The sequence below is a fragment of the Myotis nattereri genome, assembly GCF_964212035.1.
Source record: "Myotis nattereri genome assembly, chromosome: 5".
In the NCBI taxonomy this organism is placed as follows: domain Eukaryota; kingdom Metazoa; phylum Chordata; class Mammalia; order Chiroptera; family Vespertilionidae; genus Myotis; species Myotis nattereri.
Window position 1 is genome coordinate 11992041 of NC_138080.1, and position 144179 is coordinate 12136219.

The 144179-nt window shown below is 40.8% G+C and overlaps 1 protein-coding gene across 3 annotated transcripts; it reads right to left on the reverse strand.

Annotated features, from left to right (window-relative positions):
• Positions 1–14618: 14618 nt before the first annotated feature.
• Positions 14619–117988, reverse strand: PPP2R2A (protein phosphatase 2 regulatory subunit Balpha; the record flags this gene model as incomplete). 3 transcript variants are annotated; one of them, XM_081090990.1, is made up of 11 exons in its annotated part: positions 14619–16195; positions 21247–21338; positions 23674–23843; positions 25652–25816; positions 27020–27197; positions 28349–28461; positions 36556–36721; positions 52008–52078; positions 52991–53088; positions 115789–115863; positions 117652–117787. In XM_081090990.1, the coding sequence occupies 5 exons, from the start codon at positions 27177–27179 to the stop codon at positions 15916–15918; spliced, it is 867 nt and encodes a 288-aa protein (XP_080947116.1). In that variant the 3' UTR covers positions 14619–15915. The 3 variants fall into 3 exon arrangements, with proteins under 3 accessions (XP_080947116.1, XP_080947115.1, XP_080947117.1); XM_081090989.1 differs by lacking the exon at positions 52008–52078 and having other exon boundaries at positions 117652–117988; XM_081090991.1 differs by lacking the exons at positions 52008–52078; positions 115789–115863; positions 117652–117787 and adding an exon at positions 75727–75859.
• Positions 117989–144179: the final 26191 nt, after the last annotated feature.

Sequence of the window (144179 nt, forward strand, 5' to 3'; positions counted from 1 at the left end):
TTTTATTGATTTTTTACAGAGAGGAAGAGAGAGAGAGATAGAGAGTTAGAAACATCGATGAGAGAGAAACATCGATCAGCTGCCTCCTGCACATCCCCCACTGGGGAAGTGCCCACAACCCAGGTACATGCCCTTGACCGGAATCGAACCCGGGACCTTTCAGTCCGCAGGCTGACGCTCTATCCACTGAGCCAAACCGGTTTCAGCGTCTCCGCATTTTTTTATCTTTTCTTGGTGCACCCCCTAGTGGTCTTTGTGCGCAGTCTTGTAATTAAGCCTTGATTGTTGTCGGCAATACCAGGGGTGATTTGACCTCCAGGCTAACTGGCTATGAGAGTCCGCTGTGTCTGCAGTGGGAGAGCTTCTGTGCTGGATCTCTAGGGCGGTGCTAATCTAGTGTTTGCCTGAGGCTATCCGGCAAATGGTTCTTCGCAGGGCTTGGGCGGGGCGGGTCCCCAGGGATCTACAGGGCGGGCAGAGCAAGCAGTTATGGCTGCGCTCAGTTCCGTCCCTAGGTTCTCTGCCTCTCAGAGTCCCAGCAACCGCTGCAAACCTCGGAGAGAAAGCTGCCTTCAAGTTCCGACCGAAGCCAGACAGTCCCGCCTCTCCCATTTGAGTTTGGGTCCCCAGAGACTCGCCAGGATCTGGAGCTCAGAGTCTGAAACTCCTTCCCGATTGAAAACAACAACCGTGCCCTCGCCGCCAGCCCGCTCTGCGCGCACTCCGCACCTGAGTATTTCACTTCAGCACTGCGCCTCCTCTGAGTCTGGGTATGATATTCTCTTTCCTCCTAGTTGTAGAATTTCCACTCAGCCAGCCTTCCTGTGGTTCTGGATGATGTCCGTTCTGTCCTTTGGTTATATCTCTGAAGTGGTTGTTCGAGGCAGCAATCTCCGGTGTTAACCTATGCCGCCATCTTGGTTTCTCCAAAAATATATATATTTTTTAAATGCCAACATCATAACAGCTACTGTTTAGTGCCAGGGACTCTGCTAGGTATTTTACATATGTTCCCCAATTGATCCCATTACAACCTTATGAGTTAAATATCATTATTAGTGCCATTTTACCTATAAGGAATTGTATCTTGGACAAGGTTCCAGAGAACTGATAAAAAATCCGGCATGGCCCTAACCGGTTTGGCTCAGCGGATAGAGAGTCAGCCTGCGGACTCAAGGGTCCCAGATTCGAGTCCAGTCAAGGGCATGTACCTGGGTTGTGGGCACATTCCCAGTAGGGGGCGTGCAAGAGGCAGCTGAATCGATGTTTCTCTCTCATCGATGTTTCTAACCCTCTACTCTCTCCCTCTCCCTTTCTCTCTGTAAAAAATCAATAAAATATATTTTTTAAAAAGCCAGCATGTGACAGCCAGTTGGCCTGGAGGTCAAATTCCCTCTAGTATTTACTACAACAATCAAGGCTTAACTACAACAAGACTGCGCACAAAGACCACTAGGGGGTGCACCAAGAAAGCATAAAAAATGCGGAGACAAAGAAACAGGACAAAACTGTCAATGGAGGATATTGAGTTCAGAACCACACTTTTAAGGTCTCTCAAGAACTGTCTAGAAGCCGCTGATAAAGTTATTGAGATCCTCAAGAAATCTAATGAGACCCTCGATGTTGTGATAAAGAACCAACTAGAAATTAAGCATACACGGACTGAAATAACGAATATTATACAGACTCCCAACAGCAGACCAGAGGAGCGCAAGAATCAAGGCAAAGATTTGAAATGCGAAGAAGCAAAAAACACCCAACCAGAAAAGCAAAATGAAAAAAGAATCCAGAAACAAAAGCAGGAGAACCAAGATGGCGGCATAGGTTAACGTCGGAGTTTGCTGCCTTGAACAACTACTTCAAAAGTGAAACTAAAAGATGGAACGGACATCACCCAGAACCACAGGAACGCTGCCTGAGTGGAAGTCCTACAACTAGGAGGAAAGAGAAACGCATACGGACACTCAGAGGAGGCGTAGTGCTGAAGTCAAATTCTGAGGTGCGGAGTGCGCGGAGTGGGCTGGCGGCGGAGGGCGCGGTTGGCGTTTTCAATCGGGAGGGAGTCGCAGACTCTGAGCTCCAGATACGGGCGAGTCTTTAGGGACCCAGACTCAAACGGGAGAAGCGGGACTGTCTGGCTTCGGTCAGAGCGAGTGCAGCTTTCTCTCTGAGCTTTGCAGCGGTCGCTGGGACTCAGAGAGGCAGAGCCCCTGGTGACAGGACTGAGAGTCGCCATAACTGCTCTCTCCGGCCCACCCTGTTGATCCTGTGTGACCCGCCCTGCCCAAGCCCTGCACAGAGGCCTTTGCCGGATAGCCTCAGGCAAAGGCTAGATTAGCACCTCCCTAGAGGACAGAAGTTCTCTCACTGCAGACACAGCTGATTCTCACAGCCACTTGGCCTGGAGGTCAAACCCTCCCTGGTATTAGCTACAACAATCAAGGCTTAACTACAAGACTGCACACAAAGACCACTAGGGGGTGCACCAAGGAAGCATAACAAAATGCGGAGACAAAGAAACAGGACAAAATTGTCAATGGAAGATATAGAGTTCAGAACCACACTTTTAAGGTCTCTCAAGAACTGTTTAGAAGCCGCCGATAAACTTAATGAGATCTACAAGAAAACTAATGAGACCCTCGATGTTATGTTGGGGAACCAACTATAAATTAAGCATACACGGACTGAAATAACGAATATTATACAGACTCCTGACAGCAGACCAGAGGAGCACAAGAATCAAGTTAATGATTTGAAATGCGAGGAAGCAAAAAACACCCAACCGGAGGGGCAGAATGAAAAAAGAATCCAAAAATGCGAGGATAGTGTAAGGAGCCTCTGGGACAGCTTCAAGCGTACCAACATTAGAATTATAGGGGTGCCAGAAGATGAGAGAGAGCAAGATATTGAAAACCTATTTGAAGAAATAATGACAGAAAACTTCCCCCACCTGGTGAAAGAAATGGACTTACAGGTCCAAGAAGCGCAGAGAACCCCAAACAAAAGGAATCCAAAGAGGACCACACCAAGACACATCATAATTAAAATGCCAAGAGCAAAAGACAAAGAGAGAATCTTAAAAACAGCAAGAGAAAGAAACTCAGTTACCTACAAGGGAATACCCATGCGACTGTCAGCTGATTTCTCAACAGAAACTTTGCAGGCCAGAAGGGAGTGGCAAGAAATATTCAAAGTGATGAATACCAAGAACCTACAACCAAGATTACTTTATCCAGCAAAGCTATCATTCAGAATTGAAGGTCAGATAAAGAGCTTCACAGATAAGGAAAAGCTAAAGGAGTTCATCACCACCAAACCAGGGTTACATGAAATGCTGAAAAGTATCCTTTAAGAAGAGGAAGAGGAAGAAAAAGGTAAAGATACAAATCATGAACAACAAATATGCATCTATCAACAACTGAATCTAAGAATCAAGTGAATAAATAATCTGATGAACAGAATGAACTGGTGATTATAATGGAATCAGGGACATAGAAAGGGAATGGACTGACTATTCTTGTGGGGGAAAAGGGTGTGGGAGATGGGGGAAGAGACTGGACAAAAATCGTGCACCTATGGATGAGGACAGTGGGTGGGGAGTGAGGGCGGAGGGTGGGGCAGGAACTGGGAGGAGGGGAGTTATGGGGGGGGGGGGAAGAGGAACAAATGTAATAATCTGAACAATAAAGATTTAATTTAAAAAAGAAAGAAAAAAGAATCCAAAAATACAAAGATAGTGTAAGGAGCCTCTGGGACAGCTTCAAGCGTACCAACATCAGAATTATAGGGGTGCCAGAAGATGAGAGAGACCAAGATATTGAAAACCTATTTGAAGAAATAATGACAGAAAACTTCCCCTAACCTGTGAAAGAAATAGACTTACAAGTCCAGGAAGCGCAGAGAACCCCAAACAAAAGGAATCCAAAGAGGACCACACCAAGAAACATCATAATTAAAATGCCAAGAGCAAAAGACAAAGAGAGAATCTTAAAAGCAGCAAGAGAAAGAAACTCAGTTACCTACAAGGGAATACCCATACGACTGTCAGCTGATTTCTCAACAGAAACTTTGCAGGCCAGAAGGGAGCGGCAAGAAATATTCAAAGTGATGAATACCAAGAACCTACAACCAAGATTACTTTATCCAGCAAAGCTATCATTCAGAAGTGAAGGTCAGATAAAGAGCTTCACAGATAAGGAAAAGCTAAAGGAGTTCATCACCACCAAACCAGTATTATATGAAATGCTGAAAGGTATCCTTTAAGAAGAGGAAGAAGAAGAAAAAGGTAAAGATACTAATTATGAACAACAAATATGCATCTATCAACAAGTGAATCTAAGAATCAAGTGAATAAATAATCTGATGAACAGAAGGAACTGGTCATTATAATAGAATCAGGGACATAGAAAGGGAATGGACTCACTATTCTTGGTGGGGAAAGGGGTGTGGGAGATGCGGGAAGAGACTGGACAAAAATTGTGCACCTAGGGATGAGGATCGTGGGGGCGGTAAGGGCAGAGGGTTGGGTGGGAACTGGTGGAGGGGAGCTATGGGGGAAAATAAAGAGGAACAAATGTAATAATCTGAACAATAAAGATTTACTAAAAAAAAAAAAAAAAAAAAAAAGCCAGCATGTATTTATTCAGTCAGTCAATAAAATATTCTTTGTGCATTTATTAAGTGCCAGGCATATTTTGGAATCCAGACCACTGCAGTTAAAGAAAGTTAAGTCAGACAAGCCCTAGCCGGTTTGGCTCAGTGGATAGAGCGTCGGCCTGCGGACTCAAGGGTCCCAGGTTCGATTCCGGTCAAGGGCACATACCTTGGTTGCAGGCACGTCCCCAGTGGGGAGTGTGCAGGAGGCAGCTGATTGATGTTTCTCTCATTGATGTTTCTGACTCTCTATCCCTCTCCCTTCCTCTCTGTAAAAAATCAATAAAATATATTTAAAAAAAATAAAAATTCAGACAAGGCCTCTTTCTTCCTGTTTCATTCGTTATACAGATAATTTTGAAATGAATGATTGACACAACGTCAGCTAGTAACAAGTGCCATGAAGAAAAGAAAAGGCCTGGGGTTGGTGATTGAGACTTAAGGGGAGTGAACTAGCTTTAGTCTGGGGAAAGCTCTCTGAGGAGCAGACATTTGACTAAGACTTAAAGGAGACAGCCTACGGTAATCAGAAATTTGGCATGCTCAGCATTCAGAGTGCACTTACACAAACCCATGTGATACAGCCCAGACTAGATGGGATAGCCTATTGCTTCTAGGCTACAAGCCTGTACAGCATGTTACTGTAGTGGATACTGTAGGCAGCTGTAACAGTGAGTAGTATTTGTGTATCTAAACATAGAAAAGGTAGTACAATTATGGTATAAAAGATTGAAAAATGCTACACCTGTGCAGGGCACTTATCATGAATGGAACTTACAGGACAGGAAGCTCTGGGTGAGTTGGTGAGTGAGGGGTGGGTGAATGTGACAGCCTAGAACATTACTGTACACTACTGTAGACTATATACCATCCACAAGTCCTTCCCCTGCTTCCTTCCAGCAGAGTCATAAGTAGAGCATCAAAGCTGTCAGTGCCACTCCATGAACAGGGACATGGGTTGAATTGGAAATATTGAGAAACGGGGGGGGGGGGGGGGTGTAGATCACCATAAGAGTGACTGTCAGGAAGGAGTGAAAGGTGGCCCGAGGATCGGTAGGAAGAAGAAATCAAGGTGGAGAGAAAAAGGAACGTAGGCAATGGTCATGGCAATGTTGTTTGAGATATTGGATATTGGAATAGTGGTCAGATTAAGAAACTTTGTGGTATTCACACAAAAACATGGGGAGGGTGGAGAACTGAGGCTTCAAAATTTTAACTTTGGGAATTTATTTTTGGTTCCAATGACACTGTCTGGCATAAAGTGCTCTCTCTGGCATTGAATTGATAGAAATCAAACCTATCTATGTTTACATCATTACAACCTGAAAATATTTCCAAAGTACAGGGACAGGCTGGCTCCACACGGCCACAGGAAGCTTTCAGTGACGCGGCAGCCGCACCTCATACTTAAGGTCGCGCCTGGGGACCTGTGTCTTGCACGGGGTCTGAGGCTGTCCAGAGACCTGACCGCAGTGTGCTCTGGAGACCTCAGGCTGGAACAGAAGGGCTGCAGTGCCCTCTGGATGTGTGTCGCTGGGGACAGGCTTCTGTGCTGACCCGGGGCAGTGGTGACTGCTGGGATGCAGTCTGCACTCAGAATTGAGGTACTGTGAGGGGAACTCTACTGCCAAGCCCCACAGGTACTGCTTCCATTAAAGAAAAGAAAGTCTCCTGAACTACATATCCGTGCACTTCTTACGGGAAATTCAGTTCCATTATCTATAGTAATAGAAGCGTAATATGCTAATTAGACTGGACAGCCGAACGACCTTATGGACGAAGCCGGGGCTGTGAGGGCCGAGCCCCTTGCATGAATTTCGTGCATCGGGCCTTAGTTCATATTAAAAGCATTACATGTAAAAAGTGAATATAAAATCCCTTTTTCTCATTTTAGGTTGGAGGATTTCCTAGCCATAAATGAAATTAACTCTTTGGCTTGACCACAAAACAAACAAACAAAAAGTCTATGGTATTTTGCTATAGCAGCCTGACCAGACTAAGACAAAAGTTTATAAAAGAATGTTCCTAAATCTGACAACTTAGATGAAATGGACAATTTACTTGAAAGACAAACTGGCAAACCTCATTTAGGAAGAAATAGATAATCTGCATATTCTATGTCTATTTAAAAATGGAATTCAGATAAAAATTTCCAATAAAGGCCAAATGGCACCACTGGTGAATTCTACCCACTATTTAAGGAGGAAATGATATAAATTCTACCCACATTCTTCCAAAATAGAGGAGGGAAACTCATTTTATAAAGTCAATATTACAATGACCAGACAATGACTTTAAGAGATAAAATAGAGCCATATCTGGTTTGGCTTGGTGGGTAGAGTGTCAGCCTGTGGACTGAAGGGTCCCGGGTTCCATTCCGGTCAAGGACATATGCCGGGATTGTGGGCTAGATCCCTAGTATGGGGCATACAGTAGGCAGCCTATCAATGATTCTCTCTCATCACTGATGTTTCTCTCTCCCTTCCCCTCTAACATCAATAAAAATATAGCCCTGCCCAGTTTGGCTCAGTGGATGGAATGTCAGCCTGCAGACCAAAGAGTCTGGGTTCGAGTCTGATCAAGGGCATGTACCTTGGTTGCAGGGTCCTCCCAGCCGGGTCCTGGCCAGGGCTCATGCAGGAGGAAACCAATCGATGTGTTTCTCTCACATAGATGTTTCTCTCTGTCTTTCCCTCTCTCTTCCACTCAGGTGAGAATTAACACAAAATAAAATTAAAATTAAAAAAAATGGAAACCATACATATGTTTATATATGGAAAATAGAACATTTCACATTAAAAAAAGATAAACTGGAGATCAGTATCATTCATGAACAATGATGCAAAATAATAAAATACTAGTGAAAGAATCCAGTAATATTCTGGGAATGCAAGCCTGATCCCACAATCGAAATTCAATGTAATTCACCATATTGACATTATGAAGGAAAACTACATGATCATTTCAATAGATACAGAAAAAAGAGCTGACAAAATCCAACATCTGTTCATGATCAATAACTCTAAAAAGATAGGATTAAAAGAATTTACTCAACCTGACAAAGGCCATCTACAAAAATCCTGCAACAAACACACTTAATGGTAAAATGCTGAATGTTGCCCCATAATATGGGTGACGAGGGAAGACTGTGTCTCATCTCACATCTCCTTGCACCATCATTAGAAGGTCTAACCAGTGCAGCCGGATAAGAAAAAAGAAATACATCAAAGGCACTGGAAAAGGAAATTGGAAAGACTAGAAAGAAAACATTTATTATTTCAACTAAAGTCCCGGTGCATGAAATTTGTGTACCTGTGGGGCCCCACCCCACAGGCCCCCAATATTCATGTATATATGTGTACATATGTATATTTTTTTGTTGTTAATCACCTGAGCACATTTTTCATTGATTTTTAGAGTTGAAGGGAAGGCGAGAGACAGAGAAACATGGATGTGAGAAAGACACATCAATGGGTTGCCTCCTGCACATGCCCCCAGGGGATGGGGCCGACTGCTGGCGGCCGCTGGGCCTGAGGCGTTGAGTGTACGGCGATTTTCTGTTTCTGCTTCCACTTCTGGTAGAGGTCCCGCTTGTAGGAGCTGCTGATGTAGGGACCACTTTCTGTCTTGATCTTCTTGTCCTCCTGTCCTGACTGTCCCACAAACCGCTTCTTCTTCCGGTCCCACTTGAGCTGCTGCCGGTCCCTGGTCAGGATCTGGGCCTCGTCCCCCATCAGGTCCAGGACAGCGCCAGGACAGCCCCACCTGCTGCTCACAGGTGCCCTGTCCTCACCAACGCTCAGGCCCCGTTCACCGTCCAAGTCCTTGGGCCGATCGGGGACATAGAAATCCTGGCCCAGCGGCCGGGCCTCCTCCTTCCGCCTCTTGGCTCCCCGCTCAGGTCCTGGCTGCTGCCGTTTCCAGCCCACGGCCTCTGTGAAGACGTCCTCCGTGCTCTCTCCCTCCTCCTCCTCCTCCTCCTCCTCCTCCTCCTCCTCCTCCTCCTCCTCCTCCTCCCCACTCCCCGCCCCCAGGCTGCTCCACCTGCTGCGCTGGGCAGCTCTGGGCAGGGCCAGCCAGGCCCTCCTGGCGCTCCTGCCCGCCCTGCTGGAAGCTGGCGATGGCCTTGCAGTCCTGCCGCGTGGCCCGCATCACCCGGCTGCTCAGGTCCCGGCTGGAGGCGTTGATCTCAAAGATGGTCGCCCTGAGCGGTATTGCTTGATGCTGTCCACCAGCCTCAGCCGCTGCAGCTCCTCCTCCTCGAAGCTCGAGCTGAAGAGGGGGTGCAGGCCCAGCCCCGGGAGGTCCAGCTCCTTGGCCCGCTTGATGGACTCTGGCGAGGGCGCCGGCCGCAAGCACACGGACTGCTGCTGGGCGTTGTCGGCCACGCGGCGCAGGCCCCGCAGCTCCAGGGACGCCTCCAGGCTGTTCCGCAGGCCTCGCCGTCCACCGCGCTCTGTGGCACCCGGCCCAGCAGCCGTCCACGCCGACAGCACCTGAGGGCTCCTCGTGGGGGCGGGAGAGGGTGAGGGCACGGCCCTGGGACAGGTGCAGGTCCAGCAGGTAGGGGAGCTCATCTGGGGCCACCAAGGAGTAGGCTGTGCCGCTTCCGCCAGCCCGGGCCACACCACCCACTGGTGTAGGAAGAGCTTGCCCTTGGCTGGGAAGCTGAAGTTGACGTTGTCCAGCAGAGGATGTCCAGGCTCTGGCTGCCAGGTGAGTCACCATGAGGGTGGAGCACTTGTCTCGGGTGAACTTGGCCAGGTTGATCTTGCAGGCCATCTTGTCCAGGGCGATATAGATATGGGCACAGCTCACCCACTGGAGCGGCCTCGCCTTGCGGAGACCAAGTGGCCTTGGGGGAGGCAGACGTTCAATGCCTGAGGGGCGGGGGGCAATTGGGGGCATGGCCAGCTGTGGGGAGGGGCTGCCTGTGGTTGGGGGGGGGGGCAGTCACGGTAGATTGGGCTGGTAGGCCACCGCAGTGTGCATCATAGGGACCAGTCGTTCTGCTGTTCAGTCTATTTGCATATTAGCCTTTTATTATATAGGATAATAATTTGATAACATGACTAAGCAGAAAACTTTTAAAAGATATACGTAAGTTAATTTGTCAAGGAGTCAGGATATAAGGTCAATAAACAAAAATCACCTGGCTGGTGTGGCTCAGCTGTTGAGCATTGACCTATGAACCAGGAGGTCATGGTTCAATTCCTGGTCAGGGCACATGCCTGGGTTGTGGGCTCAATCCCTAGGGGGGGCATGCAGGAGGCAGCTGATCGATGATTCTCATCATTGATGTTTCTATCTCTCCCTTTCTCTCTGAAATCGATAAAAAAATATTTTTAAAAATATATTATGCATGAATTGGAAATTGAAATTTTAAAATAACACAGTAATAGCAACACATAAACTTTGAGATACTAACAATTTTTGTGCAAGATCTGAAATTTTTGTGCTAAAAAAACAAAACACTGATAAAAGAAATCAAAGACCTGCATCAATGGAGCAATATGCTGTACTCATGGATTGCAGGACAAATATTAAGATGTCCACTCTCCCTGAACTGGTTTATGGATTCAATGCAATCATCATCAAAATCAAAGTTGGCATTTGTTTTCTTGTTAACAGACTGTTTCTAAAACGTCTATGAAAAGGCCAAGGAACTGAAATAGCAAGACAATTTTGAAGAAAAAAAAGGTTGGATTACTTGCTTATGTAAAGCTAAAGTAATCGAGGCAATCCAGGCTGGGTGAAAGCACCAACTAATGGAAGAGTTCAGCGACTTAAGTGTCAACTGATGTTTTGACAAAGGTGCATAGGAAAATGATGCATAATTTTATATGATATATTCAAATGGATCCCAGCCCTAAATGTAACAACTGAATACTATTAAACTTTTATTATCACTTTAAGTTAGGCAGATTTCTTAGATAAGCATAATGCATTAAAGAAAAGGCATTAAAGAAAAAGTTGGTAAAGTGGACTTTGTGAATTTAGAATTTCTGCTTTTCAAAAAGCTGTTAAGAGAATGAAGGACAAGCCTCAGACTGGGAGAAAATACTTATAAAGCACTTATCTGGTAAAGGTCTGTATTCAGATTATACATATTAATATCTGGTTAGAAATATGAAAAAACAAACTGGGGTATTTTCAACTTTCTCATATTGACAAAGGTAAAACATGTGATTTTGTCCATAAGTGAGTGTGAATATATGGGTAACACCATATATGTGTTGATAGGTTCTTGGGCCCACAGTGAAATGACATATAACAACACCAGTTTTACCATAGGCTAATTTCCCATGGCATCTCATCAACCTTACAATGAAAAGACATTCAAAACCCTGTTGCACTTGTGATGCAACTTCCATATTTGGAAGGGAAATCTGACTTTATTTCTAGGAATGTCATTTAAAAATCTTACACATCACAACTGGCATGCATGTTTACTACTCCAATGCTTAAACTTGCAAAAATGAAAACAAAAATCAGTCTTGACAACAGGGACTGGCTAAATAACAGATGATCCATAAATGTGAGGCTAGAAGAAAATCTTGCTTAAAGAAAATATTTGATATAGGAAACTGCTCAAAATACAGTTGTGGAGAAACAGGACATTAAACTGTATACACAATTCCATTAAAAATGTATACTCACAAGAGAATAAAAAATACGCAAATATGAATGGTGGTTCTGAATTAGACAACTGGTAGTGTTTGTTTTTTTTTTGTTTTTTGGTACTTTCTGAACATGTATTCAGACCACATAAGTTTTAAAAGGAATTGACAGTTCTAAGCTACATTAGCATAAATATGCAACATGAAATTCTTGTTCTTAAAGGAAAAAGCTAATAAGGATCTGATTTTGCAAAGGGGTAGGCAGCCTGAGTAATCTCTGATTGAAAGAAAGGGCAGCCCAAAACTTCCAATTCATTTTTGCTGCTTCTGCATTAAAATATGACATCATATTGACACTTGGGTTCTCACTCCAGGGTCGTGTTATTTGGGAATAAATGTTTTGGATTTCCTATTTAGTTCCCAATTTTGTTTTTAATTATTAAGTTCTTCCAGGAAACAACCTGTTTGTTCTCCATACCTGGTAAATGCTGAAGGCTTGACTATTGCCCCCTAGTGGGAAAGTCCTCAAATAACTTGTTGCTGTTCACATAATGGTAATTAACAGGTGTAAAACATTAAAAACTACAAATACTAGCTTTTCCCATTATGCCAGTTTAGGTCACCAAATTCCTTTTGGAGGAAACTAATCTTTGTAGTGCCTTGTTTGTTAGGGACTGTGTTAGGAGGGCCTTTTATATGTTACTAGTGGCCCGGTGCACGGATTCATGCACATTGAAAGGAAATCAGGAGCCCGCACCCACGTGCCCAGGGAGTTTCCACATCCCTGTGAGCCACCAGGAAGTCGCGTGGGGCATCTGTCCTTCTCCCTGCAGCTTCCTGAAAAAGTATTTCCAAATGTCCCTTTTGCGGCAGGGTCACGCCTTGCAGGCTGGGAGGTCCCCTTGGGCCGTGCTGAATACTTTGCACAGCTCGGAGCTGGATAAGAGATGCTCCAAGGTGAACAACACGAAGTTGGGAATCTTGGGGGGGGGGGGGGGGGGGAGAGGGGCGGGATGCTCTGTTGCCCATGCCCCCACCCTTCCTACCCATCTCTGATTTTTACCGATTGTCAGTTGCCATCTTGTGACCACTGTTATATTGCTGCCTTCCTCTGTAGCTCTGGGGCAATAGGTAACGGATGAAAATTGATTTTGATGCTCCAGGCAGAGTTCCAGGAGCCCAGTGGCCACACTTCAACGGTTTTCCAGACTGTAACTGCAGGCTTATGGGATAGAAGGGATGGGGCCAGGCGCCGCTCTGCTCCCGTTCACCCTGTCCCCACTGCACCTGCCGCCACTGCTGCCGCTCTCGCCTCCACAGCTGTGCATGCCAGCCATGAGCCTGGCTTCTGGCTGAGCGGCGCTCCTGCTGTGGGAGCACACTGACCACCAGGGGGCAGCTCCTGCATTGAGTGTCTGCCCCCTGGTGACCAGTGTGTGTCATAGTGACTGGTCATTCCAGTCGTTTGGTCATAAGGGTCACTTAGGCTTTTATATATATAGATTATTTAAGCTGATAAAGTGGGTGTTTCTTAATTCTTATAGGATACAAAGTCTAATACCACTATGCAATGAAATGTCAAGTAGAAAAAATTCAATTGATCATTACACTTAAAAAATATCTCCAGCATTTGAGAACACCCCATGATTTTGTAAATGCACCAAACATTCGAGTTATACTAAATTGATTTATAATGTCTTAACTTCATATGCATAATTACACAATGAAGTAGGGTCAGTTTCCAAGCTTGGGGGGCGGGGGTGGGGAGGGGCGGCGTGTAAAAAACATTTTTAACCATGGTAACACATACACAATTAAATTATCAACCATTTGAACAGATACTTAAGTTCCCGAATACTAAAGAAAAATGACTTGAATCTGGATTACCTAGCATACATCTTTTCTTTGGGGGTTGAGGGAGAACTTGATTTTGTTCTTTCTAAAGTGAACATTACTATCTCCACTTGAATTTACTGTAAATGGTAGAAAAAAGCACACTGAAGCAATGTTCCCTAAAAATATTTCACTAAAAATACTTTTATCAGTTTTAGCTTTCACATATAATTTTCTATGAAAAACATTTTCATTTCTAGTTTTCTTTAGAAATAACTGTAAACGGAAAAATCCTCACTTAATTTGAAAGGAAAAATGTATTTCTTTTATTCCAAGACTAACAGCTTCACAAAAAAAGATTAATATCCAGTAGTTATATAAAAACATATTGATATACAGACTTATAAAGTAACTAATGCCCAGCCACTAAAGAAAGATCAAAGGAGATTAACAGAATGAGTTTTCATATTATTTTTTAAAAAGGTTACGACAAAAGTAGAATATGTTTGTAGGTATCAAGAGAATAGAATACAAGCAAGTTGACAAGACTAAGTTTATTCTAAGTATAATTTTTATTAATAAAAAGATTAACCATGACCATGAGTGGCTGGGCTTATAGTTTGCTACACCAAAGAAATTAGAAATTGAGTTAAGAATATTGTTACAATAATTTATAATATAGCATTCCTTTATAGAGGCATTTTAATTTTAGCAATGTTTCCCTTAAATATAAAAAAACTAACCTTTAGTGTCATGAATGAGAATCATTATAGCTACTGCTAAATTTAAAAAATTCCAAGAGCTGTTTGACGTTTTATCCCAAGATCTACACCCAAACTTTAGGGAAACAATCTTCCAAAAAGATCTGGAAAATTGCCTGCTCAGGGACAGAGTATCAGCGTTTGATACCAGTGGCAGGAGAATAGCCCACTTCCAAGTGTGAAGAACCAGTAACACAAATTACGAATGCACCCAAGATCCCCAAATAAATTAGTAAAAGTGCCATTATTTTAAGAATGATTAGACATATAATCAATGTATTTAAATACAAATTCAAATTTGTTAAGTCCAAAAGATACAGTAATTTTATTACATAAAATTCCTCCTGTGTGCTAAAAATGTTAACTTACAAGACATAATATTTGTATAAGTGTAGAGGAAGTTATGGTCAAATTGCTTAATCATTTTTCATTAATGAGAATAGAACAATAGGTAGTGGGCATATATAGAAGCACTGAGTCCTCTAAGATTCAAGGTTATATTACTGCTCAAGCAAAGCATACTATTCTTTAATAATATAAATGCCTACTCAATTTATCTTTTAAAAATAAAGTCCATTTGTTCTCCATTAAAGCTTCTGCAAGACTGACAAAGGTACATTCTACCTATATAAAATAGGGGTACTCTTCATCTTTGGATAAGGTATCACCACTTAGGGAAATGTAGTCAATATACAGATTACTAAACTTTTGAGGCAGCTGTTGGAGTCCATTAAGCACTTTTCGAACACTGTATCTTTAAAGTTTGTCTTTAATATTAATAGCTTTGGAAAACCAAAAATAGAGAAAAAAACATCTGTGACAAAGTACATTTCATTCAGATTTGATATCAGTAAGATACAAAAAAAATATTTAGTGCAGTGTCAATTTTATCTATAATCACTTGAGGATAGTTTTGTGTTATGTTTTATGATTGAATGTCAAAAAGATTTTTACTTGTTAAGTATTTAGTAAGGCAAAAATGAAATTAAGTACTGTAAAAAGTCTTTTGAAATGAAACTACAAATTTGGTTCCTATTTACAATCTCATTAACAGATAAGTGTAGATACAACAGATCCAATACCCTTATAACCACAGTAAAAAAAAATCTCTAATAGCATTTATAGGTTGTGAAGTCCTTAGTAATACCAATATATATCCAAAACACGTTCATACAGAACCAATACCTCTCTGATTCCTTGTAAAAGAACACTTGTTAAAAATAATTAACAAAAATACCAAAACAACAATGAAAACTCCTTTCATTTCGCCCAAAAGTTATGACACAAAATACTGGCTTAAAGAGGTAGATTAAAAATAAAAAGAAAACCAGATTCACCATTCTTTGTCACTTTTATTCAGTAGTAGTATTTTTTTCCCCTTATTTTCAGTGCCAGACACGGCAAGGAGTGATTACAGCCAACTGTTAAAACATTTGTTTGCAATATATACCCCCCTTTACCACTGACCCCAAACTGACTCATTTTGTGTGCTTTCGTTCTTTCTTTTTTTAATATACCACCACCAAGACTGGGTGGAGGGGCAAGGGTAAGAGACATGAAGGGAAGAGTCCAGGAGGCCAGAAGAGGAGGAATGCTACAAGCCACAGTAAGAATGAGCTGTATTTAATTTAAAAAAGGGTGGCGGGGTGTACCCCACAAATGATACAGTAATGAGGATACACAATTAAATCCCATAAGCATGACTGAGGCTTTCACTGTGTTTGACATCATCACAATGGAAGGCATAAAAAGTGGAGTAAATCAATGTTGACACAGTCCAATCTAGTCCATTAGGCAAGATGGTGCAAGAAGTCATTTAAATAAAAGTGCCCTATCCTTACCTAAATGGCTAGCAGACATGGAGAACACCATAGTGATGAATCCACAGAGCTTTCTCCATGTAGCTATAAAAAAGTGTTGTCGAATGGCACATTGTCAAACACTGGAAGGGGGCGCCACAATGGACCTCTCTCTTTTTTAGGTACAAATGCTAGATTCAACTATCTCAACTAAGCAGGAAGTGGGCTCTTCTGCTAGGAATGCCAACCCTAATTCACTTTGTCTTGAAATATATACAGATTGTTTGTAGTCGCTACAGCAATGATATTTTCCTTGGGGTGCCAGGCTGTGTGAAGTATTTTCTTGTTGAAGTCTAGACTGTCAACACTTATTTCATCCTTCTTTCTCTTGCCACTTGCACAGACTTTGCGTGGCTTCAGAACCGTGCGAGGTTTATTGTTTTCTCGTGATGCTTCGAGGGTTATGTCTCGCTTTGTGTTCCTGTCAAACATTCTGAAGAAATTATTGTAAGATCCAGTCATGACAACACTGTAAAAGTAGACAGAACATTCAGTCAAATAAGTGCCTACAAAGTTTGTTTTCAGTAAAATGATTCAGTGATGAACCTAGCCTGGTGCTTTACCAGAAAACAGCAGCTACTTTAAGCAGATTTTAATTTTAGGGTGAAGGCCGCTGACACCAACCCAGAAATATAGTGCTAGTTAATCTTTTCTTTTAATTACTCCTTCTCATGAATACCAAAACTATCACCAAAGCTGAAAGCATCCTATGTAAAGCTTCTTAGCAGTATTATCTTTGTTGAGTATTTTTGCAACTATCAACTTATGTGATCAACCTGACCAGCCAACTTCTAGAAATACCAACTAGGGGACTCACAGGTTCTAAAACCAAAGAAGAAAAATGAATGGTATACAGCTGTTCATTAGAAATCAATGCTTTCCTTATGATTTAAGTTGTAAGCTATTTAATTTGTCCCCAAGACATTATCTAGTTTGGATAATCACATCTTATGATGCTTACAGAAAACCTGCTTCTGGGAATATTCAGAAAGTAGCATATACAATGTTTATTAACAAAAAAAAATTAACTTATAACACAATACATTTTAAGCAAATTTTTGGACAACAATCCTACTTGCCATCCATCACTGCTCCTCAACATTTACCAAGTATTCCAGTAAGCAAAACCTCACATGTTTGAAACCATTAATTTGCAAAGGGTCTGGTGCTATTATTAATACCACATCCTTCCCATATAACTTAAATTATAATTGTAAATAAGATTATAGGATACCAAGAAACTACTTAAAGTAATGCTTGGAAACAACTCTTATTACAAATACTAGAGGCCTGGTGCAGGAAAATGCGTGCACTCGGGGTGGAGGTGGGGGGGTCCCTCAGCCCGGCCTGCACGCTCTCGCAGTTCAGGACCCCTCGGGGATGTCCACCTGCCTGCTTAGGCCCGCTCCCCCCAGGGATCGTGCCTAAGCTGGCAGTCAGATATCCCTCTGGCAGCCTGGGAGCCCTCTGGAGATGTCTACCTGCCAGATTAGGCCTGCTCCCTGGGGGCATCAGGCATAAGCCCTTAGCCGGACATTCTTAGCACTACTGCAGAGGCGGGACAGGCTCCTGCCACTGCCACTGGCCAGCCATGAGCCAGCTTCTGGCTGAGCAATGGCAGCCCTGCTGTGGAAGCGCACTGACCACCAGGGAGCAGCTCCTGCATTGAGCATCTGACCCCTGGTGGTCAGTGTGTGTCATAGCGACCGGTCATTCTGCTGTTAGGGTCAATTTGGATATTACCCATTTATTATATAGGATTATACACCAAACAGGTCATATATTGAATGCAAAAGACTGCCATCTACTTAGTAAAGTCAATCCCTCCCAAAGAACAACTAATAACATTTTAATCACACTCATGTTGGTACATGTACCTAAAGGTAATAAAATGGTATTTCTTTCAAACGATGAATGTAATTAAACTGGCATCCCCATGTTTTGTGAATCTAATCACGAGGAAACACTAGACAACATTCAAATTAAGAAGCTTTCTGGCTCTGGCTGGTTTGGCTCAGTGAATAGAGCATCAGCCTGCAGACTGAATGAAGAGTCCTGGGTTTGATTCTGGTCAAGGGCACATGCTGGGGTTGTGGGCTCAATCCCCAGTAGGGGGCATAAAGGAGGCAGCCAATCAATTATTTCCCTCATCATTGGTGTTTCTATCTCTCTCTCCCTCTCCCTTCATCTCTGAAATCAATTAATAATATGATTTTTTTTAAAAGGAAACTTTCTGTAAAATAACTGGCCTGTGTTTTCAAAAATGCCAAGATTTTGAAAGATGAGAAAAGAATAAAGAACTATTCCAGATTAAAGGAGACTAACGAGATAGGACAACCAAATGTCACATATGCTTTTGGATTTGATAGTGACCCCCCCGCCCCCCCCTTTTTTTGCTAGAGAGGACATGATTGAGAACTAGAAAAATTTTAATGGAATCTGTGGATTAGATGAAAGTAGTGCATCAATGAGAATTTTTCTGTTGCCCTGTCATTATGAAGGAGAGTGCCTTTTATGAAATACTCAAAGTTAGGGGCAACGGGGCATCATGTTTGGAGTTTATGCCCAACTGGTGTACACATACGTACACACACACAAAATAAGTGTGTTTGTATAAATATACATGAAGACTGACACAGCAAGCAGCAACAGAGGGAACCTGAGTAGAGGCTAAATAAGAACTGTGTTATTCTTATAATTTTTTTCTAAGTTTGAGATCCTATCAAATTTTTTTTGATTAATTAAATCTTCATTGTTCAGATTATTACAGTTGTTCCTCTTTTTCCCCCCCATAACTCCCCTCCACCCAGTTCCCACCCCACCCTCCTCCCTCACTCCCCACCCACTGTCCTCATCCATAGGTGCACGATTTTTGTCCAGTCTCTTCCCGCATCCCCCTCACCCCTTTCCCCCCCACCAAGAATAGTCGGTCCACTCCCTTTCTATGCCCCTGATTCTATTATAATCACCAGTTCATTCTGTTCATCAGATTATTTTTTAAAAAATATTTTTTTTAATTGATTTCAGAGAGGAAGGGCAAGGGAGAGATGGAAACAACAATGACAAGAGAGAATCACTGATTGGCTGCCTCCTGCACTCCCTCTACTGGGGATCGAGCCCACAACCCTGGCATGTGCCCTTTATTGGAATCAAACCCGGGATGCTTTAGTTCACAGGCTGATGCTCTATCCACTGAGCCAAACCAGGTAGGGCTCAAATTTTTTTTTTACATGTTAAGGGAAATAACTTTTGACGGTGAAACCTGTTTAACATGTGTAAACAATGCGAGGAAGTACTAGCTGTGGCAGTGAACCAATTCTTTATAGCAATATCTTCTCTTGAAATTTGCTAATTTCTTATCTTCTTCCCTTTCCTTTTTCCAATTTGATACCTTAGGTTTAGTAGTGGCATTCCGTAAAGCTTGCTTATTCCTACTCTAGGTTTACGGTGGCCAGTCTAATTAGTGGGCCTCATGTTATAATCAGATAAAATAATTTAAAAAATCAGACAAAAGATAAATGACCCCAGTTCTATTCTCTTCTGTAACACATAACACTATGAAACCTGAATCATATCAAGCTTCTGTGATAAAACTATTGTTCGATAAAGAACTTCAAATTACCTTGAAGGCAAATTTAAATAATCTCAAAATGACATTTTCTTTTACTATTTTCTGTTCTACTGGAACATAATAAATGGTAAACAAATATTGACAAATAAAATGGAAAGATTAAGACTTGTTTATCTTTGGAAATAATGGTACATTTTGACAACATAGTGAAAAGAAATACTATGGCATATTTGTGGATTTATAAAAAGCCTAATTACTCATGGTAATATGGTTAAAATAATATGTATCAATTATCACTTCTATGAGATATTAATGTATTATCTGGAGACACTGGTGTGTAACATTCCACACGAAGTATCTACTGTTTAAATATTTCTACTGATTTTTTTTTAAGATAGCAAGAGGAAGGGGGAGGACGGAGAGAGGGAGGGAAAGAGTGAGAAAAAAACAGATTTGTCGTTCCACTTGTTTATACATTCATTGGTTGATTTTTTTTCACAGCTATTTTTTTTTAATTTTTTCCCCTTTATTAAATAAGATATTACAAATGTTTCTTATCCCACCAATGAGTTGATTCTTGTATATGCCTTGACTAGGATCAAACCTGCAACCTTGGTGTATTGGGACAATGCTCTAACCAACTGAGCTACCTGGCCAAGGCCCTAAGTATTTCTAAAAAGTTTAATATAGTAACAAACCAAACTGAAATGTCAACATTTTAACTGCTGGCATGTCAAACTTATGATTGATCTGGCTCATAAAAGGGAAAATTTTAAGATATTTAAACAATTTACAATATCTAGAATTTTGTATACTTTCGCATTTACTAGTGACACAATGTTTAATTTTTATCAGCCAGTACTGCTACAAAATTATTAAATTTATTTCAAGGAAACTCTGGGGGAAAGGGGAAATCAAGTTAGAATTTGTAATTCATGTCAATCTAAACAAGTTGGCCATATTTATAGTAAACATGACAACCATACTAGGAGGAGTGATGAAATTGCACATTTCTTTCCTCTAATGCAGCAATTTTCAACCTATGTGCCACAAGAATTTTTAAAATATGCAGTCCCTGACTATTTAGTCAGGGTCACTGACCTCTTTTCCCTTAGACCAGTGGTCGGCAAACTGCGGCTCGGCAGCCACTTGCGGCTCTTTGGCCCCTTGAGCGTGGCTCTTCCACAAAATACCAACTTCTGTGCATGGGCCACGAAGTTTCAATCACACTGTATGTGTGTGCCCGCATGTGGTATTTTGTGGAAGAGCCACACTCAAGGGGCCAAAGAGCCGCATGTGGCTCGCAAGCCAGTTTACCGACCACGGCCTTAGACTATCAAATAAAAAAAACAACAGCAGCCAACACAACAACAGCCAGCTGGTGTGAATGAATAAGTATTTTTTTTATCAGATTGGCAAAAAAAATATTTTTTGGTGTGCCATAGAATTCTGGTAATTAGTTTTTGTGTGCCAGGAGATGAAAAAGGCTGAAAACTGCTGCTCTTATAAAATTACATTTGGTCCAGTTGGCATGGCTCAGTGGTTGAGTGTTGACCTATGAACTAGAAGGACATGGTTCGACTCCCGGTCAGGGCACATGCCAGGGTTGCCGGCTCAGTCCTCAGTGAGGGGCATGCAGGAGGAAGCCGATTAATGATTCTCATCACTGATGTCTGTCTGTCTCTCTCTCTCTCTCTCTCTCTCTCTCTCTCTCTCTCTCTCTCTCTGAAATCAATCAAAATATATATTAAAAAAAGAAAAGGTGTTTGGAACATTTCCCAAAGTATTAAAAAAAATAGTTAAACAAAACTTTCACGCAAATAGCCAAAAGTTGAAAATGACCCAAATGTCCTTCAACTGGTGAATGAATAAACAAAACTATATTCATACAGTGGATTATTTTAAAAGATAAAATAACATTTGAATAAATTCAAATTAAAATCAATTACCTATCAGAACCATTCCAACAACATTCAAATTTGTCAAATATGCAGTCATTTTCATACAGAGAACAAAGTTTACTTCTGAGGTATTCATGCACCTGGGGAAAAACATAAATATATATATTCTTAGTTTACACCTCAAGATTTACTGATTAAATTTAGAAAACTGATTTAGTAAGTATTATTTTTTTAAAAAAGGCATATGTAGACACATACATATATCTGTCAATCTTATTAAAATTTGATCCCCTTAGTAACAATAAAAGCATTTATTTAATCCATTTACAAACATATGAGTCCCCTTCAATGAACACACATTTTCTTTTTAACAACAGAGAAACTACCCTTTGGGCATGGTACATGTACTCTATAAGCTCAACTAAAATATTTAGACCAGAAAACATTTGAAAATGACACCGATAAGAGACAAAAGACTATTACAGCAATATTTGAATATGCTAACACTTGTCTTTCAGTCTATTAATTGCTGATTTAAAAACACTCGATACTGTGCTTTACTTCCTTTTAAAATATAATTTTCTGGGCATAAATAAAGCCTACATTATAATTAAGTATGTATGTTATGCACAGCATGATCATCCCTCAGTTTGGTGATAAATTATATGGTTACTGTATGTATGCATCATTGAAAAATTTGGTTCCACTTGACATTACTTATATAATATCAAGAGCTAATGAAAATATACCTTTTAAAAAATATATAATTCTAAATAAATGAATCTAGTATTTAAAAAGTATCCTGATAAATGATACATTTAATTAACATTGTTAAATTACAAAGGAAAATTTCAAATAATTCTTGTGATCAGAAGGAAAAAAAGAACCTTAACCACTAGTGATGACAGAAAGGAGTAGGTACTTTCTAAATGTTAGAATTCTCTATTATTTATGAAATAACATAAAGTCATCTTAACTTTAAGTACAGTGAAATGATTCAGGCCACATGTATGTGACATTAAGTAAAAATTTGTTAACCTGGAGGAATTGCAATTCATGTAGGGTCAAGGTTAAAAGTGAAAAATGAAAAAAATCACAATTACCCTTCAATAACACACAGCTTAGCAAGATGCCAAATTTACCACCTACCAACAGCTTGATCTGCATATGCTACGTTTGAGTATGATGTGACACTATTCTCAATCACTAGTCTAACTCAGCATAGGGAGGAAAACTGACATTCAGGTAAAATTAGGTAAATCATAACAATTCAGCAAAGTTTTAAAATGCACATACAGGGTTTCTCAAAAACAATTTATGAGTATGAAGTTATGGTTCAAATCAGTTATTCTCAAAGGGAATGGGGTAGTAATGGTGAGGATCACTAGGAGACCAATCAGAATCTTGGCAGTTATACAGATGTAATTTGAAACTGTGGCAATATTGTATCCCTTTACTTTTGCTTCAATGTAACATGTATTTGGAAATTTCAAATACCATGAAGGAAACTATTTAGTGGTTTAGGTTTGTCAAACAGGATTAAAAAGTTTGAGAAAAATACCATTCTAATTTTACCGATAATATACAACGTAAGGCAAATTTATCAAGTCTGTATTCCTAAAGCAGCGTTAAGTGTTTTCTATACTCTAGTGACCTAGGACTTAACATAGGTGGAAATTTCAAATACCATGAAGGAAACTATTTAGTGGTTTAGGTTTGTCAAACAGGATTAAAAAGTTTGAGAAAAATACTATTCTAATTTTACCGATAATATACAACGTAAGGCAAATTTATCAAGTCTGTATTCCTAAAGCAGCGTTAAGTGTTTTCTATACTCTAGTGACCTAGGACTTAACATAGGTATCTGATGCCCTCCCTGTTGTTGGCTCTACACATCTTCATTCTCTTTTCTAGAAGAGCAGCAGGCTAGGGATCAATGGTAGTGGCTGGCTGACAAGAAGAGAATCCAGAACTAACATCCCACAAGAGACAGACAACTGCTAAAGCTGTCTGCTGGGCTTTCAAGGCCTTTTCCTTTAGTCTAAAGACAAAGGTAGAATGTCAGTCCCTTTTACCTGGCATGCCAAAGCTAAGCTCTCTAGTTCAGCTACTATTGCACATACTTCAACGGGGACAACTCTACTAAGACTGACCACTCTTCCCAATCCTCCCTCCCACCCCGAGACCTTAAAAGAGTGCTCTTCCCTCCTCACTTTAAATATAGACAGAAGCAGGGAAAACCATTATCAATAATGAACCAAACCAGTAACATAATCACACTTTAACTGCAAAACTACTATAACGCCTATAAAAATATATATAAATTTAACATAAGGAAAAGCATAATACTCATGGATCAAAGCCTCACTGTGAACACACACTGTGTTAGGATTAACACAAAATACAAAATCCTTCTCTATAAAAACTTCAAAGTAAATAGGGTGTATGATCATTGAAAGAAAAAATTGCAAATACCTGATATGTTTCCACAGGCCTGTTTTCCATATTTAAGTCCCAAATTTTGACTGACAAGTAGTCTCTAGTCATCATATATCGACCACTATGGCTGAATTTTACATCAGAAATAGAGGAGATGATTTCAGAAAAGAAAGACCTATTACTGGGATCTTCAGGTTCTTCAAACACTAAAAACAAGCAAAAACAAAAGAAAAAAGAGAAAAAGGGCAATTCGTATAATCTTCTGGCTTGCACAAAGCATTTGTTGAAACAATTCACAAATTTCCTAAGAGGCAGCTAAAAATGGCAGCCTAATAAAAACGGACAACTCTCTGGCTATAAGATAATCTCCCTAGAAGTTTCTTATGAGATAAATACTACAACTAAAGATGTGAGAGATTTATACTTCCAGAGCCCACAGCTAATTTGGCAGAACCAGACTTACCCAGGGCTTCTGACTTCAGTGCCCCACGTTTGTAGGTTCTGCATATACCTCACTGACTTTGCCTGTGTTGTCAGCACAAAAAAATACCCTCTTACCATTCAAATTCATACCAGCATTTTATTTTTTACTGGCCAGGTAAAATTACTGCAACCTGTTATTTAAAACCCAGTGCTTTTTAAACTTCTTTTTAAAGCAAAGGAAACCACTTCTTAAAAGAAATAGGAAGCTTGAAATAGGAAAGAAGAAAAGGAATTGCTCTACCTGAATATAGGGTTGGAGAACATCACCCCAAGTTCTCAAACAGTAACAGTCCATTAAAAATATATCCACTGGGCCCTGACTGGTTTGGCTCAGTGAATAGAGGTTCGGCTGGCGGACTAAAGGGTCCTGGGTTCGATCCCCAGTGGGGGGGCATGCAGGAGGCAGCTGTTGAATGATTCTTTCTCATCAATGATATTTCTCTCTCTCCCCCCTCTGAAATCAATTTTAAAAATGAATAAATATATATACACATTAGAGCAGCGTTTCTCAACCTGTGGGTCACCAACCTGTGGGTCACACGACCCTTTCACAGGGGTCGCCTAAGACCATTGGAAAACATATATAATTACATATTATTTTTGTGATTAATCACTATGCTTTAATTATGTTCAATTTGTAAAAATGAAAATATGTCCTGCATATAAGATTTTTTTAAAAAATATATTTTATTGATTTTTTACAGAGAGGAAGGGAGAGAGATAGAGAGTTAGAAACATCGATGAAAGAGAAACATCGATCAGCTGCCTCCTGCACACCTCCTACTGGGGATGTGCCCGCAACCCAGGTACATGCCCTTGACCGGAATCGAACCTGGGACCTTTCAGTCCACAGACCGACGCTCTATCCACTGAGCCAAACCGGTTTTGGCTGCATATAAGATATTTACATTACGATTCATAACAGTAGCAAAATTACAGTTATGAAGTAGCAATGAAAATAATTTTATGGTTGGGGGTCACCACAACATGAGGAACTGTATTAAAGGGTTGCGGCATTAGGAAGGTTGAGAACCACTGCATTAGAGGCTCAGTGCATGAATTTGTGCACCAGTCGGGTCCTTTGGCCTGGCCAGCGGCAGTGGGGAAGGACTGCAGGAGGTTGGCTGTCTGGTGGGGGGGGATGGGGGGCAGCAGGGGGCCACAAGAGGTTGGCTGTGGGATTGCACTGACCACCAGGGAGCAGCTGCTGAGTTGAGTGTCTGCCCCCTGTTGATCAGTGCACATCATAGTGACTGGTCCACCGGTCGTTGGGTCCTAACAGTTGCTTAGGCATATATCTCCACTAGGATATCAACAGACATGCCCTGATAAAGCCTTCCATGTTTTTCTAGTAGAATAACCTACGATGCCTCATGTAGAGTCAGCTTTCCAAAGGGTATAGGTAGCCCTGGGCATATAGGTTTAACTAAGACTTGTAAACCTATGTACATGTGATTACCATGTCTGAGGCTAAAGATTTTAGACAAACAAAAAATGTTAACATTTTTTTTAAAAGATGAAAATAACTTACGTTTAGAATGCCTATCACAGAGGGCAGATGCCCTCATGTCACATAACCGAATAGTGCCTTTACTGCTGCTGTATACAAACGTGTTACAGCTATTTGGATGGAACTCTGCTGCTGTAATCACCTCTGTTAACTCTTCCATGTTGGCAGGCTTGATATCCACAATATCTGGATAGCATTTTATTAAGGAATTTCCACTTAGAAAAAAGGGCAAATATGATTTTACATTTTTCAAAGCACAAATATTCTGAATTGCATTATAGACCTTATTTGATCCCTTTAATGCCTACAAAAAAAATTCTTAGAAGAAAACATGGGCAAATTTTAAATCATTTTAGAATGCAGAGGTCTGTTTTTCTGACCATGATACAAATCCCAGAAGCCATAAAGAATAGGACTGATATAAGTTTATCTTCCTAAATATAATTAAGAAATTTAGTGTACATTCCAAACACAAGATAACAGAACAAAACTCTTCAAGGGAAGCAAGAAAGGGAAAACTATTTGAACCACAAAGGATGGAGCTGATTTACTTAACATAAAAAAGTGCTTTAAAAACAACCCAGAGATGGTTCAGTGACCTATGAACCAGGAGGTTGAGGTTCAATTCCTGGTTTTGGGCTCGATCGCAGTGTGGGGTGTGCAGGAGGCAGCTGATCAATGATTCTCTCTCATCATTGATGTTTCTAGCTTTCTTTCCCTCTCCTTTCCTCTCTGAAATAAATAAAAATATATTAAAACCAAAACAAAACAAAGAAAAAAACAAAACATGCAAATCTAATGAAAAAAATTAGAAAATAAATATACAAATATGAAAATAATGTTCATTTACTCATGATAAAAGAAATGCTAATCAAAACAACAAAAGAGGATTTTTACTAGCTAGACTGGTAAAGGTATAGGAAAACTGGCTCTTTTATACTCTATTAACAGATTATGAATTATAGTAAAGTGTTACTTTTTTCAAATGATATGTACTTAGAAATTTATAAATAGTAGTAAAAGCTGCTAACATTTTACCTTAAAAAAAAAACAACAAAACACAAACGAAACAGCTTTACGGAAATCTAATTCACATACATACAATTCACCCATTTCAAATGTGTAATTCCATATAGCTAACATTTTACTTTTAAAACATATTTAAAAACGAGTATATTTGTATACATCTCTTTCTCTCACTCTCTCTCTCTCTATATATATATACAGACAGTATATATGAGTGCCAGGTATATATGTTTATATATCACATACTTGTTTGTACACAGAATTTTCAGAATATAAACAATGAAAGTAGGATTTGGAGAAACATTTATACTGACTTTATAACCCCCCCCCCAAAAAAAAACGAGAGAGAAACCAAATGGATACTAAAACTCCTATCTGTAATTTCCAGATGCCAAAGATTAATCCTCAAATCATCTGCAGATAAATATGTTTCATAATCACTATTAATGGAAATTGAGTTGATGTGATATGTATGAGCATTGGCAAATATTCTTCGTGGACTGGCCTCAACCATTAAATCCATGGGCCTAAAGACTGGCACCTGTCAACAAGACACATGAAAAAGTCATTATAAAATGTTCATTGTTTACAATAGCACCTAAGATTCAGAGCACCTCATTTCTACAGTTTTTGAGGAACTATAAAACAGTACATTACACAAATTTAGTTTAAAAAGTAACTGATATTGATCTTCTGAAGTACTGAAATGAGTAAAATGAACAATCTAATTTATCTTCTTTTACAGGTAGCAATACTACTAGAATTTGCCATTCTTCCTAGTTCCAATCTTTTGTTTAAAAGACTTGCAGCCCTAGCTGGTTTGGCCCAGTGAATAGAGCATCAGCCTGCAGATCAAAGGGTCCCGGGTTTGATTCCAGTCAAGGGCACATACCTTGGTTGCAGGCTCCCTGACCCAGGCCCTGGCTGGGGCTTGTGCAGGAGGCAACCAGTCGATGTGTGCTTCTATCACATCGATGTTTCTCTCTGTCTTTCCCTCTCTCTTCTATTCTCCCTAAAAAATCAGGGGAAAAATATCCTCAGGTGAGGATTAACAAAGACTTGCAAAGCTAATAGATGTTTATGATTTAAATTAAAGTGGTTAAAAAGGAAATTAGCCCAGTGTGTCTAATTCTTGGGGTTTTTTTTTTTGTTTGTTTGTTTTTGCTGCAAAAAGATTTGGTCCATTTCTAGTTTTTTCATCTCCAAAGAAAATTAATCTTGAAAATTAAGTTTGTAATAGTTGATATTCAAACTACAAGAGTGGTGGAGAACGTGGCACAGAACATAACAGTCTTGTGTAGAATCCTGGTTCTGCCCATGGCAACAGTGTGACTCTATGTAGGTCAGGGTCTGTTTGAAATGAGAGTTTTAAGTGTCTTATCTAGTTACAGAATTGTTGGGACAGGGCAAATTGTAATTATTCCTATTTAAGTTCTGCTCAGGATCTAGAATATGTAATATGAATACAAAATGCCGGTTTGGCTCAGTTGGTTGGGTGTTGTCTCGTGCACCAAAAGGGCACATGCCGGGGTTTCGGGCTTGATCCCCTCGATCAATGGTCCCCTCTCACTTTGATGTTTCTCTTCCTCTCTACCCCCTCTCAGTAAAAATCAATAAAAATATTTAAAACCCACGCATACATACAAAAGCACTATTCATGAGAATTAGAATAATTTTTTCTTATGTACTTACTCGTAGTGTAGTGACTGTAGTAGGATCTCTATACCTTCCATCTTCCTCTTTCAAGTTATACCCTTCTGGTCTTTTGTCCCTTTCACTGATTTTCCATAATTTTATAGTTTTATCTGGGGAGATAATGAATAAAGTCCTCAAAAAAGGAGTAATACATATAGGAGAAAAATACTTTTAAGGTATATATAAACATGCCATTTCATATTTCATCTAAAAAGATACCAAGAATGCCCTGGCCAGGTGGCTCAGTTGGTTGGAGCATTACCCTGTACACCAAAAGGCTGTGGGTTCAATCCCCAGTTGGCACATACAGGAGGCAACCAATCAACATCTGTCTCTGTCTGTCTCTCTCTCTCTCTCCCTTCCTTTCTCTCTAAAATCCATAAAGCATAACCTCAGGTAAGGATTTAAAAAAAAGGAACGAAAAGATCCCAAGAATAAAATCTCTTATCTGATACAACAAAAAACCCCACAAATTTATTACCTGGGAAAAACAGTATAGATATTGCACTTTTATGTTAATCAAATTCATAAAATTCCATTTGCTATTACAGTCAAGTCATAGCCAGGTCCTTACTGTTTAAAACCAAATAAAGCCAGAGGGGAAAAAGTTATATGGGTATATAAATACATATATGTCTATACACACATAAAAACATATATCTATATATGCTCAATACTTAATTTTCAAAAGAGAACCAACAAAAATGGTTAAGATAGCCTAACTACTACTAGCAGATCCCACAAATTCCTTTACAGGCCTGGCCACCTGTTTAAATCTGTATTTCCCCATTGTATTAGCAATTCGGAAGTAGGCAAATCTGACTGATTCAAGTCCTTCAAGACAAAATTCTTACGCATCAAGAATCTATAATATCTTTTTTAAAAATTTTATTTTGGAATTAAGTTGATTTCCAGAGAAGTTACAAAGACAGCACATGTTTCCATACACCATTCACCCAGTTTCTTCTAATGTCAACATCTTAAGCAACCTGGTACATTTGCTAAACTAAGAAATTAACGTTGTACTGGTACATTCCTACTAACCAAACTCCAGACTTCACTCAGATTCCACCAGGTTTTCTACTAACTTCCCTTTTCTATTTTAGGACCCCACCCAGGATCCAAACAACACTTTAGTTATCAAGTTTTAGTCTCTCCAACTTTAACAATTCCTCAGACTTTATTTTTCATACAGTGCTGAGCAGTGGTGAGATATTTTGTAGGATGTCCCTCAAAAGGATAGGTTGGCTGTTTTCTTTCTTTTTTTTTTTCCTCTTAAATATATTTTATTGAGTTTTTTTTTACAGAGAGGAAAGGAGAGAGATAGAGAGTTAGAAACATCGACCAGCCGCCTCCTGCACACCCCCTACTGGGGATGTGCCCGCAACCAAGGTACATGCCCTTGACTGGAATCGAACCTGGGACCTTTCAGTCCACAGGCCGACGCTCTATCCACTGAGCCAAACCGGTTTCGGCAGTTGGCTGTTTTCTTATGATCAGAATAGAATCATGGGTTTTTAGGAAGAGCACCAGAGTAAAGTGAAGGCAAACATAGTGTCAACAGGACTTTTCTGCTTTAATCACTTGGTTAAGGCAGTATGTACCAAGTTTTTCCACTGCAGTTACTATTTTTCCCCTTCCCATACTCTATTCTTTGGAAGTGAGTCACTAAGTTCAGTCTACACTTAAAGGGAGAATTAAGTTACACTTCTTGTAGGAATAAGTATCCATTCACATACTATTTGTAATCCTATCCTATATAATAAAAGGGTAATATGCAAATTGACCCTAACGGTGGAATGACCAGAACCTGGAACGACCAGAACGACTGCTCAACCAGTCACTATGAGGCACACTGACCACCTCTGGTCCCTTTCCCTGGTCGGCAGGCTCTGACTGCCTGATGGTGAATGGGGAGCCAGGGGTGGGGCTGGCTGTGGGCAGCCAGGGAAGATGGCCCTGATTGCAGGCCAAGCCTAGGGACCATACCTACGCACAAATTTCATGTGCCGGACCTCTAGTTCTCCTATAAGAAGCGTCCCTTCTCTCCCACTTATTTGTTCAAATTTCTTTATATCACTATGGATGCATGCATATTTGTTTAATACTTTGTTATTCATATAAGACTATCACATTCTTAATGGTCTTTCATAAGCAAATGAGCATAATATAATTTTAAAAATAGTATATAAAGGCATGCAGGGACTCCTCTAGCCTGGCCACCTCTCTCTTGTCTGGTGGCGAAAAGCATGCCAGCTGCTCCCGTGGATGCCCTCTGCAAAGATGAAGTCTAAATAGGAAAACAAAACAAAACAAAACAAAACAAAACAAAACAAAACAAAACAAAACAAAAAACCCAGCTAACTCTACTAATGTTTCATCTAAACCCTATGTAATCATGTTTCTAGTTATTTGCAATTCAGTTATGTGTGTTTTCTATGTGCTATTTAATTTATATAATTTAGATACATCATTATATACTTTAGAATACTTCATTTCCAAATATGTAATATAAATGAGTCAAGCCTAAATTCTATATTTTGGGAGAAATTATCATCTAAAGATGATGAGGATGGCCCAACTGGCATGGCTCAGTGGTTGAGCATCGACCTCTGAACCAGGAGGTCATGGTTCAATTCCTGGTCAAGACACATGCTTGGGTTGTGGGCTCAATCCCCAGTATGAGGTGTGCAGGAGGAAGCCAATCAATAATTCTCTCTCATCATGAATGTTTCTATCTCTACCCCTCTTCTTCATCTCTGAAATCAATATAAATATATTAAAAATAAATTTTAAAAAAGATGATGAGGATGCCCACCATGACTGTCTTATGGCCTGTTCAAATTCATCTACCTTAGAGATCCAGATAAAAAATTACAATATACTTATCAAACTTTCAAATGAGATGAAATTAGTTTGTGGTTCCCAATAGTGCTATCAGAAAAAAATACTAAAAGTTATGAAAAATCAGGTAAATATCTTTTGAAAAACAAATTAAACTTCAAAAATTTTAAAGTGATAAAATTTGTGACATAAGAGGGTAAAACATTTTTTCAAGTAGCATAAACATAGGACAGGATACAGAAGTACTACACAATTTCAGTGCAGTGCTTGGGGATAAGGCAGGCTGGATATAAAATAATGTTTTAACAAGTCTAATTTAAAATTAAAAATATTTTTTCACTTACATGTTCTTTGGAAGTGACTTTTTAATCTGGAGGTCTTGGCCTATAGATGGAGATACTGATCAACTCCATAAAAGTGCATGCAAGATTTTGTGCTTTTATATGCAACTTTTCTGTGAAGGGATTGTAAGATTCTCAAAGATATGTTACTTCCAAAAATTTAAGAGCTATTGCTCTATGGTGATTCCCTAAATTGTCAAACCTAAGAAAAGAAGTATTCAAGAAGTCCAAAGGTCCATGTGTATCTCTGGCCATAAGCAGAGGGTTAGGACAGGTAAAACCAGGCTACCAAGCTTCCCCTTGTGGGAATGCAGCTTTAAACAAGATAAAAAATCTTATTAACAAGCTGTTAAAAAGCAATTTATTTATGAGTGAACTATCATTCTTATATTCAAGACCCATCTATCCGTGGTCAACAGATTACAGTTAGACCATTTTGTAATGCGAAGGAATCGAGGAGAATTCCAAGGAAGGGGAAAGAAGGTAAAAGAGAATAAAATATTGAGGAAACATCAAGTGAATTAAAGTTATAAGAGATGACTATAAACTTAAACCTCCCATCCTTATTTTTACCCCACCATTCCCAGACACAGCAGTTTGTAAGATTCCCATTCTTATTCTATCCTTCCACATGGATATGCTAATTAGACCAGGCATCCTTCCTGACAACCTTCTGGATGAAGCTGGGGCTGCGAGGGAAGCACAGGTCCCGGCAGCCAGGGGAAGGAAGGCCTACTCTTGCATAAATTTCATGCATTAGGCCTCTAGTCTATAATAATAAAAGTGTAATATATTAATTAGACCAGACATCCTTTCGACGAAGCCGGGGCTGCGAGGAAAGCCCAGGTACTGGGTGCCAGACTGGAAGCCAGTGCCAGCAGCCGGGGAAGGAAGGCCTACTCTTGCATGAATTTCGTGCATCAGGCCTCTAGTCTTTTTATGAGTATAAAGACCCTTTTATTACACATTCTGTGGAAGGAGGTATTATTTTTATTTCACAGAAAAAACTAAACAAAATATTGTAAAGATATTACTCAGATTTAATAGATATTGACATTTCCCCTTAATTGCTTTCTCTTTTTAAAGAATAACACTTTTCAGATATAGCTCAAATCCTACTCCTCCCATCCTTATTTTTACCCCACCATTCCCAGACACAGCAGTTTGTAAAATTCCCATTCTTGTTCTAGCCTTCCACATGGGACTCTACTTTTAGAGCATACAAAAATAAAAAATAAAGGCAGCCCTAAAATACCTGTATTTTATTTAGTATTCATTAACACCACCATCAACAACAAATAGACAAAAACCTATGATTCACTGTGTGATCTATAAAGTGCCCTTTAACTTTGCTAGGTATACCGGTTAATAATAGCGAATTTTATAATCAAAGAAAACACAATAATTTCAAGAGAAACATCAAAAGTGCTTTATTCAAAGTAATGTCCATTGCTAGCTACACATTTCCCCATCTTTCAGGTAATTTGTGGATAAAAGTCCTAATAGAACTTTGTTTTGAGGCAAACCATTCAGAGACCCAATTTTCTACTCCTTCGTATGTTTTGAAATGCTGCTCAGAAAGTGCATGTGTCACTGATCGGAACAAGTGGTAATCTGAAGGAGCAAGGTCTGGTGAATACAGCAGGTGGGTTAATGCTTCCCAGGCAAGATCTTTTAACGTGTCTTTAACTGGTTTTGAAATGTGTGATGGTGCATCATCATGAAGCAAAATTACTTTGCCATGTCTTCTGGAACATTTTGGTCATTTCACAATCAAAGCATGGTTCAAATTGATTATTTGTTGTCGGTAGCGATCAGTATTAATGGTTTCACCTGGTTTTAGAAGCTCATAATACACCACACCTTCCTGATCACAACAAACATTGACCATTGTCTTCTTTCCGAAGCGATTTGGCCTTGCAGTCAATGTTGATGGTTGACCTGGAACAACTCATGATTTTGTGCATTTGGGATTCTCAAAATAAATCTACTTTTGATCGCCAGTCACAATTCAATGCAAAAAAGACTTTCTTTCATGCCATTGAAGCAACATTTTACTGATGACTTTTTGGTTTTCCATTCATCTTTCGTTCAGTTGATGTAGCACCCATTTTCCTTCCTTTAAAATCGTTCCCGTTGCTTGTAAATGATCGGAAATTGCTGAGCATCGTTTACTCTTTCTGTAAGTTGTTGTTTTTTTTAAAATATATTTTATTGATATTTTACAGAGAGGAAGGGAGAGAGATAGAGAGTTAGAAACATCGATGAAAGAGAAACATCGATCAGCTGCCTCCTGCACATCTCCTACTGGGGATGTGCCCGCAACCCAGGTACATGCCCTTGACCAGAATCGAACCTGGGACCTTTCAGTCCACAGGCCGACGCTCTATCCACTGAGCCAAACCGGTTTTGGCTGTAAGTTGTTTTTGAGTTTGACACGCATCTTCATCCAAGAATGCCTGTAACTGTTGGTCTTCAGACTTATTCTGTTGACCTGGACATTCTTTGTCTTTCACATTTGAATGGGCAGACAAATCATCAGGCAGAGACAAATCATTACTTTAAAGCGTTTAAACCAGCGTTCACAAGTATCTTGAGATGGAGCATGTTCACCATAAGCTTCCCCAAGTATTCAGCAACACTTTTCTTCAAAATAATGAATTATAATTTCCCGCAAATGCTCTTTTTTTGGCATAAAATTTGACATTTTTAAGCGTAAAATTATCTATGATGCTAACACCTTCAGCAAATTTGACATATGAAGTTTTGAAGCTTGTTGTCAAAAGAGCATACATATCAAATCGCATATATATCAACATATGTGTAACTCCATCTATTGAAAAAAAATCTGCATTATTAATCGGTACACCTAGTATTAATCAATGATTTTTCAAATTTACATAGTAAACCTATTTGGGAGACACTCTGATTTGTCTACAGAAAAGTACTACATAGATTCACATACCCCGACCTAACCACTGGAATTCCCAGTGTTTCTCCTTGTATTGAGCCTTTGTAGAGTTTAGTAACTAGAAAGGCTCATTTGGTTATACACTGCCTTGTTATTTCAAGCCACAGGAGTACAAGAAAGCCTGCAAGGAAGACACATGACCATAAGCTGGGAATTGAAAGCTATTTAAGATTCAATCCATAATTAAATCAAAATGGAATTTGCTTTCAAATAATACTGAGAGGGGAAGAAAGATCTGAGAAGCAAAATTAGCTATGAACTAAGAATTATTGAAGCTGGGTGGAGGGTATGTAAATCTTCATTACACTATTCTATCTCAGCCTATATGTTAAAAATTCCCCTTTATTAAAAAAACAAAACAAAAAAACACGATATCGCCACTAAGAAGTAAACTGGCAAATTATTAAGAATAAATATTCTAGCTCAGTCAGTGTTGTTTACTGCTGACCATCAACCTCTCTCTCCCTCTCTCTTCTCTGAAATCAATAAAAATATATTTAAAAACAAAACCTCCCTCTCTCTCTTTCTCTCTCTCCAGTAAATAAAATATATAACAATACACTTCCCTAGAACATTTACTTCCAAAAGTAGAAACTATATAATGGTAAAATTATATAGTTTATAGCATTATTTGATGTCAAAGAAAAAGCAGTATCTGAAATGCTATTTGAAATAATTTAGTTTACCACATAAATTAAAACTGAACCAATTAGAAACCAATATATGACATGAGTATACACCGTACCTCAATCTATGACGCTATAAGTTATGAGCTTTAAATCATTATTTCTATTTATTTTTCTTTTAATAATCAGAGAGAGGAATGCAGTTTGTGTAAAGAGAGGGGTAGAGGTTACAAGTGTTAAGGGCTGCTTAGGAAACACCTTGATGACTCAAAAAAAAAAAATTGGGCTACAGGAAGCACACATCTATAGTGTCAGAGAGTGGCAAATGCATTTCAAAGAACTAGATACAGAGGGTGATGAGACCTAAACTGGATGAAGGGAGAATTCAGTATTTTCCACTGTGTTACCCCAGAAATCACCTGAGTATACATTCTGTGAATGGCAAAGAATGGTAAGATCTAGGTGCTAAAAATCTGCTTTTATTCAACAGTGAAGATCTGAGAAAATATGAGGTTTTCCCAACCCTCGTGCCAGCCTCAAAAAAGTTTTAAAATTTTTACCGACTATGGCTACCCAGAATCTGGAAGGATCTCTCAGTCACTTTAATGTCTCTTCAAACCCCTGATTCCAAAAGCTAAACCAAGTCACAACTACTTATATGAAAAAAAAATTTAGAACTACAAAAAATGACCCAATTCTTAACTTGTCATAAAGGAATTTAAATTCTGCTAGAGTCACCACACAATTCTAACCCTCACTTAAAAACTTTTCCTGACAGTAAGAAAGCAACTTCTTCTAGCAATGAGGATGGTGGGGAAGAAGGCAGTGTGTCAATTCCAGTTTGTGTCCTTGCTGGACTAGATTGAGTACGAAGAGTGCCCTCCTAGAGAATATCCTTGAATGGAGACCAACTTTTGACAGAGCATTTTGAATTTACAGTTTGAAATACTCTTTGGAGAGTTTGGGCACACTTAAAAAGAAGGAAGGGAAGAAAGGAAATTAACATTTACTGAGCATGTATTATGCACATTAGGAGTTATCACATTTGCTACTCATAACAATATGATAATACAGATATTACTATCTCCACTTTGCAGGTGAGAAAAATTTGACTCAGCATTAGTAACCTGCCTAAGACTAAGCCATGAAATGGCATAAAGAGATCAGTCCATTCTTTTCACTACAAAATGTGTGTGCACGCAAAAAGAAACTTGACACCTGAAAATCTCTTTCATAGAATTTAAAAACTAAATGCAAATAAAAAAGGGAAGACATAAAAGAAGAGTTTATATTCTATGTGGGGAAGAAATATTTCCAAATGTCTATTTGTAAATATCTCTTAACTACTCCTCTTTGAAATGGGAAACGTATCCTACAGAGTATGTGTACATACAAAGCACATGAAACAAAATTTACACTTACCATTGGTAGACAACAAAAACTGAGCAGCATTTTTCTGGGGTAACCACCTAATTTTGTTGATCTTTTCTTCTATTTCTAAACTTTTCAAGTAGTCAAACTCTGGTTCATGGCTCTGAAAGGTGCTGTAAACATTATATTCTCCTCTGCTATGAGACTGGATTTTGTTCTAAAATGGAAACAAAAATATTCGGACCACTGTTGAGAAAGATATCAAAATAGTAAACTTATCAGTTCCAATAGATCTTGCAGGTTCTGGTTAATTCATTACCTGTATCTCATATACAATTATATTCTGTTTTAAAAAAATATTTAAAGGCTTTCAAGGAAAAGAAAAAAGAGGAAAAGCTAAATAAAGTATAATGATTAAGCCCAATTTATAAAGAAAAGTGACTCTGAATTACGGATCAATTGGATTATTAATTTACTATTATATTTTAAATAGCATTGACTTAAACTGATAAAAACACTGAGCATCCTTAATACGGGTGCCCATTTAAAAAGTAAAGATTAAATGAGAAAAGCTTGCCAGAAACAGCTGGCTGATAGCTCCTATCCTAAACAAAGATAGTCCAATCAGGTATGACAGTTGGCCTTCAAGAAGGTGAAGGCAAAAACAATTACTGTCTTTGGGCAAGGCCGAGTTCTTTACCATACCAGATCCTGCACCCAAATTCTGTAAACATTTACTGCATTAACATTTTATTGCCCTTTCTTTACACATGGCTTTCATCTTTCTCCTCCCTTCCTCCTTTCCCCCTTTTTCTCCTTAATTATCCCCCCTCTTAGTCTCTTGTAGTACCACAATCCAGTTATCAAATATTCAGGTTTTTCCAATAGTCCCCATGTCTTTTTACAACAGAAAAGCCAGCATCATACCTTACATTCAGTTGCCATATCTCTTTAGTTGGTAATAGTTTCTGGGTCTGTCTTAGGATTTTATGACACTGACATTTTTCAGAAGCACTGAGCAGTTTATTTTGCATAGTTCCTTTATTTGGATCTGTCTGATGTCCCCATTATTAAATACAAGTTCAGCACTTTGGGGCTGGAATATCACAAAAGGGATGTTGTATTTATCCCAGTGCATATAAGGAGGCAGGTGATGATGCTGATGTGACCTAGCACTGGTGATGTTAACTTTTCTTGTTTCAGGTAGTGTCTATGAGGTGTGTCCACTGGAAAGTTAGTATTTTTCTCTTTGTAATGAGTAATTATCTTGAGGGAGATACTTTGACACTATAGACTATTCTAAAACTTTCACTGACTAGTTCTACCATTCATCCATAATTCTTACTGAAACAATTATTGCTAGAGTAATTGTAAATGGTAATTTTAAAAAATGTTTCTTCTTGTTTCTACAATTATTAGCTGGCTTTTTATATTAAGGAAGAACTCCTTTCTCTCCTATTCAGTTTTAATTTTATTGTGATCTCATGGATACCTCTTCTATTTTGTCTTTTTATTTGGTATTTTTTATTATTTTGTTGTGTCTAATATTGGCTTATAAGGTTTACCACCTACATCTTTATCACAGCCTGACTAACCTACAGTACACTTTATTTATTTTAATTGATTTCGGAGAGAGGGAGCTAGAAACATCAATGATGATGCCCTGGTCGGTTTGGCTCAGTGGATAGTGTCGGCCTGCCGACTGAAGGGCCCCAAGTTCCATTCCGGTCAAGGGCACATGCCAGGGTTGTGGGCTCAGTCCCCAGTGGGGGGCATGCAGGAGGCAGCCAATCAATGATTCTCTCTCATCATTGGTGTTTCTCTCTCTCTCCCTTCCTCTCTGAAATCAACAAAAAATATATTTTAAAAAAAATGATGAGAGAGAACTGTTGATTGGCTGCCTCCTGCATGCCCCTTACTGGGGATCGAGCCCGAAACCTGGGCATGTGCCCTGGCCAAGAATCGAACCATGACCTCCTGGTTCATAGTGAATGCGCAACCAATGAGCCACACTGGCAGGGCAGTACACTTTAATTTGCTTCCTCCTAGCGTTTGTTCTATAATTTACATACAATTTGCTTCTACATGTAACCCTATAATACAGTGTTACTGTTTTGCTGTAATAGACCATTTGTCTTCTTTAAAAAAAAAAAAAAAGAAACAGCTGACTGAGGCACACCTCCTTTCTCTGCCCACTTTAGAGTCAAGTCTCAATCAGTTATTTAATACTAGAGGCCCGGTGCACGAATGGGGTCCCTTGGATAGCCAGTTTTGGCCCGATCCCGACAGGAGGCAGCCCGATCCTGTGAGTTGAACATCTGTCCCCTGGTGGCCAGTGCGCGTCATAGCGACTGGTCGACCAATCATTTGGTTGTTCAGTCACTTAGGCTTTTATATATATACTAGAGGCCCGATGAACGAAATTCATGCAAGGGGCTTGGTCCCTGCCTGCTGTGGCGGCCGCCTCTACCTCGGCCCTCACAGCCCTGGCTTTGTCCGGAAGATCATCTGGAAGGACGTCCAGTATAATTAGCATATTACGTTTTTATTATTATCTAGACTAGAGGCCCAGTGCACAAAATTTGTGCGGGGGGGGGGTGGGTGGGAGTGGGGGGGGAGAGATTTCCCTCAGCCCAGCCTGCACCCTCTTGCAATCCAGGACGCCTCAGGGGATGTCCCACTGCCGGTTTAGGCCCGATCCCGCAACATCCCTCTCACAGTCCAGGATTGCTGGCTCCTAACTGCTTGCCTGCCTGATGGCCCCTAACTGCCTCTGCCTGCCTGCCTGATTACCCCTAACCGCCTCTGCCTCAGCCCCGCACCCGGGCTTCTCTCCCTCTGGCTGGCTATAGGCACCCGGGACCCAGGGCAGCTTTGCCTGGGATATGGCTTTGTCAGGAAAGCCGTACTGTCTATCTGGTCTAATTAGCATATTACCCTTTTATTAGTATAGATGACATATTGTCCTCTTCCTTTCTCTTTCTCCTGCCTGTCTTTAGGTAATTTCACTGCACCATTTGACCCCACCTCCCATCCAAGACTAGAGTTATAGAGCTCTAATACTCATTAAATATACATTCAGAGTTATCCAGCAAACCTCACCCCACAGCCCCATTAACAACTGCTTCCCATCCTGAAATTAGCCTTCTTATATTATGAGCATAGCACACACTGGTAATTTATTTCATTTACTATTAGTGAGTGTGAAAATAGTTTTAAGTTATTAGATAAAGGGACTACTTGTGAACTTCTTTAGTTAACACTAATACCTTAGCAAAAGTGAGAATTCTAACTGTTCAGAATTTTTTAACCTATCATCATGATCCAAAATCTTTCCATAAAAAACATTGAAAGTCTAGTTCAAAAAAGAACCTATGGAAAAACCATTGAAAAGATATTATTAGTCAACGGTTTAAAAATAAAAGTAAATTTTCAGATAAAATGTTTAACACTACTTGTTATTAAGAATAGCCCATTAGTTACTAATCTACACTAATAAAAGAGAAAAATGGTAATTGGCGTACGGCGATACCGTTTTCATTGGCTAATCAGGGCTATATGCAAATTAACTGCCAAATAAGATTGGCAGTTAACTGCCAACAAGATGGCAGGGAGGCGAAAGGGAAAGCAGGAAGAAGCCCTCTGCCACTGACAGTGATCGGAAACCCAGGGAGGCGAAAGGGAAAGCAGGAAGAAGCCCTCTGCCACTGACAGTGATCGGAAACCCAGGGGGGAGCTAAGAGCTGGGGGGCAGGGCAAAGGCGGCCCTGGGGCCGCCTTTGCCCTGCCCCCCAGCCATGATCGGAGAATCAGGCGCCTTTGCCGCCCTGGCCAGTGATAGCAGGAAGTAGGGGTGGAGCCAGCGATGGGAGCTGGGCACGGTCGAAGCTGGCAGTCCCAGGAGCTAGGGGTCCCTTGCCTGGGCCTAAAGTGGAGCCCGCGATCGCGGCGCCCCCCGCTGCCACTGCAGGTCCCCGCTGCCCGGGCCGGAAGCCTAGGCCAGAGGCGTTAGGCCTGGGCAGGGGCGGGGCCTGCAACCGTGGGGAGCTGGGGGTCCCCTGCCCATGCCTGACACCTCTGCTGGAGGCCTCAGGCCTGGTCAAGGGGCCGATCCGGTGATTGGTGATAGGAGGGTGATGAGGGTCAACTCCTCTGGCTGAGGCATCAGGCCTGGGTGGGGGGCGGAGCCGGGGATTGGGGGGATATGATGGTCCCCTTGCCCAGGCCTGAAGCCTGGGTCAGAGGTGTCAGGCTTGGGCGGGGGGTGGAGCAAGCGATCAGAGGGAGATGGGGGTCCCCTGCCCAGGCATGATTCCTGGGCCAGAGGCCTCAGGCCTGGGCGGGGACCCGAGCCAGTGATCGGGGGGAGATGGGGGTCCCCTGTCCAAGCCTGACACCTCTGGCGGAGGCGTCAGGCCTGGGCAAGGGGCCGATTAGGCGATCGGAGGGTGATGGGGGTCAACGCCTGAGGGCTCCCAGTAGTGAGAGGGGGCAGGCTGGGCTGAGGGACACACTCCCCCCCTCCCCCACCCAGTGCACGAATTTCGTGCACCGGGCCCCTAGTCTCCATATAAAAAGAAAACTTATTTATCATCACACCCTGAAGGCATATGTTTTGGGTTGTTTTTTCCAGTAGCTTCATTATCTGTATTGATCATTCATGGTTACAATTCTATCTGGACCCTCTGATAGCAATACCAATTGTTACTGCGTGGATTTGTCAATATTAGGAATGCAGAGCAGCCTTGGCCAGATAGTTAGAATGTTGTTCTGATGCGCCAAGGTTATAGGTTTGACCCCCCAGTCAGGGCACATCCAATAAGCAACCAATACATGCAGACATGAGTGGAACAGCAAACTGATGTCTCTCTCTCTCCCTCTAAAATAAATAAGTTAAACAAATTTTTTAAAAAGAATGCAGTGTGTATGAAAGGTGTAAAAATTTTAAAAAGAACCTTAATCTCATTACCATAACCTCATACCAAATTAGATAACCCAATTCATTATATATGCATACACTAAAACCATTTTAAAAGAAATTCCAGAAATCTCCCACCTCTAATTGCTCACTCAGTCTCAAAAGGTTAGTCACGTTACTCTCCAAGAAACTACAATAGCAATTCAATTTTTTTAAAAATATATTTTAGTGATTTTTCACAGAGAGGAAGGGAAAGGGATAGAGAGTTAGAAACATCGATGAGAGAGAAACATCGATCAGCTGCCTTCTGCACACCCCCAACTGGGGATGTGACCGCAACCAAGGTACATGCCCTTGACCGGAATCGAACCTGGGACCTTTCAGTCCACAGGCCGACGCTCTATCCACTGAGCCAAACTGGTTAGGGCAGCAATTCAATTTTTAATATGAATACTGTGCTTTATATTTAGCAAGAAACTAGTCTACGTACATTAGGTCCTACCTAGAGCTACAGATTTAATGACACAGAATCTCTACCTTCAAGCAACTTATGTATGTGAAACTTTAGCCCAAAGCAGAAATTAAGGTCCATATAAATCAGGTAGGCAATATAAAGAGCCAAGGGCAAGCACATAACCATTCTATATTTAAAAACTGGGTCTACACAGGTCAAGCTTTATTTGATGAAAAGTAAAGAAAAGCACAAACTTATGAAAATATTTCCTAAAACCGAAAGAGAACATAATACTAAAGAATCGGGAATAACTACATGGATCTAAACAAAATCATAGAGGTGCTTGGCAATGTCAACGGAGTGCAAGAAGCAGTTTCTTTGTAGCAGGAAAAAAAACTAACACACAAGGAAAAAATTACATCTAATGGTTAAAACTTCTACGCTGGGCTCATGTATTAACATCCACTCTCTCCTGACAATCTGCTAAAATTACAGTAAAAAGGATTTTTAAAGACAAATTGACAAGATAAAAGACTAACAGCAGAGATGACAGCAGCCATCACAAATGGAAGAGACCATAAAACAGATGCACGAATGGTAACTGACTTAGTGGACTACAGAGAGCTGGACCTATGTCCAGCAGTAGGATCTCTCCTAAAATTTGGGGAGGGGTGTTCACATTATAATGACCATGACAGTGTTGTTCTCAGTATGAACTAAGTATAGTGAGCATAATCTCATGTCTTTAACACTGTGCCATTCGAACAAGAATGCATCAGAGTCAAAGAAGGCTTTTTTGTTTTTATTCTAAAAACTCTCCTACAACTAGAGACTTGTGATACATTCTAAAATGCCTCATATTTGGGTTTTCTTGCACAATTCTTTGCACCTCCCTTTTTTCTTAGCTTGGCATTGTAATCACTAAGAAGGGGTCTATTTTATTAACCACACAATCTATTTATGTGAAATTTTCTATAATAAATATAGAAGTGTTTTATCCCTAACACGTGATAGTGTCGGGCATATAACAGACATTCAACGAAGATTTTCTACATGCACAAAAATTATAACAAAAAGAATGAATAAATGGTGGTGCTGATATGGTAAAGAGAGGTTGGAGTTAATCTGGTAAATGGAGTACGGTGCAGAAATGAGAAGGAATGGGTTAGATGCACACATAGCAAGACAGGAGGATCTTAAAAACACAGTTCTTATTGAAAAAAAGTAGGGCTCAATGAACTGAGGCACAGGCTTCTTCACATACATTAAAAACACAGTACACAAAAACAAAATTACACATTTCAACACAGATGCAAAAATAATCTATAAATATATAAAGGGATACTATGTCACTTTAAAAGCAAAGTAATGAAGACAGAGTGGTATTCACACATGGATTGACAAATATAACAATGGAAGAGAAAACCCAGACACAAGCCTGAATTATGGTAAAGGTGGCACTGTTGAGCAAGGATGGTCTTATCATTGAATGATTTTCAGTGAACTGGCTATTCATATGTAACAAAATAAATCTTGACCCCTACTATCTCAACCTACTCATGTAAACTGATGCCAGGTAAATCAAATATAAATGTGAAATGTTCAATAATTGGGTTTTAGAACACTGTCAAAGACAGCTTTCTGCAATGATGAAAATAGCCTGTATCTGTGATGTCTAAAATGGTAGTCACTAGCTACATGTGGTTGCTTGAGCACCTAAAAGGTGGCTACTGTGACTAAGAAAGTAAACTTTAATTTATTGAAATTTAAATAGCCAGTGGAGCTAGTGACTACTAGAAAAGCACAGCTCTAAAAGATAATGGGAATATATATATCCCTGGACCTTGGGGTAGAGAATATTTCTTACACAGGACAGAAAAGGCAGTAAACCTAAGGAAAGCACTGATACATTGTATTGTATTAATATTAATAACCTCGATTTGTCAAATTACATACCATTCAGAAAAATGAAAAGGCCAAGTCATAAAATGGAAGACACTTCAAATAAATATAACTAACAAAGAGTTCATATTCAAAAACTGAAAAAAACTAAAAATTAAAACCACAATAAGATGCACTTATAACCTCCAAAATGTTTGAAATTTTAAAATAAGTGACAATACAAAACATTGGCAAAGATGTAAAACAGCTGGAAATTTCACATATTGTGCATGAAAATAAAATGGACAGAACCACTTTTTACTGCGCTGTCTCCTAAAAATGAATACCCTACCCCATGAGACAGTAATTTCATGCATACCTATGTACACCAAAAAACATATCATCAAAAATGTTCACAGCAGCTTGACAGTCATAAATGAAACAACCAAAGTGTTTGCATCTACAACACAATGGATAAATTGTGGTATAGTAATAACACAAAAGAACATTTCTAGGAATGAAAGTGAGCAACTTATGTCTACACAAACATAACACTGATCAAAAGGGCCAGAAACAAAATACTATATGATTCCAAATTTCTAAGAGGCTCTAAAACTTTAGGCCAAATTAAGTGTCAGAAGACAGGCTTATAAGGAGAGGAAGGAGAAATTATGGACTGAGAAGGGGAATGAGAAGGATTTTGTTACAGGGTAGTGACAAGCTAGGAAAATTTCAGGGCAGGAGGAATAGGAAACTGAGACAGAAAAATAAAGCCAAAAAGCTTTGCAGGGTGCTTTTAGTAGGGTCTTATCTTGAAATCAAAGGGCTTAAAACCCCTCTTTCTCACAAAAGAATGCAGGAGAGGAGTAGGAAAGGAATCCTAATACAACTTTCCACTAACTAGAGACTACTTAGTGCAAATCATCCTGAAGTTGTTAAAGCAGCAGGGATGAGAGGGAAAGAGTGGAGTCTATCTCATCCCACTGTTTAACCAGTAAAGCCAGCAGTCTTGGGTTTGTCAAGATGAAGTTATCAGGTGCTTCTCATAAATTCTGGGAAAGCCAGAATTCAAGTTCTTTCCTCATTGCTATAAAGAAATAAAACTGATTTTTTTTCTGTGCGATTTATATAATTTCGGGCTTATTACTTAGAGCAGTTAAGATTTTTTTTCATTGGTTAAACAATATCCAGTATTGTGGGTATTCATCCCAATTTATACAGTAGTATTAATTTTTACCCACTTGACTGGGTGTGTGATATTAGAAAAGTTATCCTTCTCTAAATCTCAATTCATTTATAAGTTTGTAGTAAACAGAGACATAAGATAGTAAGTGAAGACTTAGATTGCAATCATCATTTTCCTGTGAAGATTAAGTAAGATTTAGGGGCATTGGCAGATAAACTGTTGTTGCTATGCCCAGGTTAAGAATGGGAAAGCTATGGGGGCAGAAAATTAGGACATGTGGGTTGTAGAGTAAGGGATTACCTCTTTGTTAACTCTAAAGACTTTAGATGAGTTCATCTGTTGTCTGGTCCCCCCAGTTTCTTTATAGGTAAACTAGAGGCCTGGTGCACGAAACTCGTGCACAGGGTTGGAGGGTCCCTCAGCCCCGCCTGCACTCTCTGCAATTCAGGACCCCTACACCTTTTTCTTATCTAGCTAACCTTTTCACATTTAAAAAAATTAACTGAAATACAACCTACTCTAGGGAATCCTCTTTGAACAAATCTCTTTACAATCTGTATTAAGTATTTTCATAGTATATCATTCTTTTTCTTTAACAGCAACTTAGAGTGGATACATGTGCTACTCATTCTTGCATCTGAATTTTTCTTCTTGCTCTTGTAATAGAGAAGCTTATCCAATTTACATTTGCCCTTCAAGGGCTTATATTTGGTTCAGTTTCTAGTTGGCTCCCTGCTTTTTTTTTTAAGCAATAAATTCGGGGTGTGATAGTAAGCCTCACTTGTAATCAAACCTATATGTCTCCCTATCTGAATATTTCTATTAATACCTATCACTTTAGCATACCAGAGATTGTGTTCATTTATAGAAAATAACAATAAATGTCACTTGATCATTTGATCTTCTAGTAATATTTTATAGCAAGATGTATTATTCTAGTAATTTAACTATTACAAAACTGAGGCGTGCAGAAATAAATCACATTGAATAAAGAATGACTCAAATATCAAAGCATAGTACACTTAGGGCCTCCCTTGTCCCGTGCCTCAGATATCATAGCATATTACACAGTTCACATGGAACTCAGTTTCCTTTAAGATAGGAAAAGATCCTATACGCATGAAGCAGCTACTTCCACACATATTTTTTTTTAATTTAATTCACAGCACATACTCTTAGTACTAATTGTTGGAAAATCATCCTAGCAATTGCCTCTGTTCCTCTCTGTATTGTTGCCTTACATTCTGATGTCATTACTGCGCTTTTATCATCCACTCGCTCTAATAAGACTGTGAATTATTTAAGGGCAGAGATCATGACTTGAGCTTGTGTGTTCCCTGTCATGGTGCCTAGATAAATACTCAAATGCCATCCAGTCCAACTGACCGTTGCTGGAGACCTCTGATTTTTATTTAAGGGGCCTCACTTGTTCTGTGCCTTTACAGAGGGGTGAGTAGTGGCTGAGGGAATTTGAGGAAACCCAGACAGAATTCTCCTCCTAAAAGATTTTGCTAAGCTGGCACCTGGGACTTCCAGGCATTTGTCCAATTAAAACCCGGACACACAGCAATAACAAAGGCACTGGTCTCCTACTTCTAATGCCTAGGGATCAAACCCCAGTCTGCAGGAACTCACCCCCACAGTCAGGACCTGGCCGCTGGGTGGACCTGGGCTGGTGCTCCTAACTCTGGGGAGAGGGAGACTTCCCATGACTGCAGGCTAGAGGCCCCGGACTCCGCGCCACCCACCTGAACAGGTCCATAGCACAGACTGGTCAGCGGAGCGGCTTCTTCACCTGGGATCATGGGGAGGCCTGGCCTGGCCTGTTTGCCCCGTGATGGGCGCCGGGCTGGGGGGCGTGGACCCGGGCCGCTGCCTGGTGCCGGCGCACGCGGCCACAGGATGGGAACATCCGCTTGGCGCCTGTGCCCGTAGGCTGGAGTGGCCGGGGGCGTTCTGGGACCCTGACTGCTCAGGGCCTATAGGCTAGGAGCGGCCTGGGTCCCGAAGATGTTCCCGGGACCCAGGCTGCTTGGTGCCTGCAAATTATCCCTCCATCTTTGTCGGGTTAATTTGCATACTCTCCTGATTGGCTGGTGAGCGGAGGGAGGGTAAATTTACATGTTTCTCTTTTATTATATAGGAGGATAGTGATTGCATTATCAGGGGTTGTAGATTCGGGGCCCATAAACTATGCAAACTCTCAGGGATTTTGTGAACTTGGATGCAGTGGAAATTAACACATTTATTTTCACTAACCTCTAGCTGCAATTCAGCACTTCTTCCAATTATGGATGGAGGCAACAAACCACAGTATTAGCAAAACCTGTGACTTTGTCACTATAGAAATGACATGTTTTAAAAATCACATTCCAGCATAAAAAACACATTACTTATAATACATTGGAGAACATATTTCAATATGATTTCCTTCATAATCCTATGTATTTCATGCAATTAAAACATTCTGAGAAGTCCATAGAATTTATAAGGCCACTGAAGGGAATCAATGGCACAAAAAAGGTTAAGAACCCCATATAAATTCAAAACAGACCAAAAAATAAGAATAACTTTTATTATTATTCAGAATGCCACAGTATTATCTCCCCCCATTGCCCCTTTTTGGTTAATCCTCACCTGAGGATATTTTTCCATTGATTTTTAGGCAGAGTGGAAGAGAACGTTAAAGACAAAGAGAAACATTGATGTGACAGAAACACACAATGATTGGTTGCCTCCTGCTCAAGCCCTCACCAGAGACTGGGCTGGGGAGGAGCCTGCAACCAAGGTATGTGCCCATAACAGGAATTGAACCCAGGACCCTTCGGTCCACAGGTAGACTCTATCCACTGAGCCAAAACGGCTAGAGCAAGATCCCATTTCTTGATTCAAGGGAAAGTTACACAAGTGTTTGTTTTGTGAAAATTCATGTAACTGTATACCTATAATTCTGTGCATTTTTCTATATGCACGATCTATCTTGGCAAAAATACTTAAAATTATTTTTAGATGATATAAACTTAAAACTGCATTTTGGAGCTTTTATCATTATCCTGGTATTGGAATACAGACCACTTTAATTTTACATATTTTATAAAGTGAAATCCCTAAAGGACTTTTTAAAAAAGTAAAAGTGTTGGGAGTCTTGAGGCTCCTGAAATTCTGGTTTAGTGGTTTTGAGGTGCAGTTTAGGGGATCTACATTTTAAATACATGCCCCAGGTGATTCTGACATTTTATACTCTGAAAAGCACAGCAGATTAGAGTGTGAATGAAAAGAATAGAAAAGGCCTGGTAGCTAAGAAAAGAACCTTATTTTATAGATATTTTGATTTGAAAGAAACCATGGTGATATTTTTTTGAACGTGTGTATTCTTTCTTCCTGACAGGCATCCAACTCTTATGTATTTATTTCCATACACGAACTAATCTCTTCTTTACACACAAATCCCTAAATATTAAGACTCTTCATAGGCTCTTCTGGCTATACCTCGATCCCTTCAACCATTCCCCACTGACATGTCTCAATTTGCTACTCTGATTGCACACAGTAAGTACTATGTTATGTGAATGATGCTATATCACCTTAAATCAGGTCTTCTCTTTCACTTAAATAAATAGCAAACTAAATCAAACCCTTTTTATAAATGGTATTGAATTCTAGACCCTTACTGACCATGTGGTGGGGTGTGATGCCTCATGGAAATAATTTTACCCTTATGCTTTAACTTCCCTATATGCCCTGCTTCTATTACAGAGATTCTGTCCAACAAAAACTACTCAATCATATTAGTTATGAAAATACTATTAAATGACACAGTATCACCAGGCTGAAATATATTTAAACTGAATCAAAACCCTCCAATGATTACTGGGATTCTCTCATTGGGGGATACAGGCAGCAAGAAGATACCCCATGGGATTATACGAAGGGGACCTGCAATGTCTGAAGAGTAAAAGAAGTGAGACAGAACAGTGGGTTAAAGATGTGATGTGCCAGGTTCACTGATGCTACTGTATGACTTTCTCTTAAATAACTGAGGACAACAAAAAGAGTGAACAATAAATGGTCTCCAGTCATGTGAAGTTTTGCAAGGAACCCTGCCAAACTGGAAGCTGAAGGAGAGAGGATAAAGCCACAATAGTGCAAATGCCATTGTGTTTTGCAAATAGCAGCAGCATCATTATCATAGACTAAGATGTATTCACTGGACAGGTACTAGTGTGTATCCTGGAATGTACCATCACAGCTGTGGTTGTCAGAAGAAGCTGAACTGAAATTTAGAGAACCAAATTCTAATTCCAGAGCTTGTATTATAAACTTTTCCTGGGATTTATCTAGAAATTGGGCCAAATTTTTGACCATCTCTAAATTCTCCTCTTTTCAAAATGCAACACTATTTTACACACACACACACACACACACACACACAAATTCATAAAATATAATATAAATATGTTAGGTACTGAAATAAAGGTGCCTCCAGAAGTGTACGGCACCTACGTTTATACTCAATGATGTAGGTGTTGATTTTGCTGATGACAAGACTATTATCAGAAACTCCAGTATACGAGAAGGCTTAAAAATGTAGAAAATAAATTAGGTAAAATGCACCAAATTAATGCTAATAAGATCAAGTTCCGGGGTGGGAAATTCAATTATTATCATCATCATTATTTAATCTATCACGTAAAAAATACAATGATATTTATACTAAGTAATTCTCAAAAGACATACTAATTCAAAATTCTAGATAATGAATCTTATCTTGAATTCTTAAATGCAGTTAACGATGCTAGATACATGAAAAAGGAAGTCCCTTTTTCCTACCAGTGTCCCTTTAACACTAGAAAGACTGAAATTTAGTATATACCTATATTGCCCAAAAGCAGTCAAGATGACTGCATCGTGAAAGAATAATATCGGAGCACTCTTCACTTATGTTCCTTAGCTTTTCCAATAACTCACTTCTATTCGACATTTCTTTCATGAATTTAGGGCGCAAAAGAAATAAAATAAACAACTTATTAGAACAAGTATCACTGCATAAAGATTCGAATAACAAGTACTAGTTTAGCTTACTGAGCAACTGCAACTTATCAAGTATTGACAATTTATCACGTACTTGTATGCTATCATGTGACGGTAATCGAAAAAAAATGAAAACTGTTATTTCAATACAGAGCCGAACTGGTCATATAAGAAATTTACTCAATTCAATAATAAGAGTTAAAATTTCCCCAAGCAGTCAAAATGACTGCTTTTGGGCAATATAGGTATAACACATATATATATACCGGAAACGAAGGAGGGGGAGGTAACTACAATTATTAATAAACGCATTTATATGTTGTACAAAAAGTCACAAAATTCTAAGACATTGTGTCCTTATATACATAATTGTTTTTCTAATTGAAATTAAAAAGCAGTCAAAATGACTTCCTTGGGCAATCTAGTGTTAAAAATGTCAGTCACTTTGCTAATGCCTTCTTAAATATTTTAAATATGAGTGCTTTAGATTCTTCAATGAAACTTCAGTAAAGAATCACAGGATAGGAATATATCCCAGGAAACCAGAAACACCAATCAGAAAGGATATATGCACCCCTATGTTCATAGCAGCACAATTCACCATAGCTAAGATCTGGAAACAGCCTAAGTGCCCATCAGTAGATGAATGGATTAGAAAACTGTGGTACATCTACACGATGGAATACTATGCTGCTCTAAAAAGGAAGGAACTCTTACCATTTGCAACAGCATGGATGGAACTGGAGAGCATTATGCTATGTGAAATAAGCCAGTCAATGAAGGAAAAATACCACATGATCTCACTCATTCATGGATAATAGAGACCATTATAAACTTTTGAATAATAATAGATACAGAGGCAGAGCTGCCTCAAACAGACTGTCAAACTGCAGCGGGAAGGCCGGGGAGGGTTGGGGGGCAGGAGGTAGGGGGGAAAGAGATCAACCAAAGGACTTGTATGCATGCATATAAGCATAACCAATGGACATTAAGACACTGGGGGATAGGGGAGGCTAGGGGACTGTCTAGGGCGGGGGGGGGGGGGGGGGGGAGGAAAGGACACATATGTAATACCCGTTGTAATACTTTAAGCAATAAAATAAAAAAAATAAATAAATAAAAATAAGAATCACAGGAAATGTTGGCCATATTATCCGATATAAGTAAAATGTGTAGCAGATTCAGTAACTCCATGTTAGATCTTTAATTCCAATTCAATATATTACTGACAGCCTTTAGGAAAATATTAAGCATTGCTTTGACTACATTTATTGAATCCCTATTAAAATAAATCTCCTCCATTAAATGAGTCATTTTTTTTCACATTTAATTTTTACTTTAATAACAAACCACCTTCTATTGGTGAAAATGACCTCACTCAAGCAAAATATTTCTAAATTAGTTTTAAATTAACAACTTAGATTTTAAAGTAACGTAAGGCCCTCATTAAAAACGTAGACTCTCAGAAACCCTCAATGTAAGCAAGATGAAACTTTTAAGAAGCAAAGTTAATTTTAAATGTTTTTCTCAAAACACCTTTCTTTAAAAACAAAAAAGTATAGAAAAGTCACTGAATTTCAGTAAAAAATTAAAGGGCAGAGAATGCCTATGGGAAAGGCAGCTGTAAATTCTGAACAGCAAAATTAACATTCATATTTTTGTTCTCGAAGAGCATTGAAAAGATGACACATCAGAAATTTTGGGTTCTAGTTGTTAGTTCTGCCACTAAGTAATCAAGTGATCTCTTAATATCTTGCCTCTCATTTGTAAACACACTGAAATTGTAATAATCTGTAAGGTTGTGTTTCAACCAAGTATTTCAAGATTCTTATGGTCAAATTTTTAGCTGCTTGAAAATAGGAACAGAAAACTGATTTTGCATCCCCATTCCCACAAGGATATTCTTTGTCAAGAAAACCTTGAGTCTTATTTTCTTCCAACCAAAAATAATAAATAAAAGGAGACATACTTAGTGTATGTGCATCTTCTAATCAGACACTATTAATCATTTCTTTTAAAATTAAATTACCTACCTCACTGGGGTGTTGTGAGGATTAATTCATTAGTATTTGTAAAGCACTTTGAGATCCTCAGGTCAAAGGCGCTATAGAAGTGCAAAGTAGTAGTATTATTACTAGATTCTTTGCTTATTTAAGGAATTTCACAATCCTTTAAAACCTAACTCTGTGTTATAATTTAGACATCTATTTGTAAAACCTTGTACATAACCCACATTATTCTTAACTATTTTAAAATATATTATAGGTAGAGAAGGGCAGGATGTATAAAAAATAATTTTAAAGGTTTAATTTTGATCTACAAATGGAGAAAGAGAGTCAGGAAAATCTAGTGTGACAAATTTTGTTTCGATAAAATTTTAGTGAGAAATCTATCGATCAGATTTAGAAGTGTGCCTAACTTTTGTACACACAACAAAAAACCACTTTAATTGCCGATTCTGCAATGAGAAATTCCTTTCTTCAAAGAGAAAAGGAAAATAATTTTCAAATCAATTCCATTTTAAAAGGGGTACTGAGCTTATATACATGCAACTGTCATGTAAACCTTTATATTTAAATCAGAATAACAGTATCAGTATGGACTGACATAAAAATAATTGAGCGACTTTTTCTTTAAGCTGGCCTCCCACGCCCAACTACACAAAGTAAACTAAGCAGTGAGAGGAGGTCAAAGCAATTTTGCTTTATGGAGTTTTAAAAGAAAAATTAAGAGGGCCAAAGCTTCAAAACCAGTTAATATCTTGGATTACTCCACCACTCCCCACCCCTTTTCCCCAACAAATCTTTTCACAATTAAAGCATTGTTTAAAAATTAAAGCACACACACATGTACACACACAAAGCTAAGAGAAACAGTATACATTGGCTAATCATCTCAATAAACAGACATTTCTTTTAAAAACTGCCAATACCCTCTGATGAAAATTCTCCAGTGCAACAGAAGCTCCAGTCCCAAGAGCAAACTGAAATTTATGTTATAACTTTAAAACACTTACCTCCTGCTCCTGTTGAAAGATGACAACTCTACCACCTTTATCTCCTGTTGCTAGTAATTCTCCAGAATGATTAAATTCTACTGTAGAAATTATATCTGCTGTATAATTGAAACAAACAAAAATAGGCATTAGTTTTTCTCTCCCAACTCCCTAGAGTTTTAGAACTTTGCATGCTTTCCCTAACATATTCCAAGTCTATACATACAACCTGCCATCAGAAATAAAATAAATCTAAAGTTCTTTCATAAATATTTTGGTTCATCAAAAAAAAATTCTCCCCAGAATAAACCAATATGACACACTATTTTAATAAACAGGAACACAACAAGTAATAAAAGTGGTTTATTAATATTTCATAACATTCACAAATGTAATGAAATCAACAACTTGTGAAACATTCTATGATAGCACCATTAAACATTTATAATCATCTTGCTAATTTTCTTTCTTATATACTTTTGATAAGCTCTTTTATGCAAACCCAAAGATGCACTCTAAAATTAAGGCAGATATAATTAAAATGGGAAAAATATTTAAATGTAAAAATAATTTCAGATGAAATTTTAAGCCATAAATTCATAAACTCAAATTATGGCCTCTCAAACAAAAATGTACAAACAGAACACACTTATGCAGATATGCTTTGTGCTATATGCACCTTCAGTATGCACAGCTCTTCTTGTGGCTCCCATACACTGCAGGGGCACTAGAATCAGACACACTGCACCCAAAGTTGGTGCTAACTTCACAGTCAAGTTCAAATAAAATTATCAGGGTTTTTTCCTTGCTTTTTGACACCAGAGCTATTTTCCTAAAGAAAAAAAAATCTAAGTTACAGAATTGGGTATTAAGATAAAGCAATACACTGTACCACTCACCACTGTTACTAACAAGTTCTTCTTGTTAGCATTATGCCTCATTAGGGAAGACTCCATCATTTTAAATAAATAAGTCAACTTTTTCTACAAGAAAGGGGTTATTTTCTGGTTTACATTAGCCCACTCTAAGATTTTAACAGCCCTAGCCTGTTTGGCTCAGTGGACAGAGCACGAGCCCATGGACTGAAGGATCCCAGTTTCCATTCCAGTCAAAGGCATGCTGGATCCTGGCCCTGGATCAATGCTCATGGGGGTCGAGGCTCATGCGGGAGGCAACCAATCTATGTGTTTCTCTCCTCCCCACCTTTCACTCTCTCTAAAAATCAATGGGAAAATAACCTCAGGTGAGGATTAACAAAAAAGAAGAATTTAATAATGCAACTTTATAAAGAACACTATGTCCCTAAAAATATACTGACCAATATATCTTATCAATAATCTGTCCAGCATTGCATTTTACAATTTTCTTTTTTTTTAGTGATTTTTCCAAGCCCAGCTTGATTTTGGAAAGCTTTCTTTGCTTTTCCCATTGTCTAGGTCCAAGGCATTTTACCTTTCTGAAACTCTGAGAACCTAATGAAAGTTACACATGCTCTCCCAAGAAATTGTACAAATTTAAATGCACACAAAAATATGCATACAATTTCATAGGGTCTGGACAGCATCTCACTTCCAGGTTAAAAATGTTAGCCCAGACAGCCCACCAGAGTCAGTAGTATTAGGAATAAAGAATGTTTACTGTTTACACTGCATACATATGTGACACAACGGTGTAAAACAATGTACTGGACTACTCTATAAAGCCAAATATCAATTAGTACTTAAAAGTCGATCTAGTAGGTGCTCTGTACTGCACTGACTTATATAGTGAATACAATAAAGCATTACAAGCATACCTAGTTCCTTCACTTAAAGCACAATAGAGTACAGCTGGAGAGAGAAAATAAGTAGGCATTAACAACATTAGGAGGTTAGGTTCTAAAATCAGGGAATGAGGTAAAAATCATACATAGTAAAAAGTATCTTTAAATTCAAATTCCTCAGACACCAGCACTTAGGAGAATTCTTTCCCTTCTAAGTCCAACTAGGCTAATTTCCTTACAACATTGATGTTTCTTTGGCTAACTCATCAAATAAAGGAGCTAATTTGAACATAAAACTATGCTTTGAAAGTTTTTCTGAGTTGTAAAATGTCAAGATCTCAGAAGGCCTCACTTGGAATAAGACATATAAAAAGGATGAATAAAAGGGAGAACAAAATCAAATAGTATTTATAGTTCATAAAAAACATCCAGGAATGAATTACGGAGACCACTATGAAACGAGCTTTGAACTGTATGTGCTACTGCATACTGGTGTGCCAAATTTGCCTGGATTCTGCAGAGCACCCAAACCTGTGATCTCCAGCTATGAGCTACCTGTTTATCAGCGTGCCATGATGTGCAAAACGTAAGGAAGCATGACTCTCTTCCTAACGCCTCGACCCTTTAATACAGTTCCTCATGTTGTGGTGACCCCCAATTTCATTGTTACAAACTGAACATAATTAAAGCATAGTGATTAATCACAAAAACAATATGTAATTATATATGTGTTTTCCAATGGTCTTAGGTGACCCTGTGAAAGGGTCGTTCAACTCCCAAAGGGGTCGCGACCCACAGGTTGAGAACTGCTGGCCTATGTCTAAAACGTTTCAGGTGAACAATTACTTTTATTGAAAAGCCCAGAATGCTAAAACTAAGAGAGAATTTTGTACCTTTTAGCAATGCACTCTGGGTAACACACACATTCATTCTCATTCTCATTCTCTCTCCCTCTCTCTCTCTCTCTCTCTCTCTCTCTCTCTCTCTCTCTCTCTCTCTCTCTCTCTCTCTCTCTGGAGAAGCAAGCTGAAATATAAATGTATTTCATGAAAATTTTGAATCCTGTATACTAGAGTTTTAGAACAAACTACTAATTAAAATTACAAATACTGAAAAACATTTTACTCTTGAAATTAAAGTAACTATAACATACTTTTAAAAGGCAGAGAGAGACATCAACCTGGTAGAGCCATAATACCAAACTCCAGGCATGGTCCAGTATAGCACAACAATGGGTCATGTTCTCACACACATCTTAGAGGTTACATGTATATATATTTTTATTAGTTTCAGAGAGGAAGGGAGAGAGGGAGGGAGATTGAAACATCAATGATGAGAGAGAATCATTGATTGGCTACCTCCTGCACCCCTCAACACTGGGGATAGAGCCTCCAACCCGAGCATGTGCCCTTGACCGGAATCGAACCCAGGACCCTTCACTCTGCAGGCCAACACTCTATCCACTGAGCCAAACCAGCCAGGGCTTAGAGGTTACTTTTATATTTCCTAAATAATCAATGTTTAAAATGTATTCAACAACAAATAGCAACAAAGAACAAGACACTTCTTTTAAAGAAAACCAAGAATCTTTCTTATGATCAATAAAAATGTTATTTTACAATGAAAAAAATGCCTGTGTTAATCTTTGAAAAGAACATTTTAATATAATAAAAGGAAAGGGCTCCCTTTTGGAACAGTAGTCAACTGCGCTACTGTGAATTAAATCATCATAGCAATGTTTGATACACAATGACTTCTAAAGTGTGTAATGTAAAGGCAGTATTTAAAAGGAATGCTCAAATATTGGTAAGAAAAGACAACCAAGATGGTGACATAGGTAAACACCTGAACTTGCTGCAGTGCAAAACCACATTAAAACTACAACTAAAAGAAAAAACGAACATCATCCAGAACCACGGGAAGGCTGGCTAAGTGGAAATTCTACAACTAGAAGGAAAGAGAAAAGCGCACTGAGCGGGTAGGAGGTGCAGAAGTGCAGAGGTACAGAAGCGTGCAAAAGGGGCTGGCAGCTGGGCACCCTGTTGTCTTTTTTAATCGGGAGGGAGATACAAGCTCCTGACTGCTCTGAACTCTAGTTACGGGTGAGAATCTGGGGACCCAGACTCATACGGGCCGCAATATGAGGGCGGCTTTCTCACAGAGGTGCTCACAGCGTTCATTGTTCTTGCATTTGGCCGTGGGACACAGAGACCCAGGGACCTATAGGGGCAGGGCTGATGGGCAACCATTGCTATTTGCTCCGCCCTGGTGATTCCCTGAGACCCCGCCCCACCCAATTTACAACCCCACCGAAGCTGTGTGCAGAGGCTTTGCATAGTAATGTCTTGGCCTTTCTCTGCCTAAAAACCTGTCAGACAGCAGTTGGGTCAGAGAACCCCAGAGCTTCCAAAAGAAGGATTAAGGCTGTCAGCAGTCTGCACTACTTCACAGCTGAGCCTCATCTGGGCACCTCCAAACCCCAAAAAAAGAGGAGGTATCTGCAGATCTCTCTGTAGCTCCTGCTGGGTGACCTCAGGCAGTGGCTGACTTTGCAACTCCTTGGAGATCCAAGAGCCAGTCTACCCAGTGGTCAGAGTGAGACCATCCAGAATACAACTCTTCACATCCATAAGAGACACACTCAGGGGCAGACTCAGTGAGCGCCAAAGCCCCACTGAAGCAAGTCCTGCCTCATAAGGGTGTCTCCAATACAGAAGTTCTTCCATTGTAGACACAACTGGTCCTCACAGCCAATCAGCCTGGAGGTCAATTCCTCCCAGTGATACCAACAGCAATCAAGGCTTAACTACAACAAGACTGCACAAAGCCCACAAAGGGGTGCACCAAGAGTCTCCACCTCAGGTAATTAGGGAGGCTGAGCCACTGGGCACTATAGGACACCTAGCACACAAAGCCACTCTATCAACACAGGGAAGCAGCCAAAACGCAGAGACAAAGAAACAAATCACAAATGAAAGAAATGGAAGAAAGCAAACTACTGGATATAGAGTTCAAAACCACGGTTATAAGCTTACTCAAGAATCTTCTAGAAACCTCCAAGAAATATAGTGAGACCCTCAAGGATATGAAAAAGGACCAATTAGAAATTAAGCATACACTGACAGAAATAAAGAATAATATACAGAGAACCAACAGCAGACTAGAGGATCCCAAGAATCAAGTCAAAGATTTGAAATATGAAGAGGCAAAAAACACCCAACCGGAAAAGCAGAAGGAACAAAGAATCCAAAAATATGAAGATAGTGTAAGGAGCCTCTGGGACAACTTCAAGCGTACCCACATCCGAATTATGGGGGTGCCAGAAGAAGAGAGAGAGCAAGATACTGAAAACCTATTTGAAGAAATGACAGAAATCTTCCCCTACCTGGTGAAAGAAATAGACTTACAAGTCCAGGAAGCGCAGAGAACCCCAAAGAAAAGGAATCCGAAGAGAACCACACCAAGACACATCATAATTAAAATGCCAAGAGCAAAAGACAAAGAGAGAATCTTAATAGCAGCAAGAGAAAAACAGTCAGTTACCTACAAGGGACTACAAATCAGCTACGACTGTCAGCTGATTTCTCAACAGAAACCATGCAGGCCAGAAGGGAGTGGCAAGAAATATTCAACGTGATGAATGGCAAGAACCTACAACCAAGATTACTCTACCCAGCAAAGCTATCATTTAGAATTGAAGGTCAGATAAAGAGCTTCACACATAAGAAAAAGCTAAAGGAGTTCATCACTGTCAAACTATATGAAATGCTGAAGGGTATTCTTTAAGAAGAGGAGGAAGAAGAAAAAGGTAAAGACAAAAATTATGAACAACAAAGTGACAACAAATACATCAACAAGTGAATCTAAAAATCAAGTGAATAAAAAATCTGATGAACAGACTAAACTGGTGAATAGAATTGAATCAGGGGCATAGAAAGGGAGTGGACTGACAATTCTCAGGAGGAAGAAGGTGTTGGGGGTGCAGAAAGAGACTGGACAAAAATTGTACACCTATGGATGAGGACAGTGAGGGGGGGGGGGGTAAGGGTAGGAGGTAGGGTGGGAACCGGGTGGAGGGGAGCTGTGGGGGGAAAAAGAGGAACAACTGTAATAATCTGAACAAAGATTTATTAAAAAATACATATTGGTAAGAAAATTGAACACAGCCCTAGCTGGTCTGGCTCTGTGGATAGAGCATCAGCCTGTGGACTGAAGGGTCCCAGGTTTGATTCCAGTCAGGGGGGCACATGCCCAGGTTCCAGGCTTGATTCCCAGTAGGGGGCATACAGGAGGCAGCCGATCAATGATTCTCTCATCATTGATCTCTCTCTCTCTCTTTCTCAATGCTTTTGACCTTTGTTGTTAAATTCTATGTACTATTAATAAAAACCAAGGAATTTATCATGTGTTATATAAAATGGAATTCTTATTTCTTCCTACCCCTCTTTCTAAACTGTCAGCACCTGACTTTCATCCTAAGGTGAAATAAGTGCTTGCTTTTGGAGGTGGAATGGTAGTTGCTGGTGGGAATGATGACAGCACTACATCTTGCTGGTCTGTTTTCACTTCATAGGGCATATCACACCATTCCCTTTTGGTTACTTTCTCTATTTCTTATGTGCTATAACATTATAAACAGAATAGGACATAATTAGATAGCTAAAGGTTCAAAAATGTAACACACTCAGCATAAAAATCAGATGAGAGACAATTAAATAGTATATATAAATGGTAGTAATAAACAAGTCACCAAATTAGTATTAGTTATGACATTCACTAAATACTTCAATGCTTGCATTGTGAGGAAATTTATAGGGCTATTGATTGACTTTATAATTCCATTTTGGGACTATGACCCAAATAAATAATTTGAAAGAAACCAATTAAAATTAGAACAGAAATGGTTATGGCTGTATTATCCCTATAATAAAAAAAAGCTAAGCACATTTCAAACATTCAATAATTAAGAAATGTAAAAGTAACCTCTAAGATGGATGTGAGATTTATCAGGATGATCACTATATAATAATATGTCAACTGTAATTGAAAAATAAAAATGACTTAAAAATTTAAAAGTAACCTCTAGTATACAGATTGAAAAACTATGGACCCTCCAGTTGTTTTTATAAGTAATGTTTTATTGGAATCCAACTATGCCTGTTTACTTTGTTGAATAGTTGGGACAGATTGAAAGTTCTCACTATCTGGCCCTTCAAGAAAATGTTATCAACTCTTGCTTTACATATTAACATTAAAATAACAAATATGGTTTTTGTGGATACAGAGACATAACCAACTAATGTCAAAGTACACACTCTACACACAGATATGTACAACTATAATGTGTCAAGCACTGTGCTAAGTGAGCATTTACATATATTATCATTTAATCCTTAAAATAACACAGATATTTTAAATTTATACAAGAATATAGTGAAGCACTGAGAGTTTAAGTAACTTGGCTATCACACCTCTACCAAGTGTCAGAGACAGGATTCAAATTTAGCAGGTATGAACAATCATATGAATAAGGTGGCAGCACAGAATTCTCTAAGTCACTGAATGATGACTAGAGCAATAATGTGCAAGTGCTCAATTGATTGCCTCTTTTTCGTTGCCAAAATGCCTGTGTTCAATAGAAGGGTCAAACTACATCGATTTCACATATTTACGAATGACCACTAATGACTACTAATGTCCCTGTATTTTTTCAGCACTCACTACATGCAAGTAACTTGGTGATCTACATTCTGAAGTCTATCCCTAAGAGGCTTATAAGAAAGTGGAATATAATCACAACAGATGAATAGTTAACCAAGAAAGGATTTAGTAAATGTTTAAGAAAACCAAAGGAATATCATAAAGCAAATTAAACAATTACAAAATGAATTATAACACATACAGACTGAGTATATACATAAAGATGCTCACTCCTTTTTTAAATAAAAGAGGGAGAAATCAACTGGGAGGAATTCCCTATGCATTTTTAACCATTTGAATTATAGATACCTCAAAGTTCCACTTAAAATAGTTAATAAGCATCCACAGGATGCTAACAAATCTGATTCTTTTCTTTGTCTCAATATGACTAGGCTTTAAAGCTAAATAACATAGAAGAAAACTTTAAAGGCTGAAACTCATAAAATACTATAAACAGTACTGCAGCAAATAACTCTAAAAATTCGGACATTATCTGCCTTGTGTGAAACAAGACAGCATGAATCTTAATATAATTTTGAGGTTTACATAAATTCTATGATTAACCATTCTTACTTAAAACTCTGCATTCTGAATATTATCTCAAAAGGGACTGCTCTGGCCCTGGCCTGTGTTGTTGAGTAGTTAAAGCGCCAGCCCACGCACGGAAGGGTCACAGGCTCGATTCCTGGCCCCAGTCAGGGTGCATGCAGGAGACAATCAATCAATGTGTTTCTCAAAAAAATCAACAGGACATTGATTCCTGGCCGATTTGGCTCCGTGGATAGAGCGTTGGCCTGCAGACTAAAGGGTCCCAGGTTCGATTCTGGTCAAGGGCATGTACCTTGGTTGCAGGCACATCCCCAGTAGGGGGTGTGTGGGAGGCAGCTGATCGATGTTTCTCATCGATGTTTCTGGCTCTGTCTCTCTCCCTTCCTCTCTGTAAAAAAATCAATAAAATATATATATATTTAAAAAATCAACAGGACCCTAACCGGTTTGGCTCAGTGGATAGAGCGTCGGCCTGCAGACTCCCTGGCTCGATTCCGGACAAGGGCATGTACCTTGGTTTCGGGCACATCCAAGTAGGGAGTGTGCAGGAGGCAGCTGATTGATGTTTCTAACTCTCTATCCCTCTCCCTTCCTCTCTGTAAAAAACATAAAAACAAAAACAAAACACACACACACACACACACACACACACCCCACACTGGTAATTGCTCTTGTAGCAAGTCTTTGTAGACACTTGCTCTTTATCACCAGAGCAGGCTTTTTGTTGTTGTTAATCCATATTATATATATAAAATCAACAGGAAAAATATCCTCAGGTAAGGATTAACAACAACAAAAAGCCTGCTCTGGTGATAAAAGAGCAAGTGTCTACAAAGACCTGCCACAAGAGCAATTACCAGTGTGGTATACTGAACATTATCTTTTTACAATTAATATTTGATTTACACGAAACTCTACCAGATAATTAGTTTCCTCTCCTTTTAATTCCATTTCAGTAAAAACAAAGAACACTAAAACTAACTGTATAAACAAAGATATACATGAAAGAACCCAATAAAAATGTGCAGTAACTTAGCACTTCTTCTTTTAAAAGACTGAAGTGAAAGACACAAGTAAAAATTAAAAATCTATAATTGGCCTTCTGCTTCCTGCCATTAAGGAATAAGACAATCTGGATTCATTCTCTTACTGTGAATGACTAGGAAACAAACAAAACAATGGGCAACATGGAGTATAAGGGCTATGAACCCTTGGAGTAGAGAAAGAAAGTGAGCACTGTGTTTGCCCCAGTTTACTGCCTGGCCAATGTATGAGTAAGGAAGAATCCAAGCACCAAGTAGCAATCTCAATGACTTGTGGAGACAGAAACAGAGGGTTAGGAAAAGCCAAAGCGGCTAGAATGTGTAGAAGTAGAGAAAGTTCAAGGGATTTAAATAGGGTTCACTTAAGCATCTTTGGTTGATAGATCTGAGGATATATGGTTGACACTCCACCAAGCCTAGGAAAAGAACCAACAGAAAGCTTATGAGGGCTCAGAATAGTTAAGGGTCCCACCAGCCGGAATCGAGAAACCTCATTCAATGAGGCATCAGGTAGAGTCCTCCCAAGAGTATCATCTTAGTAGTAGGGCTATTCAGCACTGAAGACTCAATCTGTCCTAACAAAACTTAAAAGCAAACTTTAAAAGGATCAAATTAATCTCAAGTAACTTAACTATGTGCTAGAACAAAATCCAACACTCAACAATGTAAATTCACAATGTCTGAATCCAATCTAAAATCACCAGGAATGTAAAGAAGCAGAAAAATATGACCTATAACCAGAAGAAAACTAAATCAACAGAAACAGAGCCAGAAAACAGAAATAATAAAGGTCTGAGCAGACAAGGGACAATAGCTGTTGTAAATATGTTCCATATGCTCAAGAACATAGAATAAACCATGAACATGATGAGAAATGGAAGATAAAGAAGGAATATCTAAAAATGAAAACATACTATCTAAAATGAAAAGATACGCAGCCAGCCCTGGTTTGCAGCTTGGCCTCGCCTGGGAACCTCAAAGCCAACACAAGTAGCAGCCACCTGCAGATGGCTTGGTAGCTCATGCCCAGTGGCCCCAGGCAGAACACAGGCAGCAGCCTACCTTGGCCTACACTTCCTAGGAGGACCCAGAACCAGTGCACCCAGTGGATAGCTTCAGACCATTTTGAAGCACCTCCACAAGTGACACACTTAAGCGACGGACTCAGCAGGCACCAGAGCCCCACTGAAGTAAGTCCTGCTCTGGAGTTAGCCTCTGCACAGCCGATGCTTTGCAGTCATCAGTGCTTGGTGGTCAGTGGTCACAGCCAGTTGATCCTTGCAGCTGATCAAACTGGGGGTAAATTCCTCCCACTGACGTGCTGATTTCAATCAAGGCTCAACTACAAGAGGAGGAAGGTGTGTTCAACCCACACCTCAAGTGCCCAGCTTGGGTGAGCAGAAAGGCTGGGCCACTAGACACTACATAACACCTACTACATTAGGACACTCTACCAAGCCTGGGAGACATAGCAGCTCTACCTAATACATAGAAACAAACACAGGGAGGCTGCCAAAATGAGGAGACAAAGAAACATGTCCCAAATGAAAGAACAGAATAAAACTCCAGAAAAAGAACTAAACCAAAAGGATACAAGCAATCTACTAGATGCGGAGTTCAAAACATTGGTTATAAGGATGCTCAATTAATTTAATGAGAAAAATCAACAATATAGAAAAGGACCAGACAGAAATGAAGGATACACTAACTAAAATAAAGAATAATTTACAGGGAATCAATAGTAGATGAAACCGAGAATCAAATCAGCAATTTGTAATATATAAAGAAGTAAAACACACCCAATCACAACAGCAAAAAAATAAATAAATAAAAAATTTTAAATCCAAAGATAAACACAAAGAGGCCAACACCAAGACACATCATAATTAAAATGTCAAAGGTTAAAGACAGAGAGAATCTTAAAGTAGCAAGAGAAAAGCAGTTAGTTACATACAAGGGAGCTCCCATTAGACTGTCAACTGATTTCTCAACAGAAACTTTGCAGGCCAGAGGGATTGGCAAGAAATATTCAAAGTGATGAAAAGCAAGGACCTACAACCAAGACTAGTACTCTAGTACTAGCAAAGCTATTATTCAGCATCTAAGGACAGATAAAGAGCTTCCCATAGAAGGAAAAGTTAAAGGAGTTTGTGACCACCAAATCAGTATTATATGAAATGTTAGTCGTCTTCTTAATGAAAAGGAAAAAAAAAATATGAACAAGAAAATGGCAATCAATGCATATCTATTAACAATTGTATCTAAAAAACAAAGGAACAAGCAGAACATAAAGAGACTCACAGATATAGAGAACATTTTGATGGTTGCCAGAGGGGAGGGCAGTTGAAGGAATGGGTATAAGGAGTAAAGGGATTAAGTACAAATTGGTTGTTACAGAATAGTCATAGGGAAGTAAAGTACAACATAGGGAATATAGTCAATCTAATCTAATAAACGACAAACATGCAAATTGACCATACCTTCGCTATGCCTTAAGCCACACCCACCAGCCAATCAGAGAAACTGTATGCAAATTAACCCAACCAAGATGGCGGCCGGCAGCCATGGAGCTGAAGCGAGCAGAAGGCTTGCTTGTTCCAGTGATGGAGGAAGCCTGCCTGGCTCTCAGCTCCACTCAAAAGCAACAAAGTTGCAATTATACAAGGTAAATAAACCCCAGATACCTGCTTTCAGCCGGCCGTGGCCACGGAGCTGGAGCGAGCAGGAGCCAGCTCTCAGCTCCACTGAAGGCAACAAATTTTCAATTATAGAAGGTACATAAATCCCAGAATAAAAGAAAAAAAGGAGAGGCTGGGATCTTATGCTTGGCCAGCCTGAAAACGGCCATCAGCCCCTCACCCAGACTGGCCAGGCACCTCAGTGGAGACCCCCACCCTGAAGGGGGTGTGACCAGCTGCAAACAGCCATCAGCCCCTCACCCAGGCTGGCCAGGCACCCAAGCGGGACCCCCACCCTGATCTGGAACACCCTTCAGGGCAAACCAGTCACCAGGGCACCAGGTCTCTATCCTATATAGTAAAAGGGTAATATGCAAACTGACCCTAACAGCAGAATGACTGGGAATGACTGGTCACTATGACACACACTGACCACCAGGGGCAGATGCTCAATGCAGGAGCTGCCCCCTGGTGGTCAGTGCGCTCCCACAGGGGGAGCTCTGCTCAGCCACAAGCCAGGCTGATGGCTGCCAGTACAGCGGTGGTGGTGGGAGCCTCTCCTGCTTCCTCAGCAGCGCTAAGGATGTCCGACTGCAGCTTAGGTCTGCTGGGCTTCCAGAGGTATGTCTGATTGCCATGTTAGGCCCAATCCCCTGGGGAGCGGGCCTAAGCCAGCAGGTGGTCATCCCCCGAGGGGTCCCAGACTGCGAGAGGGCACAGGCCGGGCTGAGGGACTGCCCCCCCAGTGCACAAATTTTTGTGCACTGGGCCTCTAGTCTATAATAATAAAAGAATAATATGCAAATCAACTGAACGGCCAAATAGCAGAATGACTGTCCAGACGACCTTCCAGACGACCTTCTGGATGAAGCAGGGGCTGCGAGGGCCTACCCTTGCATGAATTTCATGCACCGGGCCTCTAGTCCTATATAATCCCATATAATAAAAGGGTAAAATGCAAATTGACCCCAACGGTGAAATGACTGGAACAACCTGTCGCTTTGCCATGCACTGACCACCAAGGGGCAGACGCTCAATGCAGGAGCTATCCCCTGCTGGTCAGTGTGCTCTCACAAGGGAAGCTCCACTCAGCCACAAGCCGGGCCCCTCTCCCGCCTCCTCGTTAGCACTAAGGATGTCCGACTGCGGCTTAGGCCCGCTCAAGCTGTCAGTTGGCCAACCCCCCAAGGGCTCCTGGGCTGCCAGAGAGATGTCTGCCAACTTAGGCCCAATCCCCCAGGTAGCTGGCCTAAGCCAGCAGGTGGACACCCCCCAAGGGGTCCCCAGACTATGAGAGCGCACAGGCAAGGCTGAGGGACCCCATGTGTACAAATTTTCATGCCCCAGGCCTCTAGTATTCTAATAACTATGTATGGTGTTAGATGGTTATAAGATTTAGTGGGATGATCACTTAGTAAGTTATGTAATTTCTAATTACTGGGCTGTGCACTTGAAACTATATTATAATGTATGTGAACTGTAATTGAAAAATAAAATAAAATTAAAAAAGATACAATGGATGGGATTAATAAAAGAGGCAGTGCAGTAGCCAAGATCAGTAACTGTGAAGGCCCAGTAATGGAGTAATTTTTAAAAAAGAAGCAAAGGGGTGTAAAAAGAAAAATAACTTGACTTGCAGGATAGTATCAAGTGTTCTAACATATGTGTCACTGCAGTACCATGAAAAAAGGTGGGCAATATTTGAAAAAATTAAGTATGTAAGTACTCAAGCATAATGGCACTGTAAGTAGAATAATCAAATCAAGTGGCAATTCAAAAACATCAATAAGCCTTGCACTGGTGATGTGACTGCAAAATAATGAAAAATTCTTTGTAAAATTTCAATATTTCACAGCACAATCTTCCCTTGATTTACACACAGTAAACTTAAGTTTGCACATTAAACTCATGCAAAACAAAACAAAACAAACCTAATAAAAAAAAAGTTTAGTTTTAGCCTTAGAAGATAAAATAAGTTTTTTTTCACTACTGTGATCATTTGGGAGAATATTCTGAGTCATGCAGATCAAGGGACAATTTTTTTCTTTCCTCACGATTGTCCTGCAAACTGCCAAATAGCTAGCATGCTTGGTCCATTACTAGTAAATGGCAAATCATTGGCAAAATTAAGTCAAAATGAATTTAATAGGACAAGAGTTTATTTTACATGTAATAATAAAAAGTAAGGTAAAGATACAAAATTCATAAATATGCTCAAAGATTTTTACTAGGAAGAGAGGAGTTGACAAAAATCTATAATAATAAAACCATAATATGCTAATTAGACTGGACATCCTTCTAGATGAAGCCGGGGCTCCAAGAGCCGAGCCCCTTGCACAAATTTCATGCACCTGGCCTCTAGTCATAATTATAATAGAAGATTGACATATCCTTCTCCATAAAAAATAAAAAAGGCAGGGAAAGGGGTATTTGGGATGGAGATGGGATACTTGAAAAATGTAACTGATAATTTAAAAATCACATTCCCTATCCACAATAAAATTAGCTTAAGAATAATAACTATTGGTTCTAATCAACCACTTGGTAATCTTAAGGGCAAAGAAAAAAATCAGTATTGCAATAAAAATACCTTAAAAAAGACACTGGGGGGTAGGGGAGGCCAGGGGAAAGTCAAGGGGAGAAAAAAAAGAGACATATGTAATACTCTTTGTAATACTTTAAGCAATAAAATAAAATTTAAAAAAAAAACCTTAAAAAGATTTATAGGAAACTATGTAATATTTAAAATAGCATTATTTTTGTAAAAAAGATACAATGATCACTATAAGCTAACCAACTTATAAAAATTGAAATAAAAAATGTGAAATACCACCGAGATAACATAACCATAAATAAATGAATTTTAGCAAACTCATGTAAACTGCAAAATATACATCAGATGTATTTATATATGTGATTTCTACAAAATCAATCCCAGATTAAAGGAATAATTAAAATTAATTTTACTTTTAAAAATTCTACAAGTAAACTACTTTGTAAAAAAAGATTATCTTGCAAGTGAACCCCACTTCTGAGAGAACTATGGTTATTTTAGTACTAGTGGCCCAGTGCACGGATTCATGCACATTGAAAGGAAATTGGGAGCCCGCACCCACGTGCCCAGGGAGTTTCCAGGTCCCTGTGAGCTGCCGGGAAGTTGTGTGGGGCATCTGTCCTCCTCCCTGCTGCTTCCTGAAAAAGTATTTCCAAATATCCTTTCTATGGCCAGGGTCACACCTTGCCAGCTGGGAGGTCCCCAGTGGATGTCTTGGGCCGTGCTGGATGCTTTCCACTGCTCAGAGCCGGATAAGAGACACTCCAAGGTGAACAATACAAAATTAGGGATCTTGGGGGTTGGGGGTTCTGTTGCCCACACCCTCACCCTTCAGATCCATATCTTTACTCTTACCCTGTCAGTCGCCACCTTGTGGCCACTGTTATATTGCTGCCTTCCTCTGTAGCTCTGGGGCAATCGGTAAGGGATGAGATTTGATCTCGATGCCCAAGGCTGAGTTCCAGGAGCCTGGCAATGATATCAGGCTCGTCCTGAGTACTCTGAGGTCTGCACTTCAACTGTTCTCTGAAGACTGTAACTGCAGGCTAATGGGGTATGAAGAATGTAGCAGTGCGCTAAGAGGCAGGCAGCCAAGGAGGAGCCCGAGCCGAGGTCGGGCACCGCTCCCACTCATCCAGGCCCTGCTGCACCTACCGCTGCCACTCAGTAGCACTGCTGCAGAGGCGGGAGAGGCTCATGCTGCCACTGCAATGCTTGCCAGCCGTGAGCCTGGCTTCTGGCTGAGTGGTGCTCCTGCTATTGGAGTGCACTGACAACCAGGGGGCAGCTCCTGTATTGAGCGTCTGCCCTCTGGTGGTCAGTGTGTGTCATAGTGACTGGATGACCGGTCATTCTGTTGTAACGGTTGCTTGGACTTCTATATATATACTAGAGGCCCGGTGCACAAAAATTTGTGCACTTGGGGAGGAGGGGGCCCCTTAGCTCCGCCTGTGCCCTCTCGCAGTCTGGGACCACTCAGGGGATGACCACCTGCTGGCTTAGGCCCGCTCCCCAGGGGATTGGGCCTAACATGGCAATCAGACATACCTCTGGCAGCCCGGCAGCCCTCAGGGGATGTCCACTTGCCAGTGGGGAGCAGGCCTAAACTGCAGTCGGACATCCTTAGCGCTGCTGAGGAAGCAGGAGAGGCTCCCACCACCACCGCTGTACTGGCAGCCATCAGCCTGGCTTGTGGCTGAGCAGAGCTCCCCATGTGAGAGTGCCCTGACCACCAGAGGGCAGCTCCTGCATTGAGCGTCTGCCCCCTGGTGGTCAGTGTGTGTCATAGTGACCAGTCATTCCCAGTCATTCTGCTGTTAGGGTCAGTTTGCATATTACCCTTTTACTATATAGGATAGAGGCCTGGTGCACAGGTGGGGGTCCCGCTTGGGTGCCTGGCCAGCCTGGATGAGGGGCTGATGGCTGTTTGCAGCTGGTCACACCCTCCTCATGGTGGGGGTCCCCACTGGGGTGCCTGGCCAGTCTGGGTGAGGGACTGAGGGCCGTTTTCAGGCTGACGGGTGACTGAAGCTCCCAACCTCTCCTTTTTTTCTTTCTTTTTTTATTCTGGGATTTATTTACCTTCTATGGCTGTCACTGGAACTGAGAGCCAGCTTTAGCTCTGATGCTCGGCTCCAGCTCTGAGACCTCTGCTGCTGAAAGCAGGTATCTGGGTTTGTTTGGCTTCTATAATTGAAACACTATTGCAGCTCCAGGTCTGAGGCCGGCTGGCTGAAAGCAGGTTTCTGGGGTTTGTTTAGCTTCTATAATTGCAACATTGTTTCTTAGAGTGCAGCTCAGAGGCCGGCAGCGGCAGGCGGGGAACCTTGGCTTCCTCCATCACTGGAGCAAGCAAGCCTCATGTTCGCGTCAACTGCCTGGCTGCCAGCCGCCATCTTGGTTGGCAGTTAATTTGCATATCGCTCTGATTAGCCAATGGGAAGCGTGCCAAAGGTACGGTTAATTACCATGTTTGTTTATTATTAGATAGGATAGACATATCCTTCCAAACGTTTTCCATGTGTATTTCATAGGCTCAGTACAAAAATAACACATTTGTATTGAGAAAAAATGTTGTCTATCTTATATCAATGAGTTTAAAACAAAAGTTACAAAGTGTGTTTGATTGTATTTGTATAACACTGACGCATCATGAAATTAGAATTTAGACAGGGAGACCAAGTAACATAAGCTTAATATCATTAGCATGATAATAACATGAAAACTGGCAATAAATGAATTTCTACAAGGTAAAGAAAGTAACAAGATACCACTACACACCATTCAAATGACTAAGTTTTTTAAAAAATGACAGCCCCTGGTACTGATGATATTGAGCAATGGGAACTCCTCACATAAGCTGGTATGACTGTAACAAGGCACACCCACTTTAGGGAGAGAAAAAAAAGTTTGGCAGTTTCTTATATAGTTAAAACAAACACCACGTGATCCCAAAATCTCATTACTAGATATTTACCCAAGTCAAATGAAAACTTATGTCCACACAAAAATCTGAACGCAAATGTTCATAGCAGCTTTATTCATAACTGCCAAAAACTAGACACAACACAAGCAATCCTCAACTGAGGACTAAACAAAAAGTGGTATAACCATATAATGAAACATCACTCAGCAATAAAAAGAACTACTGATACAAGCAATAACATGGATAAAACTCAAAATGCATTATAATAAATAAAAGGGGCCAAATTCAAAAGGCTACATACCATATAATTCCATTTATCTGACATTCTGGGAAAGGGACAGATCAGTGGTTGCTAGGGGCTAAAGGTGGGACAAAGGTGGACTTCAAAGAAAGGAACAGGAAACTTTTTAAAGTGATGGAACTTTTTATCTTGAATGTGGTAGTCACTATATCACTGCTTCCTAATTTGATGTTTTACTTACTGGTTATACATTGCCTTCCCCTAAGGCAGTGGTTCTCAACCTATGGGTCACAACCCCTTTGGTGGTCGAATGACCCTTTCACAGGGGTCGCCTAAGACCACCCTGCATATCAGATTATTTACATTACAATTCATAACTGTAGCAACTTTACAGTATGAAGTAGCAACGAAAATAATTTTATGGTTGGGTCACAACATGAGGAACTGTATTTAAAAAGCCAGAAGGTTGAGAACCACTGCCCTAAGGAATACCATAAGATTTGGGGCAATCCTGGCATTCAATTTCCCCCAATATTACTTTCTAGTACTATGGCATTCACCAAATTCTCTAGGAAGGTTAAATGTTTTACACCTACCATATAAATACTTACGCTCACCTTCACGTCTCGTTTAGTTAGGTGTATTGTCTACCTTGCCTATAATACCACCTTTCCTCTTCTCCCAATTCTTTCAGCCCTTTTATATGTTGGCCATTAAAGGGGCAAGAAAAGGTGTGTGTGTGTGGGGGGGGGGGGGGGTTAAAGTCATACATTTCTGTAACAGTAGTAATATACCAGAAGGATAATGTCTATAGAAGCATTTTTTAAAAATGCAATTTTTACACAATAACTGAAGACAAGTAGGAAAAATACTTGTATTTCTAAACACAGTTCATAGAACACAGGAAGACAATTCACAAAAGAATACTGGTAAAATGTAAGGAAATAGCCAAATCAAATTTAATATAACACTATTTTCTATCTCATAAGCTACAGGAAAAATACAAATTGTTCAAAAAACTGATATTTGACTATATTGTAGATATACATACTACTTTGGAAAAGAATTTCATAATTTGTATAAAAAGCCACAAAGTAGTCATTCCCTTGGAACTTTGTCAGTTCCAGAAGTGATCCCCCTGAAATAATCCAAAAAAAAAAAAAGATATAAAGATGCTCACTAATGTCTTTAAATTATCTAAAGCAGTGGTTGACAAACTGCAGCTCACAAGCCACATGTGGCTCTTTGGCCCCTTGAGTGTGGCCATGAAGTTTCAATCACACTGCACATGTGTACCCGCATGTGGTATTTTGTGGAAGAGCCACACTCAAGGGGCTGCAGTTTGCCGACCTCTAGTCTAAAGTGTTAGAGAATATAAGAGAAACATCAAATGTTCTAATTCTGCCAATACTCCTTTCACATTTTGCTCTAATTTTCCCTGAAATCCTTCTCTCTTTTCACCCCTTTTTCTACAAGCCTTGGTTGGCTCTTTATTAACCATCAGCAAGTGCAACAAGGTAACTGGAGATGTAGTCTCAACTCTATTTAAGTATTAATTTGACCAAGAGTACTACTAAGTCAATTAATTTTATGAACTTCAAATATCTCATTTGCAAAGAAACATAAATTAAGGCAATCTCTCTCTTCAGAGAACTTCTCTTTCATAGAGCATATACAACATATGTTCAGGTATTTAAATAAACTCTAAACTACTGGGGGAGGAAAAAAATCACAGTAACAACTGGGGGAAAACAACATGCTTTTATCAGAAAACTTCCAACATGGAAAACCGAGGACCTGAAATGACAATTTATTGCTAATGTTGTGTAACTCTATCCATGACCATGAATCTCCGCTAGACATCACACCCTGACAAAAATGAGTCTCAGATTTACTTCTTTTAAACCTGGAATTCATAAAAATAGTGATTTAATGCAAGATACTTTCAGTAAGTTACTAGCCAATCAATTATGAGATCAGAATAGAACTGAGACAGTGAAGCATGGTACTTTCTGCTCAGCTTGTCACACCACTGTTACAGCCCTAAACCATGGTACTGGAGATTTTCATGTTTACGAGATGGGATCTTGCCCATCCTTTATATATAAAAGTCAGAAACTACTTAATTGCAAGTGATAATGTATATACATCTAAGAAAAACTCCCCATTTTTTAAACATCACTGAACAAAACTTATATAAAAGAGCTGAGAAGAATCTGTTTGTTTTCTGTAAATTTATTTTAGCATTTTAGACTTTCAGAGTTCCAAAGATATTACAGGAAGTGCCGTATACTTCCCTAGTTTCTTCTATTGTTTACATCTTACATTTCTAAGGTACATTTATCATGATCAAGGAAAAACAATAGAATATTATTATTAACTAAACTCCACACTTTATTCAGATTCCACTAGTTTTCCCCCTAGTGTCCTTGTTCAGTTTTAGGGTTCATCCAGGAATCCCACAGTCCATGTAGTAATCATGTCTCTTTAGCTTCCTCTAGTTCAACAGTTCTCAACCTGTGGGTCACGGCCCCTTTGGGGGTTGAACAACCCTTTTACAGGGGTCGCCTAAGACCATCAGAAAACACATACATAATTACATATTGTTTTCTGTGATTAATCACTATGCTTTAATTATGTTCCATTTGTAACAATGAAAATACATCCTGCATATCAGATATTTACATTACAATTCATAACAGTAGCAAAATTACAGTTATGAAGTAGCAACAAAAATAATTTTATGGTTGGGGGTCACCACAACATGAGGAACTGTATTAAAGGGTTGCGGCATTAGGAAGGTTGAGAACCACTGGTCTAGTCTGAGAGTTCCTCAGACTTTTCTTGTTTTTGATGATCTTGACAGTTCTGAAGAGTACTTGGTCAGGTACGTACTTTGTGATATGTCTCTCAATTTGTTCTTGTCAGGTGTTTTTCCATGACCACACTATAATTATGACTTGGTGGTAGGAAGATCAAGGTGAAATGTCATTCTTATCACATCTATCAATATGACTTATTGACAATCTGGCCAAGGTACAGTTTGCCAGGATGTGGAAAACCTGTAACGTTACCTGCTCCCACAGAAGGTATCCTGAAAGGAAGTCACTAAGTACAGCCCACATTCAAGGGATGAGGGTAGGGAGAGTATTAAGCTCCCCCCACCCCCACCCGCCCCACTGCCCCGAGTATCTACATAAATTTGGAGTTCTTCTGTATGGGAAATTTATCTCCCCCTCCCCCATTTATTTGTCCAATCATTTATCAGTATAAACTCATGGATATTTATTTCAAACACAAATGTAACTTAATGTGTTGCTCAAATTGTCCCAGATTTGGCTATTGAGAGCTTTTTCAGATTGATTCTTGGGTTCCTTTGACATGCTCCCATCCTTCTGTTTCTTGAAACTTCTGCAACTTTTTAAAAACATGTAACTTTCATATATTCTCAATGTTACCACATATTAAATTATTTCTTTCATTTTATAGTTATATACTAAGTTTTTAAGAATTGAACTCTCTCAGTGAGTTCTTAAGAGAAGCAATCTGACTGCAACTAAGATTTCTGTCCTGGAATAATTTCTCACTTGGTAAACTAGGGTACTTAAAAGTTAAGAAACTTTATGTGTTAGCTTTCTTAGAAGTTTTTCCATATCCCTGCAAGTTGGATTTCATATGAATCTTCTGGTACTCACTGTGCTTTTCTTTCAGATGTTGGGGAGGTGAGGGTGAGAACATTGCAGGTATACTGATCACTTTTATCTCTGTTAAAGGCAAGGACTGCTGTCAAAACATTCTGGCACACCATAGCACAGAAATTCTCATTTTAATCTAGTTTGTTTCAGATTCAGGGCTCCCATTAAGAAGCATGCTATTTTGTTTGGACATGATCAATTTTCATGATCTTTTCTCCTTTATTAGTTCAATATATAGTCTATATGGCAAACTTCAGGATTGGCTCAACATAACTAATTAGAATATGATCAAGCCAAATTTCTTCTCCAAGGTAATAAATTACTCCCCAATATAAGAAAATACCTTCCTGAAAAAAGCATCTATAAAATGTTAGTTTCTTGTGAAAGGAGTAGGGTAGACTTAAGTATAGTTATTTCCCTATAGATCAACTATAATGCTCTTTTATCACTGTTGACCTCTAGAGGGAGCTCAAAGTTCTTGTTACTTTTCCCAAAGATCAGGACTTCTCCTACAAAGGTGGTATATTTAAAATTAAGAACAGTTTATTACAGCACTGTGAAGAGTAAGTTAAATGTGTGCCATCCCTTTAGTAATTTATTGCTCCTCAGCAGTGAAGAAGGCCCTAACCATTTCTTCTCTCCCTTCCAGACTCCTGTGACTCTTCAAACATTCATTCTCTTTCCCACTGGCATAGATTAGGTATCTTGAAAAGAGGATAGCTTTAGGCATTTGGAGGCAAATGCTCCCTCTTGCTGACTCTTGGTACTTTCAGGGTAGCAGGCCAATGAATCTGCCTTCCCCATATCAGGGCGCAAATAGGGAAGGTAGAGATTTGTATGGCTCACTAGTATAATGCTAAGATGAGGCTGGTTCATGTTTGCCTAGAAACTCTAGTCAAGTTAAACTCCCATTCAGGCACCCACCGCCAAGGACAGAGGGATCATTACCATATACACCTGTAGCACATTTTTGGGGCCACATCTATAGGGAAGTTGTACAGGAAATGACGACAAATCAGACTGCCAAACCTCCACTTCACCTGTCTATATATGACTCTGAGGAAGTAACTCAGTCCCTTAAAGGCTTAGTTTCCTCATCTTTAAATACCTGATGGAGTTGCTAAACATAAATAAATACAAAGATATGAGCCTTATATGAGGCACATGGTTAGATGCATTGATAAGCAGATGACACTGGCTAGGGTTTGGGCCTTGTTGCAAAGTAGAAACAAGCATTTAACTTCACTTGTTTCTAGGCTATTCAAGCCAATTTAGCCTAGATAAAAAGTTCTCCACATGCTCCAACTTAGATCACTGCAACCTGAAGCTAAAGCCCAAACTAAAGGCACAGTGTTACAGATGCCTTTTTTTTTCCTGCATAGACACCAAAAAGGCCTCAGGTTGAAGCCAGATTGTTCAGGAGAGGATTCTGCACCCCTATGTCTATTAGCAAAATATCACCTCGATTATACCATAATTTCCCACAACGAAGTAAGTGCTAATGGCCCTTTATAACCTTTTCTAAACCTCTGACTCAGAACGGGAACATGTTATGTGATAAGCTCAGCAAAGACCACTCACTGGCTATAGATGCTCATACAGAACCTACATTGTAATGTTGCCATGAGAGTCAGGGTCCATAGGGTAATTTCCAGAGATGTGTTCTGGAACCAGTCTCCCTTCTTTTTAACTTGTTCCCGGATAATCTGATACCATGTATGGATAAAATGGAATGGAACCATACCCTCCTGCAACAAAGAACAGAAAGATAAATAGTTGCTAATACATTTAGCCTAAAGGTTGTGATCTTAACAAACAACCCTTGGTGTATTAATCTTCTATAATAATAAAAGCATAATATGCTAACTAGACACGACAGCCGAATGACCTTCTGGCTGTCATTCCGGATGAAGCTGCGGTGGCAGGGGCCAAGGCAGAGGCAGTTAGGGGTCATCAGGCAGGCAGGTGAGTGGTTAGGGGCGATCAGACATTCAGGCAGTTAGGAGGCAGCAATCCTGGATTGCGAAAGGGATGTCCGACTGCTGGTTTAGGCCCGATCCCGTAGGGATTCCTGCGAGATTGGGCCTTCCCTGCAGGATTGGGCCTAAACTGGCAGTTCAACATCCCCTGAGGGGTCCCAGATTACAAGAGGGTGTAGGTCAGGCTGAGGGACCCCCCCATCCCTTGCACTAATTTCATGCAGTGGGCCTCTAGTGTTATATATAATGTTAAAAAGAGAAGCTTTAAATGAATCATTCTAAAACTAAAGTTCACCATCTTGGTTAGATGTTCACCAATTTTTAATTGGCTCATAATTTCACAAAGCAAATCACTGCATTAAATTGCCTTATATTGCAATTTCTCATGGAGATTATACAAAGAAATAGTACTACACAAGCTCCTGCACATCTATGCATGCGTTATTAAGCAAATTTTGTAGCAAGAATGGCTATCTGGTTAACAATATCTGCCTAAAATCATTATAAACTAGGATTGTTTGGGCCATGCTCAAGAACCAGAAAGCACTTCACTGTCTGTTTGTCTTGACAGATTCACACCCAATTCAAGTTTGTTTTCTGATAGGATTCCTCCAGCTCACCTATTAACTGGGTAAAAGGGGGCAGAATATTAAGAGAAAGAGGCTATAGTTCTTTAAAGGATGTTACAGAAATTTCATCAACTTGATCCCAATAGCAAAATGGAGTCCATTAGGGAGTTTTAAATATGAGCAATCCAATTAGATATGCTGTTAGATTACTCAGCGTCAAGTGAAGAGGACTGGGAACTGGAAGATGGGTAAGCAGGGGGAAGGATGGAGATCAATATGAGCTACTCTAGAAATCCTGGCACACAATGATAGTGATCTAATCCAATAAAGTACAGTAACAATATTATCATCATTAGTCAACATTTAAAATGCATTTATAGTATGGAAGATATGTAATCCTCTCAAGAAACCTATAAAACTGGTTGTATTAATATATCCATTTAACAGAGGAAGAAACAAAAGCATAAAGGCAAAAGAGAACAAAGTGTACAGATTTGAAAATACACCTATGAAGTATATAAAGTAAGACGATAATTGATATGGTGTGGAGCTCTAAAGATGAAAGTAATAATAACATCCAGGTCTTCATGCTGGTACTTGATACCATTAGTAAATAAATATTTACCTTACATTAAGTATTATTTAACATCATCTAAATGGCAGGTATAATTTCAGGTTACAAAAAAGACCCAATATCCAGCCCTACCCAGTATGGCTCAGTGGATAGAGCGTTGGCCTGTAGACTCAAGGGTCCTGAGTTTGATTCCGGTCAAGGGCATATGCCTGGATTATGGACTCAATCCCCAGTAGCGGGTGTGCAGAAGGCAGCCAATCAATGATTCTCTCTCATCATTGATGTTTCTATCTCTCCCTCTCCCTTCCTCTATGAGATCAATAAAAATATATTTTAAAAAACCAACAATATCCATTGGCTAAATACAAAAGATTATATCATGACTGCTTTCACCAAAACTCTTAACCATAGAAATACATGATATAGGTATTACAGAAAAATAAATTTAAAGAAAATTCCTTTTGTTCATCTTTTTCATTTTTGTATCCTTTCCTCTTGGTTCTTGTAGCCTAGTTTGCTCAAGATGATAATTTTCTTATCTTGTTTTAAATGGTATTTACACTGCAATTCATGTTTCCATTTTAAACTATTGTAATCATGTTTTTTCAAATGATTTAAAATTATTTTCATATGATTCCATTTTCAAAGATGCAATTTCTTTCATGAATCTCACTGAAAAAGAGAATTAAACATTCAGGTTTTTTTTTCCCCCCCACTTACTTGAACAGTTTATTTCTCTAATTCTAAAAATTGGTCTCAAATTTTTTATAAATCTTGTACATTTTTGTTGTTTTGTTCATTCAAGAGAGTCATTCCTTCAACAAATCCATTTATTACATCCCTGCCACTCTAGATCAGTGATGGCGAACCTATGACACGCAAACTCATTTTTTTGGTTGATTTTTCTGTTAAATGGCATTTAAATATATAAAATAAATATCAAAAATATAAGTCTTTGTTTTACTATGGTTGCAAATATCAAAAAATTTCTATATGTGATATGGCATCAGAGTTAAGTTAGGGTTCTTCAAAATGCTGACACGCCAAGCTCAAAAGGTTCGCCATCACTGCTCTAGATCATGCTAGTATTTCTAGGTTTTAGGGATACAAGACTAAATAAAATAGAAAAAAAGTCCCTGCCCTCATGGATTTTATATTCTAGTGATGGGGCATTTTACAACAATGAATCATAAATATAAAATGTATTAGGTAGTGCTAAGTACTATCCTATCTAATAAAAGAGAAACATGGTAATTAGCCATACACCTGCTACCTTTCCCATTGGCTAATCAGGGTGATATGCAAATTAAGTGCCAGCCAAGATGGCGGCTAATTTGCATACTGCAGGTAGGGAGGGCCAGCTCGAGCTGATGTCCGGCCGTATGGCGCCTAAGCCCCAACGCCAGCCAGGACCCCAGTGAGTGGCCCTGAGTGGTGGGGGGCTTGGCGGCTTGAACAGCCGCCTAAACCACGCCCCCAGCCGGGACCCCCGTGTGTGGCCCTGGGCAGCGGGGGGCTTGGCTGCATGAACAAGCCACCTAAACCACGCCCCCAGCCGCCTTGTGTGTGGCCCTGGGCTGCGGGGGGCTTGGAGGTGCGAACAAGCCGCCTAAACCACGCCCCCAGCCAGGACCCCTGTGTGAGGCCCAGGGCGGCGGGGCCTCCACAGCTTCAGTGTTTGGACCCAGGCCCCAGCCTGCCCTGGGCTCCGCTTAAGGAGGGGCTGGGGGCCTGGGGTTTACTAAACTTCACTGGAGTTGCTCCCCACACCCCAGCCCCTGCCCCAGAACCACACTGCCCGCAGCAAGGCTACTGGCAGCTTCCTGATAGGTGGGCAGCAGGTGAGCTGAGTTGAGCGGGGCTGCAGGGAGCCACGGAAGGGCTGGGCCGCGGGAGCCAAGCTCCCAGGGGTCTGAGGAGAGAGCCTGAAGGTAGAGGAACCTTTGGCAAAGTGGTTGCCAGGAGCCGCGGCCATGGGGTCTGCAGGCGCACAGACAGGCCTCCACCTGATGGGCGATCCTGGGCAAGCGCCATGGCTTCGGGGAAGCGGCTGGCCAGGAGGCAGGCGGCCCAAGGGGCGCAGAGCGGCGCCAAGGTGGGGTGCACTGGAGAGGGCTCAGGCCTGGGCAGGTTGCTGGCGGGTGGGGATCTGCCTTGCCTGCAGAGAGTGAGGTTCTGTATCGGCCCCAATAGGTGAGAAACAAGAGGCGATGACTGCAGGCGGAGGGGCGCTGACTCGCAGCCCTGAGGCGGGGGTGGAGGGGCAGCGCCACCTCAGTGGAGGAGCACCTCACTGCTGGGTACCCCACTGTGGCAGTTTGGTGAAGCTCCCGGCGCTGACCGGGCCTCGCTGCGGCCTACACACTTTGAGAGGCCAGGACTCCTGCTCCCACCTTGGCCCAAAAACAAGCCTGTGCCCGCCCTGCCCCCAGTTCCCACCCCGCCCCATAGGGGTGCACACCTGCACAGTGAGTGCAAGCCTACCACCTGCTCCCGAGAAAAGAGGCAGTAAAGAATGGGGTGGGGCGGGGGAGAGGAAAGAATGTGGAGCATCCATGATGAAGAGGTGCTGGAGAATGAGGCTTGGAAGCCTCACGGGGAGGTTTGTTCTGCTTGCCCCGCGGCTGTCCCTTAGGAAAGGCGGAGAGCCGGCTGTGAGGGCTCCTGCGCAAGGAGTCCAGTTCCATAGCCAACTGGAATTGGCCTCAGATTCCTGCTCTGTAAAATGTGTTAAGCGTGTCCCAGTACCTTCACTGAGCTTTGAGGGCCAATTGAGATACTATATAAAGAAAATGAGGGAAGAAGTGAGAAAGAAAAGGAAGGGCAAGCAACACAAAAGAAAGATTGAAAGGAACCTGTAAACCTATTGTCACTTAAATAGGGAATAGCGTGAACAGTGTTGTAATGACGGTATGAAGCCAGGTGGGTACTGGAAATATCAGGGAACACTTTGTAAAGTATATGATTACCTAACCACTATTCTGTAACTAATAAACCTGAAACTAATACAAAATAATATTGAATGTAAAGAAATGAAAATAGGAGTGAAACTTTTCTAAATTTCAAAGTTTAAATAAAGGCTGTAAAGGAAGGCAGGGGGAGAATAAAAATAGCGTTTTTCATTTTACCACTTTATTGGCTTTTCAGTATATGAAAAAGACAGTTGTCTTTATATGGTGCTTTTATGCTTTTCTAAGTCATTATCTCATTTGATGTTCAGGGCAACAAGATAGACAAGATAATTATTCCCTCCACTATTCAAAGAAAGGAAATCTTGGTGCCTGGCCCCAATGAGTCAATCGTCAATCCCTTATTGTAAAGCAGGGTTAGTGAAATTTTCTGTGAAGGGTCACATCTATACTAATAAAAGCCTTGGGGGTGATCTGGCCAGCAGGGGAGGGCAGTTGGGGATGATCAGGCCGGCAGGGGAGCTGTTAGGGGGGGATCAGGCTGGCAGGCTGAAGCAGTTAGGGGCAATCAGGCAGGCACGCGGGTGAGTGGTTAGGAGACAGCGGTCCAGGATTGTGAAAGGGATGTCCAACTGCCGGTTTAGGCCCGATCCCAGCAGTCAGACATCCTGGGATCAGGCCTAAACCAGCAGTCGACATCCCCCAAAGGGTCCGAGATTGGAGAGGGTGCAGGCTGGGCTAAGGGACAACCTCCTCCCGTGCATGAATTTTGTGCACCGGGCCACTAGTCCTATATAATAAAAGCGTAATACTAGTATGCAAATTGACAGAATGGCAGAAAGACTGGTCGGCAGGGGGAGGGCCAGTGAGCAGGCAGTGCTAGACCAGCCAAGGCATGTGCCAGCGGGCAGAGGAAGGGACTGATGGTGGGGGGTGGGGTACAGGGCCGGCCACTCGCCAGCCACCGTCCCCTGATTGCCAGCCACCATCCTCTGATGGACCCGCGTGGTCGCTTTCTGCAGACGGACACCAGGCTTCCAGACAGAGAGGGTACAGGCATCCCTGACATCCCGAGGGCTCCCAGACAGAGAGGGTACAGGCCAGGCTGTGGGATTCCGGCCCCCCCCACCCCCCACCCCCCCGCACAAATTTTCATGCACCAGACCTCTAGTAAAAAGACAGATCAATAAGAAAACAGGAAGTAATGCTGGTGGTAGGGGGCAGTACTTCAGATATGGTGGTCAGAGACAGCCTCTCTGAAGTGACTTGGGCAAGAACCAAAATGAGCAGGGAATAAGTCATCCAAACTTATAAAGGAAAAGTATTCCTAGGAGAAGACCGAAGTTGAAATGAATCTGCTAAACCTGGTAAGACTAATGCAGAACAAGGTGGTAGAGGAGATAGAACATTCAGTAGCCAAAACCGGTTTGGCTCAGTGGATAGAGCGTCAGCCTGCGGACTGAAAGGTCCCAGGTTCGATTCCGGTCAAGGGCATGTACCTGGGTTGCGGGCACATCCCCAGTGGGAGATGTGCAGGAGGCAGCTGATCGATGTTTCTCTCTCATCGATGTTTCTAACTTTCTATCTCTCTCCCTTCCTCTCTGTGAAAAATCAAAAAATATATTTAAAAAAAAAAAAAAAGAACATTCAGTAGAGGCCAGACCACATACAGCCTTGTAGGCCATGGTGGAAGAACTGTGGATTTGTTATGTGAATGTAAGAAGTCACTGGAGCCCTGACCAGTTTGGCTCAGTGGATAGAGCGTCGGCCTGTGGACTGAAGGGTCCCAGGTTCGATTCCGGTCAAGGGCATGCATGTACCTTGGTTGCATGCACATCCCCAGTAGGGGGTGTTCAGGAAGCAGCTGATCGATGTTTCTCTCTCGTCAATGTTTCCAACTCTCTATTCCCTCTCTCTTCCTCTGTAAAAAAAAAAAAAATCAATAAAATATATTTTTTTTAAAAAAGAAGCCACTGGAGAGTTTCTAATTTATGTGTTAAAAGTGATTATCTGTTGTGTGAATACAGTGCAAAAATGAGAGAACTGTTTCTAAGTTATTGCAGTAGCCTAAGTAAAAGATAACAATGGTCTGAATTCAGGTGGCAGCCATAGAAGAACGGATGAATACAAAATACATTCCAAAGATAGCACTGCTAGAACTAACTTGCTGATGATCAGAACATGATTCCAAGCTTTTTAGAACCAAGCCCTATCTATGGAGGAAAGACAGTGCCATTTACTGGGGAGAGATACACCAGAAAAGAGGAGCGTTGGGGTAAGATAGGAGCCAAAAGTTCCATTTCCACATCTTTGGTGTTGATTTCAAGCAGACATATAAGTACAAAGGTCATACAGGCAGCAAGATAGATTTCATAGCAGTTTAGGGAAGGAAGATGGGATAGAATTAGAGTATCATCAGCTAATAGAAGGCATTCAAAGACTAAACATGACTTCCTAGTGTGTGATTACAGATAAAAAAGAAGAGGTGCTTGAGGCTGTCCCACACTGAGCACTGAGGAGGAACCAGCTAAGAAAGGAGATTGTGCAAGAACTACTGGTGAGGTAGGAAGAACTTTTCTGGAAACCAGGCAAAGACAAGTGTATCTAAAAGAAGGAGTGAGGAACTATGTCAAAAAGTGCATTAAAAAAAAAAAAGTGTATAAAGATCAAGTAAAGTGAGGGCTGAGAATTAAACTTGGATTTGGCAACAACAAAGTGGTTTCAGTATTCTTAAAATAAAACGTGTTTTCTGTGGCTTTATTTTATAGTTGTGAGAAGCAGCAGCTTTGGAGTTGCGTTGCCCAGGTTGAAATCAAATGTTCTGACAGTCTGCAGTTAGGCTTCTAAAGAGCATCCTCTTTATATGTGCCACCCATAAAGATTTTCCTTTATTTATGCCAGCAGTTCTCAACCTGTGAGTCGCGACCCCTTTGGGGATCGAACGACCCTTTCACAGGGGTTGCCTAAGACCATCAGAAAACACATATATAATTACATATTGTTTTTGTGATTAATCACTATGCTTTAATTATGTTCAATTTGTAACAATGAAAATACATCCTGCATATCAGATACTTACATTACGATTCATAACAGTAGCAAAATTACAGTTATGAAGTAGCAACGAAAATAATTTTATGGTTGGGGTCACCAAAACATGAGGAACTGTATTAAAGGGTCGCGGCATTAGGAAGGTTGAGAACCACTGATTTATGCCTTTGGTTATGCTGGAAAACAGACGGTTAAACAAAACAGGACTGTGCAGCTGACTCATCATGCTTCTGAGTTGCTGACTTCTTAGTGGGCTAAGTGTACTGAGTAGTATTTTTTTCAAGAGAAGTACTTGAGTGATATACTTGAGTCATTACAAGCCTGAAAAATGCCAGTTTATTGCCCTGCCTATGTGAAGGATAATTTCAATCAATTTAAGAGTCTTAGGTTAAAACAGTTTTCCTCTCAGTTTTCTAGGTGCTACTCTACTGTCTTTTTATCACACCATCCAACAGAACATTGTGATAACAGAAATGTTTTATTCTGCATTGCCCAAACATGGCAGCCTCTAGCCACATGTAGCTTTTTACTAAGTACTTAAATGTTGCACATTTAAACTGAGGAAATGAATTATTTTAATTTAATAACTACACATGACTAGTGGCTACCATTATCTGGACAGTACAGAGGCAATGCCTATCTGATATACCTTCCTATCTAAGTAACCTGTTTCTTATCTGGATGTCTATACTATTTATTTCTATAGCCTAAAATTTAAAATTCCACTAAGCTATTTGGTATAGATCTCATTTATTTTGCTTGGTGTGCACATTAGTTACTTGCAAGAGAATATTAACAGGTCCTACCACATCGAAGTTAAATGAGCTTCAACTTGCTAAATAATTGGCACATAATAAGTGTTCAATATATGTTAACTATATTCCATGAGCCCTTTTGATCTGTTCTCTAGCTCTAGAAATTTTTTACTATTTCTCTGACTTTATCTTTTATAAATTTCCACTGACCTCTTACTCTAAACTTTTATTACATACTGGATCTACTCTTTGTGTTTCTTGTATTTTTGTCTTTAATTTTCATCTTATTTCCTCTGAATTGTGGGAATATTTCTAGAGCCCCCAAGGAGTCAGTAGTTAAGAATTACAAATTACACTTAAGAATTCCTTCCTGCCCTCTGACTTTTTCTTCAAATACTCAAGAGTCTCCTTGAGATTAATTAGTTGTTCTTTAAATTTCAATTTTCTTGTTTGTTGCAATAAGTCTGTTGCACAGGAAATCACTTGCTCACACTGATCATCTTTCAAATTACTAAGCCTATATGTGCCTATCTTTTAAGAAGACTATGTTTAAAGAATTCTATGTTTATGAAATACTAGAGGCCTGATGCACGAAAATTCGTGCAAGAGTAGGCCTTCCTTCCCCCAGCTGCCGGCATCAGCTTCCCTCCTCTGGCCTCCAGTAGGCACCCAGACTTGGGCTGGCTTCCCTCCAGCCCAGCTTTGTCAGGAATACATCCGGTCTAATTAGCATATCACCCTTTTATTATTATAGATTAAATTGTATTGGGTTCAATCAGAAAAGAAATTAAGAACCAAATTCAAATCTTTGTTCAAAAGGGGAGATGATTACATTTTTTACTTCCTGTATTAGTTCTCAATTGCTGCCTAACAGAGAACCCCAAATTTAGCAGTTGAAACAGCAAACATGTATTATCTTAGTTTCTGTGGATCAAGAATTTGAGTGTGGCTTAGCTGGGTGCATTTAGCTCAGGGTCTCTCACAAGGTTGCGTCAATATATCAGCCAAGGCCTCTGTCATCTCAAAACTTGTTGGTGAAAGAATCTGCTTGCAATTCAAGCTCACGCACACAGCTGCTGGCAGGCACCACGTCTCCACTGGCTGTTGGCCAAAAACACTAGCTCCTTGCCACATGAGCTCCAGGCAAGCTCATAAAATGGAAGATGGTTTCCCTCAGAGCAAATGAGTGGGTAGCCCAACACAGAAGCCAAAAGCATTTTTTGTAACCTAACCTCAAAAGCGACATCTCATCACTTTACCATACTTGCAGAAGCAAGTCACCAGGTCCAGCTAGACTCAAAGGGGAGGGAATTACACTCAAGAACATGAATATTAAGAGGCAAAGTACTGGGGAACACCACAGAGGATATCTGCACACTTACTCGGTCAGCTTACAGATTCAGCAATACGAAATCAGGCAGCAGGATTGCAGGCCAAAGAAGGCAGCTTTGGAGAAGGGAGTTTCAACTTTGTGCTTCATTAGTCTCTCCTGCAACCATGAGTAGCCAGCCTCTCTTCACTGGTCATATTTCCCTTGGCAAGACCATTCTGAATCATTCAGTTTTTAATCCCTGCTTCCAAGTACAAAATATGGACCATGCTTCAATTCTAGCTCTAGTTGCTCAAGGTAGGTCCCTTTACTCACATTCCAGGAGGGCTTTTCAATCGCATAAATCAACACCAAGTCAGCCAGTAAGGGCTTACCTCACTATGTTTCTCATTTGTACTGTTTCCTGCAAATTCTTTTTAGTTTAGTTATGGCACCCTTCCAGGTTTCCAAGGAGACTGAACTCTCCCCATTATGCTTGTTGGTTATTTCAGTGTGTCTATTTGTTTTAGCACATGGGTTTATTAGATCATCACCCTCCACCATAAGTCAACATAGCTATTTTTTTTTAAAAAGGAAAGCACTTCATACATGTTTTAAAAGCGTCTATTTTAATAAATGACAGAAAATCCTTGTTGGTTTTCCTAGCCATATAATTCAATTTTATTGTTAGCTAAAACAAAGGTGTTTTAATCTACATCATCAATTCCCAGAATAAGTAATTTAAGTAACAAAATTTTACAAATTTTTAAGAAAATGCAATGTCTTCAAATTTACTTCAGTTTGAAATGTGACTAATTACAAAAATTAGTAAGCCTAGAAACACTTAACAATGTACATCCAATCTTAAAAGGAACCAGACACACAGCTGCTTAGAAGGATGAACTAATCATACATGGTTGTAAAGATGCCCCTACAACTACGTGCCCAGCACAGCAGTGGGCATGTAGCATTGCAAAATGGACATAATACTTAATTGAAGACAAAACCTTTAGTCACAATACCAACAGTATTCTAACTCACAAAAACTAAACCAGCCGCTATCATATTTTTTGATCTGATACTCTAGTAGAGAGTAAGTATATAGACTACCGGATAACCGGAATTCAGTCGTTTTGTACTCTGTGGATGAATAGGAAAGAAACAGAAATAAGGGACTTAACACAAATGTGTTAAGCAGACACAAGGCCAACATATACTCTACACGGGATCTAACCTACACAAGCAGCCATCCTGTACAGATACAGTGTGCTGGAAGTAATCCTGTATCTTATCAGATTTCTAGATGATATGTTCTTAGTGAAAGAAAAGGAATTTTCAAACATTCTAGCACTTCACTTAAGGAATAAAATTACTTGGTATCTCAACAAAGTTGTAGGATACAAAATCAACACACAAAAATCAGTTGCATGTCTACACATTAGCAATGAACAATTGGAAAACAAAATTAGTAAACAATTTCTTTTACAACAGCATCAAAATAAATAAAATATTTAGGAATAACCTTGAGATGAGTCTTATACACTGAAAACTATAAAGCACTGTTAAAAGAAATTAAAAATACAAATATAAAATCCATCCTAAAATTCATATGGAATCTCAAAGGATCAAAATGATGTCCACATGCTAAAGAATGAAGTTGGAGCTTCACCTTATACTATCTATAAACAATTAACTCTAAATGGATTAAAGACCTAAAACTATAAAAGTTTTAGAAGAAAACACAAGAAAAAAGCTTCGTGACAAAGAAGTTGGATTTGGCAACCACTTCTTGAATATAATACTGAAAAAAAAGCAACAAAAGAAAAAAATAAATTGAAATTCAACAAAATTCAAAAATTTTGTGCATCAAAGAATACAACCAACAGAGTAAAAAGGCAACCCATGAAATGAGGATAAAATATGTGCAAATCATGTATTTGATACCGAGTTAATATCCAGAATATATAAAGAATTCCTACAACTACACAACAATTTAAAATTAGGCAAAAAACTTGAAAAGACATTTCTCTAAATATATACAAACTAGAGGCCTGGTGCACATGCACTGGGGCGGGGGGGGGGGGGGGGGGGATCCATCAGCCCAACCTGTGCCCTCTCGCAGTCTGGGACCCCTCGAGAGATAAGGACCTGCTGGCTTAGGCCTGCTCCCAGGTGGCAGAGGGCAGGCCCAATCCCTAGGTGCAGCCCGCGGTCGGGCTCAGAGCAGGGCCGATTGGGGAGTTGGGGTGCTGCCCCCTGTCATGCACAGAGCAGGGTGGATTGGGAGGTTGCGATGCCACCCTCAGTCATGCTCAGGGTAGGGCTGATTGGGGGGTTGGGGAACCTCCCCCTGTCACACTCAAGGCAGGGTCGATGGGGAGGTTGCGGCACCACCCCGTCACGCACAGAGCAGGGCCTTCAGGGGGGTTGGGGCTCCATACCCTGTCACGCACAGAGCAGGGTCCGTGGGGGGACGGGGGGGGGGGGGGATTGGGGCGCCGCACCCTGCCACACACAGAGCAGGGCCGATCAGGGGGTTGAGGCGCCACACCCTGTCACACACAGAGCCGCAGGGCGATCAGGGGGTTGGGGAGCTCCCCCCATCAGGCACAGAGCAGGGCTGATCAGGGGGTTGGGGCGCCTTCCCCTGTCAGGAACAGAGAAGGGCGGATAGGGAGGTTGTGGCCCCGCCCTCTGTCACACACAGAGCCGCAGGGCGATCAGGGGGTTTGGGCGCTGCCCCCTGTCATGCTGATCCCGGTGCCGGAGGCCTCGCGGCTCCACTGATCCCAGTGCTGGGAGTCATATTACCCTTTTACTATATAGGATAGAGGCCTGGTGCATGGGTGGGGCTGGCTGGTTTGCCCTGAAGGGTGTCCTGGATCAGGGTGGGGGTCCCCACTGGGGTGCCTGGCCAGCCTGGGTGAGGGGATGATGGCTGTTTGCAGCTGGTCACACACCCTTCAGGGTGGGGGTCCCCACTGGGGTGCCTGGCCAGTCTGGGTGAGGGACTGAGGGCTGTTTTCAGGCCGACTGAAGCTCCCAACTGCTCCTTTTTTTCTTTTTATTCTGGGCCAGCTTTAGCTCTGAGGCCTCTGCTGCTGAAAGCAGGTATCTGGTTTGTTTGGGTTCTATAATCGAAACAATGTATAACTCCAGCTCTGAGATCCTGGCCCGCTGAAAGCAGGTTTCAGGGGTTTTGTTTAGCTTCTATATTTGTTACAATGTTTCTTAAACTGCAAGCTCAGAGGCCGGCAAGGCAGGCGGGGAATGTTGGAGTCCTCCATCACTGAAGCAAGCAAGCCTCATGTTCGCTTCCAGCTGCCTGGCTGCCGGCTGCCATCTTGGCTGGCAGTTAATTTGCATATCGCCCTGATTAGCCAATGGGAAGGGTAGCAGTCGTACGCTAATTACCATGCTTCTCTTTTATTAGATAGGACTAGAGGACCGGTGCACAAAAGTTTGTGCACTCTGTGGGGGGGGAGGGGGGGGTCCCTCAGCGCAGCCTGTGTCCTCTTGCAGTCTGGGACCACTTGGGAGATAATGACCTGCTGGCTTAGGCCTGCTGCCGGGTGGCAGAGGGCAGGCCCAATCCCTAGGTGCAGCCCCTGGTCGGGCTCAGAGCAGGGCCGATTGGGGGATTGGGACGCCACTCCGTCATGCACAGAGCATGGCGGATCGGGAGGTTGCGATGCCACCCTCAGTCACACTCAGGGTAGGGCCGATTGGGGGGTTGGGGCACCGCCCCGTCACACTCAAGGCAGGGTCGATGGGGAGGTTGTGGTGCCACCCCCTGTCACGCACAGAGCAGGGCCGATCAGGGGGTTGGGGCGCTACCCCCTATCACGCAAAGAGCAGGGCCCATCAGGGGGGTTGGGGCTCTGTACCCTGTCACACACAGAGCAGGGCCGATCAGTGGGTTGAGGAGCTCACCCCTGTCACGCACAGAGCAGGGCCCATCAGGGGGTTGGGGAGCTCCCCCCTGTCACGCACAGAGCAGGGCCCATCAGGGGGTTGGGGCACCACACCCTGTCACACACAGAGCTGCAGGGTGATCAGGGGTTTGGGGAGCTCCCCCCTGTCACGCACAGAGCAGGGCTGATCAGGGGGTTGAGTAGCTCCCCCCTGTCAGGAACAGAGCAGGGCGGATAGGAAGGTTATGGCCATGCCCCCTGTCACACAGAGACGCAGGGCGATCAGGGGTTTGGGCGCTGCCCCCTGTCACACTGATCCCGGTGCTGGGAGGCCTCGCGGCTCCGCTGATCCCAGTGCTGGGAGTCATATTACCCTTTTACTATATAGGATAGAACCCTGGTGCACGGGTGGGAGCCTGCTGGTTTGCCCTGAACGGTGTCCTGGATCAGGGTGGGGGTCCCGCTTGGGTGCCTGGTCAGCCTGGGTGAGGGGATGATGGCTGTTTGCATCTGGTCACACACCCTTTAGGGTGGGGGTCCCCACTGGGGTGCCTGGCCAGCCTGGGTGAGGGGCTGAGGGCCATTTTCAGGCTGGCGGGTGACTGAAGCTCCCAACCTGTCCTTTATTCCTTTTTTTTTTTTATTCTGGCCCAGCTTTAGCTCTGAGGCTCGGCTCCAGCTATGAGACCTCCGCTGCGGAAAGCAGGTTTCTGGCCTTTGTTTACCTTCTGTATTTGAAACAATGTTGTGGTCCTGCTGGCTGACGCCCAGGGTTTTGTTTAGCTTCTATATTTGTTACAATGTTGCTTAGAGTGCCAGCAAGGCAGGCGGGGAAGCTTGGCTCCCTCTGTCACTGAAGCAAGCAAGCCTCCCTGTTCGTGTCAGCTGCCTGGCTGCCGGCCGCCATCTTGGCTGGCAGTTAATTTGCATATCGCCCTGATTAGCCATTGGGAAGGGTAGCTGTCGTACGCTAATTACCATGTTTCTCTTTTATTAGATAGGATTATTGATTTTTTACAGAGAGGAATAGAGAGGGATAGAGAGTTAGAAACATCAATGAGAGAGAAACACTGATCAGCCGCCTCCTGCACACTCCCCAGTGGGTATGTGCCCGCAACCAAGGCACACACCCTTGACTGGAATCAAACCAAGGACCCTTGAGTCTGCAGGCCGATGCTCCATCCACTGAGCCAAACCGGTTAGGGCTGATTGGTCAGTTTCTATGCCAGTCAGCATCAAAAGCTCCGCCTTCTAGGCAGTCACTGGTTCCTCACACTTCACCCAGATTTGGTTCTGATTGGTCAGTTTCTATGCCAGTCAGCATCTCTGGGCCTATTAAGGGGCCTGATCAGAAAGGCGGGACTGATCAGCAGCCCCAGCTGAGGCCTGGAGAAAAATGGAGGCTTGGCTGCTGGCCAGACTGGGAGAGAAAGAGAGAGGCAAGTGCTGATCAAAAGCTGCCACAGAGGCAAGGGACCAGTCTCTGCTTCTCTCTTCAGAAATCAGAAATCAGGCCTCTCTCTGGCCCTGATTTGCAGCCCACTCAGCAGTCAGTGCTAGGCAACCCAGCGCTGACAGCAGAACTGACTTCCGGTTGGTCTAGCCTCAGTCGTTACTGGTCGTTTTGACCCAGGGTTTTTATGTATTAGGATAACAAGCCTTCACTCTTCAAAATTAGCCAAATGCTGACTGGATCCCAGATTGAAAAAATATTTTAAGGACAGTTTTTGAGGCAGTTGAAGAAGTTTAAATACGAACTGTTTTAAAAAGAACATTTCTGGCCCTAGCCGGTTTGTCTCAGTGGATAGAGTGTCAGCCTGTGGACTGAAGGGTCCCCAAGTTCGATTCCGGTGAAGGGCACATGCCCAGGTTGTGGGCTGGATCCCCAGTAGGGGGCGTGCAGGAGGCAGCCAATCAATGATTCTCTCATCATTGATGTTTCTATCTCTCCCTTTCCCTTCTTCTCCGAAATCAATAAAAATATATTTAAAATAATAAAGAACATTTCTGAATTAATGCTATATTTCTTGGGTATTATAATGATATTGTGGTCATAAAAAAGAGTATTCTTGTTCAAAGTGATAAAGGCTGAGTGGGTTATTTAGGGGTAAAGAACCATATGCTGTTTCCAACCTACTTTCCAAAAGATCTGGGGGCATGAGTGCAGATGTGTATATAAGAGAAGAGATAAAGAAAATGTGGCAAATGTTTATAATTGGTGAATATAAAAAAATAGTCATATTTATTTTTCAACTTCTTTACGGGCTTAACAATGTTCAAAATGAGTCAGAAAATAGAGGAACAGAAGAAGGGAATACAGCAGCTCCATATATTCTCATAACTGTAGCAAAACAAGAGACTCTCTTCCTTCGGTTTCTTTTTAAAGGGCTGCAATGCCTTTCACAGAAACCCCCCGGCTCCTGCCTCCAGCAGACATATTTCATTGTATAGATCTAATATTATCTGCCTGACCTCATTTCATATTTAGCTTAGTCCTAAAACCACAAATCCACCTATAACGAAAAAAAATGTCAGACTTGCCTTTTCTTACCTAGCCAGCACCAAAAACAAGATCTAAGGTGGCTTGTTTTTCCCAAATGATCACTCAGCCTAATAATCTCCCCTATTCTAACCAGGATATATAGAGCATTCATAATTGGGGGAGGAGCATTCATGCCTCTTAAAAAGGAGATGTAAGCCTTTTCCATCCCCCATCAAACAAGACATAATTACACCCAAGTTGAAGATTTTTAACTGTTACTATTCTGTGACAAGTTTTGAACAAGGGGATATGAGTAAAATTTCCATGTCACTTTCTTAAAAAGAACCTACTTGCCCTCCTTCTCTCTCTCCCATAAGCTGAACACAGATGAGCCAGACCTGACCACGCAGATAACAGCAATATTCTATGGAAAGGTTAACAACAAGAGAGAAGAAACCTGGGACAAAAGTAGCTTATCCACTTCAGATTCCTCTATACCACTGAGTTACATGAGAGAAATAAGCTTTTAATTTTGGAAACCACTGTATATTTGGGACTTTTACAGTAGCGTGGCCTGTATCAATAGCTTGTGTGTTGCTGGGTACTTCTCTGGGCCTTATTTTATTGATTCACAAAACTGGGAAGAATGATTTGTGTTATTAAACTTCTTTAGCTTACTCTAGTTCCTTTTTTAAAAAAAATATGTACATTTAGTAAAATAAAAAATGGAACTTTCAAATATTTTAAAATGGGATGATATGTGAAAACACCTTGTACGATTTATCTACCAATTCAACAAAAAATTACAAAAAGCCGACTAAGTGTCAGATACTATTAAGTGCCTGAAACCATTCAAGATGCTAAGAATAAAGTGGTAGAACAGAATGAACAGTTTATTCCTTCATGAGTGAAACTCAAACTTTGAGATGGAGCCTAAAAGAAGCAAGCAAATAATAAACAATATTATTTTAAGTAATAATAAGGGTATTGAATAAGAGCAAAAAAGCATATACATTGAGTACACTTTGGGATTGGAAGGGCAATCATTTAATTTACACAGGGTAATCAAGACCATGCAAAACCCTGGGTAAAATATATTCCAGGTTAAAAAGGGTAAGTTTAAAGTCCTCGGTAAGAACAAGACAGCATATATTCCTGGACCACCAAGAAAGCCCTTGTAGCTTGAGCTACTACTAAGCAAGGGAGAGAATGAAAATATCAAAGAGGTAGAAGAGGCGGCATCGTATTAAGCATACTAATGCTATGTTATTAACATCAGGAGATGAGTGCTCCTATTACTACTCCCTTAATTCTATGTCTTGGTTTCAGGAATAAATGACATTCCCAATAGAATATTATGATCTTAGCTGCCCTGCAAATCAGTAACTGACTGTAAGCTTACATTTTATTTATAAATGTCTTTACTATGGGACAAGCATTTGAATTAATTAAAAGTGATTTTAAGAGTAAACAAACTCCTTCATTTCTAATAAAGTTAAAGCTTTCTCTGACATTTTAAACATGAACAAATTTTTTATGAGCATCTACTATATATATCAGACACTGCTATAGTTGAATACACAGCAGTAAAGACTCAGTTCATGTAGATCAGAATACATTTCAAAATTTAAGAATAATAAATTTTTTTTTTTAAAGTCTCACTGCTTTTGACTGACTCCTTAATGCCTAAAATTTAGATTTGAAAAAGCAAGTTAGTGGCTTTATTTAAAATTTCCTCATTTTTTGCTGTAATTGAGGAAAAGAATTACACAATTTAACAAGGTTTGGTGTATTAAACATTATAGCACAGAAAGACAAATACTACATAATCTCACTTTATATGCGGAATCTAATGAACAAAATAAATTGACAAACAAAATAGGTCCAGATGCAGGGAATAGACTGACAGATTTCAGAAGGGAGAGGGGACAGGAAAAGATTAACCAAAAAACATATAGGCATATATGCCCAGCCCATGGATACAGACAACAGTGTGGGGAAGGCATGGAGCAGGGGCTGGGTGGAGGGGGAAAGAAAGGAGGGGTGGATGGGGGACATCAATTAAAATAATAAAATTTCAAACTATAGCATACATTATAATTTAGATCTAAGAAAACAATCCTGTGAATTTTCCTTTTCCATGGCAGAGAAAGTAATTACCAAGTGTTTTGAGACATAAAGGAAACAGAACTATAATCATTTTGTTGATAACACTTGTTAAACATGGAGCTTTAAAACATTCATTTATCTCTCCCTTCCAGATCCCACTAAAAATGACAGTAAGTGAATAAAAACTGTTTAAGACAATAAGAATAAAGGGAACATGCAAGGCAGTTGCAGAAGGAACTCAAGGACAAATGTGCTGGAAAATGTAAGGAGGTAACTTAGAATAAAGGAACTTGAAACCTAAGACCATATGGAAGAAACTGCCAAATAGAGGCAAGCAGATTCACCCTGCAGATCCTGCAAAGGGTCAGGAAAAGGTCCACCAAGAGGCATGGGATTCAAAAAAGGGATACTGGTTGAAACATCTACCAAAGATGTAAAGAAGCCCCACTCTGAGGAAGAAAACTAACTACCTTCGCTTTCTGAAGAAACTGAACCAGAGAAGGTTATCAGTGAAGTATGTACCTAACTGAAAGCAATAGTAAGTGAAAAGATACATACTGAACAGTGAGTTGTTCACCTATCTTCCTGACTCCCAGAACGTGGGCAGAGCACGCAGGCTTGAGGATGACATCTCCCATACACACCTCCTTCTGAGACAGGACACTGGAAGTTCCTTCTCACATTGAGACAGTGCGAGTCCCCTGCTCAGTAAAGCCCAACAGATTATTAGCTTAGCCAGATAATGCTTTTCAGCACTTCATCCCTAGACAACCAGGGATGGCCAGATACTGCAGTCTACTAACACAAGAACAGAAAAATTCAAAGGAAATGGAATGTCAAAATTTTTAATAAAATTAATTTTCTCAAAGATACTCCATTTATAAAACAGGGGTTAAAAAAAAAGAAAAGAAATACTCCAAAGGGGAGTGGGGGAAGCTTTTAAAAATATAGTAATTGAAAGCAAAAGGTCAGTGACATAGTTGGAAACAAAATGGAGAAACTGTCCCAGAAAGCAGGACAAAATATAAGGCGTTATCATTTTAGAGAGAAAAAAATAGTGATCAGGCTTCTCCAATGCCACAGTGGACACACCTTACAAATTCTGAGGAAAAATGATTTCCAATAACTAGCCAACTTGTTACAGTAAACCCTCGATTTTGTGGGCCTTGATTTAATGGACAAATTTTCTGGTCCATATGTCACATGTGAAAATTAACTTCCTGTTAATTTTAAAGTGCTTTTAGCTAAGATTTGCTTAAAATTAAATTAACATTTTTTTTTGTTATTAACTCACTGTCATTTTTGACAATTCTGCACACGTAAATATTACCTATCTACAACTATAGTCTAAATCCAAGAGTCACACTAAAAGAGCGAATGATAAGCATGTGATCACACCTCTCGCAGTAATTGGTTCTGTGACTTTCTGTAGCAGTTTTAATGCACTGAGTTAGGCCCAGCCGTGTACATTTGTTTACTGGAAATGACTGGTGAATTCAAGCATTTACTAGACCAATTCAGTAAACTTCTGTGAAATTAAACTTTTCATACATACTTAATTAAACCTACCTTTATTATTATATAACTAACTTTCAGTTTTAATGGACACCTCCTCACCTGAATTGGTCGGTTATATTGAGGTTTTATTGTAGTGTGAAAATAGAATAAAGGTATCTTTTCCAAATAGGCATGGTCTCAAAAGCTGTACCACCCATGCATTCACTCCTTTTCACGAAATACTGGATGCTGTGCACCAGTAAATGAGGGAGTAAACCAAGAAAGAAAAATACATGGATGGGATTGAGACAGGCCAGTAAGCCAGGACATGTGATATAGGGAAACGGAGACCAGACAGTTCAACAGCAGTTTGCAGTCATCTAGTAACTCCTATCTTTACTAAACCAGGGACATTTAAAAAGAGTAAATGATTTGCACTTCTCCCCAACCAGAGAGTAAATAGCTTAAATCACCTTACTCAGGGAGACAGATAGCAGAAATTCAATTAGTGCCATTTGCCAACCACTCCCAAAGACAGCTAAAGTTAACAGAATAAACCTCATTTTTATACATCAGCATAAAGCTGATGAATACTCTATTGAGATCTTCCCTTAAGACCTCCCCCTAAATATTTTTTTATTTTTAAGACTGTGATTCATTCTACCTACCTACCTACCTACCTACCTACCTACCTACCTACCTATACTAGTGATCCGTCATGAGAAATCACGCAACACCCGGGACACCCCCCCCCCCCCAAACCATGGGACCGCCCTGAGTCCCGAAGTCCTGCCCTGCGTGGCCAGTGTGCTGCGGGATGGCCCCGAGTTTTGGAGTGCTGCCCTTATGCCCCGCCCCTGCGGTGTGCACACAGGGCCGAAGGAAGCCGGGCAGAGCAGCTGCCAGCCCCACCCCTGCTGCCATCTTGAGATGGCGTTATGGTGTGAGGATCAATTTGCACATCACCTCTTTATTATATAGGATTTTATTGATTTCTGAGAGGAAGGGAGAGGGAGATAGGAACATCAATGATGATAAAGAATCACTGATTGGCTGCTTCCTGCATGCCCCCCACTGCCAACACAGGTATGTGTCTAGACTGGGAATTGAACTGTAACCTCCTAGTTCATAGGTTGACAACTACTGAGCCACACTGGCTGGGTACACCCAACCTTTAAAACCCCTTTAAATGAAGGTCCAGCACACGCCCATGCCTCCTAACCCTCTCTCGCCCACTAGCATGCATCTCCTTTACTCTAAGGGACCCCACGAGACCTGCAACCAGGACAGCAATGGGCAATGGTAGTTCATCCTGTGCAACTCCCCTGAACCTGTGTCCTCAAGGCCCCTTTTTCTTTGACTTCTTAGTGAGCAAAAGCAGACCAGCCTAGGCTCATTTCCCCAGCCTTTCTTGTTTCACTGTCCCCAACTTTAACACCCTCTAAAATTCATCTAGACCAGCTGTGGGCAAACTACAGCCCGCGGGCCGGATCCAGCCCGTTTGAAATGAATAAAACTATTGAAAAAAAAGACCGTACCCTTTTATGTAATGATGTTTACTTTGAATTTATATTAGTTCACACAAACACTCCATCCATGCTTTTGTTCCGGACCACTGGTCCAGTTTAAGAACCCATTGTGGTCCTCGAGTCAAAAAGTTTGCCCACCCCTGATCTAGACTCATGTTGTGAAATTTTTCCTTCATGAAGCCAGGAACCCACACACTACAGGTCGGCCCTAGGCAGACCTGCTCAGGGCCAGGTCCCCCTTCTGGTAACAGGATCCCAGACAAGGAGAGCGAACAAAGAAGAGGCAAAAAGAATTCCCATGATGGTGATGTGAAAATGCTAATAACAAAGGAAAATCCAAGGACAAGAGCCACACAATAAAATTAGAAAACATATAGGCCAGGCTGAAGGAATATGGAAGGGATAGAACTCAAGGGAAAAGTAAAACTAATAGAATATATGATGTGCTTCAATATACTGACAGACTTGAGGATGATTTGGTGATAGATTCACAGAAAATGAAGGAAATCATTCCAGACTGAAATATCACGATGGAGAACTTGAGTATGGATGAAGGGAGATGATAAACTAATAGATTATCTGATTCTTTTGATCATGGAGAAAATTACATTGAAAAGTGCAGAAATGTAAGATAGAGTGAATAAAAAAACAAAAAGTGAAAAAACAAGATAAAATTATTAACTCTAGAGAAAACAATTTATAGCCGTGAACATGATTTATATGGACATAATAAATGCCTACTCTTAGACAATCAAATCTCAGTTCTCGAACATCTCCCACCTCGAACAATAGGGTTCTCGACCAAGTTATTCATGAAAAGTCTGTTTTAATGTTTGTTCTCCACCTGACAACCCTTTCATGCTGATACATCAGCTTGACAAAAAGCTTCTCTCCCACCACAAAAAAAGGAGAGAGTGGACCAGTAAAGTCAGTTTACAGCTAAACCCTGCCTTACTTACATCTCAGGAAATTGTGCTGTGAATATTTTTGTGTGTGTTTTCTGCTTTTGTTGCTAGAGAAATGGATAATTAGGACAATTTTAAAACATACAGAGACCATCAAGAGTGCTAATGTTGCTAAGGGTGTGAAAGAAACAATGATCACAGGCAATTGAAGAGGTAGAAAAACTTCTGAACTGGACAAATGAAAAGCAGTTAGCTGGTGACAGCATTTCGGAGGCCACCATAAGTGAAAAAGCATGCTGACTTCCTAAAAGACACCCCTGGAACAGAGGCTGAATTAAGGCTAGTAGGAGGTGGTTCGATAAATTTAAGAAAAGTGTTTGTTTATAAACAGTGCATTAAACATGTACTGCATTTAAGAAAAACTAAAACAGGAATCATGGGGGAGGGGAGGTCTGGAACAAATTAATTCAATTTACATTATTTCTAATGGGAAAAACTGATTCGGTTTTCGAACAAATTGTTTCTCAAACAGCCTTCCAGAACAAATTCAGTTCGAAAACCAAGGTTCCACTGCATTAGTCTCCTACGGCTACTGTAACAAATTACCACAAGTTTGGTGGTTTAACACAACACAAATTCTTTTACAGTTCTGGAAGCCAGAAGTCCAAAGTCAGGTTTACAGGATTAAAGGTGTCAGCTAAGCAAGCTACTTCTAGAAACTCCAGGGGAAAATCTCTTTCCGTGTCTTTCTATCTTCCTTTTTTTTTAAGCTTCTGGCCTCCTGCATTCCTTGGCTTGTGCAACCCTGTCCTTTCATCATGCCAGCCTCTTGCTTCTGGTGTCACATCTACTACTTCCCATTTAGGTCTTATCTCCCATTTTTTCTTTATAAGGAACCTTGTGATTACACTTAAGCCTAAGAAGATAATCCTAAATAAATCCATCTCAAAAGCCTTTAATTATACCTCCAGTCCCTTTGCCATACTAGGTAATATTCACTAGTTCTCAGGATTGGACGTGGCTATCTTGAGAGAGGAGGAGTTATTCAGACTGCTACAACTCTGAACATTGGTTCAAATAATATTAATGGTATAAAAAGATTGAGAAAACAGGGGAGGAGCAGGAGGAGGAGCAGGATAGAGCTCAATTCTTAGCTACCATTTATATGTGAGGATGTAAACTGATAAAGAAACAGCTTTATAAGCATAATGTTTGGAAGTAGGAAAATAAATACTAGAAGAACAAAAAAGTTTGGGAAAAGAGACACAAGTTGAGGATATGTAAGAGGACATAAAACAATTTTCCTCACAAGCATTTTGAAACTATTAACTTGTGCATGAGCTATGCAGATAAAATCAAAATCGACCTAAAACAAAACTAAGATTAAGTAGCTGGGGAGGGAGAGAAATTCTGATTGGAGAATAAAAAGGTACTTCAAGGCTAATGAAGCAAACAAAATCACAAACATAAAAATTAAAAGGTTACTCATTTATACTTATTAAAAACCTATGTTAGATGTTATGAAACAACCAATTATGAAGTTAAGATTTCATTCCCTAAATTCATCCTTTTTACAGCACTGAGGGACAATCTGCTTTAAAAAGGCAAATTACTAGCAAAAGAAAAGCTTTTCATTTAGTAAGATCTGAGCTAAACTTGAAATACAAACACAAATTTAATCTACAATTAGGGATAGCTAACATATAATGCTATGATGGAAGCTACTCCTTTAACAGCTAGGCCAAAGCTCCCTAGGAGGTGTTTACTCATTTACTGAAATGTTAACTGATGTGAGAATAGCACAATGGATACTCAGTAAAGAAATTAAGGTACTACCCTACCTGTTGACCCTTTCTCTAAAAAAGACTAAAAGCTGCCCTAACCGGTTTGGCTCAGTGGATGGAGCGTCAGCCTGCGGACTCAAGGGTCCCAGGTTCGATTCAGGTCAAGGGCATGTACCTTGGTTGGGGGCACATACCCAGTAGGGAGTATGCAGGAGGCAGCTGATTGATGTTTCTCTCTCATCGACGTTTTTGACTCTCTCTATCCCTCTCCCTTCCTCTCTGTAAAAAATCAATAAAATATTTTTAAAAAATAAAAATAAAATAAAAAAGACTAAAAGCTACCTTGCCTGTCCTTCCAAGTGCAGACTGCAGACCACAGAGCAGCAGCAGCACCATGGGCATCATGTAAATGGTTAAAAATGCAAAATCACAGGCTCCACCCCAGACCTAGATGCCTGCAAGAAGAATCATAATCTGCATTTTGACAAGATTCCCTGGAAATTCAAAAGCTCCATAAGTACTGGTATCGGTCTAATACAATTCCTTTGACAAAACAAAACTGCAGTCTGGCCAGTGTGTCTCAGTGGTTGAGCACAGACCCATGACCCAGGAGGTCACAGTTTGATTCCTGGTCAAGGCACATTCTCTGGCTGTGGGCTTGATCCCCAGTAGGGGGAATGCAGGAGACAGCCGATCAATGATTCTCATCATGGATGTTTCATTATCTCTCTCCCTCTCCCTTCCTCTCTCTGAAATCAATAAAAACATATTTTTAAAAAACAACAATATTGCACACTTCTAAATAAGGAATCAAGAGAAAAAAGGGTCCTCATTACTACAGTAAAATTTGCTTTCTCTTTGGACTCTTGTAGAATTTTTTATGGGCTCTACATATATTCCTCATCCTACTCAAAATTTGGTAAAGGATTCAGATCATCAGCTAAACTGTGGAGGAAAGTGTAGTAAGAAAATACTTATAATGTAAAAGAATATTGTATTTACAATGTTGCCTTAGGCAACAAAGGGGAATGAGGGCAGGGCTTTTTAGAGCCTTAGCAGTTAAGGGTCAATACCTTTATGGGATTTTCCTGAGATTAGACCTTCAAATGCTCCCAAACTCCACTCCTACATTCTAAGGGAAAATTAAACTAATAGCAAAGGATGCTTTGAGCACTACTGCATGTTCAAAGTCCCCGCTCACTTCCCAATTATTCTTTTTTCTTCTTCTTTTAAATATATTTTATTGATTTTTTTACAGAGAAGGGAGAGGGATAGAGAGTTAGAAACATCGATGAGAGAGATCCATCAGCTGCCTCCTGCACGCCCCCCCCACCGGGGATGTGCTCACAACCAAGGTACATGCCCTTGACCGGAATCAAACCTGGGACCCCTCAGTCTGCAGGCCGATGCTCTATCCACTGAGCCAAACCAGTTAGGGCCCCAATTATTCTTGATAGATGTAGAGCAAGCACATCAAACTCACAACCCACAACGAATACTTTTGCAGCCCAGTCAATACAACAGTATGTAAGAAATGTTTTAATAAAAATTTTGTAATTTAGCCGAAACCGGTTTGGCTCAGTGGATAGAGCGTCGGCCTACGGACTGAAAGGTCCCAGGTTCGATTCCGGTCAAGGGCATGTACCTGGGTTGCGGGCATATCCCGAGTAGGAGATGTGCAGGAGGCAGCTGATCAATGTTTCTCTCTCATCCATGTTTCTAACTCTCTATCTCTCTCCTTTCCTCTTTGTAAAAAATCAATAAAATAAAAAAAAAATTTTGTAATTTAATTTTTACAATATCCTGTTATACATAATTATTAATAACAAAACTACAATGCTCGCTAATGACTGATTACTATAACTGTGTTGCATTCATTTTCCCTTACATGCCTTATGCACAGGTGCACCATTTCTCTCCACTAATACCAGCAGCGAATATTTTAGCAGCCAAATGCCACGTCATTAGTCTTGGACTGACTTGTTTGGTGTGTGCAACAGGAAATATTTCACTTTCGGAGAACAAGAAAAATCGGTTTATTTGTGTTACACTTATTAATTTGTGGTTATTCAGTGTCTGGTAAGTTAATGGAATCATATAATATATAGTCTTTTGTGACTGCCTTCTTCACTTTGCATGATGTTTTCAAACTTCATCCATGTTGCAGTGTGTATCAGTCAGTGCTTCATTCCTTTCTATGACTGCATATTATCCATTATATGAACACACAATCTTTTTCTTGATTTAACAATATTAAATCCTCACTCCAGGATACTTCTTCCATTGACTTTTGGAGAGTGGAAGGGAGGAGTAGAGAAAGAGAAACATCAATGTGAGAGAGACACACAGACTGGTTGCCTCCCACACAAACACCAACCGGGGCCAGGGATCGAACCTGCAACCCAGGAGCATGCCCTTAACGAAAATCGAACCCTTTGGTACACAGGCTGACACTCTAACCAAGGAACCACCCAGCCAGGTCTACACAACTTTAAAAAAAAGAAAAGAAAAAGTTTATATTGATTTTTAGAGAGAGGAAGGGAGAGGGAGAGATAGAAACATTGATAAGAAACTTCATTGATCAGCTGCCTCCGGCATGCCCCCTACTGAGGATCGAGGCCGCAACCCAAGTATGTGCCCTGACCAGGAATCAAACTGTGACCTCCTTGTTCATGGGTGGACGCTCAACCGCTGAGTCACTCTGGACGGACTACACAATCTTTTTCAAATACATCTTCTACTGACAGACATTTGGTTTGTTTCCACTTTTCGACTATTACAAAAAATGTTATTATAAACTTTTGTGTACAAGTTTATGTGAATACATTGTCAATTCTTACACTAGAGGCCCGGTGCACGAAAATTCGTGCACTGGGGGAGGGGGGGTGTCCCTCAGCCCGGCTTGCCCCCTCTCACAAGTCCGGAAGACCTCAGGGGATGTCCTACTGATGGCTTAGGCCTGGTCTATGGGAGGTGACCGGGCTGATCAGGGGAAGGCGCCACCCCCATCACCCACTGCTGCTGTCACTGCTGGCCGCCAGGGCTCACGGCTCCCTGAGTCCCGGGCCTTGCAGTCGCCGGGGCTCAAGGCTGCCTGAGCCCACAGCTGCCTGAGCCCCAGGCCTCACGCCCACTGTGGCTTTGTTAGAATAGACGTCCACCCTAATTAGCATATTACCCTTTTATTAGTATAGATCAGCCGTGGGCAAACTACGGCTGGTGGGATCCGGCCCGTTTGAAATGAATAAAACTATTGAAAAAAAAGACCGTACCCTTTTATGTAATGATGTTTACTTTGAATTTATATTAGTTCACACAAACACTCCATCCATGCTTTTGTTCCGGCCCTCGGGTCCAGTTTAAGAACCCATTGTGGCCCTCGAGTCAAAAAGTTTGCCCACCCCTGGTATAGATGGTAAATTTATGTTTAACTTTTTAAGGAATTGTGAAACAAAAGTTTTGAAATAGCATACAGAGAAAAGAGAGAAAAAGTCTTGTAAATTACTACAAACATTTACCCAGAGAAATCTCTAATAATATGTACCAATAAATTCAACTCACAATCATTTGAAACCATTAAAAGACCTAATTATGTCTTAGAAAGACTTGAGGTATGATTCTTTCATTTACCTCCCCTACAGCACATCTCAACATCAACTTGGAAGAAAGAAAGTAATTTACCACTCACATTCTGGCATTAACTGTAAAATTTTTGCATGAGATTAGCCAAGGATCTCCTAGTAATATGAACAGATTAATACCAAAAGCCACCAAGTGTTATAGAAAATGCTTAATTTTAATAAAATTGACCTCTTTAATATACCTAAAATGAAGAAAGCATATCTTTTTATTTCCTTCACATTCTCCATAGTGCTAGGCACTCAACATACACTAGTTGACTATGGATGAATAAGGCCTTGCCTTAGCTCCACCCATCCCACGAGAACCAGAGATTTAGATTTAATGAGATAGTTTGAAATTTAACCGCATAGAAGCAATGTGGGAGTCCTAAGGACAGAATAGTTTTATTAACTCATAATAATAACTTAAATTGCTCAACTTCAATGAGTTTCAGTGTCCTCGTTCACAAAATGACAATAATGTCTACCTCAAAGGAAGAAATGCAACCTTGATCATTCCTTATCAATAATTTCATTACAAAGAAATGCAATGCAGTTATCAAGTTTTCCTATAACGCTGAAGACTTTGCTTAATTAAAAAAAAAACACATCAAACAACATACTGGCTGTCTTTATTATCAATACAGAGTTTTATAGTAAGGGAAAGTGACTTATAAAATCTATGGGTTCCTTTTATTTTTAAACCAGAAACTGCAAAACAAATGAGGTGAAACTTTGGTCAAAATTTTGGATTTTGCCTAATTTTATCCTGGAATAGCCTACAAAATAAAGTAATCCAGTTCTAATTTTCAAACTGTTAATCTAGGATAATAGATTTGTCTCACAGAAGTACCAATCTGTGTTCTTTAATGTCTTCTAATATGATACTTTCATATTCTGCCTAGGGCTCTTTCTGTCTACCACCAATCACTTATAAGAAGTACTTTAGCTGTTCCTTCTCACAGAACCCCTGCTATATATAAAATGACAAGGAGCACACAGCAAGAGGTGGAAGCAACCTAAATGTCCATCAACAGAGGAACAGATAAAACAAAATATAGTACATACATACCATCTTAAAAAGAAAGTCCTGTCACAAGCTACAACATGGATAAATCTTGAGGACATGAAATCCAATCACAAAAAACAAATGCTGTAAGATTCCACTTGCATGAGTTATCTAAATTACTCAAATTCATGGAAACAAAAAGCAGAGTGGTAGAAACTAAGGACTCAGGGGAAGACAGAATGGGGAGGCTATTAATGGGTCCAGTTCCAGTTTTACAAGATGAGAAAGTTCTAAAGATATGTTTTATAACAGTATGAATATAGCTAATACCCGACTGAACTATAACTTAAAATAGCTAAGATGGTAAACTTTATGTCAAGTGTTTATTTTACAATAAAAATGCATTAAAATAATAGGGAGCTAGAAAGTATTTCCCTGGAAGAATTAGTTCTGCTGCTAGGAAAAAAATAATTCTTTTTAATGTCAAAGGAAAATAAAACCTAAGGGCAATCCCATCTCTACTATGAGTTTCTATAATAACCACTTTGCATGTTGCATCCCATCCCTAAATAATTTGACATGAACTATTTATTGCCTACAACAGCCTGTGTGTGTTGCAAAAGAGCCTTCCCTGTCTATCAACCAATAGAAAATATTAAAATTTCCTCTTATGCGATCTTAGAAACAGATCTACTCCAGGCTCATAAAACTGTTAACTCCGGGAAGCTGGGGAAAAGGGTAACACTAAAAAAGGTTCTATTTCTCCTTTCAAACGAAGCAGACCTGAATCTCTACAATGGCAAATTCCAGATCTTTAGAAAATGTTTAAAAATTGCCTACCAACACCTATTACCTACTTTGGTTTTTCTCTTAATACAGACTACTGAAGAAGAATTTAGATTCCTTCTAAATGAAATTCAAAAGGGGCAACTGGTTCAAAATCCAATATATTTCTCTAATATTTGTGCCTATAATTAAAGCGACAGTAATTTGTAATTTAAAAAAAAATTTACCAAGGGAATACATAAGTCCAACATCTTAGAGAAGATTCATCCCTCTAATATTACATCACAATAAAGAAGTATTAAGAAGCCCTGTTGGTGTGTCTCAGTTGGTTGGGTGTCATCCTGTTGTTGGTTCAATTCCTGGTCAAAGCACAGGACTGGGTTTTGGCGCCATCCCTGCTGGGGATGCAGGAGGCAGCCGATTGACTTTTCTACTCTTGCATCATTCTCTCTCTCCCTAAAAAGTTAATAAAAATATTTTTTTAAAAATATTAAGAGGCCGAAACCGGTTTGGCTCGGTGGATAGAGCGTCGGCCTGCGGACTGAAAGGTCCCGGGTTCGAGTCCGGTCAGGGGCATGTACCTGGGTTGCGGGCATATCCCCAGTGGGAGATGTGCAGGAGGCAGCTGATCGATGTTTCTGACTCTCTCTCTCCCTTCCTCTCTGTAAAAAATCAATGGAATATATTTAAAAAAAAAATATTAAGAGGATTCCTAAGAAACAGTATCTTTTTAATGGACTAAAAATTATCATTACCATATAAAAATATCCTTGACTCCTCCAGATTTCAGTAGGCATAAAACCATAGGCAAAATTTTACATTAAAGCTGAGGTTCTTAAACAGGGTCATTGGTTGGTCCACGATTCCCCTTGAACTGGACAAAGATCATGCAGAGACTCCAGTTGACATCTGAACATTCAAGGAAGTCAACCAATAGAAACTACAATTAAGGGAGCACAACATGGTATATAGAAGCATTCAATGATTTGCTAAGGATTCCACATATGCCACTGGCAAAGATCTAGATGGCATTTTAATCAACTACTGCTAATATTAACTAAAAGTAGTTACTTAATATAATAGATTAGCTTTCTTTTTAAATAAACCCAATGTTTGAACCTGGAAAGAAAATTGCCACATCAAGTTTTAAAAGTCCTAAATACTTTCACAAATTTTTTAAGGACAGAAAATAGCCACAAAAATACTGAAAATACCAAGCAACAAATAGTTGATATTGCATTCTAAGAATGGGAAATTCAGCAACTATTTTAAAATAGAATTATGTTGTACTTTAAATTAGAATTTAAAGAGAAATACAGTTTCTTCTCCTTTTCTTCCTTCTCCTAGTTAAAAGAGTTGGGAAATAGAAAGTTGTTATGCATATTTTATGCCTTTCTTTCGGGAATAAAACAGCATATCAAACTTCAACATGTTGGGCTCAAAACACAATGCCAAGGGCACCAATTATTTTCTAATGACCAGGCGGCCAACCCAGAATTGCACTAGACTAGGCTCTGAGGAGTTCAGCAATCATACATTAACTGCTAATGATAGCTGGACTTAAGTAGAGTGGAAAATGCCCTGGAAAACTTTTAGAGCTCAAGTATTTTGGCAAATATGTACTGGTATTTAATCTCAGGGACAGTTAAATTTAAAAACACATATTTTAAAGTCCTGAAAGTATCCTTTCTTCACCAAGATCACCAGATGAAAGAGTTTAAGGCTGATCTGATTTGGTATCTAAAGAACAGCAAGCTGAAACCTCAAGTCACAGGAAAGCTTTAAGACATTCATGTACCATTCTGATCGCTTATCTTGAGGTTCATGAGTCTTTTAAACTTTAAAATATTTATTCATTTGAAAAATATTAATGATAAGCCTTATACATTAGCAAATTTATGAAAAATAACTATTGCCTCCCAAAATAAATTAGTAAGAAAAATGGCATTTTACATTTCTGCAAGTGTCTCTAATGCCTGATTTAACATCAGATGCCTAGATTCTCTTAATTGCTTCCTCATTCAACATACTACTCTTGTTGTATTGGTTAAGTATATGAAGAAAATCCAGCCTCACATAGGTATATAGTTGGAAAGAGAGGAGTATTTTAATAGGCTTTGCAGATAGTTATGAATATCTCTTTTTGATATTACACCAAAACTCAACATGTGGTAGTTTCTTAAAGGTTTGTGGTATCTGAAACCCTATTCACTGTTTGTTACATTAAAATCCAATGTTCCAATTTGCACTTTTACTTATGCATGATGTTTTTTGTGGTTTTTTTAAAATATATTTTTATTGATTTCAGAGAAGAAGGGAGGAGAGAGAGATAGAAACATCAATGATGAGAAGCGTTGATCAGCTGCTTCCTGCACTCCCCACACTGGAAATGGAGCCCGCATGTGCCCTGACTGGGAATCGAACCATGAACTCCTGGTTCATAGGTTGACGCTCAACCACTGAGCCACACCGGTCGGGCTTAGGCATGATGTTTAAACATCACAGGTAAAATACTGACTCAGTTACACAGACCTCCCAAAGGCTGGCACATTTCACTACACAATATCAAAAATCACAGTCATTAATATCTTTACTGATCTCATTCAAAAAAACTTTAGGTACTGGGAAGTTATCAAGTTCAGGATGGCAGATACCAATTTCTAAAATTCTAATTTTTGCTTGAAAACTCAAAATTTACCAAGGGTAGCAAATACTGTCCATTGAGGCAAAAGATTCATTGCTCATCTGAGAAAAATGTCTGCCAAACATCCAAGTCTCAATAACCAGAATTTATCGGTAGTTTCTACTAGTAAAAATAATGCTCAGTGAAAAGAGCAGATAATTCAGCTTGAAACTCAAATAATAATTACTTACACCAATGCTTTTCCTCCAGAAAACCACTGTACTCTGGCCCATGGAAGAAGTGCTTTAGGTATACTTCTCATTTTGTCACACAAAAACAGACATGTATTCCAGTCAAGATATAATAAAATTAATAATTTTTACTGTTTCATCAAGAACATTCTTAAGTAAAATTGGCATTTTTAAACTGCTGATACATGGTGATGGAAGATGACCATGACTACTTACTGGTATTGTTTGGTGCCAAAACCTTAACTCATGTAAAGGCACCAGCAGATTTACCTAAGTTGCTTTTGTACCATTGGTGCAAATTCATTTTTGTTATTATGAAAATACTTTCGACTTGATAAGCTTTTTGAAAGAATTGAAGGGTTGCCCAGACCACACTTTGAAACGCAGTAAATGATACGTAGCTGTTTTAACAATGGTTATGGACCCTCTCTGACCAGAAAAGTGGACATACGAACAAGCACACGCAATACAATTTTACATACAACTTCAGAAGGTTCACAAAACCCCTATTGCCCATTTATAGCACTTTCGAGCTAAAGAATTCCATCAGCAGAAAATGCAGGCCTGCAAATTTACTTCAAAACAGTAATAATCTACTAGGCACTATAAACAAAGTTTATTATAAGCAAGTCACATTCTAACAACCTCAAACAATTTCACCTGAACTAAAAGAAGTAGCTAGAGTTTTTGAAAAAATAGAATTACATTAGGGAAACTAAAAGGTTTCAGGTTAAGAATCCCAGCTCCACCACCTGCTCAAGAACACACAGTTACTAAATTAATCTTCCTAGACCAGTTTCTAATCTGTAATATGGAAAAACAACAGTGTTGCCCTGGCCGAGTGGCTTAGTTTATTGGATCGTTGTCCCAGTAAACCAAAGGTTGCAGGTTTGAGTTCCGGTCAGGGCTCATACAGGAGGCAACTGATGGAAGTTTCTCTCACATCGATATTTCTCTCTCCCTTCCTCTTTCTAAACATATTCTTGGGTGAGGATTAAAAAAAAAGGCGAGGGGAAAGAAAAAATAAAAACAACAATGTCTACTTATTTCATGGAGTTTTTGTGAAGATTAATGAACATATAGCGTGTCCTCCAAAAAAAATGTATTTGTACACACTTTAAATCTTACTAATTCCAATGGGTTAAACCTCAAAAGAAACATCAGCCCATCCAGTCGCTGTGGCTCAGTGGTTGAGCACTGATGAACCTGAAGGTCATAGGTCAATTTCTGGTCAGGGCACATGCCTGGGTTGCAGGCTCAATCCCCCAGTGTGGGGCATACAGGAAGCAGCCGATCAATGATTCTCTCTCATCATTGATGTTCCTAACTCTCTCCCTCTCCCTTCCTCTCTGAAATCAATACAATTAAAAAAAAAGAAAAGAAAGAAACATCAACAATTGGGCTACCAGCTTAGTAGTATATACATTTTGGGGGGTGGGGGGGGGGGAACACCCTGTACATAAGACACCTGAAACAATACCTAGTTAAGCACTAAATAAATGCTGGCTGCTGTAATTAAGACGGCCATGCCATTTCTTCCTGATACTGACTACACAGTGATAATTAAATTCAATTATCTACAAGAAATGTATTTTACATATTACCAGGCCTTTCCTTCTACTAAGAAAGAAACTTGCTGACTCTTGATTACTCAATTATAATTTCCATTACCACCTAAGGTAAGGGAGATTATTGTTGAGGATATTAACTAAGACATCTATCTCCAACCCTTCAATTTTCCGACTTACTAGCATAAGAAACTTAAAATATAGTTTACCTTTCTTCTTGCAACTCAACTAAACTAGGCAATATATATGTGCAAATACATAAAATATGGGAACCTTTTTACTAATAAAATTAATTCTTTGCTTCAAACAAACTTTCATCATGCTGCTTACTACATACATAAGTTTTAAGAAGCTTAAATTTTAGTTCACTAGAAGAAAGTATTAAGAAATAAGTAAGTAGCCAAAACCGGTTTGGCTCAGTGGATAGAGCACTGGCCTGCGGACTGAAGGGTCCTAGGTTCGATTCCGGTCAGGGGCATGTACCTCGGTTGCGGGCACATCCCCAGTGAGAGATGTGCAGGAGGCAGCTGATCAATGTTTCTCTCTCATCGATGTTTCTAACTCTCTGTCTCTCTCCCTTCCTCTCTGTAAAAAATCAATAAAATATATTTAAAAAAAACACCAAAACTATATATTAAAAGAAAAAAAGAAATAAGTAAGTTTAATTTTTGGTTTCTGTTTATTTTAATAACCTGAGACAAAAATGTCAACTAAAACTCTTTCAAAGCCATTATCTTATATTTTTATCAATAAAGGAATAAGAAAATTAATATCTTAAAAAGAAGACACAGATACTGCCTAATATCAGGTAAATATGGTTATTCATGTTACTTTATGTGCAAATTTACATTACTCCAAGTGATTGTACTGCATTAAGTTAGTACTTAAAAGAAAGGAGGAGCATCTCATGGGATATAAGGTAAAAATGTTAAAAATGTTAAATAAGACCATTGCTAGCCAAAACCGGTTTGGCTCAGTGGATAGAGCGTCGGCCTGCAGACTGAAAGACCATTGCTATGGGTCATTAGGTTTGGAATATAGCTAATCCTATATAGTAAAAGCCTAATATGCTAAGTGTCCGACCGTTCATTCAACTGGTCGACCAGCCGCTATGACATGCACTGACCACCAGGGGGGCAGACGCTCCAACCAGTAGGGACTGGGCGAGATGGCCCCAAACGGGACTGGGCAACAGGGGCCAGGCATGCCCTGGACGAATCCATGTACCGGGCCTCTAGTGTGCCAATATTTGAAATCTGCAAACAACAAATCTACCACTTTTGTTTTCTGCTAATTGAGTGCCTAAATCTAACATGCATTCTCCTCTAAAAAAACATATAGCATTACATATAGAATGGATTTAAAACCATTAAATATTATGTGAAACCCCAAAGATTAGTTGTTTCTCAAAATTTTATTTATGTCCTTATTTGGGGGGTACTTTCACTCTACAATTGAAAATTATTTTCCTAAGAACCATCCATAAACGTCTTAATCCTACCAAAAATAAACAGGAAGCCAAGTGTTGAAAAGATGCACTGCATTTGGATCAAAGGATCATAAAAACAGGCTTCATGCAATAAAATCACATTCTTAAATAATTTCCTATGAAAAAAAGTTTAAGAGTATCAAGTATGAAGCTAAGGAAAATTATACTTACATTAAAATGAAAATCATAAAAAGTACTTAATATTTAACAATATTAAGTATTAAATTAATGAAAAGTCTAAGCCTTGAGTAACTAAGTTCAGTAGACTTATCTTTAAACTAGAGACCCAGCGCACGTAACAGGTAGGTCGCAGGCACGCCCCCACAGCTTCCATCAGCACTGCAAGCCCCAGCAGCAGCAGCAGCAGCAGCAGCAGCAGCAGCAGCAGCAGCGGTGCCTGCATGAGCGGCCCTGAGCAGGCAGCGCACCCCATCAGTGGCCAGCCCAGTGCACACGTATGGAGGTTAAGTCACTGGCACCCGCTTTCCCGACGGACTGAGCCCCTGAGCAGCCTGGGATGAGCTGGGGATCACAACGGCCTGACAGCCAGCCCGGTCCTCCCGCTACCGACCCAGGTTCCCCTGTTGACCATCACTGATCCACTGGAGCCTGTGAGCCCGTGGGGGAGGGACCAAGAGGTCAGCCATTCCGCATTTTCTCGCCAGCTCCGCCACCACCCACCCACTTCGCCATGGTTCCCCATTCGCATGCGGGCGGGGTTTGGGGAGGAGAGGGACCAAGAGATGGTCAATGCACCTCATGGTGACTGGTCGAGCGGTTGTTCCAGTCATTACTCTTATGGTCCCTGGACTTTTATTATATAGGATTAAGGCTCCCAGAGAGTCCAGCATCTCAATCAATTTAACTGTTTCTTTCCTGGACACCTTTGAGAATTAACAAGATTGGAAGGAACAATAGAAATCACCTAATCCAGTCTTGTAATCTTAAAATGAAATAAACTGGAACCCAGTGGAGAGTTTATCTAAAGTGATATATACTAATCTGTCATTAGGATAATACCCCAAGTTCTCCTGACTACTATTATACTGTTGTATGTTATCAATCCCATTATAAATCCTACCAAGTAAATAAATCCATAATGACCAGAAAGATCTCATCAGCCTACCTTTCACCTGCTGTCTTCCCCCTGCATAACCTCATAATAATAGTAACAATTATATTCCTTCACTCAACAAATACTGAACACCTACTGTGTGCCAGGCACTGTTCTATGCACAGCAGTTTTTATATAGGCCAGTGTAGAGTACAAAGATACATTAGTCCTGCACTAAGCTTACAATAAGTATCACAGTAGAGGTTTGAGGTACTAAATATACATATATATATATATTATACACACACACACACACAAAATGTTATGAAGGAAGATTGTGGGAGGAGTGACAGCACAACATAAAGACCCAAAAGTGTATAGGATTTGTTTGAAGAACAGTATCCATTTAGCTGTACTGTAAACCATATTAGCTAATCAACTTAGAGGGGTAGAGGCCATAGTGGTGAAGGGTTTCATATTCTAGACTGAAATATCTGAAAGTAATTTATAATCCCATGGATACAATGACCACTGAAGACTTCTAAAGAAAATAACACTGGGAACACATTTAAGGTTAACTTAGAGCAGCGGTTCTCAACCTTCCTCATGCCGCGGCCCTTTAATACAGCTCCTCATGTTGTGGTGACCCCCAACCATAAAATTATTTTTGTTGCTACTTCATAACTGTAATTTTGCTACTGTTATGAATCGTAATGTAAGTATCTGATATGCAGGATGTATTTTCATTGTTACAAATTGAACATAAAGCATAGTGATTAATCACGAAAACAATATGTAATTATATATGTATTTTTTGATGTTCTTAGGCGACCCCTGTGAAAGGGCCGTTCGACCCCCAAAGGGGTCGCGACCCACAGGTTGAGAACCGCTGACTTAGAAGAAAACAACACAAGAAGCAGGAAATCATTTGGGAAGTTAATCCAAACCTGATGAGAGATATTGAGAACCTGTATTAAGGTGAAAGTGAGTATGGAAAGATTATAACATTACAGAAGTAAAAATAGTATGCCATGATAGCCAACTACAAGTAGGTGGGGAAAGAGACAATTTGGTGACTTTGATGGGAAAGAACCTGGGCTATATAATTAACAGAAAATAGGCAAAGCTAAAGATTGAGCTAAATGTAACCTGTTTGGAGATCAGTACAAACCAAGGGGGCCAATGTATTAATCTTATTTCATTTCAGTAAAGCAAATCTTCCCTTAGCAAACACAACAGACTATGATACGCATAGTATAGTATGCAAAAATACCCGTTAAAAGAGTGTAAGTTGAAAATTGAAAATTATTACATTTGTATAGACATAGATACTAGAACAAATCATATTTTTATTAAAATATACATATTAAGCCTCAGCATGTTAATACTAGGAATATACTGTATGCTAAAGTAATGTTTAACAATCTCAGAAAAATATGCAATAAATCAGTAGCAAAATGAAGCTACTAAGTATCAGCAGAAGAGAACAACTGATCCATCATACATATCACAATCATTTAGTTCAGTCTGGAATTATCAATTTCTCTTGATTAAATAAAATCCACGTGCCTAATTTGGGAGCTCATCTGCACCAATGCTTCATGAAACTAGACACAAAAGTTTAACTGAACTGGTTGGTTAAATAAAAAAGGAGCAACCCACCAACTTAGCTTCTGGAATGTGAAACTTTTTATTCCAAGTTTCAAAGGCAGGGCAAAGGGGACCAAAGTTTTGCCACCCCAAAATATGCCTTTTAGGGTATTGATTTTGGGCTGGTTGTTAGGAAAAAGAAGAATCAAAGAGAACCTTTGACCCTCCCTCTACCTGCCTAAAGGAATTCAATAGAAAACCCTGCTTAAAAGAAGGGTCACCTTAGCATCATAATATAAACTAAATGTGGCATGCAGAGAGATTCCTAGTAAAGCCTGTTTATTGCACTTCCCTCTGGGTACCGCTGTTTTTGAGTGGCTCAGAAAGAATTTTACATGTTCACTCTCCCATCTACCTGTAAAATGCCTATTTTCCCTTTGAAATCCCAGCCCCCCACCCCCCATTCTCCTTTGTCTAAAATGGCATATAAACCTCAACTGCATTTTCTTATGGCACCCCCTCATATACTCCTGGAATTTTGGACATTTTCTATTTTAAAAAATAAATGAGGAAACAAAAAACACCCATGTAGTCTTTCTGCCCACCATTTAACAAGTAAACTATGAGCTCCTTTGGGGCAGGGCTGTGTTCTAGACACGTCGTAGCCCCAGTGCTCAGATTTCAGGAGCCCCCCCCCCCCCCCAACAGATCTCTGATAAAAGGAATAAATGGAAATAAATCAACCAAGGAATGTTTTTCAAGTATACAGCACTTTCATAACTTGGTGAGTATTACACAACAGCAGAGCTATGATCCAGTATTTGAGTGCCTACTATTCAACAGGTAATAAAGTTACAAAATGAGTAACACATGACTCCTCCCTGGAACTTAGAATTTACTTCTCTAAACAAGTCTAACACCAAAAGGTTTCACCAGAAAACCTTGATTTGCCTTATTTGTGTGAACATAAATGAGTCTCTTAACTTCTTTAAGATTCTGGTTTCTCATCTGAAAAACAGATGAGGATTCAAAAGAAGAAATGTGAGTGTGTCCTGTAAAGTATCACAAGTATAATGCATGCCAGTTGGCTCCCCACGGGACTCACCAAACTCTGATCAGAGAGTGCATTAAAAATGACACTGACATATCCAAGTATTCTACTGGCTAAACACAAAGCCATTATCCTACCATAACATGAAAAAATCCTCAAAACAACAGTATTCTAAGTCAGAAACAGGGTCTTACTATGAAGACAATATAATCTTGAGAAAGTTGATTTATAAACTTTCACAAGACATTTTTAAAAATTAAAAGTACATTTTTAAATTTATTATTAGAGAGAGAGAAAGGGAAACATCAACTTGTTGCCTCAATGGTTGCTTCTTGTATGTGCCCTGACCAGGGATAAAACCTGCATCTTTGGCGGATCGGAACAATGCTCTAACCCAGCTCCCCAGCCAGGGCTTAAAAGTACATGTTTTAATTTATCTGAGTTTTGTTGGAAAATTCCTACTGTCATTCAAGACAGAATACTATTATATTAAAATTCGAACTTTAAAAATAATATTGCTGAATAAAATAATGTAACTACTTTTGGGAAATAATGTCTCCTACACATCTCAAAGTTCCAAAACTTCACACTTTTGAAATACACTAATAAACAAATTTGGAGGAAAAAACTAATACTATATTATTACTTCAACTGATCAAATCCAGCTTTTAACAGCACAATAAGCTCCCTAGAAGACATGTTATATGTCCATAGCACTGTTATTTTTATCCACCTAAATTAATCCTTATAAGACAATAAAATGAATCATTTGAGCCAACATTTCTTCACTGAATATGCTAATCAACACCACTCTCTCAAAGTAGGCAAGTTAAAAAAACAAAACAAAACACAACTAAAAAGCTTCCCTCTAAAATACAAGATACTGTCAAGATGCTTTCTGAGCTGAATGTTGATGGCACCTATTTCACCTTAATTACCTAAAAACGACGTACAACATGAAAATGCATCACCATTTACTTATATGTGGAATTTACACAAAGAAACCTTTATCACATAGACCTTGGATTTCTCTTTTGATGGTGTTTGATATATCATCTCCTGCTCCTTTCATTTAATTCATGGAAAATTAATAATGAGGCCTAAAGAATGAAAGATTTAAGACTATTTTCTGGAAAATGTTCTTCCGTTGCTTGGACAACACAAAACGTTCCTATATAACAGACTCATCTACAAAGAAATCCTTCCGTAATCAAGATTTTGAAGATTCTGTATTCAAAATTTGCGTTAGTAAATGCTTTCTTACCTTCTGCTACATCATCATCTACTGCTCCTTTCACCTGAGAAAAACACCACTGAATATCATTCCCTCCTCCAGCTCCTGGAAAAAAGAACACATACCGATTAAAACTGAGTTCTGTTCATGTTTACTAAACATTGAGATGGTCTCCACGGTTGGCATGATACTAACAGAATAGCCTAGTACTGCCCACATACATAACCGCCCCCCCCAGCGCACTAACTGGGAAAGGGTTAGTCCCCAGTAGCTGGTGCTGCTTTAGGAAAAAAGAGATCTGGGTATGAAAAATTAAAAGGCCATGTACTGTCATTACCATTGTACATGTGTTCAAAAGTTCCCTTCCATTTTCCCTTCCCCTCAAAGACTGACTGGTAGGTCTTGCTTACATGTAAGAAAAAAAGCAAATAGCCAAAGTTAGTTTTTCTTTAAGTGTGCAAAAAGTCTGCAGAAGAATCAGTAAGGTTAACTACCACAAAACATGGAACGAGTAGAAAACTTCAAGGAACATCACTGCCTGGGTGAGGAGTAATGAACGATGAGTATGAACCCTCTCACCAAAGCACACACAGAGCAAACACAACACTCACCACCCACTTCTTGCACTGAACTGCCGCAAAATCACTGGCTCCAGAGGAAAAAAGCTGGTGAGAAGATTCTCAAAGGAAGCCTGTTTTGCCTCTCTTCAGTTTTGCCTTACCCCTCAGATTCCAAGGGACCTTGCAAAGAATTAATTTTGCTAATCTGTCATCATCTTGTGCAAAACAATTTTAATTTTACTAATAATTCAAAGAGCAACTTGTTTATAGCAAACCATAAGTCAATCCAACCTGTTAACTCTTCCAAAGGTTTAATTATCTATCTAAATATTGAAATAAGCCAAGAAAACTGGTTTGGTCCCTGAATGCTTCTATTTCAGGTCTCCATACTGAAGAGGAAATGTCCTGGATCTACGGAGAAACTGAGCCTCGATCTAGAATCAAGCCTACTGGATGGAGATATTCGGCCACACCAAAATGTACAAAAGGAATCCTCGAAGCAATCACCTTCCTCTTCCTTCACATCTATTCTTTGCTAAATATTCAATCCTGTTTTTCCCGATGCATCATCCCCCCTTCCAAGCTTTTACCTAAATCTCTTCTCTCTTGGCTATTTATATCCCTGAACTCCACAACTATTTTAACTCAATTGAAACCCCTTTGGGAAAAGGACATCTGCACAAAAGCTAACATGCAAAACGGAAAGTTGAAATCACATTTTTCATGCAACTTGCTGTATTAAAGGCCTTGCACTCTTTGGGCGTCAAGGGTAAGAAACGAAAAGGAGGTGGTTCGACACAAAAAAAACTCAGGTGAATAGTCTCAAAATGTACGTGCCTACCGGGGGCGGGGGGCACATTGCATTTTAACTTGTAAAGCACTTTTCCTTCTCAGTGCAAAATATATTTGTATATAGACACCCAAGAAGGCTTGCATCAAGGGGGGAAACAGTAATGAGATGAAGAAAGATCCGCCAAAAAGTCCGGGGAGAGGGCGGCACGGAGGTCACACCCGGCTCCGGAGCAGGAGGGACAAATCTGCCCGCGCCCCCGCCCCGCCCCGCCCCACCCACGCCTCACCCCGCAGCTCGCCGGCGCGCACCCCACCCCCATCCATACCGAGGCGCAGCCCTCAGTGAAAAGCCGATTCGACATCACAGCGACCACTGGCCGCGCAGAGCCCCCCGCCCCCGACACCGCACCCCACTTGACCAGTTCCCCGAAACCCGAGGCGCCCGCGGCGCTCCGAGAGGCTCAGCGGTCGCTAGGGGGTGACGGAGGGAGGAGAAAGGAAGCGGAGCCTTGTCAGCGGCCGAGGGTGATTTCTCCTTTACCTGCCATGTTGCGCTGCAAATGGTGACCCTGCTGGGTGCCTCGGGGTCTCCGCTTCCCGAACTCACCCCCCTCACCTGGGGATGGGGGGGTAGAGAGGGCGGATGGCGGCGGATGGCACCTGTGGGGGTCGGGGTCGGGGGTCGGGGGAGAAGGAAGGAGGGGCGGGCAGACGAGCCAGCAGGATGGTGGGTTTCACTCAGGGGCTTCCCCGTTCTTGCTCTTCCTCCTGCAGCGGCGGCGGCGGCTACGACAGCGACGGCGGCGGCGGCAGCAGGAGCAGGCGACTCCACTTTCAAAATGGCGCCGGCTGGCCTGGGCAGTGACGTCATCGGGGGCGGGACCTCCGGGCGGGGCCGGAGGCGGGGCGAGGCGGGGAGCGGCCGGGCGGCCTCCTGGCCCCGCCCCTTCCTCTCCGCGGGGCCGCCGGGTCCCACCATCCTGTGCCGCGCCCCGGCCCGCGCTGGGGACCCCGGTGCGCCCCCCTCGGCCCCGCTCTTCTCGGCCCAGCTCCCCCGGTCCCCAGCCCTCGCGCCGTGCCGGGCCCTGGCGGCGCAGCTGTCCCCATGAAGTCCTCGCTCGCAGGGATTCGGGCGGGCCCGTGTCTTTTTAGCGAATACCCGTTTTGCTACTTAAAATAGTGACCCTGTGGGTTAGTCCTGGGGCCGGTGGGGGAAAGGGACCGTGGTGCGAACTCTGCTTAGCTAAGGTGAGAGCTCGCGGAGCGGGGTAGGACGCAGCCGAGCTGTTCCATGTGGGTGACCGGAAACTGCGGCGGGAGCCCTCGGCGCCTGGAAGCTCTGGAGTGTGGTTTCTGAACAGCAAACTGAGTTTGCTAGTAGCAGAATATGGTGGCCCAGTCTGTCCAGCTAAAAGCGTAGAAACAGTGGTTAAGAGGCCAGGCTGCCAAATACTGACTCCACACATGAGATGATGCTAATTCTTTCTACCTTATAGGACTGTTTCAAAGGTTAAATGACTTAGTTTGAGTGCATGATAAATGTTAACTGCGGTTATGATTAGATGTGTACTGAAAGCATCTTCAATGGAGTTAAGAGGTGTAAGAAAAAAATAAACCGGAAACCAGTCATCAGCCAAGAAGGGATGTGCACGTCATTGAAAGATGTATTAGTGATGCAGTCACAATACTGTACATTTACATGTCAATCTCCACAATACTCCTATGAGATAGATGTCCACATGTTCGCATGAAAAACACCTGCAAAAATACCCAGAATTTGACCTTAAGGTTGAAGTGAGTGATAAGGCATTTGGAGACCAAGGTAAGTTTACAGTATTTACACCTCCTGTCCATTATTTCCACTTTCTATCTTATTCTTCATCTCCAGAAAGTGGAATTGTACAACAAGTTTCAGAATTCCTCCGCGATGGGACAGCTGCACCATTGTGTTATCATTCCTCCATTTCTACATTAAGAATTTTCACTTTACCGATGGACAAACCAAAATTAAAAATCCACCCTGTATCTCATCTTTCAGCTACCTGTACAAACAGCTATAAAATTTAAATGCACACTGCTGTATTTCTATTTTGGTTGATTTCATAAATGTACTTCTCTACATATGTCTTTACTATTTCTTTTCCTTTTCACTAGTGAGGGCTTCCCACCTTAACCAGAACTCAGAGAAGAGAGAAGAGAGAGAAAACAGACCATTAAACTGGGGACTTGCACCCCAATGTGCAAATCATTTTTCTTAGGCTTCAGTTTTTGCCATATGTAAGATTTGAATCTTCACACATCCTGAAAAATGATTTGGTCTACATAAATTATTTGTTCTTAGAAGCCATTAAAGCTTGCCTAAAACTGTGATAATTATAACAAAAGTTCCTATAGCACAGACAATGTCCTGAGTACTTTTCTAAGAACATTGTATAGAGTCATGAGATGAGCTGAGATGGGTCTAATAATCAAAGGTCTGGGACCCAGATACAAGTGACCCGGCACTTTTGGCCCTGAGCAGTCATTTCAGCACACCATAAACTGCCTCCCTTTCTTCTGAATGGCTCTTAGGAAGAGAGGCCAGCATACCCACTAGCCCAGAGTCAAGGGTTGCTTTTGTCTATCTCCCCTTCCTTATCTTACATTCTGTCTTCTATCCTCTGCACTAAGGCTTCTGTCCCTACCACTTTACTGAAAGGGTTTCTGTCAAGGTTATTAACAATCTCCATGTTACCAAATCTCATGGTTACAGGTACTTCTTTGGTTTTATCTTTCTCTACTTCCCAAAGGCATTTGCAATGGCTGATCACCAAATCCCCATTGAGACCCTTTTTTTTCCTTGACCCATGATTGGTTTCCTTCCAACCTTTTTAGCCATTACTCTGTTCCCCTTGTTGGCTTCTCCTCCCAGATCACCCTCTAAATATTAGCATGATCTGTCTTCTTGGCCTCTGTCCTGGACCCCCTTCTCACTCTTCCAGACAACCGCATATACCATTTCCAGATATTTACAGATGCAAATGCCATGTATTTACCAGTGGCTGCCAAATCTAGATCTCCAGCTCTGTCCTCCTCCCTGAACTGTAGACACACACACCTCTACTGCCTACTTGACATTTTTACAGTATACAATAAGCATTTCAAACAAGCACTGCCAGAATACAAGTCTTGATACCACATCCTCTCCACCTTGACTGATGCTGTTTCTCTGCTAGGAACATCACCATCCACTCACCCACCCCACCCAACATTCTGCCAATTCCATCCTTCTTTCCTCAGCCAGTAAATAGTTCTTTCAAAAACAATTTAGATGTAACTGCCTTCAGGAAGGCTTCCCTGATTTTTAAAAAAATATTTTGCTCTACCATAGCCAGTTTGGTTCAGTAGAGAGAGAGCCCGTGGACTGAAGGGTCCCGGGTTCAATTCAGGTCATGGGCACATGACCTGGTTGGTGCATGTGTGCGAGGAAACCAATCAATGTGTCTCTCTCACATTGATGTTTCTCTCTGACTCTCCCCCTTCTTGCTGCTCTCTCTAAAAATCAATAGAAAAATATCCTCAGGGGAGGATTAACAACAAAAAATTTGCTCTTTATTTATTTTAAAATATATTTTTATTGATTTCAAAGAGGAACCCAGGCATGTGCACTGACAGAATTGAACTGGGACTCCTGGTTCATAGGTCAACGCTCAACCACTGAGCTACACCAGCTGGGCCACGGATATTTTTTTCCATTCTCTACTCACCTTACCCTGAGCTGGGTGCCCTTCCTAAATATTCTCAATAAATTTAATATGCTTCTCTGTTCCTAGATTATATTTAAATTATCTAAATATGTTTCTGTTATTAGACTGAGTTCTTTGAGGATAGGAAGTATGTCCTCATATCATCAGTCACATAATTTGTTGGATTAATGGATGAATGAATAAATCTCTCTGGCTTGGGAAGAAAACCAGTGGAATGTTGGCTCCTTAAAGCTTGCCATATCATAAATGTTTTTACTCATGCTTCTTATCCCTGGAAGAAAGAGGATTTTTACAAATTATGTTGGTCATTCTGATCTATATTAGTTAGGCCATAGTTGGTTAAATATGTAAGTTGCTTATAGATAGATTCATCTCAACTATTTCTAACTGTTCCTTTGTCCCTGAATACATATTATACAAGACAATTCTATAGGGCACTGTTCTCTCATTCACATAATCCACCTGCTTTCATGAAAGCATTTTTTTATGTGAGCTCCTAGCCAAACTTCAACACCTGGCTACATGTAACATGCTCCCTGCAGAACTGAGTTTAACTTAGGCACACAGGAGGAAAACTGGCTTTGGGTTTTCCTGGTGAAGTCCCGGAGAATCTATAAGTCCTGGAAGTGTTCTACTTCCAGTCTGAGCTGGGCGGCACCAATGACACCCACAATCTTGCCAGCAGAATGGAGGCAAGAGAGGCTCCCACCACCACAGCTGTGCTTGCCAGCCATGAGCCTGGCTTCTGGCTGAGCGTCGCTCCCCCTGTGGGAGTGCACTAGCCATCAGGGGGCAGCTCTTATGTTGAGCATCTGCCCCCTGGTGGTCAATGTGCGTCATAGTGACAGGTTGTTCTGCTGTTTGTCGATTTGCATATTAAGGTTTTATTATATAGGATGATGAGAGAAGAATCACTTGAAAGTTGTTCTTTTTCCTTGAAGTTAGATAAACACAACCTTCCTCTACACTGAATAAGAAGTGACACTGTTGGAGAGAACCAAGATGGCAGCATAGGTAAACACCTGTACTTGCTGCCTCTCACAACCACATCAAAATTACAACTAAAAGACAGAACAGCTATTATCCAGAACCGTGGGAAAGCAGGCTGAGTGGAAGTACTACAACCTGAGAGGTAAAGGAGAAAGCACATTGAGACTGGTAGGAGGTGCGGAGGCGTGAAACAGGCTGGCACCCGGGTGTGCTGCTTTTTTAATCGGGAGGGAGATACAAGCTCCCGCTTGCTCTGAACTCCAGTTCTGGGTGAGACTCTGGGGGACCCAGACACATATGGGGAGAAACTGGACTGTCTGGCATTGGGGCAGGATGCGAGGGCAGCTTTCTTTCAGATGGAGGTGCTTGCAGCGGTCATTGTTCCTGCGCTGGGACCTCTCTGGTACAGGGCTAACTGGCAGCCATTGTTTTTTGCTCCACCTTGGTGATTCCCTGAGACCCCGCCCCACCCAATTTACAACCCCAGTGGCTTTTGCATATGAATGGCCTGTCCTCTCTCAGCCTAAAACCTGTCAAACAGGCAGCAGCTGGGTCAGGGAGCCCCAAAGCTATCAAAAGAAGGCCCAAGGCTGGCAGCAGCAGCCTGCCTTGCTTCACAGTTGGGCTTTGTCTGGGCACTGCTAAACCCAGTACAAAGAAGAGGAATCTGGTTTTTTTTTTTGTTTTTTGTTTTGTTTTTGTTTTTTTTAAATATATTTTATTGATTTTTTTACAGAGAGGAAGGGAGAGAGATAGAGAGTTAGAAACATCGATGAGAGAGAAACATCGATCAGCCGCCTCCTGCACATCTCCTACTGGAGATGTGCCCGCAACCCAGGTACATGCCCTTGACTGGAATCGAACCTGGGACCTTTCAGTCCGCAGGCCGACACTCTATCCACTGAGCCAAACCAGTTTTGGCGCGAAGAGGAATCTGTTGATCTTTCTGTAGCTCCTGCTGGCTGGCCCCAAGCAGTGGTTGACTTTGTACCTCCTTAGAGATCCAAGAGCCAGTGTACCCAGTAGTCAGTGTGAGATCATACCAGATTACAACTCTTCACATCTATAAGTGACACACTCAAGGGGCAGACTCAGTGAGCACCAAAGCCCCACTGAAGCAAGTCTTGCTCCATAAGGATTTTTCCTGCAGAGGAGCTATCCACTGTAGTCACAGCTGGTCCCCACAGCCAATTGGCCTGGAGGTCAATTCCTCCCAGTGACACCAACAGCAATCAAGGCTCAACTACAACAAGACTGTGCACACAGCCCACAAAGGGGTGCACCTAGAATGTCCACCTCAGGTGATTGAGGAGGCTGAGCCACTGGGCCCTATAGGACACCTATTACACAAGGCCATGTTATCAATTCAAGGAGACTTAGCAGCTACCTAATACACAGAAACAAACATAGGGAAGCAGCCAAAATGAGGAGACAAAGAAACATGTCACAAATGAAAGAAATGGAAGAAAGCAAAATACTGGATATAGAGGTCAAAACCATAGTTGTAAGGTTACTCAAGAATCTTCGAGAAACCTCCGAGTAACTTAGTGAGACCTTCAAGGATCTTAGTGAGAATGCCAAAAAAAAAAAAAAAATGGAAAAGGACCAGTCAGAAATTAAGCATACACTGACTGAAATAAAGAATAATATACAGAGATTCCACAGTAGACTAGAGCAGTAGTCAGCAAACTGCGGCTCGTGAGCCACATGTGGTTCTTTGGCCCCTTGAGTGTGGCCATGAAGTTTCAATCACACTGTACATGCGCGCCCGCACGTGGTATTTTGTGGAAGAGCCATACTCAAGGGGCCGCAGTTTGCTGACCACTGGACTAGAGGATCCCAAGAATCAAGTCAAAGATTTGAAATACGAAGAAGCAAAAAACACCCAACCAGAAAAACAAAAGGAACAAAGCATACAAAAATATGAAGATAATGTAAGGAGCCTCTGGGACAACTTCAAGCATACCAACATCCGAATTAGGGGGTGCCAGAAGAAGAGAGAGAGCATGATATTAAAAACTTATTTGAAGAAATAATGACAGAAAACTTCCTCTACCTGGTGAAAGAAGTAGACTTACAAATCCAGGAAGCACAGAGAACCCCAAACAAAAGGAATCCAAAGAAGACCACACCAAGACACATCATAATTGAAATGCCAAGGGAAAAAGATAAAGAGAGAATCTTAAAAGCAGCAAGAGAAAAACAGTTAGTTACCTACAAGGGAGTACCCATACGATTGTCAGCTGATTTCTCAACAGTAACTATACAGGCCAGAAGGGAGTGGCAAGAAATATTCAAAGTGATTAATAGCAAGAACCTACAACCAAGATTATTCTACCCAGCAAAGCTATCATTTAGAATTGAAGGTCAGATAAAGAGCTTCACAGACAAGAAAAAGCTAAAGACCCTGACTGGTTTGGCTCAGTGGATAGAGCGTCGGCCTACAGACTGAAAGGTCCCAGGTTCAATTCTGGTCAAGGGCATGTACCTTGGTTGAGGGCATATCCCCAGTGAGGGGTGTGCAGGAGGCAGCTGATCGATGTTCCTCTCTCATCAATATTTCTAACTCTCTATCCCTCTCCCTTCCTCTCTGTAAAAAGTCAATAAAATATATATTATTGAAATGCTGATGGGTATTCTTTAAGAAGAGGAGGAAGAAGAAAAAGGTAAAAATAAAAATTATGAACAACAAAGTGACAACAAATGCATATCTATCAACAAGTGAATCTAAAAATCAAATGAATAAAAAATCTGATGAACAATAAACTGGTGAATGTAATAGAATCAGGGGCATGAAAGGAAGTGGACTGACAATTCTTGGTGGGAAAGGGGTGTGGGGGGGCGGGAAGAGATTGGACAAAGATCTTATATCTATGGATGAGGACAGTGGGGGAGTGAAGGCCTGGAGTGAGGTGGGAACTGGGTGGAGGGAAGCTATGGTGGGGAAAAAGAGGGACATCTGTAGTTATCTGAACAATAAAGATTAAAAAAAAGAAAAAAAAAGAAGTGACACTGTTTAGAAGCTTCTTTTCTCTAGGCCAGTGGTTCTCAACCTTCCTAATGCTGCGACGCTTTAATACAGTTCCTCATGTTGTGGTGACCCCCAATTTCATTGTTACAAATTGAACATAATTAAAGCATAGTGATTAATCACAAAAACAATATGTAATTATATATGTGTTTTCCGATGGTAGTAGGCGACCTCTCTGAAAGGGTCGTTCGACCCCCAAAGGGGTCGCGACCCACAGGTTGAGAAACGCTGTTCTCGGCAGTTGGAACTAGGGGGTGGGAGGAATGGGGAGTGGGGACCGGTTTGTCTAGGAAACATCATGAACTCAAGGGTAAAATAAGTCCCTGATTAGAAAATGATACAGTTTAAAATATTGGCAAACCATACCCATGCTTTCTGATATGGAGCAGGTTCAAGAGCTTTACAGGGGAAAATTATAAGAATATTTTTATGTACTTTCTTCATATCTACAGACTTGGCCTGGAAGGCAGTTTCCCAAAACTCTGCAAAATCTAGATTACAATGACAATTCACACCACAATATTCAAAGCGTAGAACTCACTATCAAATCACCAAAAATCCTACACTAGCAGGTGTTTAAGAAAAACTATAGTGAATCCACCAGGTGGATTATTATGTAGTCAAATGACTGTAAAAACAGAAGAATTGCTTGTGCTTTAGGAGCAGGATATAAAAAATGAAGATACAGTATGATCACAGTATGTACAACAAATAAACCAAATATATGGAGCCAAAAAAGACAGGAAGGAAATGTACCAAGGTGTTCCCAGAAATGTTCCTGGCAGTGACACAATAGATAATTTTTTCTCCTTTTGACATTTGTGTTTCTCTAAATATTGTATAATCAACATATATTAAGGGGAAGAATAAACTTAATTTATAAAGTTATTCTAATGCTGGTATTAGAACATGATGACAAAAATCTATGTTATAGATTTTCCACATTAAAGTAAAAGTTGTCCATTATAATTGTTAATTAATCCCTGGTTTGACCATAAAAACATATTTAAAAAAACAACTTCCATTCTGTATTGAAGTATTAAATGAAAAAGAGTCTAAACTAAAATTTATCCATATTTCTTTACAAATTAAAATGTATTTCACTGCTATTGCTTTCTCCTTTTAAAAAATATTATTTTTATTGATTTCAGAGAGGAAGAGAGAGGGAGAGAGATCGAAACATCAATGATGAGAGAGAATCATTGATTGGTTGCCTCCTGCATATCCCCCATTGGGGAATCAAACCATGACCTCCGGGTTTATAGATCAACCATTACCACTGAGACAAGCCATCAGGGCCTTTCTCTTCTTATCTTTCCCTAAAGGTGCTCTGCTTTCACTCACAGGCAGTGGTGTGATGGAGCCAGCTTGTATTGCTCTCAGAACTGGTTGTTAAATTTTTAGGAATTTTGCAAGCTGGTTATTGAAAAATAGCCATTTTTAAAAATTAAATTTTAAAAACATATTTAATTGCTTATATTATAAGCAAAGGTAATAAGTTCTGAAATCTCATCACTTCCTAATTATTTTCGTTACATTTTACTATTTTCTATGCTCTTGAGGTTCTTTACATGTATTGTATCTGTGTGGTTGAAATTGGCCACAATGGGAATATTTATAAACCAGAAATCAGCAAGTACTAGAAGTCAGTGCTCCCTCCCAAAAGCCTGAACACCCCCACCCCCACCCCCCCTGCAAAACACCTGGTTGTTAACCATTGCCAGCACATCACTGCCCATGAATTTATGGACTTCCACATAAGCAAATCTCTGCCCTGCCATTATACTCTGCTTTCCTTCCCAATCAGCTTATTTTTACCCTGAAGCATTTCTTCCCATTGACATGGTCCAGTTATGATGACCCTCATCTCCATCATGAGTCTGAACTTTTTATTTTATACTAGAGGCCCAGTGCACAAAATTCATGCAGGGGGGGAGGGGTGGTCCTCTCAGCCCCGTCTGTACCCTCTCCAATCGGGGACCCCTCAGGGGATGTCTGACGGCTGGGCCTAAACTGGCCATCGGACATCCCTCTCACAATCCGGGACCACTGGTTCCTAACTGCTCACCTGCCTGCCTGCCTGATTGCCCCTAACTGCCCCCCCGCCCACGACCTGGTTGCCCCTTACTGCCCTGCCCCCCCAGCCGGCCTGGTCACCCCTTACTGCTCCCACTGCCAAACTGGTTGCCGCCCCCCCGCCAGCTGCTCTCCCCCCCCCCCCGCCAGCCTGGTTGCCCCTAAATGCCACCCTCTGCCGACCTGGTCACCCCTCACTAACCCCCCTGCCGGCCTGGTTGTCCCACGCAGTCTCTTCAGTTGCGATGGTCATTTAGGCTTTTATATATATAGATTTTCAATTTTAGGATGTTTGCTAAAATATGCCTGTACCTTGGATGTGAACCTTGATTTCTATTGAGATGGCAAAATATCATGTTAGCCCTGACCAGTTTGGCTCAGTGGCTAGAGCGTCAGCCTATGGACTGAAGAGTACCAGGTTCGATTCTGGTCAAGGGCATGTACCTTGGTTGCGGGCACATTCCCAGTAGGGGGTGTGCAGGAGGCAGCTGATGGATGTTTCTCATGGATGTTTCTAACTCTCTATCCTTCTCCCTTCCTCTCTGTAAAAAATTAATAAAATATATATTTTTTAAAAATTGTCATGTTAGAATTAATGAAGCCTGACCAACCAATATTAAAAGAAATCTATGCTTACAAATCAAGGTTGTTTTTGAGTTGCAATAAGGTTTGGCTGGACATGCTCAATGCTGTTACTTACTCATTTCTAACCAGTTGTATAGCTCCCATAATTCCCTCACCAAAAGTCAGTCCACAACTCTGCTCCAATGTCTGATAATGCATTTTAGGACTTACTTAAGCATTTTTTTCTGTGCTTATTGTGGACATCCATTACATTAGGTTTATTGTATCTGGCCATTACCCACTCCCCCTCTAGGTCAGGGCATTCTGCCGCAAGTCATGAGAAACTCTCTTGTGCTAATGGTTCTTCCAAGCCTCGTGGCTGGAGATTCTGCACGTCCCTGATTATCCCACTGGACTAATGGACAATACTGATGACACAGTTCTTCCATGAGCCCTACTTACATACATTTCCTTCCTTACACACATTTTTAGCCAGGGAACCCTCAACCCTGAATACTAGATCCTTTGATGTGCCTCCACCAGTCTTTGTATTCATCAGCTTCACACTAATTATTTTGATAAACCTTTGGTTCTGATACATTAAAGAATCCAGGGGTTCATTCATATTAATTATTGAATCCTATTCTATTATATCCAAGTCCAATCCATGTTGCTTCTAAGCCCCCAAAGCAACAAACAGTTTGCCATTTAACCATACAGAAAATAGCCTTTGATATTGACACAACCTTCACAATGCCCTATCTCCACAACAGCACTTCTAAATTCTAATCATAGTTTGGGATTCAGTCTGCCTTAAGCACTGAGAGCCCCTGAAGTGATGGGGTGCCAACGTAGGTCTTCCTGTTCTCACCCTCCAAATTTTTGAGTGAGCCAAAGCCCTATCCACTTTAGTTTTTACCACAATTAAGGTTTTAAATCTTAAATTGCAAAATATTATTAGGACAACAAAATCAACAATAATATTTTACATTGGGACAGTATACTAGCCTTGTTTGTCATGTAAATTGTCTCAAAGATGTTCATAAGATAAATGAAAACACCAGAGTTCTAAGAGGTTAAGGCATTTGTTATTAAACACTGGTTGATTTTTGAGGTCACCCAGCTAGTTAGATAATGCTCTTTTCATTATCTCACCAAGCTGATTATTTCTCTACTGTTTGTCTTGGTACTGTACTGTGATCCAGAGCACTTACAGAAGATAAGTCCTTCAACACATACATTTTAAAAACAATCAAACTGTAATTGGCCAAGGAAAATTTCCTTTGGAGTAAAACATGTAAACTCTCACTGAAGCCTCAAAATATGGCTTGGTATGATTGTACCCCCATCTTTAGAACAGACTACCCCCCAGTAAGGTTATGAATGCTTCCGCAAACCCTTGAAGATGGCTTTAGAGAAAATTGAAAGCTCAGGGAATCCAACCAGGCATATGCTTCATAGATATGAAAAAAACCTCTCTGACATGGCACATCGGTGGTTTTGCAATAAACATTGAAATTTAATAATTTCTTAATTCTGAAGGTCATAAAACTACAACAAAAGTTGAACTTCAAAACTGCTTTCAGCAAGGGAAATTAGATGAGACATCACTCTGCAAATGCTATTTGAAGTACCCGCCTGCACAATCTAACCTTATCCACCCCAGCAATGTTCACAATTCCCACCAAGTGGCAGAAGGAAAATTGTGTGATTCTTTTGAAGGTCACATGAAAGTGCTCTTGAGTGTCCCACTACGTTCTCTGTCAGAGCCTTTCCAACCTCAGGATTTCCATCCAGCGCAGGGACCCGCCTTCACAAGTTAACCTCTTTAATCACCGTGAGCTTCATGGCCTCAAGCAACTCACCCAGGAGAAAACACTGCTTTGTGTAGGGAAGCTAATGAAAATCAAGACAACACGATAAGGTAGTAAAAGCTCCAACAAAGTTGGGAGACAGTGTTGCAGCAAAAGTCCTGACATATCCAAGAATAAATGGGCTTAAGTTTCTTTCATATAGCAAAAGTCTACAGTAACAGCAAACTGAAGAATACCAATGGTTGGCAGGTTATTAAATTAAGATATATGAATTAACCAGCTATGTTAGGAAATCTCAAGATGAAGCAGCAACAGTTGGGTAAACATTGACGTATTGATAACTGAAATCTATATATTTTATACAGATTGTGTCACCTTGACTGAGTCCTGCTCCTGATTGGTCCCAATCTTGACTAGAAAGGAGTTCCAAAAGCCAATCTCAAGAGTTTTTCATAGGAATCACTGAATATCAGTACAGAGAGATAATAAAGGGGCTTCCCGAGGATCTGTGAGTCTGTAACCTGCGTGGTGCAGGAGAGATATATGATTAGCCCAATTGGAGGCAGCATTCCCTTTCTGTAAGGAAATGGCACTCTGTTCTTGGTGGGTCCCCAAAAACAAATTTTTAACACAAGAAGGTAAGAACACCACCTACAGAAAACTGACTAACTGATCATTGTCGCTGACCAATATTTACTGGGTATTTAAAAATCCAGCCCTAACCAAACAGGGCCTCGTCTGCAAAGAGGGCAGATCTGTCTTTTAACAAGCAAGACAGTTGCAGAAATCAAAGCGTTGCCTTCTCAGAAAGGAACCCTAATGAAGGAAGGAGAAATAGTGTGTTCATGGGGGAAGCAACACTTTGTCTCTGGGAAAGAGAGAAGTTAACTCAGAGAGGCTCCCTAAGGAGTGCGGGCTTCTGACACAGAAACTCCGCAGAAAGCAAGTGGGTAGCAAGGTGCAGGATGCACATGTGAGACCTCACTCCCACCACAGGTGTGTTTGGGAAACTGCTCTCCCAAGAGTTCCTGAGTTGCCCTACAGGATTGCTAGGACCCAGATAACAGACAAGAAAAAGAAAATTAACAGGAGTTAGAACCAGGCAACTTTTCTTTTGATTGACAACTTGACATTCTCACCTGGAAGGGCTGACAGTTGAGTTGAAGGTCATTGAAACGTTTATAAAAACCACTGTCCACACAGAAGTATTACTGATGGTAGAATTATCAATAAGGTGACACAAGAAAGATGGCAAATGGGATTTAAAGAGAAATAAGTTCATGTTTGCCTAATGTCCCCGTTTTACTCTCAGGAGTGTCTAAGTTTAGATGAGGAAGTGGACGGTCACCTTATTAATTAGTTACGTTAGCTTCCTCTGCTCACCTGGTCTGGTAGTGGCATAGTGGAGGGTGAGAGAACACTCTGTATTCAGGAGACCTGGGCCCAGGCCTGACCTTGCCACTACCAGCTGAAACCTCAGGCTGGGACATCACGAACCTGGGTTACTTTCTCATCTATAAAACGAAAGAAATACTGCTTGAGTATCTCAGTGTTCTCTTCTAGCTCTAAAATTGTGACTCTATAGAAAAAACTTTTTTTTTTTTTGCCTACTTAATCCCACCTACTCAGCCTTCACCTTACCCTTCATTTCCTACAATAAAAGGAACATCACTCCTTAGATGTCTCTGCCTCATTCCTGGACTTCTTCACCCATGCAGATTTAATGGAATCATCTACTTATTTAAAATCAGCTTAAAAAAACTTTTTTTGGCCTCCACCTCCTCTTTGTTTTCAGCTCTTGTAAAGCATACTCGGGCGATTGGATGGAGTTTAATAATCCAGAGCAGCTTTTATTTTTACTTCTGCTGCTTTTTCTCCCCATCAGAATCTCTGATTAAAATGAAGCCTTTCTTATGTGACAGTTGAACAATACATTTCTTGGTGACATACTAAATGATGTGAGGTGCAAGCCAATTATTAACTTAAAGAGGAAAATGTTATACTCCACATAGAAAAGATACAGAAAATACAGGGTTTCTAAGGGGCTTGAATGTCCAGATTACCTGGATTATTCATTCTCTTAATTATGGAGAGCCAGTTGAAGAGTGTTTCTCAACCTTGGTTGAGCACCCACATCATCTGCAAGCTTTAAACACTATTAATGTCTTGCTCTCACCCTCTAGAAATTCTGATTTAATTGATCTGGGGTATGGCTTGGGCACATATTGGAATTTTTAAAAGCTTCACATATGATTCTAACATATGGCCAAAGCTGAGAACCATTGCAAGAGGAGGAATTAAAAGTATAATGGCAAAAATAATTAGATTCCAAGGTTCGTCTTATGAAGGTGTGGCCCTGGAACTTGGCATTTGAAGCGATCACCATGGAGATGAGCCTCAAATAATTTTGGAAAGAAGATTCAGTCCATAATTTCCTTTTTCTAATTCTCCCATGTCTATAACAGAAAAACCTCAGTGGAGATCAATAAACCCCATGACATTGCTTGCAAACTATTCTACTCATATGTGAATGTGCACTATTCCAAGAAAAGAACCCATTGTTTTCATCAGATTTTTAAAGGAGTCCATGACCCAAAATATCAAGAACCACCGATTTATTGGAAAGAAAAAGACCATATGAGATGATTTATTTGGGATGGTAAAGATTCTTATGTTGGTAGAATATTGGCCCTTTAAGTCAGCCCCTGGGAATTAGTGTCTCTGTTTTGTTTTTTTTTTTTGTTTTTTTTTTTACAGTTGACATTCAGTATTTTATTTTAAATTAAATCTTTATTGTTCAGATTATTACAGTTGTTCCTCTTTTTTCTCCCCATAGCTCCCCTCCACCCGGTTCCCACCCCACCCTCTGCCCTTACCTCCCCCCCTCTGTCCTCATGCATAGGTGTATGATTTTTGTCCAGTCTCTTCCCACACCCCCCCCCCCTTTTCCCCCGTGAGAATAGTCAGTCCACTCCCTTTCTATGCCCCTGCTTCTATTATATTCACCAGTTTATTCTGTTCATCAGATTATTTATTCACTTGATTTTTAGATTCACTTGTTGATAGATGTGTATTTGTTGTTCATAATTTGTATCTTTACCCTTTTTTTCTTCTTCCTCTTCTTAAAGGATACCTTTCAGCATTTCATATAATACTGGTTTGGTAGTGATGAACTCCTTTAGCTTTTTCTTATCGCTGAAGCTCTTTATCTGACCTTCAATTCTAAACGATAGCTTTGCTGGATAAAGTAATCTTGGTTGTAGGTTCTTGCTGTTCATCACTTTGAATATTTCTTGCCACTCCTTTCTGGCCTGCATAGTTTCTGTTGAGAAATCAGCTGACAGTCATATGGGTACTCCCTTGTAGGTAACTGACTGTTTTTCTCTTGCTGCTTTTAAGAGTCTCTCTTTGTCTTTTGCTCTTGGCATTTTAATTATGATGTGTCTTGGTGTGGTCCTCTTTGGATTCCTTTTGTTTGGGGTTCTCTGTGCTTCCTGGACCTGTAAGTCTATTTCTTTCACCAAGTAGGGGAAGTTTTCTGTCATTATTTCTTCAAATAGGTTTTCAATATCTTGCTCTCTCTCTTCTTCTGGCACCCCCATAATTCGGATGTTGGTACACTTGAAGTTGTCCCAGAGGCTCCTTACACTATCTTCATATTTTTGGATTCTTTGTTCCTTTTGTTTTTCCGGTTGGGTGTTTTTTGCTTCCTTGTATTTCAAATCTTGACTTGATTCTTGCGATCCTCTAGTCTACTGTTGGAACTCTGTATAATATTCTTTATTTCAGTCAGCATATGCTTAATTTCTAGTTGGTCGTTTTTCATAACCTCAAGGGTCTCACTAGATTTATTGAGGGTTTCACTACATTTATTGGCAGTTTCTAGAAAATTCTTGAAAAACCTTATGAGTGTGGTTTTGAACTATATATCCAGTAGTTTGCTTTCCTCCATTTCTGTCATTTGTGACCTGTTTCTTTGTCTCCGCATTTTTTATGCTTCCCTGTGTTGATAGAGTGGCTTTGTGTGCTAGGTGTCCTATAGGGCCCAGTGGCTCAGCCTCCCCAATTACCTGAGGTGGACATTCTTGGTGCATCCCTTTGTGGGCTTTGTGCACAGTCTTGTTGTAGTTAAGCCTTGATTGTTGTAGGTATCACTGGGAGGAATTGACCTCCAGGCCAATTGGCTGTGAGAATCAGCTGTGTCTACGGCGGGAGAACTTCTGTGCTGGAGACACCCTTCTGGGGCAAGACTTGCTTCAGTAGGGCTTTGGTGCTCACTGAGTCTGCCCCTGAGTGTGTCCCTTATGGATCTGAGGAGTTGTAATCTGGATGGTCCCACTCTGACCACTGTGTACACTGGCTCTTGGATCTCTAAGGAGGTGCTAATTTAGCCTCTGCCTGAGGCTACCCAGCAGGAGCTAGGGAGAGATCTACAGATTCCTCTTCTTTGTTTTGAGTTTGGAGGTGCCCAGATGAGGCCCAGCTGTGAAGCAATGCAAGCTGCTATGGGGCCTGGGCCTTCTTTTGGAAGTTCTGGGTCTCTCTGGCCCAGATGCAGTTTGTTTGGTAATTTTCAGATTGCAAAGGGCCAGGCCTTTTATATGCAAAAGCCTCTGCACACAGCTTGGGTGGGGCAGGGTCTCAGGGGATCAACAGGGTGGAGCAAGCAGCTATCGCCGCTCCTGAGTCCTGCCTTAAGAGCCCCCGGGTCTCAGTGTCCCTCAGTAATTGCTGCAAGCACCTCTGAGAGAAAGCCGCCCTCGAGTTCCCCCAATGCCAGACAGTCCAGTTTCTCCCCGTATGAGTCTGGGTCCCCAGAGACTCACCCAGAACTGGAGTTCAGAGCAGTCAGGAGCTTGTGTCTCCCTCCTGATTGAAAAAGACAACCGTGTCCTCAGTTGCCAGCCCTTTCCACATGTGCCTCCGTACCTCTGCAGTTCACTTCCACACCTCCTCTGACTCTCAGTGTGCTTTTCTCTTTCCTTCTAGTTGTAGAATTTCCACTTAGCCAGCTTTCCTGTGGTTCTGGGTGATGTCCGTTTTGTCTTTTAGTTGTATTTTTGAAGTGGTTGTGCGAGGCAGCAATTTCCAGTGTTTACCTATGCCGCCATCTTGGTTTCTCCCCAGTGTCTCTGTTTAAAGAAACTATCACTCACAAAGAGTATTGTATTTTTATTAGGTCCTAGCCCTGATGAAATGGGATTAATTCTATATGTTCGGTCCAACAGAGGTGTCATGTGAAGCATCTGCGTGGCCAGTTTTTGCTCTTGGTACTAAATTAACTTTCAGAAGGGAATGCAATAGTAACATAAGCAGCAAATATTTACCTTGAACTTACTAGCAGCTCCAGACACTGATCTAAGTCAGACCTTGACATATATTAACTCATTTGTTACATATGTTAACTCACAACAACCCGAGGAGATAGATACTATCATCTTCATTTTACATGCAAGAAGATGGGAGCACAGGGAATGTGAGTAACTCAACAAGGTCTTATAGCTAGTAAGCAACAGAACTGAGATTCAAACCCAGGCAGTCTGAGTCCACAGTCCATCCTTCACTAAATGTCACAGAAATGAGAGGACTAACTGGACATCTAGTCATAAATGTTTGGAAAACCTTTCACTGCTGCAAAGTAAGTGCTCCTTTTTATCCTCCTTACTGTTATTAGTGGGCTAGAAATTTAGGGTGACTACAATACAATTGGATGTATTCTGGTGGCAATACTACAGTTGTGAGAACTGAAGTATGATACAATGGAATGTGTTCTATTTCTGGTTATTTACCAAGAGTTTCCACTCACTTAAAAGTTGCCACTGAAAATGTTTTACCTCTTTCCTAAGTGCTCATGGAGACAAGAGTTTGAAGAAAGGCCGATGGTTACTACAAACCTTGAAGATGGCAAGCAGGCTGCTTTGGTTTTACATGAAGAATCATCCCGAGTCTTCTTTGTCATTGGATTGAGCCCCTCTGCAGAAAGTCTAAATGTGCAGTCATAAAATACATGCCATTTTTTACCACCCCCATCGCTGACACTCGAATGATTCCATGCTAAATACAAGTCCTACTGGCTACTGTAGGAGCCACTCCCCCCAGGTTATGCTTAGAGAGGTGGCTTTCAGCTTTGGATCTCAAAGGAGGAAGAAATTGGATGTCCTTCAAGATGACCTTCTGGCCCTTCCAAAGAAATCACTGTGGCCAAATCTAAAATGTCTATGGCCTCCATCATAAAAATTGATGGAAAGTGCCATGGTATTTGTGCATGTCTCTTTCATGTTCCTTCATCAGCCAAAGCTTTGCAGTTTGGAATATCACTGATAATTTCTGAACTGTCTCCTGCAACTCAAAGGCATGTACTTGCTTTGCCAGTGACTCACCAGGAGACCTCTATCCAGAACCTCTATAGGTAGCAGCGTTGAAGGTTATGCTCTCCTCTGCCACCAAACAAAGCATCTAAGGGGACCATGCAACCGCTTTGCTGATCTTGTCTGCTGTGTTGGCACCAGAAGTTACATAGTGACATATACAAAGCCTAGGGGAATGGAAAGGCAGACATGTGACACCCTCACATGTGACACCATCGTCCCAGAGGAGTTGAATGTTTCTGTGTCAGAGACATGACAGAACTGTCAAAAGTAAAAGTTAACTCTAGCCTTGGTCTAGTGGCTAAGTTTGTTGGAGTTTTCACTCAAAAAGGTTGAGTGTTTGATACCTGGTCAGAGTGGGTATGGGAGGCAACTGATCAATCTCTCTCTCTCCCTCTCTCTCTCAAAAATCAATAAGCATATCTTGGGGTGAGATTTGTTAAAAAGTTTTCTTGAATGGCCTTTATGTTGTGCAATAGCATATGTTTTTGCTGTTGTTCAGTAACAATGTAAAAACAGCAACATTTTTTTCATCAAAATAGAAAGGAAAAACAAAGAATAACTATAAACACACTGGTATCATTCAGTCGGTGACCACAGCACCCTTCATTGTCCCATCCCCACTTGACTGTCACTACTGTGTTTATGTACCTGCTCACAGGTTGGCATTTCTTTATGCACACCTTTCTGACTCTCCCTCGTGACCTCCCTCCTAAGAGATGCTGAATCTCTTAGGCTCTTCCCTCAATTACTTGGCTTCTTAGCAGATGCCCTGACTACTGAGTGGGAGGGAATTTGGTCCAGTTCAAAAGAGACCCACTTCCCTCCTCTACCCACAACCTCATCTAGTTATATAACAGACTACCCCCCCGCCCAAAGGTTATGAATGCTTCCACCAACACTTGAAGATGGCTTTAGAGAAAATTGAAAGCTACATCAGTGAACAGAATAGACCAAAATCTAATAGTTCAATGGCTTGCTCAAAGTAATTCATTAAACAATTATTATGTACTTACGATGTATTTTGTTAAGCTAAGTTCTAGAAATACAAAGATAAAAGAGACATTGTCCCTGTCTTGCAGGAGCTTATAGCCTAGTGAGAGACAAGTATTTAAACAGGTAAGTACCACACTGTGAGATAAATCCTATATAGTACAAATATACACAAGGCAGGACAAAATCAGCAGTGGGAACAGAAAGGTCTAGACTCTAGAGCAGCCGTGGGCAAACTATGGCCCGTTTGAAATGAATAAAACTAAAAAAAAAAAAAGACCGTGCCCTTTTATGTAATGATGTTTACTTTGAATTTATATTAGTTCACACAAACACTCCATCCATGCTTTTGTTCCGGCCCTCCGGTCCAGTTTAAGAACCCATTGTGGCCCTCGAGTCAAAACGTTTGCCCACCCCTGCTCTAGAGGCTATTTTTACCCATGATGCTTTTAGCTTCACTGTCCATTTTTAGGTAATTTTATTATTCTGCTAGTACAGCAGTTACTTGAGAGCTACTAATGAGATGTTAGACTGGAATGCCATTTTCATTTTTGGTATCACTAAGAGAATGAAGCCCATAGGACTAAACTACAAGACAATTGCATAAAATTAAGTGCTACAGTGGTGAGGTACTGACATAAGGTGCCATTTTAAGGATAGGCAAGTAATAGTGTGGGTTGGACATCATGGTGGGGATGGGGTAGTCCAAGATGGGAGGGACTTCTTTACTTATCTGCAATATTCCAGGCACTTCACATCTGCTAACCTTATTAAATTCACATTGAAGCCTTCGAAGCATTTTATTATTATTATTATTAACAATCTCTCCACCCTGACTGGTGTGGCTCAGTTGGTTGGGCATCATCCCGTGTACCGAAGGTTGTTGGTTGAAGTTGTGGGCTCAATCCCAACATCGATGTTTCGCTCTCTCTCCTTCTACCTTCCTCTCTCTATATTATAAAATATTTTAAAAAACAAACCCCAAATCCCATCCACCCCCTTCTTTTATAGAGGCAGATACAGAGGTTCAGAGAGACTGGGTAACTTGCAAAGATCACACAGCCAGTAAGTAAGAGAGCTGGCATGCAAACCGAGGTCTCAAGGGCTACTAACCTTGAGATTGCCCTACTTCACTTCCCAGCAGTCCTGCAGTTCACAGGGTGCAGAGTCTGGGCTCAGCCCCTGAGCTGGTCTAACAGAGCTCTAAGCACTACCCTCTGCATTTTTCTATTGACTGGAAATTGCATTCGTAAGGACCTTAAACAATGCACGGTGCCTTGAACCTCTGAGCTTGGAGCTTTCCTAGGTGTTCAAGTCATTGCCCAGGGTTCAGCCAGAGGAAAGCATTGTTTGAGGAACTGGCCCCTTGCGATGGCCAGCGTGAGATAAGACTGCTGACGAATGCCAAGAGGCTGCTGCAGGGGCAGCTCCATTTGGGAAGGAAAATGTGTCACTTCCTCCCGGCTCCTATGTCGTTTCTCTGCGTGGGAGGAGGGGAAGGGATCCGAGCCTTGAAAGAATTTAGAATGGGTCTGGGTGGGGTGAGGGAGGAGGCTAGTCAGAGTGGAAGAGTAGGATTTAACTGGCTCTGGCTACACCCTATTTAAAAGCCCAGCATATTTTTATTTCTTGGCTCATTCTCAGCCTACCCTTCTAACTGCTTCCTCATCCTTATTTTAATTCAGTGCTGGAATCTCAGCACATTTACCCCTTCCCCCTCCTTCTCATATGCAAAATTTCACTCCTCAATCTTTGCTGCATCTATTTTTCTACAAAGCTGGAACATTAAGAGCTGGCCCAGTGCTTTCCAACCTCTACATAGCCCCACCCAATGGAAATGTATGTGTGTGGACACACACACACACACACACACACACACACACACTGCCTAATTCCCACAGAATAGTAATTTTTCAACGTGTCCTGGTTTCGCTCACAGCCATACTCAGCTATTTCCCCCTCATTGTCTCATTGAGAAAGTAATGGAAGGAAAAGAAAAAGTGGGATGCATGCTAAACCAATTTGAGTGTAATGGGGCTACAGTATTTAGAACTAGAAGAGCTGTCTTTCTGCAGATGAGAAAACTAGGACCCACGGAGCCTTATTACAAATCCCCCAGCTGGTTAGGAGCAGAACCCAGATGAGAGCTTGAGTCCCCTCAGTGGGCTTTGCAGTGTCGTCAGAGATTGGGCCAGAGGTGGTTTCCTCACGCTGACATGTCCAAAGCCCAGTTCTTCATTCTGTAATTCACTACACCTGCATTAATGCACCACTAGGGCTCTGGTGGCATTTAAGGGCCCTCCATGAACTCCACCTTAAATCACTTCTTTCCTCAAACAGCCCTGAGAGGTGGGCTTGCCACTCAGGTGCATCTTGAGTTTCACAGGCAGTAACTCCTCTAACCCCTGGCATTCTGAAGCCACCTAGATTTTGGCAACAAAGAGTTTCTTTATTTGCCCTGTTCTTTATTTGGAAGCAGCTGAGCTTTCCCCAAAACATGCTGGGACAATTCTAATTGGCACGGTGTGTGTGTCAACACTTCTAAACTCACCGGCCAACTTGCATTGTTCACCTTTCAAAGTGGTTCCAGGAGAGAAGCCGGTTCCCTTCCCAGGCCTTGCTCGATACCACACACACCCAACCCACGCGATCAGAAGGGCTTGTGCAAGGAGAATTTCCTGTTCTGCTGACTCATCTGCAATGAGATGGAAGACACATTTATATTTTCTTTTCCAGCTTTTAAAGGGAAATGGGAGTTTTCCGAGTTTGGATCTCTTTGAGACGAAATCAAGTACAGTCAATGCCTGGCACGTAGTAGGACTAAGTCAGTGAACATTGACTGTATTTATGATGGCCCAGAGAGCTGACTCAGAGTGGTGAGCATTCAGATGGGCTGCAAGGCAGCTAGGGATGGAGCACCCTCTGTGTTTCCATTTTGGAAGGAGACTTTGGACTCTTGGCCAGGAGGAGAGTTTGAAGGGGAGCTCCGTGGATTTCACTTGTGAGTAGGTCACAGTGCAGCAAGCAGACTTGATGTCCCCATGCTTTCTGACTGAGAACAAAAGGCATTCCTCTTCTTCTATCTAAACCTAAATCAAGGGAAGGATGATTCAACTCAGTGTAGGAAACAAAAGGAAATCCATCAATAGCATTTACATTTGGGAGGCAGTAGAGCCAGTCTTTTGCCAAACAAGATAGGAATTAAGGGGGAAAAGGATCCTGATAAATTTGTGCATTTCATTGTATGTAAATGTTACCTTTATATACATATAAAATATATAAAATAATGGAGTAGGGGGTGGGGAGTGATGGGTATATGAGGGTCTATTATAATATTGTGTTTACCTTGTAAATGTTTGGAATTTTTCACAATAAAATATTTTAAACACTTGGATCCTATTTTTGTTTCTAATTTTCTCTCTCTCTCTCTCTCTTTATTTTATTTATTTACTTATTTTGTTAGTCCTCATCTGAGGATATTTCTCCATTGATTTTTTAAAAAAATTAACTCATTTCTTTCTTTTTAAAAAAAATATGTTTTTATTTATTTCAGAGAGAGGAAGGGAGAAGGAGAGAGAGATAGAAAAACATCAATGATGAGAGGGAATCATTGATTGGCTGTCTCCTGAAAGTCCCACATTGAGGATCGAGCCTGCAACTTGGGCATGTGCCCTGACCCAGAATTGAACTGTGACCTTCTGGTTTATAGGTTGACATTCAACCACTGAGCCATGCTGGTCGGGCTCCATTGATTTTTAGGGAGAGTGGAAAGGAGGGGAGAGATAGACAGGCACATCGGTTGGTTGCCTCCTGAATGTGCCCCAACCAGGGCCGGGGATTGAGTCTACAACCGAGGTATGTGCCCTTGACTGGAATTGAACCTGGGACCCTTCAATCCACAGGCTCTATCCACTGAGTCAAACCGGCTCAGGCTGGTTCTAATTTTCAATGTTTGCTTATAATCTTTATTTCTATACTTCAACATCAACTATCTGAATGTATCACTTCTTGGTAAGGATGGTCAGGGTATTTGTGAAATCATGTATATGAAAGTACTTTGCAAATTATAATGTTCTTTTGAAATGTGGTGGTTAGAAAAGGCTCATGATTACAATACCATGGTAAAGATCTGGGCACATTATCAGAAAGAATTCAAGCTGTGCAAAGGGTATGACATGACAGTTTCTCTCTCACAGAACTCTCCTCCAGAGGCAATCCCTGTTATCATAGGAATTCCATGGAGATGACATTTCATATTTTCATATGAAGTTTTAAAACTTTCACATGAAGTTTTCTACCTGCCTCTTGAAACTTCTAAGCCAGAGGGGTCTCAGACTTTAGAAAAGATTCACTGAAAACTCCACTAGCCTTTCTAACTAGCCTTTCAGGAATTCCCTGGGGATTTTGTTGAAATGCAGGTTTAGCGCCTGAGATTCTGCATTTTTAAGCAACTGGTCCAGGACCACACTGAGTAGCAAGGCTTTGAGGATTCCTAACTCTGCCTAGAAAACTCCTTCAGCTTATTCCAAATACTTGCAGTGAGTCTGTAAAGCACATAGAGTTCTAAGAATCAATTTAATTTCTTCCGGCTTTAAAATGTAGAAGTAAAATAAAAACCTCAGTGCCACCCAGCTGGTGCCTCCCAGGCATAAAGTCACACGTTTGTACCAACATACAGCCCCCAGTTTTTCACTTCAGTGCCACTCACCAAGGACAACTGATCTCAAAAGACCTTTTGAGCTTTTAGCCTCAGCTTTTTGTGGTCTAAAATTGAACCAACAGGTAAGTTTCCCACAAATTACATATATTTCATATAACATACATATGAAATTTTGGGCCCCTTGTAGGAGGGAAGAGATTCGTCTGGCATTACTGATTAAAGTTTTGGGAAACATTAACAGCATTTCCTTTAATAGTTGAAAGAACACTTACTAAGAAACCCAAATTATATCATAGTGACATAAACTTATTTTGAGTTGAAAACATTTGATCGTCAACAGATGCAGGAAGAGGCTTTGTCTGACGCCCCCTCCCCCACCCCCCAACCCATCCACCCCACACACACCTTCGCTGATGAAAAGCAGAAACTGCTGGGAGTAAGGCTATCAGAATTGCCACTCTTCTGGGCAGTTTCACTCCCAAGAAGAAGACCTAGAAAGAAACTACCATAAATCGCCTCTTCAGGGGAGTTTCATGCCCCAAAGAAGAGGAAGAAGACCACTCACCAGCATAATCAAACATTATCACAAACTATCATATCTCCCATTTTGTTCTCCTAAAACTCCATTTGTTTTTCCTAAAGAAACTCATTTGTTCCTCCCACAGGAGCCTTTTCCCACTTCCTCTGTCTTCCCTATTAAGTTAGGTGGATAAGCCCCTAATTTTAGTTATTAAACAGAGTTCCTTTCTTTGTGATCTTTCCAGTATGTGAACAAACACTGTCTTATCTCTTGTTAATTTGGCTTTTATCAATTTAATTCACAGGCCCCCAAGAAATGAACATAAAAGGAAAGGTGTTTCCTCCCTGACACTTATTTGTAATACCTGATATATGATAGAAAAGTCTTGATGGAGAGCATGTAAAACACAGACAATAGGGTGGTGAAGGCCTGGGGTGGGGGTTGGGCATGGGCTGGGAGAGGTCAATGGGGGAAAAAGGGGACATATGTAATACTTTCAACAATAAAGATATTTTTAAAAAAAGAGAGAGCATGTATTACTTTTATATTTCAAAAAATTTTATAATTGTGAAAAACTACACATAACAAAATTTACTATTGTAACCATTTTTAAGAGCACAGTTCTGTATTAAGTACTAGAGGCCCAGTGCATGAGATTTGTGCACTGCAGGCGGGGGGGGGGGGGTGGGGGGGGATGGGAGGGAGGCGGGGCGGGGCGGCCAGGGAGGAGTGGTCCCTCAACCCAGCCTGTGCCCTTTCTCAGTCTGGGACCCCTCGGGGGATGTCTGCCTGGCAGCTTAGGCCCATCCCTGGAGGCCTAAGCCCGCAGTCAGATATCCCTCTCGCAATCTGGGGCTCTCACAGTCCCGGACCCCTTTTTCCTTACCACCCGCCTGCAGCGGAAGTGGGAGAGGCAGCTGTGAACCTGGCTTCTAGCTGAGCAGTGGTCCCCTGTGCGAGCACACTGACCACCAGGGGGCAGCTTCTGTGTTGAGTGTCTGCCCCTGGTGGTCAGTGCGCATCATAGTGACTGGTCGTTCTGCTGTTTGGTCTATTTGCCTATTATGCTTTTATTATATAGGATATTTACAGTGTTGTGCAACCAATCTCCATAACTTTTTCATATTGCAAAACTGAAACTCTATACCCATTAAAGAAAAGCTCATTTGACTCTCCACCAGACCCTGACCACCATAATTCTACTTTCTCTCTCTATGGCTCTGATTGCTCTAGTACCTCATGTCAGTAAAATTTTACGTATTTGTCTGTTCATGTCTGGCTTATTTCTTAGCATAATGTCTTTGAGATCCATCCATCTCATATCATTGTAATTATCTAGTTATTAATATACAAGGAGCAAAGGAGGAAGGCCAGACATTATAGGCATGTCATTTGGGCAGCTTCACCAGGAAGCTGCAACTTTGCACTTCCAAGGGGTCCGACAAATGAAAGGTAGATGCAAGCCCAGTAAAACTGGGGTGACATAGAAAAGATACTTGCTTGTCAATCACACCTGGGGATAGAGATGGTTGGCTAGAATGGGCGAGGCCACTGCAAGTGCTCAAACATTTGGGAATACATAATCCGCTAAACAAATATGTTTGTGCCCTGACCATTTGCTTGGGGTTCACTCTCTTGGTTCTTGTTTTTGATCCCCGCTATAGGTTCCTCTTGGCTTTTGGGGCTCTCTTGTTCTGCTCCTGCCTGAGTTTCCTTCATAGCCATGTGGCCCTGCAGATCCCACATGCAATGGCCTGATGCAGGACTGGACATGGCTCCAACATGGGAAGGAAACTCTGGACACTGACTGATTTTAGCTCTACTGAAATCCCAGCTACTCTTCTTTTAAGACTGGACTAAGGAAAATGGGACTTTGGAAACCCAGGGGTGTATTTCCATGGAAACAAAGTTTTCTAACATATTGCATCGTCTCTTACAAGTATCAGAAAATTCCTTTTCTTGGGGTATTGCAAGAACTCCACCCCCCGCAGCATCTGGGGGAGACAAGCTCCCCTTCCATCCTATAACACATCTATTTGAAATTTTTTAAAAATATGTTTTTTATTGATTTCAGAGAGAGGAAGGGAGAGGGAGAGAGAGATAGAAACGTCAATGATGAGAGAGAATAATGAACCGGCTGCCTCCTGCACACCCACTACTGGGGATCAAGCCCATAACCAGAATCAAACCATGACCTCCTGGTTCATGGGCTGACACCACTACTAATCCCCACCAGCTGGGCTATTTGAATTTTTTGAACAAAATTAATTCTCATTCATAGAGATATTCCAGAGTCAGTGTTCCATG